The following is a 116,273-nucleotide window of genomic DNA, read 5'->3' as shown; positions in this document are numbered from 1 at the left end:
TGACATTACATGCAGTTTCTGCCTGTCTGATGTCTGTTTTAATTTGCACGGTAATAGCTAACATTGTGACCGCTCAGACTGCTTAATTGCCAGATTTCAAGAAATCTGCAGTGGATATCTATGACCTCCAGATGCTGAATCCTCACACGTTTTGCGATCCTATAACCTTTCTGCATGACCTGTCTGCAAGTCAGTTTCATTTTTTAATAAATCGTTTGATATCTCACGTATCTCTCTCATTTTGAACACTGTGTACTAGTACACCCAGGTCAGGGTGCAAATTTCAAACCAGCATGTGATGTCACAGCCTGTTCATTTCCAGGGCATCAAATACCGCTGCTTTGTCTTCTCCTTTATCGTGTGATATCAATACCAAAAGCACTCTTTAATGTCTTAATGGGTAGCATCAGCTTAAACTCTAACACAAACCTATCTGCGGCAATACTTGACACTGAGCGCATCTGATGTAGTATAAATAGCAAAAAATTCCACATAGGGTTGGGGAGAGGGGAAGTGGATGGGTCAAACAAAACCGGACTTTCACCAAGTAGACCGCATTTCTTATCCTGTGTGAATCCAAAATACTGTTTAAACGTAACACTAGATAATTACGTACGGTCATTGCACACTGATCTGAGTCATGCAACATATTTACGACATGTTATGTCATGTAACAAACTTATTTTAACCCATACCATGATATTTTTTATAAACCTACCCATGTATTTTTGTTGCCTTAACCTAACCGAGACCATTTCACAACATTAACCACATGTTACAATGTGTTTCAGTTGTGCGTCACAAGGGTGCCCTATGCGTTGCTACTGTATGAGACACCAATGGGCACAACAAAGCATTGGTATCTCACGACTTAAGAACGGGAATGGATTTGATGTAACTTAAAGGATAATGCTGGTGATATTCTATATTCTAAATACTGTCAGCAAATCCCGAATACGGACCAAAATCAGGAATGTGTTAGTCCATGTCAGTACTTTCTGACTTCCTTATCCAGTCTGTGACTTTCAGCCGCAAGCACATTGGTTCCTACTGAAGACATACATCTTCGAAACGCCTCCTAAATATATACTTTAATTTTTTAGAAAGGTTCAGTAATTTCCTCAAACAAGAGGAAATAGGGGCGTCAATGGCTTAGTGGATAGAGCAGGCGCTCCATGTACAAAGGCACTGTCCTTGCTCCAGCTTGCTCCTTGCTACAGGCTCGATTCCAGCCTGCGGTCCTGTGCTGCATGTCATCCCCTCTTTCCCCCTTTCACACTGCCCTGTCCATTAAAGGCATACAAGTTTTTTAGTTTTAGAGCCTTTTGAAGAGTGTTTTGAATGTCCACGGTGCAGAGTAGGTGAATGCAGTTTTCCACAAGCCGGGGTACATTTTAACAGGTCATGAAAACAACAATGGAGCTCTATGGCACAGGGGAAAAAGATATATTAGGCTCTGATACACTTACAACACTTGTTAGCAGATACTGATTGAACCTGCTGCTACTGAGACTGTTGGTGGTCTCCCCCTCCTGATGGTGTTTGACCCAGAAAGACTAAAGACCCAGGGTTCATCCCCATTTAGGGTGTGTGTGTGTGTGTGTGTGTGTGTGTGTGTGTGAGAATCGTTAGGCTAGCTTCTCCCACAGGATTAGTCTGATGGGACCTAGCAAATGCAGGCCTGGGGAGAAGCCTGAATAACACACATACACATGCAGTGTGTGTTCATAGTTTATCATATGTCCTTAATGTGCATAATATCTTAACAGGACATAATGTGTTTCTTGGCTCTCAAATTATGCATTTGCAAGTTTCTGTTCCTGCTGTGCATGTGCTATAAATATTTAGTTTGCTCTTGTTGATTAAATCACTAGACTGACAGCAGAGTGACCATGTGCCAGAAACAATTTCCACTAAAATACCAAAAACCTCACTTTGAACTGCTTCATTCAAATGAACCTCCCACCTGTTTCTTCTTCTCCACCTGTGCACCAAGATACCACAAAGACAAGCAAAGCCAATTTCAAGGTCAGGAACATGCCAAACTGTTGGAGCATTGCATCAACTAAAAAATAAGGCCCTGAGAATCATGTTAGCAGTTCTGTGAGGCTGCACTTTGGCACAGGTGTGTTTTGAAGGAAATGCTAATGTAAGCATATTAACATGCTCAGACAGGCAATGCTAACATAATGATGTGAAGCAGTTGGTTCGTGTTCTCACGGCAGCATTTACAAGCAGACCAGATCAAATGCCGAGAAAGCTGCTCTTGATTGGTCAGAATTTCCATGCAGGAAAAATCCAGGAAGTAAACAAAACGCTGAAGAAGAGTACACTTACAAGATAAATGTGACACTTTCTAATGTCACAACGGAGGGACAACTACGCAGGTTGATTTTAGCGCTGCTCATCGTGGACTATATTGCTGTCATTGTTCATTTTAGTCAAACCATACAGTTTGAAAACGAGGCGCGGCTCCAACTAGAAAACAATGTTTTGATGCATTGGATGTGCTGAATGTGCATATTAAGGCAGTACAGGAGGAGGTGCACATTAATAATCCTCCAGGACTGTAACATGCTCATGTTTAACCCAAACAATGTGTCATGTGACTGCAGTTGGTTCAGATCCAGGTCAGAACATGTTCTCACCACAAACAAATATAGGTTGCTCCAGAGGTCGTTTGTAATCGGACTGAGACCATGTCTTCAAGAAGATCTCGGTCCAGTTGTTTTGGTGTGCACCAGAGTGCGATTGCTGTGTTCACACCTGCCCAAACAAACTGCACTTAGAGGGCAAACGCACTTGAGTTTGATTGAACCGAACCAAACAGGGCAGGTGAGAAAGCACCCTTAAACATGAGACAATTTTGGAAGAAAAAAACGGAGTGAATGTGCAAAGGCCTTCAGTCTGGTCACATTGGCAGTATTTTACCTGCTTGGTGCAAGAGTAAAAGTCAGGCGGTATTGCAAGGATTCAAAGAACACTCAAGGATTCTGAGGGTTCCCAAACTAATTTATCAGATTTCTCAATTAGATCATCTGAGCACATTCAAATAACATGTTCTTGGTATGTCAGAGGAGTATTCCAAATTATTTAGTATCACACTGCCGTAAAGCTGGGGGAATCAAAAGAGACAGATTGTTATAAAAAATAGTCAAAGCAGATGCAGTAGAAGCCAAGATATCCTGATTTTTTCTCCTAATATGGACTCCTCAGGAGCATGAACATATGTACTATATTTCATGGTAATCCACGACTGCAATAATGCATGCTGAGACACCTCATCATGCATTATTGCTTACCTTACAGTCTTATTGAAACATGTACATTTAAGGATGTATTGAAATAATGAGCCAAACACACTTCATCACTGACATTCCCGTTCAAAAAATTTCAAGATCTTTTTCTTGCGTCAGCCCTCAACATTTACATCAGTGTGTGACATTCACCCAGTAATGGTGCAATCCTTGTTGAAACCATCATTTCAGCTGAGAGCAAGATATTGCAGGACCATTTCAACTTTACTGTTAACTCTCTCTCTCTCACACACACACACACACACACACTTCAAATTCCCTCCACGACTGTGTCTGGTGTTCCTGTGTTGATCAGTCAGTGAAGGAAGTTTATGTTAAAGAGCTAATCAGGGATTTACATGTCTCCATGTTAGCCAACACACACACACACGCCAGCCACAAACACATCGACTAATGCACACACTCACACAGAACAAACACAGTTTAGCTCCCGACATACTCTCACACTTGTGCTAATTTTCTGCCATGATAAATCATTCGGAACACACTGACTGACACAAACTGAGAACTTTTGCTGTACGTCGAAGCGTGCTGTGGCAGACCAAGTAAAGAACTTCCTGTGAACAGGTTATAACAAGTTTGAGTGTAAACACTGGAGCATATTTTGTTACATTTTTGACTGTGAAAACATGCCGCTCGTTACAACGTCCTACCAAGCCAAAGTGAAGCAATTATTTTCATATCAGCTCAAATTCCACAGACGTCTGTGATTGCACGACCAAAAGCATAGCATTCTAATTAGGGAACACACACAATCACTGACGGGCAGAGGGATGAACACACACACACACACATAAACACGTAGAGAGAAGGAGATTGGTTCTCAGTTCATACAACCTTGACCTGCTGTTTGTGGGGGGTCTGAGCTATTAGTCTCTAGATGTTCTGTGTGTGTGTGTGTGTGTGTGTGTGTGTGTGCATGTGTGCACAATTAATTGCCTAACTAAGAGGTCACTGTTGAGCCAAGGATTTGTTGTTTATGTAACTGAGAGCTGGAGAGACTCAGAGAAAGAGAACAAGCTAAACCTCCCATAGCAACATACAAACCATGCATGTCACATATAATACTGTCTGTCAAATCATTTAAGGCATCAGAAAGTCAGAATATCTGTATGAATGATATGATTTCTCTGTTCTGACTCTTTAAAAAAAACAGCAGATAATCTATCCAAAACATTCAAATAACATCCACTGAATAAAACTTACACTCCCATAAAGTCGGGGGACTCACAGCAGACACATTCCTATAAATAGAAAGGTCAAAATCGATGCCGCGGAGGGAAAGATGTCCAGACATTTACCCCTAATTAGGGTCAAGCTCTAAAAACACTGGATCCTACAATTCCCATAATGCAACCAGTAGCATAGTGTTTAGTGAGATTCTCTCTGATGACATGACCATGGTTATTTTCTCAGACTTAACATTGCTTAGAGTGCTTGACCTTCAGTGACAAATGGACTCAAAGCACTAAAAAAAAACACACTCCTTTTTTCTCAGAGTCACAACTCGGTGAAATCAGACCCCAAAAACGTCATACATGCACCTAAATTAGCTGGAGTTACTCTTTCCAGTGATAATGGTGTCTCTGATGTCGATCAAGAACAAATACCCACCATAAACCCATTTAAAAACCCACCTTTTAACTTCAGATAATGCCCCCAAATCACCAAATTTGTGTTCTTCCTGTACACATATAAGATGGACACATAGATTGCAGCCTGTTCTCATCTCCAGGGCCTCAAATACAGCAGCTTGGTCAGCAGTTGTCAGTGTCTGATTCCGACACAAGGCACCCTTTAGTGTTTGTGTGAGATTAACTGGGCTTTCAGCTAACTCCAGTGTAAACCCATTTGTGACAGTGACATAGTATAGGGAGCAACAAAGTCGGGCAGGAGGAAGTAATGGATGGGTCAACAGAACACAGTTCTTTGACCCAGGAGACTGCTGTTCCCATGTGGAGCCAAAAGTCAACATAAAGTTTTTCCCAGCGTTACGTAATTAACGTCACGTGACATACAGCACATTATGTCACGTATGTAACGTGACATACTTGTTAACTTACTTCCTGAGTAAAGTTACACAACCCAAACCAGGATGTTATTTGTAAACCTCACTAAGTAGTTTTGTTGCCCTAACCTTAAAGCAGTTTTCGTGATGAGACCTACGTTTCCTGTGAACACATATGTTTGTTTTAAAAAGACACTATGCATGTAACAGGAGGAAAATGACACGTCCAAAACTGATGCTAAAGGGAAGCGGCTCTGGCTGTACTTTTGAATATGTGTCTAGTTAGTTTCTGTGTCTTCTATGGCTGTGGTTTGTGTGGGAGTGTGTGTTCTCAGAACCAAGGAATAGTTTGCACATCTATGTCCAAACAGGTGTGAAGGAGAGGGATGAGCAGTTTGTAGAAAAACTCCTGCACACTGTCTAACTTGCAAAAATGATGATTTTAATGCTGCAACGTTTTGGTAACTAGACCTTTTACCTGATTAAGCATTAAAATCATTATTTTTGCAAGTTAGACAGAGTGTGTGTTCTGTCATGTGAGGACCTTTGTCCTTAAATAAAGGCATCTCTCTTAGATTGGCTGGCGTCAGGGGTTCAGCTTGGGGAGTATCGGCTGCTGACTGGCTCATCATCACAGTCTGCCGTCTAAAATCCTCTGGTTTCCATTGGACCTGTTGACAGCAGTTCAACAGCAGCAGTATTCTGTCCTCAGCCTCCAAAAGATGACTGTTTCTATGTTTAACCTGTGAGGTTTTAATAGGCTAGTAGTGCTTAAGTGTGACCTTTGGGTAAAACCACTTTTTGTGTTTGTAATTAACTTTAATGTTGTCATTTTATTTTGTATATTTTCTCCTGTTTCTGCTCCTATAGGGAGCCAGATTCATAAAATGTCTTTTTGTTTCTGTCTTTATTTCGTTAAGCCAGTGCTTTTAGACAAGATAGTTCTTGTTTGTTGTTTCTGCCTTGGTTCACCCTGAGTTATAGTGCTTCAGTTTATTGTTAATTTGACTTAATTGTGTTGCAGTAATAAATAAAAGTCTTCAAACTGCAATCCAGGTTTGAGACACAGCCAAAGAAAGCATTATTCACAGTGAAACTGTGGAAAGGGTTACCTCTTACAAATATTTCAGTACCTTTTTTGATGAACATCTTAAATTTGATGTAAACACTGCAGATATTGTGAAGGGAGGGCAGCAGAGAATTCACTTTCTCTGTAAACTAAATTCCCTTTTCGTCAGTCCCGTCACCCTCTGCCGTATTTATCAGTCTTTTCTTGAGAGCCTCCTGTGTTTTTCATTTATCTGCTGGTTTCACAGCCTCACACTGAAAGACAGAAACAGTCTAAGTAGCATTGTTTAACTCTGTTCTTAGATCACAGGAGTGACATAAAGGGACTTGACTGTTTTTTCCAATCCACAGGTCCTCCAGAAAGTCACAACTATTTTAGCATCTTCAGGACATGATCTTGCAGGTGAATTTTCTCTGTTGCCGTCAGGGGAACCTGGTCTCACTCCGAAGTTGTCAAAATCTGGCACTTGGGCAGCGACTCGCAGAATAAGACACTGATGAAAAAAAAGCCGTCCTTTAACATTGGCATGATACACGGCTGGTTGCCGTTATAGTTTAACGGCGCTCGGCAGCATTACGGGGAAATGCAGCAGAACAAGAATGAACGTTAAGGCGGTGAAAGTTCGAATAGGGAGAGTTGGAGGCGTGTTAGATGGGTCCAACAAACACCGACTGTCACCCAGGAGAGCGGTGTTCACATCCTGTAAGATTACAAAGCCAAACTCTGTTTCTTTGGGAACTGCCCATTGGTCCGACATCCCATTGTTCCGATCATATTAAACCCATTGTTCCGAAGTCCGTTCCGAAATCATCATGATGCCCTGTGGTTAAGGTCTGGTTAGGTTTAGGCACAAAAACCACTTGGTTAGGGTCAGGAAAAGATCATGGTGTGGGTTAAAATGAAAAAGAAAGTGACAAACACATAAGCTGTGAGCCTGCTTCACCTCAAGGCTTTCCCAGCTGACCCAGAGCCGGTCGCGGTGCACCATCAAGGTAGAAATATGCCCGCTGGGAGCCGTTCAGCACCGCGGACCGTCGGACTAATGGGATGTCGGACCAATGACATGGACCCGTTTCTTTTTCCTAAACCTAACTATGTGTGTTGTTGCCTAAACCCTACTATGTGTGTTAGTTGAAAAACCATGGAATCCATGACCAAACATCGATATGTGTTGAGGTCGGAGTGAGAATGCATTGGTCAGGGTGTCTTTACGCTTTACCTGCTTGTAAAACTAACCGGTATTCAAAATCTTTTACTCCCTTCGCAAATTGTCTTTTAAATTTTCTGTAAATTTTTGTTTTTACTGTTTTTTAAGGTCTTTTCTTGATAATCTATTAACTTTTTATTATTTCTAGATTCATTTATTTCACTTAACTCCTTGGCATATTTTTTTTCTGTTTTTTTTATTTTATTACTCATCTATTTATGTGTCTAAATATTACTGTATGTTATGTTATAGTATGTGTGCAAGGCAAGCTGTTCAAACAAATTGCCCCTGGTGGGATTAATATAGTTGTCTAAATCTGAATCTGAGACTTCTGGCTTGGGAACTGGGAAGGGGAACGACCTAATATTTAGTACTTTTAGTAGATAAACAGAATAACTAACTGAGGCTAGAAACTATGCCACAGGCCTGTAAATTAGAGGAGTGAAAACTGTGTAAAAAATTGAAGTTAAAACACATTTATTACAGATTCAGCATTTCACTCAGCAAGAGGAAGATCAGCAAGATATACAAATGAGCCAGTCAGGTGAGAAATATCATGTCAAAACTACAATCCTGATACTGAAAGAGTCAATCAGTGAGATTGTTTCAAAGTGTGAAACACATTGTGGTGCACTGCAGCACACACACAGTTATTAGTCGGGTCATTGACCTATTTCCTTGGGCCCAGTCTAACGAATGGTGTCTAAGTGTCAACCAGCTAACAAAGAAGGCTTATCTCTCCACTAACATGCTTTCCCCCCCAGCCCCTGTGTGTGTACGTGTGTGTGTGTGTGTGTGTGTGTGTGTGTGTGTGTGTTTTCTCTCTTTCTTCTTTTTTTCTGTAATACAGCATATTTTCTTTCTCCTACCCATTCGGATAAAAACAAATATGAAATATGCAAATTGGGATTAGCCTACTACATGATAAAATATTTCAGATACTTTTTAAAAACTTGAAGTTGCTCTCTTTAGGCTGGTCATCTCCATGGCCCTACCTCCTTGTAAGAGCCACTTAAACACATATCTATAAGTAAAAACATTTTGTGTTGACATGACATATCATATAGGTTCTGCTATTATTTAAGTTCACACAACAGCCTTACCCCGACTAACCTGCCCCAAACTGCCTGGCAAAATGACGTTTCATATTAAAATAAATATTTGTCACATTTCAATATGAAGCATCATTTTCTTGAACTAAAAGAATGAGAAAAATGCAAAGCCACCTCCATTCAGATCTTCTAAGACTAAGAGTCTTTTCCACTTCATGAATTTTTCATATAGCTGAAACACACACACACACACACACACACACACACACACACACTAACAAAACACCCTATAACCACCCTGCCCATTGTTGTTCAGTTCCGGTAGAATAAGAATTCCCACAGTTGGAATGGGTGGCTTAGCACACACTCACACTCACACACACACACACAGACACACACACACACACACACACACACACTCGCTCACAAATATGACAAATGCACAGCCTTTTCCCCAGAACTGTAAAGCCTTGAGAGATCAAAACTGCAGTTTACCAGTTATCAGTCAGCCAGTTATGGAGTCACTGGGAATTCACATGAGACATGAGTGACGCATAAGTGCTATTGAAGTGTTCTGTCCGCTCAATCAACTCTTGACTTCCGTTCAGCTGTCTCCGTCCTCAGAACCAGCTGTATGTCAGCAGCACAGCTTTCAAGGAACAAATGTAAAGGAAATGCAGGGACGCTGCCGGTGACTAATGCTCGTGTCTCAGAGTCACTGGATTGAAATATTTGATAAAATGAAGCCATATGTGCTCTGTTAGTCAGGCAAGAGACTGACTACAAACTTGAAATGGATGGGCTTTCCCAGGTAGTCTGACCCCACTTTTGTTTTGTTTTCATTCATGAATTATTATAAAGGTTAATGGGAAATAATAGAAGTATTGATTATATTTCCATTTCATAAAACAATATTGTGGGAGGAAATTCTTGCAGTGTATTTTCAACTGGGCCAATACAACCACAGCATTACACTTTGTCACATTATTGTGCGAAGGACTTACATAATGACCTTAGAACATAGTAAATCCCACAGTGTCAGCAGCATTTCACATTATGGGAGTGAAACAAAAGTACTTAAGTCATCAAGATAACTGACAGCACAGAGTTGTCACTCATTACAAACTAACACTTTTGAAATGCTGCTTTTGGTTTGAAATGTCCTGCTGCAACAGATCAAGAGGCCAACGTACAAAGTAACCATTACACCCTTTGGAGTGTTTGGAGGCATTTTGGATGGTTGTTTGCACGACTGATCACTTTGTAGCAGGAGACAGTTTGTCAGTAATCTTACGCTGAGCTTAATGTTTCAGTTTAAATCCCTTGCAAAGTCTCAGGGCTGCTGTGAATCTGCTCAAAAAAGTTTGTCTAAGGTGCGTCGGTATGGTAGACATACAAGAAAGGACGGCAAAGAAGATACCTGCACACCAATGTAGCTGGGCTAGACAGCCAGAAAAAGGTCCACAGGCTGAGATCACTGCTAAAATAGTCAATTTATTTGAGACATCAGTGCACAAAAAGGTGCTCAAAGTGCAAGAAACTAAGTAGAAACAGCAGCAACTGTTTCAGTCTTTGATGATCATCAGTGCTCATCAGTTTAAATCCATAACATGGCTGCATGTTAATACCTTGTATCTATATCCTTGATTCTGGATCATAAACTGTAAAAATAATGGATAATGGTCACCCACTGGTTTGTGGACTCCTGTTTTGAAGCCTCAAGTCTGGCATTTTGGCCGTCACCATCTTTTTTGGAGCCACAAGTGACCATATTTGCGCAAGAGGCTTTTGCTGCAGAGGAGTGAGGGATGGATCTGATGGATCGGAACACGGCCTGTCACTCAACACGGCCCACCCTTAATAAGCGTAACTTTAAGTCTTAGCAAAATGTAAACAGGTGAGTTATATATAAATTCACCCCGTACACTTGTAATGAACGGGGAAATTACCCATAGAAACAAAACTGTTTTTTGCACCAGGCCGTTAACATGTTTATCTGAGCTGCTAAGTTCAGCACATTAACATGAGGGTCTACAGAGACTTACTGGCTTCTGGAGTCAAATGGCCATTCAAAGACCTGCGGTTTTTGGCACTTCCATGTTGGCCTTAAATTTCAGCCCTGGAGGTTGCTGCTTGTTCTAGATACTGCTGGCTGCACTAGTGGTTGTTGTCATGGAGATAAGTGATCCCCAAACACTGTTGTGTTCTACAATCCTCGGATTGACCCTTGACCTCTGAGGCACAGGCCAATCAAAACAATGAAAAGCTAAATAGTAATCCCTGTTTGGTCTAATGAGGAACATGGGACACGCACCCACGCATGTACACACACACACACACACACTTTTTTGATGCCTAGCAGCCATATGGTAGTAAAAACAAAGATTGCATACAAATCTGCACATTTCCATATTTATCTTAGTCATAAATATTCACCAAATACTTCAGTGTCTCTGAATGACCCCAGCTCACTATTGTTTCTGCTAACTGGCTCAGTTTAATCCAAACTGAATATACCCCAAGGAAACAAGTCCATCCAGCTTGTTGCTCTTAATCTGTGTGTGTGTGTGTGTGTGTGTGTGTGTGTGTGTGTGTGTGGTGTGTGTGTGTGTGGTATGTGTGCATGTGTAATACTTTGGAATGCCGGCCATGCTGAAGGATTTCATATCCCCTAAATATCTGCAGAGTGGCGCCTCACACACACATACACACGCACACACTCATTCCTCAGTATAACAGAGTCTTAACTTGGAGAAGGAGAGAGAGACCCCCTGCATAGCGCAACCTTTCCACTTCACTGGTGTGTGTGTGTGTCAGTGTTTGGTCTTCGACTCAAGGCCTCTTCAATAACTCTGTCGCTCCATCTCTCCCTGCTCCGTGCCAAGTTATTTCAGCTGAACCTGCTCACACTGTGGACTGGGTTCACCTCAACACTTCTATCCATCAGGAATATGAGCGGCGCAGCTGACTCTGTCCACTGTCAGGAGAAATGTTATCAGCTGTAGTGAAATTTCCATGTAATAATCCCAGACATTTTCATCAAAACCAGCGAGAGATATTTGCAGGTGAAGAAAAAGTGAAGCATACAGTCCACTTATATCTGATGGTTGAACATGCCATTGCAAAACCAAGGGCATTGATATGCTTCTGTAACAAACTTTGTCCTCACCCCGACTGTCATTCTTAAATGAAACAATGTAAACACAGCAATTAAACCCAACAATCTCATATTCAATAGGCTAATGAGACAAGGCAGAGCTTTCCACTGTGCTCTATACCACAAAGAAGCATGATACGACCTGATCAGGTACGATACATCCATCTAGTCACGCATAGTCGCACATTGCCAGACCAGATCTCACACTGTGCCAACTCTGGAGAAAGGTCTAGCTGAACTATCATAGCTCTGCACTAAGGGAAATAAAAGTGCACTAAATACAATAGTTCTGGCCGGCACTAAGCCCGGGATGCAGCAATGGTGCTCTTGCAAAATAGTGTCTGAAAGGAACATATTTTGGTTTAATATTTGCATAGATGGAGGCGAGCGCTGGCATTAAAATGGCTAAATTCCCGCAAATGGAAACCGCACATAAAACATTAAAAAATGCTTTAGCATGTAGGTTTCCAGGTCAGAGGTTGTTGTTTCACTCGCAGCTCTAAAACAGTGTGACTAGAAACTAGTTTTACATTGTGAGTGGGATTTTGAAAATGGTGACATGCAGGACGCGTGTTAATGTCTGAAACTGTGTGTGCCTTTCCTTCATTCCTCTTGTGTCAGCTGTTTCCCCCTCCCCTTTGTTTCTAGTGGTTCCTCTTTCGTCTCTGTCTGGCGGTGGCTCATCAGTCCTGCTGCCAATCTGCCTGCTCACCTGAAAGCCATCCACTAATCAACTCCAGCAGTACAAATACCCTGGCTCTGCAGTCCAGCCTCTGGCAGATCATTCAGTCTGCCTTGCAGTACTAACCATGGTCTACTTGTTGCTGATTGCTTGTTTTCCTCATGGATTTTTGCTTGAAACTTGTCTTTTTCTGCCTCAGATTGACACTCACTGGTTACCCCTGTGCCTGCCACTTCAGCCTGCCACCTGCTTCCAGCCTCGCTCTGCCTGCCTGCCTCAGATCCACATTCACTGGTTACCCATTTGCCTGCCCTGTTTCTCTTGAGAGCCCAGCTTCAACCCAAGACATCTATTCTTATGTTTTTTGAAAATAAAGCCACTTAAAACTGAACAGCTGTCTGGGTCTCGCTTTTGGGTCCGGTTCTCTCCATTTCATACAACAGAAACAGGCGGCCAATGACAGCCTCATACCCACAGTCTTCATCCTGTGAGACAGACGAGTGTTGCGGACGTGATCTTATGCCATAGGATCTCCGGAAACCCATTGTTTATTTCATTTAACTTATATTTAACCAGGTAAGTCACGTTGAGATCTCCTTTACAAGACATGGCCAAGACAGCAGCACACAAAGACTTACAGCCAAACAACCACGCAATAAAAACATAAAAGATATACAGTATGGACACTTACGCACAATGACAAGACCCAACCAACTCATTCATCCTTTGTACTTATGAGAGCTTTAAAATCAGGCAGAGAGACCAGTTCAGTCTGTGCACTAAGAACAGACAGCAAAACTAAATCTTGAGATTTCAGACTGTCGCTACAATCAGATCTCTGTTCAGTCAAATCACAATTGTACAAAGGGAGTTTACCCAGTATGGCTTTATGAATGAACAAATACCAGTGACTGAGCCCACAAAAGGTCAAAGATGTCCGACCAGCCCTGGAATAAAGCGTGCAGTGATGAGTGAGGGCTTTACACAAGATTATCAACCTGAGGTTTAAAAGACAGGGAGTCATTAAGCCAAATTCCAAGATATATTATACAAATGACAACCTCTAACTTCTTTCCCTGAGCAGTAAGAACATCAGGGGAGGGGGGCTGAAGCCTGTCCCAGCTGACACTGGGCGAGAGGCGGGGTACACCCTAGACAGGTCGCCAGACTATCACAGGGCTGACACACAGAGACAGACAACCATTCACACTCACATTCACACCTAAGGTCAATTTTTTAGAGTCACCAATTAACCTGCATGTCTTTGGATTGTGGGAGGAAGCCGGAGTACCCAGAGAAAACCTAGGAACCCTCTTGCTGTGAGGCGACAGTGCTAACCACTACACCACCGTGTTACCCAGTATAAATGCAGTTAAAGTGATTTCAGGGTCGTCTTCTTCTTCTTCTTCTTCTTCAATAGAACTAGGTTGTTGCCATATGAGTTTTGGACCAGTGGTTATTATTGGGGATAGAGAGGTTGTAAGGTTATAGACACAGACTTGCTTCTCAAACCATTCAACATACCAGAACAACCGTGAGCAGAGAAGATTTGGTGTTTTTACAACTTTTTTGATCCTAACAGCTGCGCCAGTAGTCTGAGTGTCCACCTGCAGACGCTCTGATTTAAAAGTTTGCAGGCGTGTGGTTATTGAGGTTTTGCTTCAACAGCACTGAGGCTTCGCCAAAGGTAACACACATTACACATAATTGCATCCTTATAAGCACTGACAGACCATTGCGGTGTACTTAACATAATTGTGTTTGGTTTGCTGAGTACTCTGAGGATCATAAGCAGGTCAATATAATATTACAACTGTAGCCTAATAAATGTCAACTATAAATCATCACAAAAAACAAATCAAGCAGAAAGGGTCTAGTTTTCATATTTAAACTCAAAATTATGAACAAAATGACAGGTAATTAATCAATGACAAGGGCAACAAAAAATCACTTGGTTGCAGCTACTTCTTGATTTCGAGGATAAGTCAGCTCTTGTACTTTTTAATGTTTTATTTAAGTATGTATTTTTCAGATTAAATTATTTGTAGGCAATCACTTGGAGGTTTAAGGCACAATAGGAGCTTGCCAAGATGAGAAAAAGATTGAGAGGGAAGAAGAGAAGAAGAGTCTCTCTCTCTCTCTGTGTCTCTCTACCTGTCTGCAGGATGCTGAGCTGTTTTCTCAACTTCATTTTCTGACTCACATGTAAAGCAGCAGATCATCATGAAGCTGAACTCAAAAGCATAACTTCCGCCCTGACCTTTCTCAATAAAACTACACTACAGTTTGATTAGGGCAAACACAAGCTGTAGAGTTTTATAGCATTATCTAATATAAAGCACCAACAGTTGTTCTGTATGTGGCATGGCAGTATTAAAGCATGAGTTTGAAGCTGACCACATTAAGCTTTAAAAATACTGAGATTAATAGACAAAATGTTGGGCAAATGTATTTTCCCTCTTTACATGACCAGATTAGTCAAAGTAAATACGTTTGTATCATATATAGATAAGGAGTTGGAGGAAGGTATGCTACATCAGGTTGTAGATGCTTTGACTGAATATCTGCCTCTGTCTAATCCAGGATATTTTGCAGAGTTATTTTTTGTGGTCTGTAACTGTAACATGTTGTTTGTTGTTCTTATTTTTTCATAATCATTTGAAAACACAAATGTTCATCTTTAATGAATTTAATAATGCATAACTACTTTTAACACATTTTTACAAGCTGTACTATACTATAACAGGAGATTATAAAAATATATGAATGAATATAACATAATTAATATAATAAATAATGCCTCAGTACCTCAACTTACAACGCACAAGCTAACAGCCAGCAGATCTTTTACCTGTGATGTTTATATTAACTTAATATGGGGGTTTTGTCTGTGTTTTATTATTTACACACACTTAATTGAAGGATTTTTGAGGTTTCTTGCAAGCACACTTGCGACACTTGTTTCCAGCAGTCACTTGTCAAGACAGAAGTCCAGGCTCTGTTAGTCTGCAGGCTACATGTCACTGAACGTGATACACATCATTGTCTCTATGGTCAGGTTGCTGAAAGCACTAGCATGTAAAATTACAGCTCTCTATATCCTGCACCTTTACTCTAGATCACCAACTGTACCAAAATGCCACAGAGCATGGCACAGAGACAGCAATAAAAACAGTTAAAATGACGCTGGAGTAAAATAAAAAGGTGTGCCGTAACTCAGTTAGTAACATGCAGCTCTGTCACCAATCACTGATGAATCTATAATGTAACATAGAGTTTTATAATGCCTCTGTCTGATGTGGGATATGTTGACCTGATCTTCTGTTATGCTGTGATGTATTTTAAATGTCTGTTACTCGTACATGTTGTGTGTCTGCAGCTTAGTATGATGTGCTGCTGCCTGTCTTAGCCAGGACACTCTTGAAAAGAAGATTTTAAATTTTAATGAGGATTTTAGTGGTTAACTGAATAAAGCTAAGTACAAATTCATTAAGGCTTCCATACTTAATAATATACCTAATATACTTAAAATACACTCACTAGCCACTTTATTAGGTACACCCTGCTAGTATCTGGTTGTTGGACCCCCTTTGCCTTCAGAGCTGCCTTAATTCTTGGTGTCATAGATTCAACAAGGTGCTGGAAACATTCCTCAGAGATTTTGGTCCATATTGACATGATGACATCACACAGTTGCTGCAGATTTGTCGGCTGATGAGAATCTCCCGTTCCACCACATCCCAAAGGTGCTCTATTGGACTGAGATCTGGTGACTGTGGAGGCCATTGGAGTACAGTGAACTCATTGTCATGTTCAAGAAACCAGTTTGAGATGATCTGAGCTTTGTGACATGGTGTGTTATCCTGCTGGAAGCAGCCATCAGAAGATGGGTACACTGTGGTCATAAAGGGATGGACACGGTCAGCAACAATACTCAGGTAGGCTGTGGTGTTTAAACCATGCTCAGTTGGTACTAAGGGACCCAAAGTGTGCCAAGAAAATCTCCCCCACACCATTACACCACCACCAGCAGCCTGAACCGCTGATACAAGGCAGGATGGATCCATGCTTTCATGTTGTGTACGCCAAATTCTGACCCTACCATCTGAATGTGGCAGCAGAAATCCAGACTCATCAGACCAGGCAACGTTTTTCCAGTCTTCTATTGTCCAGTTTTGGTGAGCCCGTGTGAACTGTAGCCTCAGTTTCCTGTTGTTAGCTGACAGGAGTGGCACCTGGTGTGGTCTTCTGCTGCTGTAGCCCATCTGCCTCAAGGTTGGACGTGTTGTTGGTTCAGAGATAGTCTTCTGCAGACCTTGGTTGTAGAGACAGAGAGAGACAAAAACATGTTAGTTATCACTGCACACTGGTCTGTATAGTTAAGCCTTGCCATAATAGCTTGTCATAGGGCTTAGGAGGTTATTCACTGAGTGCTGATCCTTTTCTAGAGCACAAACTTCTCGTGTTTATTTGAATTTAATGTAACCAGTGGTTATTTGAGTTACTGTTGCCTTTCTATCATCTTGAACCAAGCTGGCCATTCTTCTCTGACCTCTGGCATCGACAAGACATTTTTGCTCCAGAGAACTCCAGCTCACTGGATATTTCCTCTTTTTCAGACCATCCTCTGTAAACCCTAGTGATGGTTGTGCACGAAAAGCCCAGTAAATGAGCAGTTTCTGAAATACTAAACCACTATGCCATGTTCAAAGTCCCTTAAATCACCTTTCTTCCCCATTCTGATGCTCTGTTTGAACTTCAGCAGGTTGTCTTGACCATGTCTACATGCCTAAATGCACCCAGTTGTGATTGGCTGTTTAAGTATTTGCCAGGTGTACCTAATAAAGTGGCTGGTGAGTGTACATTTGAATGTTTGTCTGAAAAAGATACAGAATTGAGCTATTTGATATCTTGAGAAAAAAGTCACCAGATTGTCTTCCTTAGTTCAAAACCACCAGATAACAGCACAGGCCTGGTTGCATACCTGCAGTCTGCTCCTCTGTGTTGCAGTTCCCATCACTTGGCGACAGAGGTCAGTAGAAAATATCGATTACTAAACGCACCTGTTCCTTAAAAACGCGGTCAGCTACAGGCTTTTATTTTGAAGGCAGATCGTCCGTTTTCCTGTAATTTTGCGCCTTAACGGTCCTCACTGACGCGACGGGCTCCCCTGACCCACCGGATTTATCTGTTTCCATTTGACCGGGCTTTCATTCACAGCGGGGTCCATACATGCTGCAGCCTCTCTGAGGAACAAGTCCTGGACCCTGACAGAGAGACAAAGAGCAGAGAGAGCCAGACAGAGACACAGGGGCCAGATGAGAGAGAGTTATCAGCGGCTGAAGGAGAGGGGAGCGCACACACAGGGGAGGATTTTTTAAATTTCCCTTTTTATGGTTCTCGGATCATAAACACTTGAGGACTTTATAAACATGCACCTACTGGGAATATCTCTTTTACTGGCATATCTTCTCTACACCAACCTCGCCAGCGACTTCAGCCACAGCGACTATGATGATTACTACGAGCAGGAGCAGATGGACGAGCCGGTAAGTTTGAGGGAAAGTGAAGCTGGCTGCTGCGTCTGTGTGTCTGAATGCTCTCAGCACCAGCCAACATGTGTTGGGATACTTCACCTGATCCTATCACAGGGACCACCAGGGTCCATCATGGGGCTCCAGAGGGGTTCAGAACCACATAGTCAGAATGTAATCATCTTAATTCTGGTGTTTCTGTGTGGAGTATTACAGTATGATATGGATCACCTGACTGCTATTTCAGTATCATGGTGAAGGATGGACTCTTGATGGAGATAGTGAACCTTTATCTAAGTCTCATGTTATGTTAGTGGGGGTGTGCAGCTTGGGATCAATGGGCTGCCAGGGGTCTTGACATGATATCACTGTACAGTAGTCCATCACAGCAAACTGAAATGAAAAGTAAAGGTGTGGGTGAAGAAGGGACTGTTGTTCCCTCCATGAACAGATTCTACCCTCATTTGACCTTGCTGTTTTGGGGATTCTGGGGCTAAACAGCCACCTTAATAGAAACCAAACACAGGGAGGTGAATCTAAGGACAGCCAATGTGTAATTGAGTAAAATCACTTTATCTCAGTTGACCCTGCTGCTGAGGCTGGAATAAATCTTAATGATGTAAATTCATAGTGTACTTTCAGACTGCACCTAACTATTGTTTTCATGATTAATCATTTCATCTATAAAATACATTAAAACAAAGTACAGACCAGCCATCACAATGTCCTACAACCCAAAGTGACATCTTCAAATTGCTTCCAACCAGCAGTCCAAATCATAAATGACAAAGAAAAGCAGCAAATTCTTCAGTTTAACACACTGGAATCAGCGTATGTTTGACGTTTTTACTTGAAAAACTATCAGACTAGTTGGTGATTAATTTTCTTTCATTCATCTTATCAATTAATTGAGTTAATGTTGCAGTATTAGTGTACTTAATGAGGAAAATAAAGTCATCAAACTTGGGTGAAGGCATCTATAACATGCATTATTACTACAATAATTCAAATAAAGGCTGTGAATTTCATTTAGGAAACATTAGCAGCACACAGTCTACTGTAGGGCTGGGCAATATATTGATATTAAATCGATAATATGATATGAGACTTGATATTGTCTTGGATTTTGGATATGGTTATACTGTGTGGTCTTTCCCTGGGCTTAAAGACTGCATTGCAGTAAAGTGATGTAACTTTCTGAACTCACCAGACTGTTCTAGCTGTTCTATCATTTGCCTTTACCCTCTTAGTCATTACATCCATATTACTGATTATTTATCAGAGAATCTCATTGTGTAAACATTTTGTGAAAGCACCAGTAGTTAACTCTACAGTATTGCTGCGATATTGATAACAAACACTGGTCAAAAATATTGTGATATTTGATTTTCTCCATCCCGCCCAGTCCTACTCCATGCAAACCTAGTCTTCAGGCTGCATTCACTGTTGTTAATTCCATGATAAGGAAATTCAGTGCCAATTTATTAAAGGAACCTCGGTCTATTTTATGCATTAAGTTCAGTTCACTCGCCATGAGATGGTTTTAAAGTGTGCACTACAAACTGGAGGTGTGGGGTCTGAGAGAAGTGGGTATTTGGAGCACAGGTGGATCTAATGATAGATGCTACTGAGTTACATTATGATATGGATTTCGAAATATGCCTTGTGAGTCCCCCATCTTTATAGAGGTGTATTAATAAACACTTTGTATGTATGCATCCACAGGATGTCACGTATATAGTTTTTTTTTTTAACATCAGTGTGCTTTGTTTTGAAATTTGACCCAGAAAACGTGGCTCTATCCCACAGAAATGTGCACATACCACTGTGCCATAGACTATACCCTGGGAAAATATTTACAGCCTACCTACAGAATGTGTGTGTATGCCCAAATTATGCAGAATAACAACCCAAAAGGCCTTTTAAAAGGAAATTTACAGCAACCAAACTGTTCAAACGTGGCCGGAAAACACTTAGTTTCACTCAGTCATTTTTATCTCAGTTCACTTTCCAAGTTTCAGTCCCCTGGTGTGTGTGTGTGTGTGTGTGTGTGTGGATTTGGACGAGCGAAAACAAAAGGCGCGTTAGTAACGGTCAGTGCTCAGGACGAGAAGCCAAAGCCAGATCTCTTTGAGTGTATTTTCCTAACTGATTGTAATCATCTGTTCTGGTGTGCAGGATATCAAAGGTTTAGCCTGAGCTTTTTCTGCTGAGCCTTTTGGATCCCAGAGGTCAAGGACACAGAGAGATGCACGTTCTAAACTAGCTGTTTATTGTTTCACACACAGAAGGTTAACACTGATTTCTACTGGCTTTTATGAAACGGTTATTGTCAGGTTTTATAATAAGAGTTGGATTGATACACCATTGAAACATTTTCTTTAATGTCATGCCAGCGCAGCACATTTGAATTGAAGTGAATTGCCATAGAATCTGAATGAGAGAGGAAGGAAAGCAGCGAGAGCGAGCAGTGAACATTTTCCAGGGGGGAGGATTAGGAAGGAGTGTTTTCAAATTAGCCGGAGAAAAGAGCCAATGAAGGCAGGTGTCATAGAGGTCAAGTGTGTGTGTGTGTGTGTGTGTGTGTGTGTGTGAGAGAGAGAGAGAGAGAGAGAGAGAGAGAGTGTAAGGGGGGGATAAGTGCTAAGCAGTAACATGCAGCCATTTGATCACAGTGGACTCTTAATTGGGATGATGAGTGTTTTCTCTCAGCTCCTGTCTTCCACCTTTAAAGCCCTCACAGTGAGGAGTTTAAGCAACAGCTGATACCAACTAGAGATAATGCAGGAGGAGGAAAGAGGCTTTCAAACCACCGTTTAATCTGCTCACACTTGAGTTGCTTGTTTCATGCTTTTCTTCAGCTTATTGCAGAAAAATCTGTTTCAAGACAAGGCCACCTCTAGCATTTTCCTTAGCCCTCCTTTTTTGATTAATTATGCAGCTAAATACATAAATTGACAGGTGACATATGACAGCATATGATGCTTGCATAGCCATTATACTGCAAGCTAAATCTCTTTACTTTTCTATTCAAGGTTAATTATCTAGAGCTACATGTACCTGTTTTATTGTTGGCTGTAATTTAATGGGTGGAAGACAGTTTATATTATTAGTTTGTGTTGAAGTTTAAGGAGAACTCTACCAATTTTAAACATTAGTCTGTTAACAGGTTTTGGGGAGTACTACTGCATATGTGAAAAATGTTTTTTAAAGCCTTTTGTGGCTCCAGAGGTAGCTGCATGAAATTTGATAAATTGCCTCACATGGTGTTGCTGGAATCAGCATTGGTTGGGTTGGGCATCAGGTTATATCAGCGGCTACCAGCATGTAACACACGTGCGTCTCCAACTGAGCTGCCAGCGATCAAGTTGCATAGTGGTTAGGGCTTGGACAGTATCATGGTATTACAGTATGCCAGGGTATTTGGAAATCCGAACCAATACCATGAAAAATACAACAAAAAAATCCTTTTTTCTGGTAAACTGACAAGGAGGTTCTTATTGAGGATGTATTGTTTGTAGTAGGGATAGACCGATATGGATTTTTTAGGGCCGATGCCGATACCGATTTTTTTCCATCACCCTTAGCCGATGACCGATTATGGACTGCTGATTTTCTTGAGCCGATATTTGGGGCCGATACTGCTTTTGCTCCCTCAATTTACATAAAAAAAATGACACAATGATAACAAATATTACAGGTCTCAAGTTTAAAATAAGAAACATTTATTGAACAGTAAAAAATACTAAAACAAGATGGAAAGTTGAGGTAGAACAGGTAGAATATTATTATTATTATTATTATTATTATTATACATTCAAATAAAAAAAAAGAGTTCAGTGCTCTTAAATCTTCCAGTAATGTCTTTATAAAATAAACAAATATTTAAGCTGAAGCATAAATAAAAACAACAACTGCTGTACACAGTAGGATTCGCTGCATGTGCGCTGCAGGGTCTTCCGGCAACACAGAGCTGCCCGTGGATGCCTGTCTGTAAATCATGCCAGGGAAAAATAAATCCGCGAACCCACGCGCGTATCGACCGATGCCGATACAAGTAAAAAACTCAAATATCGGCCCGATATATCGGCCGGCCGATGTATCGGTCTATCCTTAGTTTGTAGTGCACAACACATGCCATCAGAGGTCACTCTCTACTGGTGGAACAGGCAGCTGAGAGAGATGGCGACTGTGAGCATTAGGGATAATGTTGCAGGACTAGTTTGAAGCCAGCCAGCAATGGCAGAAAGAGACTTCAGGTGGGTAAAAATGCAGTTACACACGTCTAACTTGGTACATTATAGGTTTATTTTATTTTTAGTTTGTGATTGTTGGAACATCAACAACCAGCGCACCCAGGGTACCTTGCATGTCATACATGGACATTGAAAGTCCACGACCAAGCGTTGATATGTGACGAGGTCGGAGTGAGAATGTGTTGCTCGGAGACTTCTTCACTGGGAGGAGAGTGGAAACCAGTTCCGGGGATGGACCTTCAGTTAGCAGCTGCTGCAACTCAGTGTCCGCAAGCTTAGACCCCAGCACTGGGCGGGCTTCATCTTAGCTAGCAATCATATTGATTTACGTTAGATGCTAACGTTAACGTTACCTCGTGTCGGGTCTGCTCTGTGGATTGTATGCATACACTGAATGCTTTCTACTTAGAAGCTAAAGCACTAACATCATGATATTGCGGGGTTCTACTTTGGTTTTACAATGGATGCACAATGCACATTTTTGTTTTTTTTCCAGGTTGAAATGATCACAATTTTTTTGTCTTTTTTCTCTGGCCTGTCTTGTTGTTTTTTCTATCTTTCTCCATTTTGCAATTCCACACCATTAAATCATGTCACTGGTCCACATGTAGGAATGAGTACTGAAGCACGGTATTAAACAGGCGCTTGGGCTAAATTATTAAAGTAGGTACTGTTGCTTCGATAATATTGGTTCTTTCATCAGTGCTTTTTAACATTTCGATGTAATCTGTTGTCACGCTCTAGCCTCTCCTCTGCTGTGTTGGGGCTTACCTCATCCACACACACACAAACACACACAACACAGTGTGAAATCAGCGAACAGCAGAGGATAGAGGCCACGATGGAGATGAAGTGAAGATAACTTGACAACTATGCTCATTACTGTAAGTGCAATAAAGCCTTCAGGAGTAAAAACCACTGCAAATTAATGTTGTCAAAAATATCTATTTATTGAAACACATTGATTCTGAATATTTTAATTGGTTTCAGTACTCATTTTCCACAGTATCAATACACCCTTACAATTACTACTATCATTCTGCTGTTCTCTGTTACTAACCAAGAAAAGAAAAGTCGTCTTTGTCATGTTACAGGTTTGTTATATTTATCTTTCAAGAAAAGAATTGAATTATATGGCCTCAGTGCCAATTTTCCCCAGTGGTATTGAAAATTGTATTAAATATCAATATTTTCCTAGGTAATGTCTTAAAGTTTGAAATTCCAGTATTGTCACAACACTACTACAAATCTGTTCATGATTCAGCATAGATCCTCCTCGAGTCATTTGACTTACTACATTTGGCTTGTTACAGAGGAAAAATCCCCAGTCAACTTCTCCAATGAACCTTGCACTGTGCCATTTGTCTTCCTAACACTCCTCATGGTTCCTCTTTGTCTTTTACCTCTCCTCCATGTTTTCATTGGCTTTCCATGTCTAGTTTTCCTTTTGACCTTTGGGATCTGTTGCTTCATTGCTTTGGGGTTTTCTGAGGGTAAGCCCTATCAACCTACCGATTTCTCACAAAACAATATTGAGGAAAAAATGCTGCTAGTGGGTACTCTTAGCACTTTATGGAAACTCCTACCTGAGGTACCAGATGACATGGTTTTCACCACACATGGCAATACTGTTACTGTGCATGACAGTACTGACTTGTTGGGAAGGCATCTGCAAAATCCTCACTGCCAAAGTTTTTTATTTGTTTTCATTGTCCACACTGGATAACCACCGAAATGTTCAAGTTTATGTTTAGGCAACTCAGATCACATGGTAAAGGTCTGGGAAAGATTGTGCATGGCAAAACAGTGAAAAACTCTATGGTGACTTGAGAGCACAAAGCACAAACCTTGACCTTTGGTGTCAAATTGTGTTTTGTACACTTAACCATTCACCCCAAACTCCTCTGTACAACATATTGCCTTGGGAATTAAAGGTCACATTACAACATTGCACTGGGATCAAATGTTGCCACTTAATTGTACTGGAATGTAATTTGAGGGAGACAGGGTTAATACATTGTGGTGTTTTACCCTGCATTAACTAATCATCTGATTTTTTGTGTCGGCCATTATATTTGCCTCTGTGCTTGACACATGGGAGAGGTTTCAGTTGGATGCAAGCTGCAACCTCACTGCTAGATGCCACTAAATCTTACGTATCAGACATTTGAACCTGGGGTAGGTAGTTTAGTGCAAACTCCATGTGTGGGGGACCAGATAGCCCTGACGCCCGCAAGATCAGCAAACTTTCTGTTGCTGCCGTTACACAGGATAGACCCAGCACTGCTGCTGGCTTACAGCCCGCTGTGATACCTGGTGCAGCGGGTGTCGAATTAAAGCCTCATCATCCACAGACCAAAGGCTTGTCTCCTGAGCTGCAGCCTGCTCTCCACCGGTAGAAGTAGTCCGGGAGCGGATCTGTGGGGTGGCTAGGTGGCTAATTCTTATCTTATCTGTGATCTGATTAACAGAGAAAGCGGGGCAAAAAGGGGATGAGTGAATGAGCTGCGTGCAACCATGGGTTACTGTATGTAAAGCATGCATAGGACAGCGGCCTACCTCAGCTTTAACTGTTTGCCAGAGCAGCTTTAGATGTTTTTCAGTGTTGTTCTCATCTTAGCTACTGTGTTTTTCATTTTCTTGGCCAGCATCTCAGGCACCAATTACCGACATTTATTAATAGAAAACACTATAGCATGGTTTCATAAATGGTTTGCATCAATGAGAAGTACAAATTATGTGCAGTAAATGGGTACAGACTTGTAACTTTGAAGGAGGTCTTTTGCATGTGCTGTTATTTCCATCAGTTTTTCCTTGGCTAATACGGTGATCAGTGGATGTTTGAAATGTGAACTTTCCAAACAGAGGTTGAAGCCGGCTATGTTAATATGCCAAACAAAACAAAACAAAGAGTGCCAAACAAAGTGGTATGACTCAGCAACAGATTTAGGATGTATTTCCCACTGAGCTCTTTTGAAAACCATCTTGGCGCTTTTGTTTATACTCTCACAGACACTTGTTCATGTTGAGTGTGAAGTTTTCCATCTGAGTGAACAGAAATGCTGTGTTACGTTCCAGGGATGAAATTTTAGGCTACTTTTGGTTTTCTCTCCAGGAAGCCTTTATAGTATACAACATACTGTGGCCAAGCTGGGATGAAAAATCTTCCGCCAAGTCAAATATTACTGTTATCTTTGAAACTCAATGATGGTTTAAAGTGATGATGGTTTCTGGCAGGCTTTGTACCTCGCCAGAAAGTTACAACCTTCATGTAATCTGTAGATGACCCTTAACTCTGTCGACAGATGGATGTGGTGAAATACCGCCACAATGCCAGCATCAATGTCTCTCTCTCGCTCTCTGTGGGTTTATGTTGCTCCATCACTCTTACTTCATCATGATGAAGACGACTAGGAATAGAGCAGCCTTTATCCTGACCCAGTCACCACATAATCTCTCATCTCAGTTTCTATTTATTCTCTACCCAACTGTTTCACCCCGTGTCTCTCTCTACTTCCCTCTCTGTCTGTCTTTGCCTCTCGCCCATATTTCATAACCCCCTGGAGTCTGCAGAAGAATGTGGTGTGTAATTAGCAATCATTTCGAAGGAATTCTCTGTGATTTCTCTGTGGACCCTCCAGCTCAGTCTCCCCGCTCCGCCTGAGTGTTGAGATACGTGTCCATCGGCTCTAAATACCAACCGTGTTAACTATAAACATCACTCTAAAATTGTACAATGTTCCCTCTGACTCAAAGAGGACCTTTGAGTCAGAAGGAACCTGTTCAGCATGTGTTTGCACTCCTTTTCACAGCTGGTTCCAAAGTAGAAAAAAAAAATTAAATTAAAATTTCAGATACTTTAAAGGCCTTGACATCGATCCATCGGTCCATAGATCAGTGGTAGTCAATGGACATTGCTGGCACCAGTTGGCCCTTGTTGGCTGTTTTTTTTGGCTGATTCAGCATATTAAAACGCTGGCATGGTTCGGTGAGAGGAATCACCCTGAGTGGCAGTTCAGCTCAGTGCACAAGAAGAGAAACAGGAGTGAGCAAAGCAAACAGATGACTAAAGTCAAGAGGGCGTGAGATGAACTTGTTATGTAAGTTTGCGCCCTATTTAAACTGCTCTGGCCTACCTACTGTTGCTGCTTCCTCTGCAAGCCGCTCTGCAACCTGCCTCCACCCCAGCTCCTCCTTTTTATGCTGTAATGTAATTTCTGTTTGTTATTGGTGCTGGCTCTGTTTGATTTCTGGGGGTCTTTGCTGCTCTTCTCCCTGCTTTATAGGCTTTCCATGTAGGCATATGGAAGGGCAGGGAGATTTGCTCTCTTTGCCTAAGACTTTGCGAGTGGAAGGGCAGAGAGGTGTGCTCTATCCGCTTTAGGCTTTCTGCATAGGCCTAGGAAAGGTGAAGAGGTCCCAGAGCAGAGCCATACCACCAAATATAATACTGCTAGTCTCGCCACCAGACAATCAGAGAGCTCCGCCTTCTGATAGTCTGGGGACACTCCTTTCTAAAGTGTGTTTAACACACCGGCGAAAACGGCCGGCAACAAAGCAACGCCTCTTGCATTTTTGAAAAGGACACACCTTCTCGGAAATGTGCGCTCCCCCTTTTCTCGTCCGCAAGGAAACAAACACACAGAGAGCTTGAAAATGGATGCCGAGAGATTGAACTCCGTTTTATCAAACATGTGCTCATCCGTGAAGAAAATATTTTTTCCAGTGGATGTCTTAGTTACAACATTATTGAGCTAACTGGAGTAGTTTCATGTCGTATCCGACAATGGGAGACTTTTAACTAGGGTGACCATATTTTGATTTCCAAAAAAGAGGACACTCGGCCGGCCACGACATAGCCTACTTAAATGATACTCGCATTTTACTCAAAGATGCCTTATAAATTTAATATATTTTTAAATGTATATGTATGGATAGAAAATTCAGTTATATTGCAAAATAATATCTCTCAAAGACAGAAATTCAGATAGGCCCCAATAGGGGACACATACACACACTAGAGTGTGGCGATCCGAGCCCGACAGTACCCGACAGGTCGGGCCGGGTTTGGTCAGAAAAGTAGCTATAAATTGTATTCGGGCTCGGGTCGGATTCGGTCAGCTTTCAGTGAAAATATAGTGTAAAAATAAATAAAATCCTACTGTCTGTCCTGTTTATTGCTTGGGCACTGTTATTTACGTGACAACACCTGAACATAACACACACAGACACACATTGGCTGTTTGTTTCTACCTCTCTCCTCGCTGGAAGTCTCGGACCTCCAGCCGCCCGCCTCCGCCTTGATTAAACGCTGAAAATAAAATAAAAGAGGGAGACAGGTTTTTCCTATTTTATCTTATTTTGTTTTATTTCTCCCTCTCCTCTCGCTAGAAGCGTCGGACCTCCCGTCTCAAACACGGAGGTCTCCCTCTCCGCAGCTGAGCACCCACGGCGCACACCCGGCCTGTTAAATAGCCTCAACCGTAACAACTGTGTGACACAAACTCAGTGCTTTGGTTATAAATAATGTCGGGCTCGGTTTCGGTTCGGACAGAAATATGCTGCCCGTGCCGCACTCAAACACACAAACACACGTAAAACCGGACATTATCATCAGTTTATAAAATCCCCCCGGACGCCCCGGACGGGACGTGAAAAGTGGACATGTCCGGGCAAAAGAGGACGTTTGGTCAGCCTGTTTTAACAGATGACGTCCTGATGTTAGCTTTGCTGCTAGTGTTAGCTGTCCCTGTCAGCTGCAGCCACTGCTGCTTTCTAGACATTGTGATTTCCCAAAACTGAATAAATACCACACATAGCAACACAAAACTGCTTTGCTAGCTCAACCATGTTGTAACTAAGATATCCGCTGGAAAAGATATTTTTTTCACGGACCGTTTAATGAGTTATTACCTATTACAGACACCGCTAACGACTAAGAAATAGTGATGTTTGTTCAATCATTGTGTTTATAGACTTTACAAACATCGGATTAGTCTAAACGGTGAAACATTTGGTCCAATTTTGGAAAGTCTCCAAGAGCCACATGATGGAATCATTTTGTCCCCATTGGAGTTATCAGAGCGCTAAACCGAAGTAGCCAGCTCAGTTGGCGGAAGCCTCTTGTCTGTGTGCTCTATGGGCCACATGGTACGGAAGCAGGACCGATCATAATTGATTTTTTAGAGTAATTTTATACTTGGCAATCAAAATTTTTGGTTCCACACACCACTGAGCAACTATCTTAGGAATGAACAGGGCCCCGCCTCCAACGCTTTAACCACTTCGCTGTGTTAGCCAAACAAATATGCAAGCATACTTTGGTGGTAGATTAGTTTATCATGCGAATACCATATTTCTGTGACTTACTTAAAGATTGTCATGGTGAAAGATAAAAGTGTTGTGATTGTGGTAACTTTCTAGAGTTGTGAAATCCTGTTCATAGTATTTCTCAACAGCTTTGCATTGTTTTGGCATCTGATAAACCTTCAAACTTGTGTATCTATTTCTCAAACTTGCATTCCTAGATTGTTTTTAACTGTTTTTGGTCGAAAAGTTGATACCCATTCTAGCACCCTCTAGGGCTGCAGTGCTCATTACACCCCAGAAAACTAAATTGCTTTGTTTTCCCCTACCATGTTTTCATCTGAGAAATATCCTGGAGCGTCCTGCACTTTTATCCTTTAAAACAGTGTATCCATTCAACCCCACTTCCTACCAGATGATGGCACTAATGCATTAATCGAACCAATAAACTAAATGAAGCGGTGGTGGGCAGTGCCACAGCACACTAAAGTACCCTCTGGTCTTCCACCATCACAGGAGAGATCAGAGGAGCTTGAGTCAACTTATTTTGGGCTGGACGGAGTAATATAAGCTTCTCCATCTCTATTAGGCAGCCAGTGGATAATTTCCTGACAGTACATACATTTGCTGTAACAATACACAGATGCCCATTTGGATGGAAATTATTTCTCTCGGGCAGGGTGGGTGATTATGATATTGTGTATCTGTCCAGTTCCCATAAGTCTGTGTGCGATGTTTCTTCCCCTACCGCAGTTGGGATGCACTTGTTGGGCCTGTTATTATGTATGAAAAGACACCTTGTGCCTTTTCTTCAAAGTGTATCTCTGAGTTTTTGCACACAAAAAGCTGAATTTCTTGTTTTTGAGTAGTTTGGTCACAAACACCAACACCTATTGGTTTATGTGTCCTAGTCCTCAAGAAGTCCTGGACATTGGTACAGTATTTGCTCATTTGTGTGCTTTAGTTTTGGCATGTTAGGAGTGGAAAACTCCATCAATCCATGTCCTCGTGGTTGGCAAATGTTAGATATGCATCCACTGGCAAAAACCCGCCACACAGAGGCTTCTCTGATTGTGTGACATCACTGCTGACATACTGATCCTCATGACTCTCATCATGCATCAAGCATAAATCAAGTATTAGACTGATTTCAAGTCAGATCTGGTGCATTTAGTGTGAAATTTATCAAACATCCAGTGGCTGTGTATTTTGTAGCTGAATCAATGTTGTTGTGTTGGGTTTCTATGAAGAGTTTTACTGCTGGATGATTAAACTGCTGTTTCAGAGACTTTCCCACCACTGTTTGGATGGAGGATTTTATGCAATCATAAATGTCTAAATGTCATTCAAATGACACACATCATCTTTGCCAAAGTCATGCCACACAATGGTGGGTTTCCAGCTCATTAAAAAAAGTCAGACCTGTACAGAAGTGTGTATGTGTGTTTATCTCTCATCACTGTAGATGGAAATTATGTGGATGAGATCATTCATATATGTGTTGGTTATATCTAGAGATACTCTCAGCATGTACTCTGTATGATATGTTATGAAATAGTCAGAGAGCTATAGCAATAGTTTCAGCTGAGGAAGAGCAAAGACTGTGTTATCATGTCTACCAACAAAAATATTACACTGGATTGCACAGGTGTGCCTTAAATGGTCAGTGAGTGACTCTCCCTTACACCTTGCATTAACTTGCTTCTTGTATCCAGACTGTATCTAGATATGATTTAACCTGATTTCATTTACACTTTGTATTAATACAGTATGTACCTCCAGTGTCCACATTGAGATCTGATAGTTTTGTCCAGCTCAAACAACCGAATGCAGTTCAAATGGGCCCCACCCCAACCAGTCAACAAACCATTATGATTAGGATTAAAATTAAAAAATTAATAAATAGAATAAGAAAAAGAGTAACATTGAAAAGAAAATCTTTGCTGCTTCAAAGTTTTCCTTGTTGTATATGTCAGAGCCAGTCAGGAAGATTCAGAAGGCAACAGTGAGCTCTGTGAGAAAGAAACAGGCCTACCTGATTGTAAAGACAGTCACTGACAGGGAGAATACATTACAGATGAGGCAGACAACCCAGTAGTGTTAGCATCAGATGAGAGAGAGAGACCACCCTGTGCCCCCCAGCTTCAACGCCAGGTGAGGGAGAGCCACTGCTACCTTTGGAACAGTTGCACATGATAACTTATTTCCGTAGCTCTTGTATGTGGACTGAAAACTGAATTCTCTGAGGTCTATCTCACACAAAACAGTCAGCAACTGCAGCCTAGATGGTGCCTAGATGACGTATACCTGCTCTTCTCTTCGCCTCTGCATGTTCTGTGCCTGACATTGCAGTGTGAGAAGATCATGTGAATGCAGTTTTACTCTTCATTAGACTACCACTAACAACACGCTGTCTGCCCATGACTTGTAGCTACAGCACAAGATTGCTTACCTTGTTTCTTGTTCCTTATCGTGTAACACCGGCACACTGGCAATCAAACACAGACAAGTACATGTCCCTCCAGCTGCTGGGACGAAAAGGAGATTTCTGATATTTCCCCAAAGACCCTTTTTCCTTAAAAAAAAAGGAGCATTGGCGGTACATTTGACATTATATTTGGAAACAAAATGAATGACTAAATGTGCATTCAGTTGGACTTTAAATGCAGGTGTGATTAGGCCTTAAGAATTCATTGCTGCTTGTGTAGAGGGCAGAATAAAAGTGTCCACAGAGCATCCATAATGAGCCCAGTATCTGTCAGGATGGATAGTTTTAGATTCCATTTCTTTCGGATAATCCCAAAATAAATGCAACAATGTTAGTTTTGTACTCTTAACATTTGTCATGGGACTGAAACCCTGATAAAACCTAATCCAAGCAGATGAAACCTGATAGTCATCCTCCCTTTCTCTCTCTTCTCTCTTTCTTTACCTAATCCATCTCTCCCACTCTATCCTCCATACCTGACCTCACTCCATCTGTCTGCATCTGAGTAATGTGTTGTCATAAAAAATGTTCTGTTTAATTGATTGTAAACCACCTGGACTTTTTATAAAGTAGAGATATACTCTATATTCCAAGTTGTACTCTGCCATCTATGCACATAATTTGCTAAAATATATTACAATTATAAACAGATTTTACTTAAAACAACCTTTAAAACCTTCTGTGTGTGAGCCAGTCCTCTGGGACTCCTTTTGGTCGACCAGTTTTAATGCAGTGCTCTTTGACTCTTGATGCTCTTTGAACTCAAACACTGTGAGGGGCTCATTCAGAGTGTTTTGACATGTGAAGGTTAACCTGTTGGTGTTGGACCCTCCAAAGACTGACCTGCAGACCTCACCAGTTGACACACTCTGTTTTAGGCTGTGTGGGGCTGAATGGGAGGGGGTTGAATGGGAGCGTGAATGGGAGTGAGTTGAAGGTGAAAGAGGGTCAGTGAGGATAGAATGCATAATGAAGTGAGATTGTCGCAGTTGAGAGGCCAAGATGCAGTCTTTCTACTAAAAACACGCAGTTCACTCTGAAAACATGACACACTATCCAACACTGTGGATCCCTTGTTTCATAAAGTTATACATTTACATAAATCTACACTCCTTCATGGTGACCATCACAGGTAGTCATAAAATTTGCGACTGATGTATGGGTCATAAATTTTCATTTTTTAAGTCAGCTCCGCTCCTGTCCTGTGTTCCGCATGATTATCTGCATGTAGTTTAAAAAAAACAAACAAACAAAAAAAACTTTCAATACAAGCACAGATGTTGACGTGATGATGTCTTTGCCACTGATGAAATATATAATGAAATATATAATGTTTGCACGAGTGAAATACATGTAAAATCAATGTAAATACACAATAACACATAACATACGTATATTAGGGTTGTTATGAGAACCGATACTTTGGTACCAAGTTGATGCACGCAAAAAATATGTCGGTACCTGTTTTTTTTTCGGTACCATAAGTACCGGATACAACTTTGCCCTCAGCGGGCCATGTCGATTCCTGTTGGAACTGATGGGGGCAGTATACGCACATCAGTCTGTGCTGAGGACGAGCGCCGAAGAAGAACGCCTGTTCCATGGTCTTTGCTAGAAACAATGGCTTCTACAGGTGCTAGAGCTTAGATTGGGCCCAAAAAATCCAGCCAAGCTCGTGCTTGTTCTGTCAGCAGAACATGCCCGTCCCGTCCTGTAACTGTAATTATGAGCCCGGTTTAAACCCGACTTTTTTTAAGGATATGAACGTGGGCATTGAAGGCTGACTCTCATCTTTCTTTCCATGGCAAGCCTTTGTTATGTGCCTCTTAAGTGTCGAGGTCCCCGTCTTTTTGCTGTCATATACCAGCTCGATGAAGCCGACACACACATTGTCACCGTGCACGGCCAGTGGCACCGTCCCTCAATTTCTGTTTTTTGATTTTTATCGTGGTATCAAATGAGTATGGATAATTGTGAGAATTCACTGGTATTGGTATCGACAACTGAAATTCTGGTTAGGCTTGTGCTGGTTTAAACCGAACCGATATATCGAATTATATACCTAATTTTACCACTGGGGGTCGCATTTGAGCTATTTTTCCCAATGAAAGCCTATTATAGGTGTAATGCGCTTCCAATCCACTAGGTGGCGATAATGCTGTATTAACCGCCAATACACACAAGGTTACACAAGAAGAAGAAGCAGCAGCAGCAGCAGCAGCAGAAGGACACTTCTCTCACAGCAGCAGCAGACAGCTGAGCGGAGCTGCGGCGTCTGCAGTCCGCGGAGCTTCTGAGACAAACTAAACAAAACACTTGTAGACTCCTCCACTTCATTTATAAACATACATAAACCTTATTAAGTTGTCATAATGCATGTTTCAATGCAAGATAAGTTGAATAGAGTCCTTTGACACGCCGCTGATGTGAAAAGCCCCCCCCCCCCACCGGTTTATCCGGTTGATGTGAATTAAACCGGGTGGAGCTCTTAAACCAGACCGAACCGGTTAAACCGGAAATCGGCACAAGCCTAATTCTGGTATCGTGACAAGCCTACATAACTGCTGTCCAGTATGTAGCAACTTACAGTAGTGTTGTTATCTGTGACTCACAATTAAAGGGAAACTTTAATTTTCAACCAGCTGTGTGTAGTGTGTGTAGATGAAGTGTTTGGCTTCCTCTGTGATGTGAGTGCCAACTCCTCACTCCTTGGTCCACTGAATGGAAACAAAAAATGAATCAATGATGCCAATGATCAATCGGATTTTGGCATTTCATACTTACTCATTTTACTTATTTGCTTCAAATTAAGATGCCTGAAAAATAAGCTACCATAAGTAGTGCACCCTAACATCGACGTTTGCACTTGGGACCTTTGTTGCAGGTCATGCTTAGCTTCTTCCCCTTGTATCCGCCCTTAAAACATCTTTAAAAAGGAAACTTAGAAATGTGTGCTGATGATGATATATTTCTAAAAAGGGACATTTTAGGTATAGGCATGCTAGACCAGAGAGGAGGAAACCATTTTTGATAATATGACCTTGCATCTGTCTCATTCTTGTGAATACATGTGTGAAATCGCAAATTTGGCACAAACATCCACTTTTAGTCAATGATAAACTTTGGTAGTGAAAGGTCAAGGTCTCTATGACCTCGCACCCATCTCATTCTCATGAATGCAATATCTCGAAAAGGGAATTTCCTCAAATTTGGCACAAATGTCTACTTGAACTCAAGAATGAAATAATTAGAATTTGGTCACTCACAAAGCATGTTTTCAGCCATAACTCAATGCACTAAGTTTGGCAAAATGCCACACAAATGTCTAATAGGATAAAATGATGGCATTTTATATTCAAAGGGTTAAAGGTCAGCTTCACTGTGACGTCATTCTGTGTGAGCACTTTTCTGGCCATTACTCAACATCATAACTCAGGAACAGAAGGGAGACATTTAAGGCCAATTTCCACCAGATGCGTGTTGGTTGCGTCTGCGCTCCGGCACAGCAGCGGAGCCGATAGGATTCCATTCTAGTCAATGTGTGTGTTTCCACCAGCTGCGGCTGTGCTGCGTTCCGGCTCCGTCTCAGCTCCGGCACTCCAGAGCCCTCCGCAACAGATACGCAGGACTTCTATTTTTGCCGGACGCCGGAGCACAATGCAGCAATTCAGCACAGAGCAGATTGTGCGGGGCAGGAAGTCGTGCACAGAAACACAATAAAACATCCGGTTAATTTTCAAAATAAAGTACATAGTGTTCACGGCGGATCATATTTCCCTGCACTACACCCTAAAAAACTACATAATGGGCGGAGGCAGGCCTGAAGTCAACAGGTCAGAGGTTTTCAGACGTCATTTCACCCCGTGAACACCATGGACGAGGAGATATTAATCATGGCAGTGCACCGAGATGTCTTCCGGCGGAGTTGCACTGCACCACACAGCAAACGCAGCCGGTGGGTATTGACGGACGGCAGAGCACACAGTGGATGACCAGCGCTGCCGTTCTGCAACGGACACGCATCCAGTGGAAGTCCGGCGTTAGTCAAATACTGAATTGGTGACACTTATCTTGGGTGCTCGCCTTAAAACTGTGCTGATGGTATAGACCTTCTGTGCTGCCAGGAGGCAGATGTGTGTGAAGCATCCATGTTGTCACACTATACAACTTTAATGGTTCCTGGAGGCATACAACCTAGTTTTTTTATTAATTCAAGATGCCTGATCTAAAAATCCTTAAGAAGTTTCAGTGACAACAAGTTTTGTTTATATATAGATACTTTTTGCAGGTAAATTGCTGCTGGGACTAGTCTAGTTAAACCTATGTGTGAGAAGTCAAAATTTCAGCCATGAAAAGGGTGTATTCTCTCTTTTCTCTCAGTTGTATTGTCATCTTCCATCTCTAGTCCCTCTCACTTAAGACACAAGAAAGAGATACAGTACACAAAAGAAGAATCAAGGAAACACGGTGAGAGGTTCTTTCCTCTCAGGGATCCTCTGAAACAATGTCAGTTGGTGATGATGGCGGCACAGCTGGATCAGCTGTCAGCAACTTGCTGTTTCAGATGGTTGCCTTGTCCTCTCATATGACAAATGAATGTGACATATTTCCCTCTGCCTATTATAAGCCCTTGAAACTGCTTGACAAGCAGCGACATGTGCAGCAAATCTCTTTTGTACACATATCAGTCACACCATTGATGACTTAGTAGTCTGTATATCACATGCTCACATAGCCCATATTTACACCAAATGCTGCCAGTCATCACTGACCATGTCAATTAGTGGGATTTACTGAAGCTTTAGAACATTTCACTAGTTTCCTTTGTCTCATACAAATGTCAGTGTGTGAGGATTCCATATGAAAAATACTTAGGGACTAATGCATGTGATGTAAAATGTTTCTTTTCATTACTTACCATTTGTAGCATGTACATGAATTAATAGTATTATGTGGCAGCCACTGGCTAGCAATGTGCAAGACTACTGGCAACACAATACCACATTTTTGAGGGTATTAGAATATATACACCCTGGTATACTATATCGAGATACTGCCCAAGCCTGCTAGGAGTCATTCCTTTGTGCTGCAATAACTCGATCTACACACAGGGTTGTTCAAACTTCAGATCCAATCTGATCCAGTTCTAGTAATATAACTGAATCTAATCTAGTCTAACCTAATTTAGTCTAATCCATTCCTCTCACATCTCTGTAATTCTCCATGTTCAACGTCACGTCCACGTCAAACAACGACTGAAAAAGGCATCCTTTTGTGGTAGTATGATATGGCATCAGTTTCTAACGTCGCAGGCTGGCGTCACTTTGAAATGTCATTTGACAACAATGAAGGGTGGGAATCTCTTAGCACCTCACAATTCAATTCAGTCACAATTCAGAAGGCTGTGATTTGATGATAAAACAACTATTAATGTATATTGATGCATAAAAAATTTTGATTTCAATACATGATTCAGTTTTCTCACTGTGTGGCTACTTGATACTTTCAAAATATAGCATACTGTATTTGAAGTGATCTATAATGAAATATACACATGAATTTACTTGCGTACCATCTTGCTCTTGTTCAAGTCCCTTTTCCCTTCACCCTTCCTTCATACCCTAGCTTTTGAACTGGTGTGTACCAGTCATTTTGCATCCATCTGTGGTTACTCATGCTTATCCATTGTTGGATATATGTATATATGGGATATATACATGTCTGCGAAGGGTTCAGTGTTTGCATACTGTAATCCATCCATCCATTTTCATAACCGCTTATCCTCTTGAGGGTCTGATATTGGGCGAGAGGCAGGGTATAATCTGGACAGGTCGCCAGACTATGTAAGGGCTGACACATAGAGACAGACAACCATTCACACTCACATTCACACCTATGGACAATTTAGAGTCACCAATGAACCTGCATGTCTTTGGACTGTGGGAGAAAACCCACGCTGACACGGGGAGAACATGCAAACTCCGCAGAGAAGGGCTCCCTCCTGGGCATCCTGTAATATTATATCATAATTCATGTTTTGTTGAATAATAAATGGTCTGCAGCCTTTTTACTTGAATAAGTTAACTGCAATAATTAATGAATTAATTAATTTGAAAGCACCTTACAGTCACCTGTGTGTATAATAATAACATGAGCAGAGGCGGACTGCTCCACGGTGGCCGCTGTGTTGCTAATTGTGTTACGTCAGCAGCAGAGCTGTGAACAGCCCCTCTCTCTGTTAGCTGTTAGCTCTCTGTTTTTTCACCACAGAGGTATTTTTAGTTGGTTATTGCCGCAGTGTGTGTTAATCAGCCAGTTAATGTGGTGATGGCTGCACCGATCGTTAACCTTCTGTGGGTTTTGTTGGAAGTAAAATTGTAAATGTAAATATTTTGACATGAAATTTAAATAAGTTTGTAACTGCTGCCTTTTTTGAAGATGAATTAGTACAAATTATCTGCCAGCATGTTCGTGCTGCAGACTGTCCGGATGCTACACACTGACCTTGCAGATTATTTACATTTGTGAATGCGATGCATCTAGGAATCTATTTTTCTATTTGTTGGGTCCAACAAACACTGGACTATCACCTTGAAAAGACACAATGCAGCCATAAATCGACACAGTGTCCCTGAACGTCATCAACAGACACCGGAGAATACCTAGCGTGTCATATGTAGATGTGAAAATCCACTGACCAAGTGGCAATATGTGAAGAGTTGGGGACGAGAACATGTAGCCATTGTCTCTCTGGGTGTTTCTCAAACTGCACCTTGCTCTCTGACATATTGAAAAAAAAAGTATAACTTCTTTTCAATTTCTGTAAGTTGTTGCAGATGTTTTCTGTGAGTGTGTGTGTGTGTGTGTGTGTGTGTGTGTGCATACGAACAGCTGGTTTAACACTTAGATTCTGCAACACAAAAAGGGTTTAAATCAATAGGCAGTTCAAATTTAAATGTGATTGAAACTGACAGCATTTCCATGGCATATGTGTATGTGTGTATGTGTGTGCAGGCACGAGTGAACATTTATGAGTTTGTCTTTGTGTGGATGTGATTACGTACGACCGGATCACAGCCGTCTTAGTATTCAGTACAAGAGGACTCTGAATGTTACGTTATTAAGTTACCTGTTAAGTCTTACTCTAAATAAGAGTTTATGACCGTTTTCACTTTAAGCTAATTTTATGACTATGTGCTCATTGAATTTTGATCTTTGATGTATACGATGACATTTTGGCCTGATACTGGTGCTAAAGAAAAGATGAAAGGGTGAAAACACCATGTAACATCCTCATGGGACTGTGATTTCACCCAAACTTCCTAGAAATCCATCCCTTAGCTTTCTCGTTATGTGAGAGATGAGACGGAAGAAGAACTATTTCCAGCCTCCATGATCACCTAAGACTGATGGCTTGTGTCCATGTGAGTCACTAACTGTTTACTGTTGTAAGACATTTAAAGTCTAAAGCTGTTTCGTGCTGTAAACATTTCCTGCGGCAGTGAATGACATCAGTGAGTGTTGTTGTTCGACATGGCATGCAGCAGTTACACATTGGTGATCTCGGTGTAAACTGTCTGTGTGTGTGTTTGTGAGTGTGTTTGTGTGTCAGGACAGACACAAAATCAAACACTTGATTGGTAAACAAACACACAGCCATGATGAATTTTTAACCCTAACACACGCACACACACACACACACACACACACACACACACACAAACGCACAGTAAGGGAAACACAAACCACTGACTACTGGGGGGACCACCAAGCGAGTGGTTTGTTTATGAAAGAAAAGCCGTGGTTACTGTCTTCTCATGATCATGCAACACACACACACACACACACACCTCCTTGTAATCATATCTGTCAGACCATAAAGATTTTAAATATGTTTTAAAATGTGTGTTGCCTGGATGTGAGAACAAGGAGATGTAAACTGGTGGCCTCATAGGTCTATAAATGTAAGGTCACCAGTATGAAACCACAGACCAGTTCACAAAATGGGGGTTGGGGAACTATAGCAGTGAAGCTGTTTACCTTCCAGATGAGGACATGCAGAAATTCAGAAAGTCAACAACAACAGTTGTCTATTTACACTTCAAGCAAACACATTTCATTTGGAGTCATGTCACTGTTTTCCACACATTCATTTATTTGTGGTGGCCTGCCATGATATCAGCATTCACCGCCACATATTGCTTTTCTATTTTTGGAGCAGGACAATTAAGTCATAGCACTTGGACAGCAGAATGTACTCTGGGCACAGATGGAACAGCAGAGCACCAGAGGCAGTGACATTAAAACCTAACTGCTCACTAATTTCTGTGAAAGAGAACACTATTTCTCACAATAGCACTCTCAATTCAGTGTTGTCTATTGTTTGTCCAACTTACTTTAGATGAAGCTGCGTTCCCATGGAAAGTGCACATGCTGCAGCTCCAGCCAAGTTGTCGAAATCTGACGCTTGGACAGTGACTTCCGGCGTCAGATACCGATGAAAAAAGCCGTTCTTTAACACATCATACACTGCCGGTTGATGTTATAGTTTGGGTGACATCAGCTGCATCAGGGGGAAACGTGGCAAGACACGGGTGAAGGTTAAGGAGGCAAAAGTCCGAGTAGGGTGGGCAGGAGGGGTGATGGATGGGTCCAACAAACACCGACTTTCACCTGAGATAGCGGTGTTCCCCAAGATTATAAAGCCAAACCCTGCTCTTTTTTTCCTTAAGCCAGCCATGCTTTTGTTGTTGAAGGAAAAAAAAAACATAATTTGGCAGTGCTGTACTGACATAGTGTGTTTATTTCGAAAGAGACATATTGTAAACAGTAAATTTCCTGTGAAAATGGAAGTGTATTTTAAAGAAAACAATGCATTTAACAGGCAGAACTTGACACGGCGTCCCAGAATGTCAACAACCAACGCACCCAGGGTACCTTTCACATCGTATCTGGACATGGAAGGTCCATGACCAAACATAGATATAAATGTGGCGAGATCGGAGTGAGAATGTGTTGGTGTGTAACCTGTGTAACAGCAGCAACAGAAAGTTTGCTTGCCTCTGCAGCAGCTGCTCCTCTAATCCATCGATCGGATCAGCTCTAATCGATCTGACTACAGACTGATCAACTAATCAGTTCTCCACCCTGCGACTCAAACACAACAAACTGCTGCTGAGGGAAAAAAAGGTCTTACAATTATGTCTTTCCGATAAGCAGGCTATTTCACGTTAAAAATTTTGTTGTGACATTAAAATTTTAAACTTTGATAAAGTACTATCTTTAAAAAGCTATACTCGATAACACTGCAAAAGAAAAAAAAATAAGTCATGGGCACACAGAATAGGATTTTCTTTTTTCTTTTTAAATTAACAACCAGCACATCATACTGGTACAGAAAGAGTCACCGAACACACCTCTAGACAAGTGGTATAGATTTAGTACTTCAAATACTATTGAATCATAATGTTGTATGTAGTATTGAAAAAGTGTTGAAATATTGATACTTTCAACAACCTTGCTAATTACTTTGTCTGCTTTGGACAAACTAGTACATAATATAACCCTAATCTAATCTAATCTAATCTAATATAATATGATATAATATGTCAAATAAAAAGTCTTTGGTATCAACAAGAACATGTTATCATTATGTCTCAAAGGAACTAAAGTGCTACTTACAGTAACAACACCAGTGTACAGAGCCATAGATGGCTGTGAGCTGCATATAAAACATTACATGTATTCTATTACAGTGTCCTAAATGGTTAATATAAGGTCTTAAGAGCCATGTGGGATTTCCTTTCTTTGATGTGCTGCGTGTTTGAGTATCTGACAGGTCTTTTCCACGTCTGCTGCCTCTAAATGTTTTACCATCTGTGTTCAGAGCTCTACTCTCGCAGTGTTTTGCTGGCCCTGCTTCCTCTCTTGGAAAAAAAAAAATCTGTTCATAGGCTCTTGTGTTAGTTCTCAATTTTGCTGCTAAAATGTGTATGTTTTCTTACTTTTAAATATTTTTCTGCATATGTTACCAGTGTAGGCGTGGTCCCTAATCAGGAAACAGATTGATAGATGTGTGACAGTTTCAGCTGTTGTTCCTTATTGCCCAAAAATCTTTTTTTTGTGAGTCCTTTAGTCACAATTTTTACAAACAAATGAAGAAACCTGCAAATGTCTCAGAGAAATAAACAAAAATTTTCTTGATATGAGCGCATCAGTCTGACTTTTTCCTCTCAATTTCATGATACTGTCACTTATTATAGTAGAAAACTGTCAAAAACAGAGGAACTTGCAAGGAAACAACGGGCAATACGAGTCATTGAGGTCTTTTTTTTTTTTTCCTTGAACATAGGAGTTTGACAAAAAACACGAGTTAACTCAAGGTTCATTTACAGCACTCATTCTTCCCAGAGATTTTCATATCTGATGAACTTTATCAGTAGATGGAAAATGCAAGGTTGCACATAATGGAGCAACTTTCAAACTTATGAAAAAGAGAGTGAGATGCAGTTCAAAGTGCTAAAAGTGCTTTTGCCGTGCAAAAAAGTTTACATTTGCACAATTTCGACAAAATTAGCTTTAAATTCTGAAACTTATGAACTTAAGATAGATGTTTCAACAGTGTAGATTGACCAGATGCAACAAGATAAACAAGGTTTCTGTAGGACTTTGAGTGAATCTAGGCCTCAACATGCATCTGGACATTTAAGACACTCTGAAGACAGTAAGCATAAATAATAGTCAGCACCAATATACAGTACCTTTTCATTTTCAGACAGCCAAACAGTTCAGTTTAGATTTGTGAGCAGCAGTCTTCTAAAAACTAGACAGAAGAGAGGAAAAACTCTTGGGATGTAAATTCTGGGTCTTTTCTCAGAGTCTTACAGTAAGATAAAGTCTTTGTGGATAAAAGCTCAGTCAGACTTCAGTCCCCAGACAGTGGATGAGTGTCAGCCACTGACATCATGCAGAAGGTCACTGTCTGGTTTCAAGCTTTGAGGAGTGTCATCATCACAAATACAACCTGAGCTGTCTGACGCGTGCAGCTGTCTGACAGCTGTCTCACTTTTCATCTGGCACTTCAGTGTCTGCAGCCCATTGCTGTCTGCTGTTTTTTCCAGCTTGTCATCTGCAACCTGCTCTAGGTCTAATGTTTAAATGTCCAAGGATGCTGTCACATCTTAACATTTTGGTGTGGTTTAAATGAACTCTGGTGTGTTTGCCTGTTTGGTTGGTTGGTTTGGTTTGTTTAAGCTTGTGTTAAAGCTGTCATTATCTATTCTTTGTTTTAGATTACAAAGGTTCATTACAGTGCAGCATGATTTGCTGTCTGTCACCTGAATTTGATTTCCCTCTGGGGGACCATGTAGCACTGATGATGCAGGACGATATCACCAAAACTGTCCATTGAATGAGTTACCTGTCAGTTTATATGACTCTACAATTATGTCTCTTGGATCGTCTTGTTCAGTTTTACTTTGCAGAATTTCTAATCTTTAATACAGTGATGGAAAAATGAGATGAAATGAGACAAATGAGAATGAAATGAGGATACCCTTGGTGGTGAGGGGAAGGGTTCTAACTCTGTGCACCTCGGGCCCTCAGGTATTGTCCAAAGTTTCTTGGCCGACCAACCTGGCACGAACGGTCCTGCTCATGAGGAGGATGGTTATAGTGGACTGGAGAAGCAAAGAGGTCCCAGCTGAGGCAGCAGATTTGTAGGAGGAAGACCATGCTGCCCCATCGGCAGGCCAAAGCTTGTACTAAAGCTCCAACCTGAACCATCATTTGATGAATCTTATCAACATCACAAGGGATATTATCAAACTCTCTAAAAGGATGCTGGGTGGATGTTGGATGGCTATCTGTGTAGAAGGTAGATGGTCCTGTTATAGATGCACCATAACTCTGTGGAGCTGCATGTGGCAGAGCAGTTGAGAATGTCCCATAACCATAGGCAGTGTACTGCATTTCATATTCATCCTGATAAAAGGGGTGTTGAGGCTGTCTACTTGATCTTCTAGGTGCTCTGTCCAACCATTCATCAGCTCCTGCTTGAAGGACCATATGAATATTCTCTATTATGGACTATATGAGGGTTCCACTGATTACTAGGAACTGGGATTAACACTATGGGTGTGCAATCAGGCAGTATGACAGTGGTTTCTAACTGGTCCAGCCACGGGGTCCAGATTTCTCCTTAGTCATTAGTTCAATGTCCACACAGTTAAATACATTCAGTGTCATACTTGTGGTTGGCCATGTCATCAAGCTATTTTGCTGTCTCTATCAAGGAGCTGTCCGTTAGTTAATTACTGTACAGCAGGAAACGACACTTAAAAAAACCCTCTGTGCTGGAAATTCAATGTGCCTAAAAATGAAGTGTAATTTTGACAAACTTGACACATTTGCAAGCCAATGGTGATCCATTCAGAATGGACCCGGGACCCACTTTTGGAACGCAACCCACCAGTTGGGAACCCCTGCACTATGGGACACCTAAAAGTCCACATCAGTTGTGATTAATTGCAGCAGCATTGTTTGGTGCCAGACGCCCTTGCTATACTTCCTGTCTACTACTACAATAAATCACAACTGAAGTGGACTCTTCTGTCTCTCCTTGTGCTCAACCACACAACTTAAGTGTTATTGTTAGGGTTAATATATGTTAGTGTTCATATTTTACAGTGTGTGTGATGTCTATATGCGGTTGCAAAAGATCTTTCCTCCAATTTCCATATCTTTATATAAGACTTTTTGAAAGTAATCACTAGAGTGATATGTGTACAGTGAGAAAGCTGTAACATGACAGTGATTACAGATCAAACCGCTGAGAGAATGATTTTATGGGTAAATCAACAGGCTAATAAATTTTGGCAATACTGGGAAAAATGAGTTGTGTTTGTGAACTCTAAAATTTCATCAGCATAATGTTTGTATGACTGCATATGTGACCAACTGTTTGTTCTAGTATGTTTTTGTTGCGTTTTTGCTCTTAAAAGTAAAGTATATAAGAAAGAAAGTGATCTGTTAAAGTTGAAGCTCTTACCTTGATGTGCCATGTAATTTCAGTTTCATATGAGGTTATATGGAGTCTGATCCAGCTGATGACATGTATAGAGACCTTTCCTCCCTCCTGCTTCTCTCTTTCTTGGTATTGCCCCGTTAAACACACGTCATCTGGATATGTATATTCTAGTTGAATGTTATTAAAATCCAAGCCAAGATGGTCTGTCTCTGCACTGAGTGCAATCCCAGACATGTACACACACACACACACACACACACACACAAACAGAGAGGGAGAGAGGGAAAGAGACAGGCAGCACTGAGCGTAATACTCAGAAACAAATAACTTAATACTCTATAGCAGCAAAAGCGATTGCCTTTATTGATCATATTACTCATATTCTCTTTTCCTTTGCTCTTTAGAAAATGATCAGAAAAACAAAGTGCCACAAGCTTGTATTAGCGCACCTTTGCTATACTTTTTTAGCAGCCATGCCAACAGTAGGGTGTGTGTGTTCATACCAGACCGTTCTACCCTGAAACTTTAAGCCATGGCTCATTTGCAACATGCCCTGATGGCATCACCCAGATGTGCAGATCACCAGGACAAGGAAAAATCAAATCGGTGCCCAACTCCTTATTACTGCTGCTTTTAAGGAGCCTTAAGGTGCAAAAACAGAACAGAATAAAAATGAATACTGAAGCAACTGGCATTTACATTGGCATATAACCAATGTGGAACTAATCATAACACTCCTAATGCTCAAGTTTTGATTTTTAATGTTCTATTGATTTTGTATTTCCAATTTCATTTCAATTTTATAGCGTGTTGTGACCCGTTGTTGCCTTTTTAGAAAGTGTTTGTTCATTGTTTGTACAGCGTAATACACATATTTGAAATTTTACTTAATTTTATAAAGAAAATAGTCTACCAAAGTTGCCAGTAGGCAAAATGCCAGCTTAGATTACAGCAGGAGGATTGTGTCTGTCTGTCTTTCTGTTCCAAATGAATGAAAAGAACCAAAATTGCACCAAACTGTGACTTCCAAACCTGGGTATGAACCAAATTCTGATTTTTATGTACAGTTTTTCAGACAACTAGAAAGGCAAGTCATTTTACAAAACAGAAAAATTATGTTTCAAAAATGTATTATAGTGATGTAAGTGCTGGATAAGCTATCTGTAAAGTAACCAGAGACAACTGGATCTGTTGGAATAGGAATATGTTATGCAGGGCTGGAAATTAAGAAATGCAACTGTGCTCCTGATTTTCCTTTTAAGTTCTTATTATATTTCATTTTGATTTGTCATTATTTTTTTTAATGATTAAGTAGCCCTACTTGTTGGTTCTGTTCCCCTGGCTCTTTGCTTTCATTTTCCACGCAGTTATTAAACAATATGTTGTGTCCCCTGACAAATTCAAGTTACAGAGCATCAGTCATGATCAATAACTAGAGCCCTCTGTCTGTCTCACTTGGTCTTGCTCTGTTTTGTACAACAAGGATTTCAGTTCACTTCAGTCTTTTTGCTTCATCTGTCTGTCATTGTTTGGATGGATTGGGTTTTATCCCACTCAGTGAACTATGTTTTTCTGCTAATAAATATTGGTTCTAACTATACAGACGTTTTGAATATGCTCCACGGACTGATGTCAAGGTTCAAGCCATCCAGAACATTGTTTACATGGTTTACTGGAATGAAAAACAAATAGCTGCCCTTTAAGTTTGGATATTTATCCAAAAATGTCCACTATGCTCTTGGAAATTGCAGCAATTTAGCACATGCACAGTCTAAAGTTAACGGGCTGCAACATGTTAAAGCACCAACAGGGGAGCTTTAATATGCTGCCAACCGTATAAAATGTTGTGATTAGTCTGGCAGTCTCAGCAGTGTTGATGTTCCAAAACAGTTTCAAACCTTTAAATAACCAGGAAACATCAAGGCAGGAAGGACCAAAATGGTGAATGTGGTCACTCCATTTGTAAAGTGCTGATAAACCTGATCTCATGTCAGTTTATGGAGTCCCAAATTAGCCTTGTAATGCCTGGTCTGGTCTTTAAAGCAGGAAGCTGTAGTTCCTCTTTCAGGTGACAGCACAGTCCTATTTAGAGTTGCAGCATTCTCAATTGTTTGTTTCGGCTTCTTTGAGCCGATGTGACGGCAGAGAAAGGCCTTTTTCCCACGTGAAGGGACAGTGTGTCACACAAGCAGAAACACACAGAATCAGGGGAAATGGAGACAGGACACATACAGAAAGACACGCACACACACATACACACACAAAGAGGAAACCCGGACAGGACGCATTCATGTAAAAAAAGTAGGTGCAGACAGATGCACATACACAAAACATGCATATGCATATAGAAACACATAAATACGTTTCTTGTAGGACATTGTGTGTGTGTGTGTGTGTGTGTGTGTGTGAGTGTGCATGTCTGTGTTATCTTTGCAGTGATTGTAAACAGCCTAACAGAGGCACTAAAATACAATGGACTGTTTCACTCTGTCTGTTTGACTGGCCTCTAATGCAAACGCCAGTCAGTGTGTGTGTTTGTGTGTGTTTGTGTCTCTGTCTATGTGTGGGAGAGAGACGGCCTTGCTTGCAGCGAACAGTCATATTGTTTGTTCGGAGTGATTGTGTGGATGTTAAATTGCTGTTTATCATAAACAGTACAATGGCATTTATCTAATTGCATTGAAGGACAGGAAGTGAGATAACATTCACATACACTGCTCATACATTTGTCTCAGAAGAAGAATTACATGAATTGTGAGCCACGTCTAAACACTGAACAGTAATGCAGCCAGTAAATGTCCTCTGTCTGCCAAATGAATGATTATCTTACGCTCATTAACACAGACTGTCTCTGGGTGTACAGTAAATGTGCATATTACCATGGTTGCAAACTAATCGGCATACATATGCACCCTGCTTATACATATCACTTATCATAAGATCACTACTTTATTAAAGCACTAAGGGAGGGAGGAGCCAAACTATGCAGAATCTTATAAACAAAACAAGCATCTGTAAATTTAATAGGATTGTTCCAGCTCAGTAAAGTATGCTTTTTGAAGCAGTGACAGTGGTAATGTCAGTTTGGCTTCCTGTCAAGCTCCTTAAGAGCCTGGTGGTATAGTACTCAGGTTTGAGTGTTGAACAGGAGGCTTGTGCCCAGCCAGTCAGATAATATAACATGCAACATGATCATGGCATTGAAATTAATGTTGCTGCCTCAGTAGTTTGACATTTTCTAATATGGCAGAAGTGTGACAAGTTAAACTTTATGACATTTGTTACCAAATTGATTTTTTTAATGTGAGATTAGAATCAAGTGTTACAACAAGATATTTGCAGTCATACATCAGGTGTAAAATTATCCGTTGACTTCTCAGTGATGGACATACAAACTCTTTTCTTTATCTTTAGGAGAAGACAGGGATTAATAAGCCACTGTGTGACATAGGCCATCACTGCCATGAGTTTAGATGCAGCTTGCTGTTTGGTCGTTGCATGTTCATAAATGACAGTGTCATCTGCATACATTTGAATCTCAGATTCATTGCATACATTGGGAAGATCATTTATGAAAAGGCTAAACAACAGGGGCCCCAGAATTGATCCCTGTGGTACACCAATTTCACAGCCAAGTGCTGATGACAGTTCATTGTTTATTGAGACCCTCTGTGACCCATTTGTGACATGGTGTGACAACATGCTGTAATGTCAATGCTTTGCGGTGAGAACAAAAAGCAGGAGGCTAACTGAGTGTGGATGAGAAAACGGTTGAGAAGACAAGAACAACAGGTGACATTTTAATGTTAACCTCAAGGGCTAGAACGTTTACAGTTGCTTGGCAACACCATCAGCTGCTCGGTACCGACGTAATCATAACCGTTGTTATCTAGATTTTGGGGTGGCCACAGTTTGGGAGGCTTAAGATTGGACATTACCAGATAATTTGGGCTGAACATTGGTCCCAGACCACAATTTTATCTGATTGTCAGGAGGGGTGAATCAGAGATAAATTTGCCCAAAACTCCTGTAGTCTGATACTAGCTGGGAGGTGGTTGTAGTGAAGGAGAAGAAGACACTGGAGCTGAAACTGAGTGGAAAGGGTTATCAGGTACTTACAGTAGGAGTGCACCTGGGGGGCCCCGACAAAGACGAAGGCAAGCCCGAGGGTGTGCTGAAGCTGGTGGTTTAGGTTCGTGCTCTGACAGCACTCTGTCCACTCTGTGAGCAGGAGGCGGAATAAGGGAAAGATTAGGATATGGAGCTCAGCGAGTGGGATGTCATCACAGCCTATACTGAGTAGGTCATAGAGGGGAAGAGTTAGCCTTTTATAACCCTTGACTACAGATGGAGGGACAGGGATGCCAGCTGGAGGAGCTGCTGCATATGAGGACATAGGCTGTTGGCTACCAGGAGTAGATCCTCAGTCAGTACTTGAGTATTCAGTGTAATGATAAAGAGTAACAGCAGTATTCTTAGTGAGGGTGTTTCTTGTCTCTTTCAGGAATCTTCACCAAAGCCAGATATGGAGCAGAAGTTGCGTTCAGCATCCAGTGTGGATGAACTGATGAGTCTTATCTATCCTTCATACTGGGCCGCTCTGAAGTGCAGATCCAAACTTTCTGCTGCTGCGTCCTCAGCCTCCAAACACTCTCAGCGGCCACAGCCTCGCCGACTGAGGCCGCTGGCTGATACAGAAGAGCCAACATTCGCTGCTGCCTACCTCAACTTGGATGCCCTGAAAAGTATGTTTTTACTTTCTTTTAATATATTTTTCAGACTTGCAAAAATAGAAATTGGGTCATAACATCATCACATTGAATGGAAAAAGAAAACTTTACCAAGTACATTTATGTTTATTTAAATCAAACTGGACAGTGGAGTTACAAAGTGTACGTGAGAGGATATTTTTGGTATTTTTGTAGCTCCACGTGCAGGGAATTACACGGAAACATGGTATATTAGGAAGAATCCATTTATATTACATACATATGCATGGCTATGGTGGTGGTCTGACTTTCTGTGTGTGTGCAGGTATTGAGTCGGAATGGAGGAAGACTCAGTGCATGCCCAGGGAAGTGTGTGTCGACGTGGGCAGGGAGTTTGGGGCTCCCACCAACATCTTCTATAAACCACCCTGTGTGTCCGTCTACAGATGTGGAGGATGCTGCCACTCTGAAGACAAACAATGCAGGAACATCTCCACTGGTTACGTCAGCAAAACTGTAAGCACAATTTTCTTTTAACTTCTCTCTGTTTTATTTTGTGATGAGGAAAAATTGGAGTCACAGAATTTCAGAAGAATGTCTAATGCATGTCTCAAAGCTGTACTGCTGGAGCACAAGGCACAACATGTTGCACACTGAAAATGTTAAATCTGAACATATGGATCCAATATTTTTAAGTTTTGAATAAAACTTGACAGACCTATTTCAAATACCATGCCAGGAGTGCTGGATGAAATATCAGGTAATAGTAAAATTAATTTGGATTCATCCTCTGGGGATGCTGAATGTCTGTACCAAATCTGATGGGAATCCATCCAATAGTTGTGAAAAATGTTCACACTAGACCAAGGGAAGGCAACCTGCAGCTCTTGAGCTGCATGCATCTCTTTAGCCCTTCTCCAGTGGCTCTATGTGGCTTTGACTAAAAATATGGAAATGAATAACATAACATTTTCATTTATCATTGCTGTAGGCCAAAGTGATTCTTATATTTTCCAGCTGTAAAAATGTGTTGCCCATACACTCAAGACATTTTTTTAATATTCTGTCAGCTAAAATGTTCATCAATAGCCTGGTGCTTCTTCTTAAATTTTGGTGAACCTCAATAATGGGGCTAGTTTCGAGTCTCCCTAGCAAAAAAAAGAAAGAAAGATTTCAGAGGAAAATCAAGAATTTTATAGTGCTCGGGCAGATTTGTTTGTTTTCACCACCAAAACTGAAATGTTAAAAGTACCAAATAATCCTAAATAGTCCACTGGGGAGAAACAACGTTGTGGCAAAACTTATTAATGAATGCTTATTTAGAACTATTGGTAATGATGATAGGCTAATTTAGACTTATTAGACTGTGTGTCCTTTATTATAAGGAAGAAATATGTATTGCAGCTCCAGGCAGATAAAAGAAAGGGCCAAAATGGCTCTTTTGATATTAAATGTTGCTGACCCCTGCACTAGACCAAAGTGTATGACCAACAGGCCATCAGACTGATCAACCAGAGCCACACCACAAGCATGGCTGAAAGAGTTTGGAGGTTCAGTGCGACAATAATATGATGGGGACATCTACTTACAGTACAAATGAAACAAAACAAAGCCCTAGAATACCCTGGAGCGTGAGTGTGTGTGTGTGTGTGTGTGTGTGTGTGTGTGTGTGTGTGTGTGCGTGTGTGTGTGTGTGTGTCTAGTGGTCTCCAGAGTACAACTGTGGTTAAAAAGGAGTTACTAGCATGCGGTCTGCCTTTTAATTGACTTGTGATGTGGTCTAACCAGAGGAAAAGTGTGTGTGTGTGTGTGTGTGTGTGTGTGTGTGTGTGTGGTCAGATTGAGTTTTACAGCATGTTTTCTCTCTCAGTTAGGGGTTCTTCCTGAGGCTGCCTTGTTCAGTGTGGGGCCGTAAATCACTTCTGAAGTATAATTTGACTGAGCTTGTTTGAACTGGCCCTAAAGTTGCTTTATGTGTCACTGTAAAATAATAAATCAATTATAAGTTAATTTTGAGATTTTAATATAGTTTCAATATAACAATTGGACCATTACTGGGAACACTTTATGGAGTTGATTTTATGATGATCTACTAGATTGCATCAGCACAAAGTGAGTTGGCTTAGTTTAGTGAAAAAGTAAGAACAACTGGCCAAATCCAAAAGTTAAACTTGTGCACAAACAAAAGACAAAATTGAACTGGCAGGAGAAATATATTCAACTTGTTCATGCTCCCCAGTAAATGAATTTGCTCCATTATGAGCACTTCACAAGCTGTTGTTTAGTGCCACAAGTGGGACCTTCCTAAAATGTTTTTGACTATATTGGAAGATATGGAATGTTTGTATCCAGTGGCATTTTTAGGTGAAAAAATGGTGGCACAATTAAGAGGAGTATTAGCCTTTATTCTCTTGAGTTGTTCTTCAGTTTAAAATAGTGCTAAAGAAGAAAATCCACATTGTTCATGGTGACTGCAGTTGCTAGAAGGCGCAGACCTATCCAGGCACCTCTCTTAGCTATGTTAAATTTATGCTCTTTACATGGATTCTTACAGGTATGAGTTACACTTTTTGTGAATAATATTGGACAGTGATAACATACTGTATGACTATGAGTCTTCAGGATAGGGAAGGGGTCATCTTACTACTTTGTAAACTCTCCTCTTACCCCATGATAGCTCTACCGGCTTTCTGGAAGAGCATCCATGCGGCCATCTTGCTGAGGTTAAAGTATGCAAACAATCTACAATGCATGCCCCCAGTGACACGAGAGGTCAGGACATGGTCAGGCTAATCAGAGGCCACCATACAGTCTGCACTACATGACATGGTCTCACGTATGTTCCAGGACACCACTGTCGATGTCACTAATGACATCACTCTGTGGCGAATTAATTTGTTGAACAACAGAGGCAACTGAACCCAAACCTACAGTTAAATAATTCTACAACCAGAAACTGTGGATGACCAGGACCATCCAGGATGCCATTGACAGCCAGTCTGGAAACATGGACAATTACGAAGCAACAGCCTACAAGATAAGAAGAGCAGTAAAGAAAGCCAAAGGGGGGACTACAGGAAGTCCCAGTCCCAAAAGCATGTGGCAAGATCTAAGAACTATAACAGACTGGCCCCAAATTACCTGTCACCTCTATTGGTATTTACCATGAGCAAACTAAACTGTGCTGAGGCACAGCGGTACTTTGTGCTAAATGCTAACATTAGCATGCTAACATGCTCAGAAATGCAAATATTATATAAATAATATATAGATAATATAAACCATAGTCAACACCCAAGCCCCCAGGAATTGCGCTGGAGTTTAAACATAGGGGCCGAATTCTGCAACTACAACTTCAGGTCTGTTACATGATGCCATTGGGCCCAAAAATATATTTCTTGCCACTTACATTGGAAGACAGACATCTGTAAATCAGTGGATACAATTTCTTGAGCATGAAACCCCACAAAATGACTCGTTTCCCTACCGGAATTAGATCCATTCAGTCTGATAACATGTTCAATCATTTTATCCCCATTAAAGTTAGCAGAGCACTAAACCAGAGTTAAGCTGCTTGTCTGGCAAAGTCTTTGGTTCGCTTGGGCTGTGGGCCCAATGATCCGGAAGATCAGGGTAATTTTAGACCTGTCAGGTCAAACTTTTTTAGCTTCATGTGCCACTTAGCAAATTTCAGAGGAATGAATGGGGCCCTGCCTCTGACTCTGTATCCAGTTGTCTTTATACATCCACATTACCATCATAGTTTACAGTATTAGTATGCTAATACATGCTAATTAGTACTAAACACAAATTTTACGTAGTCATTACTGCTTGTATTTTGTTAGATATTAGACAAACTGAAATCCTGACCTGATGATGGCATGGCACTGTGTGAAAAGCCAGTAGATCCCCAAAGTGATAACAATTCATCTTATGGGGAAGATGAATCTACCAAAAAAAAATTGTGACTAACTGTTTAAGTCTGGACCAACGTGGAGGATTGACAAGAGTCCTCCTGCTGGCTAGATAAAAATGTAGATCGAGATAAAAGAGCAAGGCAGAAAGTAACACAGTGTATTTCTGTGATGAACATCTATTGTGAAAATGAAGCCAACATATGTTTTCTATTCTGTATTTCCAAATTATGGAAAATGAAGGCAACTATGTATTTCATTACCTTCATCTTTTCAGACAGACTTTCAGAGTGGCCAGAAATAGCAACAGAGGAAGTATTATGCAGTCCACATGGTGAATGTGTGGTACTGTTTGGAACAGATCCAAACCACTAAGTGATTTCTACTGAATGTAATGGAAGACGTATGGTGGAGATTTTTTTTTCTTTTTTGCTGTTGAGCTTATGCTCAACAAGAGTAAAATACTGGTAACAAAAGAAAGTAGCAAGTGCATATTGAAAGCAGAAGCAAAGTTTTGCTCAGGCAGCGCCCCATTACAAGAGGTTGTCTAGTCAAAGCGTCATGGGGTTGATTCCCAGTAACTCAGGGCTAGTTCATCTTACTGTATGTAAACATTGTTCCCAAAGAAGGATTTTCATTTAACATAAACTTCATAACATACATTTATGGGCATTTAAACACATGATGACTTGAAAAATTATATTATTTAAAATGCTGAAGGAAGGCTGAATATCTGCTTGTTAAGGGGAAGATTATCAACTGAAGATTTTGTTTCCACTTAAACATTTCTGCCAGGAGAATACCCAAACATGATGCTTGAGACATAACACATGGATTCGGCTTTGACTGACTGTCTGTACTGTGTATATAAATAGATATATAAATTTAAAATATAAATTGTCTTCTTTTGGGAGCAATAAGCGAGCAGCTGAGAGACCTGCCACGCAGGGCACATAAACAGAGATTTGCTTCATGATACAGCAGCACTGTTATGAAAACTATAAGTCACTCAGCAGAGCACAAACGTCCAACAGAAGCTGATGCCGTCTTGTGCAAAATAGCAGAGGCATGCGAGCAGTTGTTTGGTGTTGACACTTTGGATGAGATGCTAATGTTTACTTTGGTGTACAGTAAGTGCTGCTACTTGCTGTTGACTCGGAGCAGTGTTTCACAAAATCTTGAAAGCTGTAGATATCAGAGCACATGTTTTCTATAAACATCTCCTGAAGAAGATCAGCCGGTATGACGTCTTCCTGCAGCTGGATGAGGAGTGCGGAACATTTGTACACAGTGAGGACATGCCTCAGTAACACAGTAGAGAATCCTTCTAAACAAGGATGTGCACATGGTAAGAGACGTAACACAACGTGTGTGATGATGCTTGCACCAAAGATTTCACCTACAGGCAGCATAGTGTGAGATGTAATGGGCTGATAATTCACATTGGAAATGCTTTTTTTCAATTTGATGATTCCATGACGTGTTCTATCATGCAGTGGAGGTCACAGTCAACAGCCTGTGCACTGGAGGCATGCCAGACACAGTTTTGGTAATGTCGTGGTTAGGCCTGCCTCCCACCAAGAACTTTCCTAGTCGACCAATAGTCGTCATTTAGGGCCATTAGCCAACTAGTCACGATATTAATTTGATTATTAAATGATATATTTTGGGCGGGGCAACACAATGGTTTGAGTTGAAGGTGTGAGAAAGAATAGTATCACTAACATTGTTAACACTGTGCTACATTACAGAGAAATACAAAACCGTACTAATGACCCTTCATTAATATAGGCCTATATTTTATCTACAAGTGCACATCACACACTGAGCGAGCCGCCTGTTAATGATGCTGTAGGCAAAGCAGTAATGATTGTGCTAGTTTGGTGGAGCTGTGGCAGCAGAAGCCTTGCTTATTTGATGTTTCCTCCAGCTGCTATCACCGCAAGAAACAAGACGCTGCATGGAGGGAAATTGCGGAGGAACTGCAATTTCCAGGTGAGCAAGCTACCTATGGTGGGGCAGATGGATGATGTACGCTGATGCGGTGCACGCTGGTGATGTTGCATATTGACGTACGTCGTAACCTGCGATTCAGTAGTAAACGGCCATCGTACAATCTGCACACATCAAACTTGACGTAGTACCAAAGTTTATTAGATCCACGTCTCACAGTGTGTCATGCAATGGTATTATAAGATTGCTAAAATCGCACAGCGTATAGAGGGCATTAGAGACTTTAGATGGAACAGATACCTTCAGGTGGCTATAAAGAGAAGCACATGCATATCAAGTGAAAGAGGCAAATGTTTTGTGATTTTGGAGAGGTCTGTTTTTGTGTCACCGCACAATTCTACCACAAAAATTAATATGTTGTATGTATGTTTCCACGTTTGTGTGTTCTGGGTCTTAAATTGCTCCTTGTAGTTGCAAAAGGTAAAAATGCAAAAATAATTCATGCCGAAACTTAACAAGTTGCACAAAACGATAAACACAACCTCAGCTTTGGTTAGGTGGATGAGATTGTTTTGTTTGGAGCCCACAAAAGTGCAAAATGGACCTGCACCTGATAAAAATGACATCATGATTTGCTGTTGCAGCTTTAAATAACACAGTCAGTCTAGCCACCAGCTCCTTGTGATACAATGCATTGTTGATATATTTCCATACACCTCAATAACCACTCTGCTGTGCCTCGAAACACAGGGTAGGTTCATTTAGTTGGATAGTTCATTTCCAGGTAGCTGCTGTTAATGGACTGGCTTGTGCAGTGTGTGATAGCATATTGTTTCAGCTCAGCTGCTTTATTCATTTCCCATAAGTGTTAACTTAATGAACTGGCAGTGGCGGTCTGGGCTAATAGCTCCTTTGTTATAGGATCTGTTAGAGCTGATTTCAATCAGAGCAGGAAGTCTACTGTGGCCAGAATGAGGCTGTGTCTGTATGTGCTGGGCTGCGTAAGTGTATGTTGACCTTTATGTGCAAATGCATGTTTGTGTGTGTACTCGTGTACGTGTGTGTGTGAGTGTGTATCAACAGTGCAGCAGAGTGGAGGAAAGTAAGTAATGCTAATGCTTTAGTGTGAACAGAGCTCAGTAATAAGCAGCATACTGGCACATTAAACCTGTGTTATTCATTAGGTGACATTATCATTGAATCAAATGATTTTTATCAGCTGTTGTAGGGAGCCATTTCTATCATACAAAGCCTTGATAAACCCGCTGCACGCTACCTACACAGCACCAAATGGCAGACAACACATAAGCGGGTGATATGATTTGACTGTTTCTGTCAGCTTGTTTTAATGATTTTCTGCCCATTAGAGGCCAGACATCAGTTAATGAAGGGGTCTACTTTTCCTCAGACATTTGCACTTCAGTACTAACCACTGATGCTAACACACACATTACACGTAAGACATACTAACACTGAGATATGCTACAGTAAATGAAAAAGCATGATATTAACAGTATAAATATGCCCTCTTACTCAATGGTATAAGATGAATGCTAACATGTGGATTGCATTTGTACATTTTATCTTATTTTTTAAGAAAGTAACCACATGTACACTCTTAGAAATAAGGGTTCATGAAGGGCTGAGGTTCTTCACAGAACCATTTGCCTCTGAAGAACCCATTTTTGAAGAAAGGGTACTTTGTAAGACTAAAGCCCTGTGTCACATTGGCATTTAATGTGCACTGATGGATTCACATCGAAAACTCATGCATTGAGTAGCATTACAAGTAAACGTTCCACCTTAAAAGTCGTGGGCAGTTGGCCCAGTTAATTAAACTTTTTCTCCGACTCCAGCTGCTGCAAGAGCCAGCAAAACATCCATAGTTACAGTTTACTAATACATGTAAAAGTCTCCATGGTATGACCAGTGGTTACATAAGCCTCAAAACCAGCCACAACTCAGCCCTAAACAAGAATGGCCTTCCGCTATTGACCAAGCAACGTCTGACAGTGTTCACAGCTCCACCTTTAGTACCGGATCTGTGTGCAAGGACCCAAACAGAGGGGTGTTTGTGCTTCTTGTTTCACGTTATTCATTCATTTTTAATCAGTTTTCTGTTTAAATTTGTGGATTCTCTCCTCCTGTGTCATGTCTGGTTTCACTTAATGTCTTTGTGTGTTTTCCCGCCTTTTTTCTGTCACACCTGTCTCATTAGTCTTTCCCTGTTCCAAGAGTCTTCCCCTCACACCTGTTCTGTATTAGTCTCGTTTGCTCCACCCGAGTGTTCCCCACCACTCCCTTGTTGTTAGCCAATCCCCATTTCCCTCCTCCAGCTGTGTCTCGTTTTTTGATTAGTTTTCTGTGTATATATATATTTACATATATATATTTACACCTGTGGATTTCCCTTTGTTCCTTGTCAGTTTGTCTGTGTTCATTTCCATGTTCTTGGTGTGGTTTCGTCCTTGTCTCTTGTGTTCCATTTTTGATTTCTTCCACAAGTTCCTCCCTGTGTTCATTGTGCTTCCAGGGTTTGTTTCAGTTTAGTTTTGGTTCTCTTTTCTTTTGGGCTTTGTGTTTTATTGCCTGTCTGTTTTGAGGATTTTTTAAATCAGTATTAAAGCTCGGTTTTTGTTTAAACTTCAGCCTGCCTCCTGCTCTGCATTTGGGTCCTTCCTGAACTGATTTATGACATTAAAAGTCAGAGTCTATATTTCAATGGGCACAGACTCACCTACAGACATTGATTAACTGAAATAAGCATCTTTCAGATGACCCCAGAGCGTTCTCTAGAGAGTTAACCTCACTACAGATATTGCCTGAGCTAGGTACAGCCCACAGCTGCCCCAGAATCTACCATCCAGTTGTGGCACTGTGGTTCAAATATAACTCACCACAGTCTTTCTCCCTAAAATCCACCACCCACTAATCAAAGCAAACCATAACTCTTAAAACAATAAAAATTCCTAAAATGAAATGAATCATAAAGAGTAATAAAATTATGACATCATAAAATCAAAGAATTGTAAAACCATGAATCATAAAATCAACTAAGATAAAACATGAAAAGGAAAGGAAAGGTTCTGGATACAGTGGCCAGAGAGGGTTCTTGCTTAAACCAATACACTACAAAAGAGCTCTCTCTCTGGAGGTTCTGGGTGGGACCTTTTATAGATGGTTCAGGTTTAACCTTTTATGTTGGGTTCTAGGTAGAATCACTTAAAATATTCTAGCTGCAACATTTATCCCTATATGGTTCTATTCAGCACCTTTTGTTTCTAAGGGTGCTTTCAGACCTAGAGTCAACTTACTTTGGTCTGAATCAGGGACTAATTTTGTTCCAAAGTTGTATAATTGCCTAGAGTTGGTTCGTGTTCTCACGGCAGCATTTACAAGTGGACCAGATCAGATGCCTTGTGTGAGGAAGCTGCTCTTGATTGGTCAGAATTTCCATGTGGGAAAAATCCAGGAAGTAAACAGAACACTGAAGAAGAGTACACTTGCAAGATAAATGCAACACTTTCTAATGTCACAATGGAGGGACAACTACGCAGGTTGATTGTAGCGCTGGTCATCATGGACTATATTGCTGTCATTGTTCATTTTAGGCAAAGCAGTTTGAAAACAAAGCTTCAACTAGAAAACAATGTTTTAATGAATCAAATGCGCCAAATGTGCATATTAAGGCAGCACAGAGGAGGCGCACATTAATAATGCTCCAGGACTGTAACATGCTCATGTTTAACCCAAACAATGTGTCATGTGACTGCAGTTGGTTCAGATCGAGGTCAGAACACATTCTCATTACAAACAAACTGCACCAGAGTTAGCTTTTTAACTGGACTGAGACTATCTCTTCAAGAAAATCCCGGTCCGGTTGTTTTGGTGTACACCGACCAAACAAACCACACTTAGGAGGCAAGCGATCATGAGTTCGTTTGAACCAAACCAAAAGAGTGTATAAGTAGCTGAAATGTATAAAGGGGTGACAAAATTTCATTTGTAGTTTTGGCTTTTTTTGTGTGTGAGATGGCTGTTGGTGAACTGAGAGCTGTTAGTGCTGTACATGCAATCAGATTAGGATGTTGGACTGGTACACTGAATGCTTTTGTATTACTGTTTTATCCTCCACAGAAAGAGCATACCATTGTCTTTGGAAAAACACACATCTTTAAAAAGTCAGGTAGGATTAAAAGACTTAAAAGCCAGGCTTGTTGCACATTTTGAAAATTGGACAAAGGTGTTTGAATGATTCTTGGACCATAGAAACAAGAAATGAAGCATGCCCTCCTTAAGTTGAGGTAAGAAAAAAGGAGGCCAAGGTTGAAGCTGAGAGGCTTTCGCCTGGCAGCAGTAACAACGCTGTGGGTGCTGAGACACAGTCTTTGAGGTTTCACAAGACATTCTTTCACTCCGCTGGTTTTTCCTAACTGCTGTGTTTGGCTGCAGTCTCAGACCACTGGCCAGAGTTGGGAGATTTACATAGGCTACATAATACATCATTCAAATGATGGCACGCTAGATAGATAATTTACAGTTCAGCTGAATTCTAATGACTATTTGAATGTGATTTTACATAATTTGTCTCAAAATGAATGTGTGGAAAGGTGAGGAGTCAAATGTGGCTGTTTCTTTTTAGAGCGTTCTGTGGTTTGTTTCGTCATCCTGGAAGTTTCATTGTGCTGATTTGATTGGCAGTGCCTTGAAGCAGCTGGCAAACGTTAAAAGGTTTCAACACTTAGCAGGTAATAGAAGTTGTGCTAAACTGTATAATTAACAATTTGACTGACTGTAAGTATCTTTAAGCGTTTATGTCTGTCTGGTGGTTCTCTGCATAAGGGTTTAGCTCAACACCTGTGCTGTCATGAATTTTCACTCTGTGATGTGCCACTTTTTCTGTAACAGCCTGGTTTATTCCGTCTTTCACTCTTCTATATCGTGCCTAATGTGTTCTGGTTTTGTCATAGTTGGCTGTGTTACCTTTAATACCTCACATATGCTATATTAGAGATATTATTTTTTTGCTCCACCAGCAATGGGGCCCAACAATGGTAACGTCAGCTGGCCCGTCACTCCTGCCAACGTTCCAGTACATAGCAAGGTATCTTAAACTAATTGCCAGGTGGCAAAGAAACTTGCTATATACTCGGTCCCTAAACAATTAATCCTAATTTTTTCGATGACTTTCTAACCATTCATTCTGGAACATTATCAGGTTAAAATTTCCATTTGTATACCAAAAATATTAGGCAGCCCAGCATGAAATTTAGCGAGCACATTCATGCTCCTCAGAGGAATAACCCTTTTCATTTTGAGTACTGTAAGAAGCCATCTGCAGCCAAAATTTAAGGTTACACATATTTACTAAACAAAACTTGGAGGTAGCAACACTAACAAGAATAATAGCATCAAAGACAATGAATTACTTACCTTAATAACTAAAATAAACAGGTTAAAACAAGACTAGCTTAACTGGCAGCCTACTTGCAAACTACATACATCACAAGAACAATGTCAAATAACTGAAGAGAAGCACATGGGTTTAGTTGGAAGATGACATCCTTTTCAGGGATTTTAAGCTTTTTGTTAGATGTTTTATAATTGCTTCTCCACACAAGGTATAAACCCTGTGGCACTGATGCACATGGCTGCTTTATCAGCCACTCAGACAAAGAAGGGAGAGGAAAACACCAGAAAGCTTTGGCCGTTCTTGTCATCATTATTCCTAAACAGCTGTCTGTAAATGAAAACATCAATCACTGACATACACTAATGACACTGAGGTGAATTAAGAGATGCGTGTGAAGTGCTGTCTATGGGAGCTCTCCATTCAGCACCACAAATCCCAAAATACAAACTAAAGGGCAAACAGCATTATTTTCTTCTCTCCCTGCAGTCTCTCATTGACCTTCTGTTTAAGTTTGTAAGTTTTTCCCTCCTATTTTAACATCACAGCAGGCCTGGTCCATTGTTTTATGAACAATGGCGCCAACCACATACTTGAGATATGCAATATTGGACAGCCACAGTTGTACCAGAACTGACACTAACTCCTTAATTCCATTGCTAACAACACACTGTTTGTCCATGAGTACTATTTCTGTCCTTTCATATTACCTGTGGAGCTCTACCTGCCAGTCAGTCGAACACAGACAGCCTCTCCTGCACAGCTCCATGAATCTTTGTATCTTAACGCCTGGGAAATTTCCTTTTCTTTTTCTCTGATCCAACATTGCCACAAATAATGAAAGATTAGCTACATAAGCAAGACAGCACCAGAATGTTAGCAGGGTATCCTAGCAATGCATGCGCTACGAGGCAATAGCCAGAGTCACTGGACATTCACATGAACATCCAGCGCTTAGACCAGACATAGTTATGTCTAGGTTTAAGTCTGGTTGGTCCAACTAACTTGAAGTCCATGCTAAAGACTAGTCTTAACGAAGACTGACTTAGCAGTTAGGGCCAGGCTTAACTTAAGTTTCAAAGCTAGGAAAAATCCTATCTTCGCATCACTGAAGCAATTCCTAAATTCATGGCTGTGCCCTATACTATCTCAGACCCCACTATCTTTACCAAAGAAAATCCAACTATAACTGTACATTCAATTATCCTGGTGGCACTCGTCCTAGTATCAGAAGGCTACGTCAGCTGGCAGGCCTTGTCAGAAATGCACAGTTTGCGACACCAGAGTACAGATAGCTTGAGTGGTGGTGTAATGGTTCAAGCAGAACCCTCCCTGGGGGCTCTATCCAGAACATTTCCCTTCTGAGATGTTCTGTCAAGTTTATGCTGATGTGTTTGTGTCTTCTTCCTGTATTATTTTGAAATGTGTTCTCATCATAATTATATTAGTACTTCCATTAATGTTGTTGTAAGCTATTAACATTATTGTCTGTCCTGCATCTTTCTCTGTCTCTGTCTCTCTCTCTCTCTGTCTCCCCTTCTGTCTCATTGTGACATATGGATTACTGTTAATTTATTATGTTGATCTGTTCTGTATGACATCTATTGCACGTCTGTCGTCCTGGAAGAGGGATCCCTCCTCAGTTGTTCTTCCTGAGGTTTCTACCATTTTTTTTTCCCATTAAAGGTTTTTTTTGGGGAGTTTTTCCTTATCCGCTGTGAGGGTCTTAAGGACAGAGGGATGTCGTATGCTGTGAAGCACTGTGAGGCAAATTGTGATTTGTGATATTGGGCTTTATAAATAAAATTGATTGATTGATTGATTGTGTTAGCCTTTTTTAATTACCTCACATTTCACCTGTGTCTTGTTCCACTCACTTGTGAGTAGCTAGTAATCAATGCTTGTGTATTTAAAGCCCAGTGTTTCCCTCATTCATCCAGATTGTCATTGTCGCCCCGATTTTTCATGCTTTCCAGCCTTTTCCTTTTGTTTGATTCCTTGGTTTTTGACTCTGCTCAGATTTATAGGCTCTGCTTTTTGTGTGATTTCCCTGAATGGACTTTTCTGCCTCTGCTGACTGCCTTCATGTGTTTGACCCCTGACTTTTTATGATATATTTAATCTTGGGTGTGAGGCTTGGTGAGATGTAAGGCTGTAACGTTAAAGATCCATCTGCAACCTCAGTCTGAAAGTCTTTGAGAAAATAAAACAAAGTGCATTTGTGATCTGTCGCTATGACCATTGGCAGAACCCTGTCTCCTTTTAAGCCTCTCCAGAGCCGGACGTAGCTTGTCAACCAAATTCGAAATTAATCGTCTTGGCAGTCGCTATATACCCATTAATACATGGTCCAGGATATTAAAAGTGTCATAGGGTTGGAGTACCCTTTGAATAAATATATTTTAGTCGTCATGTTTTCCCCATCTTCACTGTCATTGCCATACACTCCTAACAGCAGGGAATATGCCATCCTAATTTAGGACTCCTAACTTGGGAAATCTCCATGTCAGGACAGTTCTCTTTTAGCTAAATTGCTATCCTAAGACTTTTCCCAAAATGCAGTTGCAAAACATTTTTTCTGCAAAACCAAAAAATTCCCGAAAGTCATCCTCCACTGAGATAAGATGGATTTCAGACTTATGAAGTGTCTCTAATAAGGCCCCAGGCGAACTTTTCAACCCAGTGGTGGTCAGCGTGATCTCAAAGAGCTCTCTTTATGTGTGTGTGTGCTCTGTAACCATGGTGAGCTCTTTACCAGGTCAAAGAGACTGAGGTCAGCCTTAATGATATCCTCATTAGGATGAGAGAGAGAGAGACAGTTTAAGCTGTTGAAGGGTCTTGAATAGGAGTCATTGAGACTAATTAGTTTCCATTCATGCTGTTCAACTCTGTGATTGAAAGAATGAAGTGGCTCTCAGGGTTTCTGCTCTGTTCTGTACATCAGTCTTGTGTAAGGATCTTCATCGGTGCCATGTGAAAAACCAAACCCAGCTCCTTATTACTCACTTTGTTCTTCAAGTGGTAATCCTTCACATTCTCGCTCATTGTTTTCAGATTAAAATGTGCTCATTTCCCCAGTGATTCAGGCTTCAGGTTGAACTCCAAGTTGAGGGTTCCCTGTTGAAGGGTCCTTGTTAAAAGAATGTGTGAAATAGTGGCTTCTTGTGATGGCCTATAGCAGGCCTATTCAACTGGCGGCCCACGGGCCGAATACGGCCCTTTTGATTTTTTTTATGGCCCGCCAGGCCGCCAGTAAATAATAGTGTGTGATGTAGGAAAATTATTCAACAACGGTTCTGATCTAACTCGTAAATATCTACATTCTGTGGTAATGTGATATACGGGTGAATGGTATGTAGCCAATCACGCAGCCAGTCGTAGCCAATCGCACCAATCACATCGCTGCTCTGCAGTTGCCTGGTGAGAGCGGTCAGCAGAGGTCACCACTAACATGGCGCTCTCAAAACCGAAGAAGCGGAAAATTGACTCAGAAAACCACCAGTTCCAGAGCGAATGGACAGAGAAATATTTCTTTTTTTTGCCAGCCGCGACGAGTACGAAGCTGGTATGCTTACTGTGCAATGAATCCATATCTGTTATGAAGGAATACAACCTGAAGCGGCACTACAACACAATACACGGCTCCTTTTCAGCGCGATTTCCAGAGAGCTCGGATGAAAGGCGAAGTAAAGTACAACGTCTGCTAGCTTCATTTCAACAATGTCAGGTTGCCCTTGGACACTTTTGCACGGAGCAAGAGAGGGCTATGATCGCATCGCTGGACACTAACACGACAGAAGAAGCCTTTTACAGAGGCAGAGACGGTTAAAGATTGTATGCTCGCTGTCATTGATGAAGTCGTTATTGATGAAAAAGTGAAGGAAAGCGTCGTCTCATTGATTAAAAAAGTGCCTCTCTTGGACACATCAACTCTTTGCAGAGTGGAACTACTCGCAAAGGATGTGTCAAGGAAGCTTTTGGATGACCTGAAAAAAACGGATTTTATGAGCCTCGCTGTGGATGAATCAACTGACTGTACTGACATGGCTCAGCTGTGCGTTTATGTCAGATTTCACGACGGAGTCTGCTTTAGAGAGGAACTTTTGGGGCTTATTCCAATGGAGGGACACACCGCAGGTGAGGTGATGTTTCAAAAGATTGTCGGATTTTTTAATGAGCATGAACTGGATTTACAGAAAGTTTGCCTTTTGGTCACGGATGGCGCTCCAGCTATGATTGGTAGATTACAAGGGCTGACAGCGAGGCTGTCAACCGTAGCTCCACACATGCAGTTTTTACACTGCATCATTCATCAGTCTGTGTTGTGTTCAAAGCTAAGCGGTGATCTGAAAAACACCATGGACACTGTCATGAACATTGTGAATTTCATCCGCTCAACCTCCAGCCTACAACACCGTCTTTTCCATATGATGCTCGCCGACACGTTTGCGGAACACACGGACTTGCTTGTTCATAACGATGTCAGGTGGCTTAGCAAGGGAAATGTCCTGGACCGTTTCTGTGACCTCCACCAGGAGATTGTGTCTTTCCTTCGCGTGTGTAAACACAAACGGGCAGCAAGCCTCCTGGAGCGAATGCTGGATGAACAGTTCATGGCGGAGGTGAACTTTCTGTGTGACATTTTTAAACACTTGAACACCCTGAATCTTGAGCTGCAGGGACGAGAAAAGTGTATTGCTGATTTGGTTGAGAGGCTTTGTGCTTTCAAAACAAAGTTAACCATCTTCTCAACAGACCTAACATCAAGAGAAATGCTGCACTTTCCACGACTGCGTGGATTCATGAACACAGCACCCGGGGCACAAGTAACGCCCATCATGACAGATTTCATGACAAAACTGACTGAGAACTTTACTGAGAGATTCCAAGGGTTCAGCATTCCCATTGAGGTGTTGCACTTTGCTCGTGACCCCTTTTCTGTCAAACCCGAGGCAGGCTTTTGTGCAAAAGTAAAAGTGGTGATGCCTTCTATTGTTGAGAGCATTTTTCAGATGGAAATGGTTGATGTGCAGGCCTCTTTTGCTTTAAAACAGCACTTGCAGTCTGAGGGTGCAGAGACCTTTTGGTGTAACCATGTTAACAAGTTCCAGTACCCCACAGTGAAGAAAGTGGCCGTGCTAATAGTGACAATGTTTGGGTTCACTTATACATGTGAGTCCAGCTTTTCACATATGAATGCCATAAAAACAAGAGCACGTTGCTCCATGACCAGTGAGAAGTTGCATGAGTGTCTGAGGATTGCCCTCACTACATATGAGCCAAACTATGTTGAAATAGCAAAGGCAAGACAGTGTAATTTTTCCCATTAACCTGAATGTGTTTAAAATGACAGCAGTGTGATGTATGCCATTTTTTACATCACAGGAGGCATGTGATGCTGTCTCTGACAAATATATCTCTGAAATATGTTATGACAAAACTGACTGAGAATTTTACATACTATTGATGACAGCATCCCTCAGATTTAAACGGTTTATGTGCAATTCTCCTTTGCTTAAAACAGCACTTGCAGTCTGAGGGAGAACTTTTATCACTCTCTGTGACAACAGTTATGTTTATGTTAATTATTTTTGTCTGTTCTACTGTGCAGCTAGAATTCATTATCTCATGTTAGGCTGTTATGAACAGTTTCATTTATATAAATATGGACCTATTTATGTTTTTTTATTTTCCCTGTTTTACTGTCCAGCCCTAATACATTTGACTGTGGGTATGGTTTGGAATTGTTTATCTGATGTTAGCCTATTGTGAAAACGGTCCCATTTGTGGTCTGATGGCTTTGTTGTATTCACCTTGAACATGACATTTATATAAATATGGACCTTTGTTTAAAAAAGTGTTGCCTTCTTTATTATTAAGAGTTATTATTTTAGCCATTAGTTGACAAATATTCAGTGCGGCCCACAAACTCCCAGTGATTTTCATATTTGGCCCTCTTGTTAGTGAAGTTGAATAGCCCTGGCCTATAGTGACTGAATTCAAAGTCTAGGCCAGATGAATGGGACTAAGTGGGCTCCAGGACTTTCAGAAAATGAATTCAAAATATTTTTAATTGTGACTGTATGTAAAAACAGAGTAGAAGCTGCATTAATAGATTTGTGAGCACTGACATCACCTCATGAAGCTTTTATGGCAAATACAGCTGACATGGAGAGCATTAGGAGTCCTGGTGAAGTAAAAAAAACAAACTAGAAACTAAACTGCCAGATGATTTCTTAGGAGCTGCTGACAGAGTAAAATGTGAAAGAATATAGGAGTTATTCATGAGGTGGACAGAAAAAGGGGTCACAGCATCACTTTGGGTTTGCTGGATGTGTAAGTAAGCAGTTTGTTAAAAAAAACAAACAAAAAAAAACGTAGCTGTACAAACTTGTGCTTGTTGTTTTTCCGCCTCCTAGTGGCCACACATCCATCAATGCAGCTTTAAGTAAAAGCAGCCAGCCAGTGCAAATGATTACCTGGCTGTTACCCAATGTGATTGTCTGTAATGATGTTAGTCTGTAATATTAATCACTTGGAACACTGTCCAAATGATCAACCTTTGAACCAGTGAATAATTTTATGCATGAGCTTTTTAGTGGTTATGGGCCATGTGTTTCAAATTCCAAAGCAGAAAACAAAATCAACGAGCACTACATTTGTTCTATTTTGTCTTATGTCAAACTGATCATTGCGTTCTTCGATCCTCGACTAACCAAATGTATGACCTGAGTTTGGCTGCTTCATCTCGTTGCATTGAGGCGGTTTCACATCACCTTCCATTTAAGTGTGTATTAAATCATCTGTCTGGTCAAGTAGAGTACAGGTATGTCTGCAACAGCTGAATTAAAATATGTCTAATGAGGAACTAAAGGGATCACCAAAGTCATCAAAGCTCATTTTGTTGGAAGTTGCTTTTAAAGTCAACGGCCATCCTTGCAGAAAACCCTGGAAAATGTCCAGTAGTCCTATACTGCAGTTGGATTTGGGTGGTTTAAAAAAAATTCAAACTGGTTTGATATAATGTCAAACACCTGACCTTAGTGGTACACCAAATTTCTACCAATTTTACCAACAGGTGTAAAACTTGACTTAGAAATCAATCCTAATATTTACTGCAGCAATCATCAAAAACTGTTGGTGTTGATTGTATGAAATTATTTCCTGGTGGACATTTGTGTTTTCATGTTCTGATGGTGCAGATATTTGGACATGCCTTACTTCTAAAACACCATTTACCAAGTGTAGTCCAGTGATGGCCATTAAACTGGTTTCATTTTTATAGCTGGTGAAAATCCTGAGAAAATCTTTTGGTAAATAAGTCATAGAAAAATACAGGGTCTAGGGAGCAACTCATCTTTTCATCTGTTGTACTTTAAATGTACTTTCAACCAGAAGATACATCTTTATTCACAGTAAAGTGTGGTTCAGATGTCTGATATACAATGATGGGACAGAATACAAGACTATCCAATCAAAAAAGTTCGCACTTATTGGTGGATGATGAACTGGATCATTATAGGAACTTTATGTAATCATGTAGAGCCCAGCCAGTTTGGTAGTAGACTCCTAATCTAACCAGAGGCTGTATGAACGTAGCTATTGTGACATACTCATTGGTTTGTGGTCTCCTCAAGCCTCATGTTTGGCATTTTGGCCCTCACCATCTTGAATTTTTGGAGTCAGAAGTGACCATATTTGGACCATATTTGGACTTGAGGGTGGAGAACACTAGCACTAGCTGCTTGCTTGGTTATCATGGTGCATTTATAGCTATGATTAATGGTGATTAACATTCATGCTAATGCTAATGCCAATTTCTCATAGTGAGAAACATGCTTAAATCCATCAAAAGTACTGAATAGTGTGTGCCAGGGCTGACATCAAAACCCGGAAGTTTTAGCATCGCGCTGGTTCCTGGAAGAGAAAGTGAATGTGATTTTTGCATTGCGTTTTGGATTATGTCAGCAAATAAGCTCTGTGGCTAACACAAGTTTATGATACTTACAGGTTTGTTCAGCGAGATAATCTTCACATATGAACACCTTTCATACCACATTTGAAGCTTAAATGCGATCGCCAGAAGTAAAAAGCTAATGTTAGGCCTTAATGGACTACATGACTACTCCACGGTTGCATGACTCTTGACATCACCGCCACTAAGCTTTCAACTGATTTCGGCCGCTTTATTTTAAAAACATTGTATAATGGGGAAATCGGACTGTTTAAGCTAAATAAGAAGCTGTAATGGCGGACTGCCAGCACTCTCGCCTGTTCAGGGGTGATGACGTTTAATGTCCCTGACAGGGTTTGTAGTCGTATTGAGCAACTTGTTAGCAACCGCATTTTTGACGACACGTAAAAGCTTCAGAATTCACAAGTAGGCTATTTACTGACGTGTTTTATGTCGTAGAACAAAACCTGAAACTCGCTTAAGCTTTTGTTAACCACAGACATAAAACACGTCAGTAAATAGCCTACTTGTGAATTTTGAAGCTTTTACGTGTCGTAAAAAATGCGGTTGCTAACAAGTTGCTCAATACGACTACAAACCCTGTCAGGGAGAGGGTTTGCCTTTTTTACGACACCTAAAAGCTACAGAATTCACAAGTAGGCTATTTACTGACATGTTTTATGTCGTAGAACAAAACCTGAAACTCGCTTAAGCTTTTGTTAACCACAGACAATATTTGAGGCATTTTACCAAAATCCCATTCAAAAAACGTATTGACTTTTAGACGAGAGAACCAGAAGTGCTAAAAGCGCTAACGGAGTTCCGGGTTTACTGGCACACTCTATTTCAGACTTCCTAGAGGGTCTTTTGTCATAACCAAGTGAGAGAGTTTATATGTGACCAGAACATTATTAGTTTTCATGAACTGACTACACACTGAAATAGCAATCATTATGGCTATGCCTATGCTCTGTGAATCTGGGTTGCGCCATGGTTATGTTACCTAACCATCGTTGTTGCCATGGTAGCAACTGTCAACAGACAGCATACTCCTGTCACTCAGTTAATTAATTAGTTATGCATAACTTTAAGTGTTAACATTTGAACAGGTGCATTATAGAAAAATTCACCCCTGTACAGTTGTCATGAATATTGAAATTACTTATACAGATCAAAACTGTTTTTAGTACCAGGCTGAAGACATTTCTGCTGAAAAGTTGGACAGTTTGACATGGGGGTTAATGGGTTTGATGTGCTTTTGGAATTAGCCTCAAGTAGCCATTCAAAGAACTGCAGATTTTGGCTTCAGGGAAATTCTGCATTGGCTTAATTTTTCAGGCCCAGAGGTCGCTGCTTGAATTGAACACATTCACACTTGAGTAACTTAAAGGATGAAAACATAACCTGTAAAATCATATGTTCTTTACTATTCCAAAAGTATTTATTCAGTGTTATTCAGAACTGCCACTGCAGTCATTTGCTCCTGTGCTGCTCGCCTTGACAAAAACAAGTGTGCACGACCATTTCTCAAGGTGCTCCTCACTATGCTTTTTGCACCTTGTCATGATTCACCTTAACTCTCTGTGACTCTTTTCTCTTTTATAATTTCTGCAGCTGTTTGAGATCACAGTGCCAATCACACAAGGCACCAAGCCGGTGACCATCAGTGTGGCCAACCACACCCAGTGCAGCTGTCTGTCCAAACTGGACGTCTACAAACAAGTGCACAGCATCATCAGGAGATCCCTGCCTGAGTAAGCGCTCACACTCACTGCATCTTTCTGTCTTTCTGTTGATCTCTCTCACACACACACACACACACACACACACACACACACACACACACACAAAACCTCTTCTGTCAGCTTTGCACAGTTTTCAACCCAAGAGATCTCAGTCTACCTCTGGCACATGTCTCCTCAGAGGTGTATGTGTGCCTGTGTGTGTGTGTGTGTTTAGGACAGGAGCAGCCTTTTCCTTTTTCCACCAAGAGTTGTTCTTACACACACACACACACAAAGAGACAGACAGTGTTTGAATCTATTGTTACAGACGTTGCTTCCTGTGCTGTGTGCATACAGGGGTGTTACTTTAGGAAACTCTCTTGAATTATCTCTTGATTAACTTCACAGAGTCATGAAATGTCATGACATGAAATGTATGTATGTTCCTGAGTGCATACCTAGATGACGCATGCTGTGATTTATGACCTCTCCAAAACACTCTCTGACAGGCAGCATCCCACGAGGAAATGGTTCATGATGTATTTTTTGGCGTGTGTCCTGAAAACAGAAGGATGCAAAGATATTGTATTTGGTTTGCGTGTTTTAGTCCATTAATGAACAATTTTGTCAAGTTGACATTACAGCCAATGTCATTTTTAATACAACAGTGTGGACTCTGCCAAGGCTGTACTTTGTTTCCTGTTGAGTTTGGGATCTTTAGGGACAGAATGTGTAGTACAGGAGTGGAGAGTGTGAAGTTTGGTGACCTCAGAACTGTTTGTGTGCTTCTGCCAATGATGTAGTCCTGCTGGCTCCATTGACCCTTGAATGTCAGCACACTCTGGGGTAGTTTTCAGCAGAGTGTGAGGCAACACTGTACTCTGCCAGAAAGCAGTGGAGGGCTACCCCTCAGGTTGGTGAATAAGTTTCTGTTTCTGAGTTCAGATGTCTTGGGGTTTGGTTTACGAGTGATTGTAGTTCCAGGAAGAAACTGAGTGGATTAAGCTCAAATTTTAAAGGGACAGTTCACCCCAAAATCCAAAATATATATTTTTTTTATTTCTCATACCTGTAGTGCTATTAATCAATCCAGATTATTTTGGTGTGAGCTGCAGAGTGTTGGAAATATCGACCGTAGAGATGTCTGCCCTTTCTCAAATATAATGGCACTAGATGGCACTTGGTTTGTGGTGCTCAAAGTGCCAAAAATACAATTGAAAAACTCAACAGCAATGTCTCTTTTCAGAAATCATGACCGAACTACACCCACCAGCCGTATCACAGAAGGAAAGAAGCCTGCATCTACTGCGCCACTGAGCTAGCTAACATTACAGCTTATTTCAGAAAGACGGAATAACTGTTTACATCTTATGCTTCTCTTCCATGAGTAGATACACGCTTCTATCCATGTGGTGTTACGGTTGGTGGTATAGTTCATTAGAAAGATAATAGTTCCTACATAAAACTGCATAGAAAAAAAGTTACTTGAAACCCCACAACAAAACAATCTAGATTGATAAATAGTCCTACAGGTAAGAGGAAGAATATGTATTTTTGATTTTGAAGTGAACCGCCCAGTTAAATCTCATTTAAAAATCAGTATTTATATTATTAGTAGTATTTATTTAAAACAACATCATACATTTTAGATAGCAGGCCATTTTACAGCATGCAAACACACACAGATACACACACACACACACACACACACACACACACACACACACACACACAAAAACTCTTTAAGAAACACTGTAACTTGCCTCAAACATATCTTTTGCATTCCTGTTGATGATATATCTTTATTAAGCCTCCATATACAGTTATATATAGACTACTTATAGTTAATGTGAAGGAAACCTCGTGAGACAGACACATTGTACCTTATATGAGAGGAATCCCTGCTGCGTGCTGCTCAGCTCTTTTTCCAGTCCCTTTCATTTTTCACATCAGGTGAATAAGCAGCGTGATGAACGACGGTCAGATCCTGGTGCAGATGAAATCCAAGTCGATGTTGTTAGAAGACGCCTCTGTGTGTGTGTGTGTGTGTGTGTGTGTGTGTGTCTGTGTCTGTGTCTGTGTCTGGGTGGGGTACTACTGAAGAGTAATGACCTGTTCAATATGGAATGTGCACTTATATGTGCCATAGAAGTTCACAAAACAATTACGACAATAAATCTAAACCAAGGAAAGACATGAAGGGTTAGTTAATGAAGGCTGTGTGTGTGTGTGTGTGTGTGTGTGTGTGTGTGTGTTACAAAGACATATCATAGGAATGTAACCTGGAGGATGTTGGCTGCTGTAATGTGACAAATGTTCTGTTAATGACATGGAAATTATGTGCATTTAGACAACTTCAGACTTTTACATTGACTTTTCTAAATTGGATACAGGTCACGTAAACAGCATATTCCAGTCGCTCCGAACTAAGCCTTTACCAAATTGATGATTTCCCAATTAAGATGTGGAATATGCCGATATTATTCAGGTTTTATTGCATTCTTTGGACGTGTGTAAAGCACATTCAGATTATCCCTCTCCATAGTAGTTTTTACCACAGTTTGCAAAACATGTCTCGAACCAACCATGTGCACGAACCAACTTGCCAACAGTTTGCATAGCTGAGGTAGAGATGCATACCCCAAAGAAAAGCCTGCATTTCTGGTCAGGAACACACCTACTTTTAAACATTAAGAAAGACTCAGATATCAACATGTTTTTGGGCATGTGCTACAAATATTGCAAGAAAGACCCTTTAATGAAGGTGGGAAAGAATGAAAGAGGGAAGCTATGTTTGCATGGTCAAACAAGTCTGCAACTGTTGGAAAACTTTGGAAAAATCCTGTTTTGATGCATTATAATCAAAATGGCACAAGCGTCTCCAGCTGTTCTGCTTCTTCATATTTTGAGGTGATAAACGACATGTTGGTGAACTTTAATCAGAGTAGACACAGCTGCATGTAAAGGGGAATATTAGCAAGATATTCATTTTCATTAGCCATATAAACAGCTTAGTAGGAAATATTGTCTTTTTTTTTTTTTTTGATTAAAAATGGAATACACCGTGCAAATTAACCCAGTCAGTCACTCATTAAACAGATATTTTGTCTTCACTTCTTCAGTATCTCCAGTTTCATTCTCCTTCCTGAGTATTTTGTGGCTCCACTTTTCTCTCTGGATGTTGTTGTGGCTCATATTGACGTTAATAGGCCTTGATGCTTTGGAGTGTGTGCGTGTTAGACAGAGAGGGAGCGGGAACACTTGTGACGTTAGAAGAATGTTGATACGTGTTGGTATTTGACGTTTCATACATGCACACACACACACACACACACACACACACGCACACACACACGTGCACACACGCACGCATGCACGCACAAAGCAATGGCTTTAAACACAGCGTGTCAGATAATGGCTGGAAAAGGAAACGCATTGTAGAGATTTTCACACCTACAAATCAACCAGTGAATAAACAGACGTAAGCATGAAGCACACGTATGTTTCACATTAGGTGAAGTGAGAGGATCACCGCAGTCACACCAGTAGCCTTTCTCCCAAAAATGTCTCTCTTTCTCTTCACTCTCTCCATCTCTTTCTTTTACTCTCCTCCTCTATCCCCCCCATTAGTGAATATGTCCGTTCCGTTTATGTGTCCGTGCCACTGCAGCTCGAATTGAAACCACACTGTGTCTCTTGTCATCGCCAGACTCTTTCTCAACTTAAAACAATTTGTCTGTCTGCAAACACACCGCCTGCTGTCTGTCTCTGTGTCCAACTCACTGGTTCCCTAAATGTTGCGTTTTAGCCAAATCATTTTCTCATTGTGGTGTTTTATATAATAGACTATGTGTGTGTGTGTGTGTGTGTGTATGTGTGTGTGTGTGTGTTCAGTATTTTCAGAGGAGGTATATTTTTCTTGGCAGTTTGTAGAAATCCAAACAAGGTATCTGGTTTCCGGAGTAATGTCAGCATCAGGCTGGGGTTTGTTTTCCATCACATGGACAATCCCAATATTTTTACCAATATTTGTCAAGTTGATATTAATATAATTAACAACACAGAGTGACTCAGGAAGTAATGGTTTTTAAAGTGTTTTGGGTTATTTGTTGTTTTGTACCTTATCCTAGTTTGTGACTGGCGGCATTCTCTCATGTGATTAATTCCAGACTTCCGTTGAGAAATTTATTGTATGAAGAAATCAAATACTTACATGTACAAGTTCACATTTGTGCTCACCTCATATGCAAAGGATAATAATCTCTTTCATTTTCCTCATAAATGTCAGCAGCTTGTTCCAGGGTCAAGAATGGATGGCTGTCATTACACTTTATTGAGCTGCTCTTTACTCAAAACGAGAAAGTAGCTGTATTCTCACCATTTAACATGTTGCCAAATCTGTTCATTCAGTTTTGCCGAACAACTTTTTAATCCAACTTTGTGCTGCCCCACTTATTTTTTTTTCTTTTTCAAGCCATAATTCATGTATGGTAACATCTCAAACACCTCACCTCTACATCATTTCAACAAAACTTTCAGAATACGGGGTAGTTCTGAGCGGCTTAGCATCACTTACCAAATTATAAGTGTCTGACATTAAACTTTTGTCAATATGGATATTCTACACATCATGAGCTTGATTATATTCTTGACAACTCAATTGTTCAGGCTATTTTATGGAAACCATGAGCACCAAAGTATAATTCATTTAAATGTACCAGCATGGTAAACAAAGACGAAAAAAAGTTCTGACTTCCAACCTCATTGGTTCAAATTTGTCCCTTTGTCTATTATTTATATATATCTTAAGTCTGTAAAGGCCCAAACATACTCGGGCGTACTCTAAGCGGAGCGGACTACGCGAGGAATGTCCGCAGTCATTCGGGCTTTCATAGTCGAGCGCACTTCCGCATTGTAGTTTCCTGTAAAAATGTCCGTGAAAAATCCCCGCGATGTGAAAAATACATGCTGAACAGTCACTGGTGCGCTGAGCGGAGTCCGCGCGGTCGTAAAATCTGAGCTTTGCACGCACAGGGCTTGCGGACGTCCGGCTTGAGTCCGCGCGGACCTCCGCAGAGTCCGTTCCACGTACGTTCCGCCCGAGTATGTTCAGGCCTTAAGGGTGCACTGATCAAAAGAATCCAAACGGTTTTTCACAAAAGTTTATCCAAGTTGTGAATATTGTCATGTGAAGCCCATTGCTAACTGTACGCTAATCTCTCAAGACAGATTCTGCAATTTACATTGTAGAATCTGTCGGCAGCCCTGTGTGAAAGACGACTACAGGGGGGAGCTTTGAGTTTGAACGATGCTGCACTTTAGCCAATCACAATGGAGGGGGCGTGGCCGAGACGTGCAGGTGTCCCCAGGAAATGTGTACCTAAAAAAAAAAAAAAAAAAAAAAATATTTTTCAAGCGGATGTCTTAGTTACAACATGATTGAGCTAACTGGAGTAGTTTCATGTCGTATCCGACAACGGGAGGCTTTTAACAGATGACGTCCTGATGTTAGCTTTGCTAACTGTCCCTGTCAGCTGCAGCCACTGATGCTTTCTAGACATCGTGATTTCCCATAACTGAATAAATACCACACATAGCAACACAAAACTGCTTTGCTAGCTCAATCATGTTGTTTGAGATAGATATCCGCTGGAAAAAATATTTTATTCACGGACCGTTAATTGAGTTATTACCTTATTTTTATACAGTCTATTATTACAGACACCGCTAATGTTAACAGCTAACGGTTAGCCCAGCTAATCTACGATAACCATGTTAATTACAAAACACACAGAAATAGTAACGTTTGTTTAATCATTGTGTTTATAGACTTAACAAACATCAGATTAGTCTACACAGTGATATAGTGACGTGAAAAATGTGATATATAGCTAAACTGCTGTTTTTTTTTTATTTTTACCGATGGATTTCCAGATTGACTGTATGCTAACATTGTTTGTCAAATGGAAAATAAAAAATAAACAATATTTTCTCATGTTCCTGCACTGTGTTGTTGGGAATGCGTTATTTGGTACCTTGCTGGTAGGGCTGCTCGATTATGGAAAAAATCATAATCACGATTATTTCGGTCAAAATTGAAATCACGATTATACAAACAATTATGCGGCGCACGTGATGACTTATTTACATGACAGCATGTCATGTCTGTCTCCACATGGTCGCGCGTTTACAATTCTCCTCTGCTCTCTGTATCGCGCATGGCGGAGTTTGGCCCTGATGTGCACACACACACACACACACAGATCAACCTCTCTCACTCTCCCTCTGCCATTTTCCACATGCTGTTTTTGACATCTTCGGCGATTACCTGCCCCTCACGTTATTCGTAGTTCACCTACTTGACTGGCTCGTGGAGTGAATAGAGTAGAGGAGGGGAGGGGGCAGTATTGCGCATGCACGGCTTCTGGGTGCATTTGATTTGCAACACAAGACAACGAGAGTTAACTGACAAGAAGCGCATAATCGTTTTATGTCGATTATTTTGTTTTCATGATCGTTGAAAGCCCAAAACATAATCTAGATTAAAATTTGATTAATTGAGCAGCCCTACTTGCTAGCTACAAAATGAAAGTGTCCCTTAGCTTTTCTGTGTAATTTTTTTCCCCTCTGTGACAGCCCCTGGAGTGAAGCGTGCACTCTTGGTAAAAAATGGTAATGGGCTCTATTGTGTATTATTTGCAGCCACCGTACAAAAAACTTTAAGGGCTGTTTTCCCTGAATCATGACTCAGTTACAGTCATTATGTAAAGTGATATCATTTGCTTAATATTTGGACTACAAAACAATACTGATATTAGCGAGTAATGTCCTCTTTTCAACAATGGATAAAACTCAAAACATGTTTCAGGGTCAATGTGACTGAAAGTGATAGAGCAGCACCTGTTTCTGCCCTCTGAGGCTTTACTGTAATGATTTGTTCTCAAGCTCAACAAGAAACCTGGCGAGTAAAGACATCATCATTGGTTATAGGAATGATGGCCCAAACTATGAGGTTCTAAAATACTGACGTGTTTGAGAATGAGATTCTGTCTCTGGAGACTGTGAATATCTGAGGAATCTAAACCATCATGATTCAGTGGAGAAACACTCATTCACAGTGACATCAGCTGATAACTGTCAGCCTGCTCATTTCCTGTAAAGTGACTGAAGTGATTAGACTTTAACAAATATGTGGGTGATAATAATCTGTGTTGTGTGTGTGATATTTCCATGCTTCATCATTTCCCTGCTGTGATTTTTTTTTTAGTCATTAATAGTTGCTCATGACAAGAGGAATGTCTCAGTCATCTACAGCTTTACTTTGTCATTTCCCATTACTTTGATTCCTGCTACATACCTTAGCTCTTGCCTGTTTACTATATTAAATCATTCCAAACATATTACAGTAAATGCTACACCAACAGGCATTTACATTCATCATATCCAAAGCTATACTCAGCTACACAGGGCTATTACCAAGAACCACTGGTCCTTTAAAAACACATGTATTACTTGAATTGACACACAGCGAGAAGACTATCATGACAGCCTCTATGGTTTTTAGACACTTAAACGGTGGACTTTAGAGGCAATAAATATGCTTTCTTGGCGTTGTATAGAGCAGTCAGTAAGGAAGAAATGAGGTGAAAGACTATAAAGGGACATGAAAAAATGAAAAATTATTTAAGAGGAATGGGTAAAAGAAAAAAACGAGCTAGATAAGCAGATAACAAGGTCATGTGGTCTTAACATAGCAAACAGCAGAGCTGCTGTAGCCTCACAGAGATATCAGTAACTGTCCTCCACCTATCTGAAGTTGACCCAAGAGGCCTGTCTTTGATGGTGATGTTTATTTGCCTACAATCTGCTTCCTTCCAGTCTCCTAATCAACTAAACTATTCTAAGCCATGTTTGATCCATGCACCATCAAAATGCCACTGCCAACATTTTGTAATCATTTATTTCACAATACTGTATCTGCACCTTGCAAGTATGGTGAAGTTGTACCTGTGTTAAGGCAACTAAAGTGACTTGGTTAAGGTTAAGGAAAGATCGTGGTCAAGGTTGAATATTAAAGAAACCTGATGTTGACTGCTTGTGAGATATGGGGGATAAACCCTGGCCTTCAGTGCGTACCTGTCCACCAACATCAAACCTTTCCTTTTTGTTGTGCTATAATATTACTACACTTACTGAAAGTTGCCATTGGTGATAAAGACGTCTGGTTAATATAGTAAAATACAAGCTCTTATATTTAAACTGGAGTAAGTAGCCATAGTGGCACTGTGAAGCTGTGCTCAGGCACAGTGGTGCTGTGAGCTAAATACTCTCAGTCAGCATGCTAACATGCTCACGATGTCAACATGCTGTTTAGTAGGTATAATTTGTGCATTCCTATACTACCATACTATTTAGTATGCCAGAAAAAGATTTAGTTTGTCTCAATACATAGCATGTCAAATGCAGTATGCCAAAAAATACCAGGATGCACCACTGCATCTGGTCACAGTTTGCAGAATGCAAGCCAACATGCTTGCCTGTCTATTTTGACCCAGAATTCTCTGCACAGTGGAAGATTTCTCATCGACTAAGCTGCAGACACATGACAGCTCATAGACACCTAACAGAAGCCGCAATGACAGATGAAAAGCATGAATAACAGGAACAGAAATTGCTTAAGTGAACAAAATAAACAACAACAAAAGGACAGACATATGAAAATAGCAATGACAGAGAATGCATATGTAATTTTACTGTCATGAACATACTGCATGTTAGAATCTACAATGTATAGAGTTATTACTGAAACTACATACAATGCAAAGTAACAACAGAAGAGCTCTCCGGGTTGATCTGTGTCTCTGGTGAGCATGGCAAAAGACGTTTTGTTAGGTCTCCAAGGTAACATTAAGCGATAACGTTAAGATCTGATGTGTTCCAAATCACATACTGTATTTTTAGTTCAGATTTTGTGCTACAGAATATAATGGATGTATGAGCAGGAAAGTCAAAGTGCAATGTCATGGCGAGGTAGTATGTCCCAGTTGTTTTCATACTTCATGCAATAGTAATTACTTTGTATGGGCACTTGCAGTACTTTGGGATGCAGGCTATGTTAACCATGTTCATGATCATACTAAGCATGTTGCCCTTCAAGGGGAAGTGGTCGAGAAAATGACATTTTAGTTTTAACAATAGGTGAGAAAAAGTGCAACCATAATATTTTCCTTTGGCTCTGCTGCAAAATATTTAATAATAATGTCAGAAGCTGTATAAATATAGCAGTAGAGTGCCTGCAACTGCATGTAAGCATTCCTCATTCCAAAATGACATAAGGCTGTAGAAATCCCAGAGATATTTCACCAAAGATAATCCTCTGATACTTCCCTCTCTCTCATGACCGTCCGATTGAAGCTGACCCAAGAAATCTTTCTTTGATCAAGGTATTTATTTGTCTACAATCCCTCAAATGGCTTATCGCGGGCAGTGTGTTAAGAGATTTAACATTCACACGCATAAAGATCTAAGGAATCCCATGTCTTGAACCAGTTAATTGCCCAATTTCTAACCCTGGCAGCTCCTGAAGATCACATACAAAGAAATGATGATTTTTTTTCCTGCTGGGTTGATACTAGTTTTGGTGTTACAGTTAGACTTTTCTCTAAACATTTTGAAGATCATGTAAAATTAATCTTTCAGATGAGATTAGACAGGATTTATTGGAGAAATTTGTAGGAATTGGACGTTTGCTGTCACAGTTATTATGGAAGTCACCCAAGCTGAAAATCAGGGTTTGGCTACCATCTCTGGTTAAAAGTTTCAAGCCTGTTTCATCTCTGTCCACATTTAACATCCTATCTAGTCTCACAAAAATACAGTAAATGACCACTACCTCTTAACACCACAGAAACCCAGTGGAAAGTCAAATATTATCCTTTGTCATGGTGGTTGGCGGTGGTTAATGTTACGACCCCATAGGTAGAATAAAGAGCAAGAAAGTCCACAAGTGAGAAGGTAAGGGTGGTGGATGGTTCAACAAACATCGGACTTTTACGCAGGAGACTGCTGTTCTTGTCCTGTGTGAAAGTAAAAGTCAACATGGGCTTCTTTTGACTTTACCTACATCCTTTTTACAGTTACATCATGTCATGTGACATACTTAGATCTCTTTCCGATGTATTTATGCCGCATACATAACAAGCGTAGTTCAGTCAGGACCACTTTTGTCAAAGAAAATTTTATTTCCATTTGCAGTATTATATTTGGTGGCATGGATCTGTTCTGGGGCCTCTCTGCCTTTTCTAGGCCTATGTAGAAAGCCTTTCCCAAGCACCTACATGAAAAGCCTAAAGCCTGATTTATGGTCCTGCGTTAAATCAATGACGTCGCTACGTCGTAGGGTGCGTGGCTATGCAGAAGGCTCGCCGTGACGTGCACCTCCCCAAAAATGTAACTACACGTCGAGGCGATGCAGACCTAGCGCAGACCGAGAGGGCTGTGATTGGTTTGCTTGGTAGCAACGCATTTCCGGTTCCATATTTCCAGATTGCACCATCCCCGCCATCTTTAAACATCTTCTGTTGCGATGTAGATGTTGCACATATGTTGCAGTATTAAGGCCCATTTATGCTCAACGTTCAATACGGATACGGACGGAGCCGTCTGTCCGTGCTCTGCATTCATTTCTCTGTGACCGGAAAAGCCGGAAGCTAAACAAAGAATCAACTAGAGACGACAATAACCATTCAGGAAAGGAACACAGCCTCCTACCGCTCTGGCGGTGAAATGCACTGCGACGAAATGGAGTGACGGAGAAGTTCGAAGGGTTCACGATGGCGTCACGGCAACGACGTAGGTACGTTGTAGGTACGCCGCAGGACCATAATCAGGCTTAAGGCAGAGAGAGCACACCTCTATGCCCTTCTACATGCAAATGAGGAAAGTCTGAGGCTGAGAGAGCACACCTCTCCGCCCTTCCATGCGCCTTCATGGACAGCCTAAGGCATGGAGAGCACCATGTCATGTAGTGTTAAGAGGTCATTTAAAAAAAAGAACAAATCATTGAAAGATAACTAATCCTGAAGGGGTACATGAAGGGTGTGAAGTCAAACATAACTAATACATGACAACAGACGACAAAAAAGTTAAATTTGGGCATTATAACAGAAATCAGTACCAAAGGGAAATGTGAGTAAGAAAAGAAAAAGACTTCAAAACTTCCTCACAGTAACAAGCTTTGTAGTACATTAGCTTATCAAGCTCTTACGGCTAACCCATTAGAAACAGTTCCCCACTTGAACATTCTGCAGAAGCATGGGGATCCCTCTGCAGTGCTGCCCATCTGTTGAAAAAATATCAGACTTGCTTTGAATTGATACACTCCTCACTTTCACTCATTTTAGATTGGTCGTCTGCCATTTGGCACTGGTGTTCATTGGCAGCAGTGACCTACAGTTTTACACGGAGGATTGACGAGAGCTGGGGGGATTCGGTCGTTTTGAGCAATGATCCAAAATAGACAATCAAAGCAGAATGAAGACTCATTTGCAGCTTGAGTACAATGGGAATTAAACTGGTTAATGGCTAATTATGCTCATGTTGGCTAATTGGGCCAATGAAGGGTGTTAATTCTCTGTGGGAATGGCAGTAAGAGAGTCTTTACTTTACATGGAGGCATTTGATTGTGTTCTTATTCAAACACATTTAATGGAGCTACAAATTGGTTGTAACTAATAAAAACTGCTGTTTTTATTCAAACGTGAGACAAAACATGAGCATTTTTGTCTTTGTTCACTTTCGAACTGCATGGATGCCAGTTGTAATCACAGTGGGACCACAGATCATCCCTGGAGAGGTCAGTGTTTACAGTAGTAGTTTGGGTCTGAAGAGGGCATCTCCAAGAACTTAATGTAGAAGACTGCATTACCAATACCAGGCATCTCTAGCAACAATGTCTCAGGTGTCTTTTTTAAATCTTTATCTCTGTCTCTCTGTTGAAGGTGTCCAATAGCCAACAGGACGTGTCCTCTGGGTCAGTCTTGGAGCAACAGGCAGTGTCGGTGTGTCAGCGTGACTGCCAATGTGCACCACAACCCGCCTCCTCCACCACTGCCCCCTCCGAGGCCCTCCCAACAGCACCTTGGTGAGTGTTTGCACACAAGCAGACTTTTAATGAATCTCTTGTCATTTTTTTCAAAAAACACCGTAGAGGAAATTGTGTTTGCTTATTTTTCCTATAGTAGCCTAGAGAAAATGACAGAAGCTAAGGAAGACCAACAATTACCGCTGTTGATAAGAATACAGTAGGTCTAATAGCAGGGAAATTACCCTTCGCTGCCAACAAAGCTCAGATTGGAGTATTAAGCAGAGTAGAGGGCAAAGCTAATGGTAGCTGTGTGTGTGGTCATGTGAATGTATGCATTTTGGAAAACCTAAATAAATGTATTTAATGATGTAGACAGGAAATCAGCTTTTAATGTGGAAACACTACGATGACGTCAGCTGCTGTTTACACAAGCTGCATACCTTAAATTCACCTCTCTCAGCTCGATGTACTACAACTAATGGGAGCTCTCTGGTGGGAATTCTTTTGAAACAATGTATAGATGAAAGAACTGAACGTAAAGGTGGCCACAGATGGTGGCCACATCTGTAGAGCCAATCATCATTGCAGTGCTAATTTGCCATGTCTATACATATTGTAAAACATATTTTCAGTAAGCAAGTAGCATTTCTCCAACCTGAGTGAAAGTAGAGAAAGGAAAAGGTCACTGGGTGTAGCACTGCTGTCCATTCTAAAAAAGTGAGTGTTTCAGCCTGGGAGCTTACACACTTCAGTAGTTGCAAGGTAAATTGTCATTGAGATAAACAAACTTTTGGATACAGCATTGGACACTGTATGTCATGTAATGACAAACAACCAAGCACAGCTACTAGATATCTTTCCTTCCTTCCATTCATCCACTTTCAACCACTTATCCAAAGCTAGGTCACAGGGGCAGCAGGCCGAGCAAAGTACTCCAGACGTCTCTCTCCCCAGCAAAATTTTCCAGCTCCTTCTGCAGGACCCTGAGGCAATCCAAGGCCAGACAAGATATAAATCCCTCCAGCATTTTTTGGGTCTGCCCCGGGGCCTCCTACCAGTAGGACGTGGACACCTCTTACAGGAGGCACCCAGGAGGCATCCTGATCAGATTCCCGAGCCACTTCAACGGACCTCTTTCATTGCAAAGGAGCAGCAGCTCTGGTCCAAGCTCCCTCCAGATGTCTAAGCTCTCTCTCTAAGGCTGAGCTCGCCGAACGCTTTCTTTCGGTCACTACCCAGAGCTCATGACCGTAGGGTGAGGGTTGGGAGGAAGTTGATCAACTAACTGTAGGGCTACCTAGAGCTTTACATCTGTCCCACTGACAACGTTTTAGGCCTAATGAATACTCTGAGATGGCACAGCATTGACAGCAGAACTATAGACCCTTCAGTCTGGCTGGTTTATCAGCTGATATAAGTTTATTGCAGATCTGTATCATCTATGTTCGCTGATAAGTAACAAGAAATTGCAGTACAGAAATGCTAAACTAAGTTTAAGGTGAATGAGGGCTGCGTCCTGAAAGCTGAAGATTTGAATCATCAGTCGGAGACCCCTCAGTCATATGAGATTCTTCAAGTCAAGCGTCAAGTGTGCTTCTGGGGACATTTCAATCCTCAGTTTCATTGTGCTCTCCAGAACAGGCAGCTACAGACCCAGGGTGACTCTGAGTGAGATGAAAGCAGCTGCCCGGAGGAAGAGAGGCTTTGCCCAGTCAGGATCAGAGATGATGTTATCTTCTGCCCTCTGCTTAGAAGTGGTTAATTTACAGCTTGTAGTAATTAAGTATGACACAGTCTCTGGCTTTTGTTTGATATCAAGTGTTGGCAAAAAATGTTGTTGCACATTTCTAATCTATCATTAGTATAGTTAGCACAGATTAGCTCAGAGGGCTAAATTGGCTTGTTTACTAGATGACATGCATACTGCTGTCACCCTGAAAGTCCCACTGAACCCTGTTCAAACTCTCAAACTATATGGAAAAAAGTAACAAATGATCAAATATTTTGTTTTGTAAATTAATTTTATCCTCACATGGGGGTGCATACCACTTTGTGAACACATGGCATTAATTAAAATAAGCAAAATACAACAAGTTTGTGCGGTTAAGAGAGTTTATTGAGTCCAAAAATCAAACCTCAGAGAAAGAAGTCAGAGGTTTTGGGTCAGATAACAGTAATGTTCTAAAGCCAGAAAAATGCAATCCTGCAGATCAACCTTTAGATTACAGCACAGTACAAGTAAATACAGTAGCTGCCAATAGATGCAACTGATCAGTGTGGCCCGTTGCTGCATGATGCCGTGTCCCCAAGGCCTGCAGTGAGCACACACATACCAAACACTGAAGCAAACACACACTGTTAGCAGAGCCATCCTTCTCTGTGTTAGTCTTTGTGACAGGAGAATGTTCATGTGTTCACTGAGGAGTATTTATGACTGCAGTGTGTTTGTCGAGAGTCTGTATGTGTGTGTGTGTGCGTGTTTGCAAGTTCCTATGTGTTTGTGTGTGTTTGGCTATGATAAAACTCTGGACTCTGTGTAAACAAATGCGAAAGAGCATAATGCGGAGACCCCAGAGTAGCAGATTCCTCAGCTACTCACGAATCACAGGCCAAAACAAATTATCTGTGAAAAGATAACAGGACACAGAACATTTAGTGCGAAGATAAGCTTTAGCTCAAGCTTTACCTATACAGCACATGGCGACTACATCTCTCCCTCTAACTTTATTTTAAAGGTTGAGACTGAAAAAAAATCTGCAAAAATGCCCTCTTGGATGCCCCTGTGGTAAATAAAATATGATAAACACACCATTCCCACAAACTGAGGAAACTGGCAATGTCTCTCTCCCTCTGGCTGAATGGTATCCTTTTCTGTGTTTTGATGGTTTTACCCGGAGGTATTCCAGTGTGCCGTTGATGTTTGTTGATCATGAATAATGTAATTTTGGGCAAGTAATTCAAGGGTATGAATTATTAAGAAGTCATTTCAGGGCAAAAATGATTTATTTGAGGGAGCTATTTAAAAGTGTTTAGGAGACTGAGACTTCTTGGTACATGATACTGTGTAGTGATGATTTCAGCATAGTCGCTGAAAGAAAATGTTGGCATTGTATTTTTCTGCAAAACACGACTAAGTTACATTCGTACAATTCACATCAACCTTTGTAACCATCGGGAGGTGGAGGGGAATGTAATGTACTGCAAATGCTAAATGGTCTGCACTTGTATAGTGCCTTTCTAGTCTTCCGACCATGCCAAGTGCTTACATGTCACATTCACACACTGGTGAGCTAGGCTACCATACATGGTGCGACTTGCTACGCAGTAACCATTCACACGCTGATGGATCAGCCATCAGGAGCAATTTGGAGTTCAGTATCCTGCCCAAGTTTAGTTTGATATGTGGACTGGAGGAGCCGTGGATCGAACCCCTCTACCTCTGAGCCACAGCTGAGATGGTTGGTCAGACATGGAAGGTGTGTCACTTGGTGAGATACCTGCCAAGCTGCAGACTAGGGGTCGACAGATAATTGGCCTGGCCGATTGTTATTGGTATTGGTGATTTTTTCCACCAATATGCCCATATACAGTTTTGTTTTCCTTAGCTGCGTTGTTTTGCCCTGGCGTGCTTCTCACTGCCTGTACGTACCACTCTAGGCTCTTAAAAGCAATCTCAAGACCTTTTTAGCCTGGCTTTTAATTGAGCTCTCCTTAATTTTATTTATTTATTTATTTTTTAATTTTGTATTTATGATTATTGTGTATTTATTTATTTTAATCTTTTTTATGTAGCTGGCATATTCTTCAACTTTGTTTTTTATTTATTTTTAACTTATTTATTTTCCTATTTATTGAAAGATCTAGAATTTTGTTCTTTATTCTGAGTTTTTATCCTGCCTCTGGTGTTTCTTTGTCAGTGTTTAGTTTTTTAATTCTATGTCAGCTATGATTTTTACAGCAGACATATATCGGTTGATATCGGCTATCGGTATCTCTGTTTCATAATAATCGGTATCGGCATCGGCTCTGAAAAAACCATATCGGTTGATCCCTACTGCAGACCACTACAAACTACTGTTGGAGACCAACAAACAAGAACACGAGCAAGTCATTACTGTGTTCACAGGGATTTTTTAGGTACTAAACGTGGGTGGTTTTTATAGACCCTCGCTGTTTTCCAAGCAGTTTTTTAGGCACGAAAAGCTGTTGTTTTTAACAGAGACACAGCTGCTTTGTCTGCCAAAATAGTAGCACAAAAAGTGGTTGTTTTTTACCAACAGTGCTGCAAATGTAACGTATCAGCGGTTTGCAGAAACATACAATGCAAACATTTTTTCTGGCGATTGGGTTAAAGATTTCATTCTCAGTTGGAAAACAGTCGTCCTCAGGGGAAAATATAGTTCCACTGAAGCTCATTACATTGATTTAGGTTGTTAGTCTGTGTCAGCACATGCTGCTATGCTGGAGTAGACACAGCTTGCATTTTGTCAGCCATAAACTGTGTGTCTTTGTTATCTGTGTTTGTTCATCTGTAGACACACACACAGAGTATGTGTGTATGGAACAGTCTCAACATCCATTTGCCAGACTTTCTGTTGCTCTCTCTCCGTCTCTCACTGTGTTTTTCAGCTAAAAGATGATTTACCAGAATTGAAAGAGAACCATCTGTGTTGTCCCTGAGGACAGAGAGAACATCACTAGTTCATTTCAGGAATGTCTCAATTACATTCTGTCAACAACTGTCACACACAGATTTTACATGTGGTTGCGTTTTCAATAACCAGCATTTACAACAGTGTTTTGCAGAAGGTGTCATTTGAATTCTTTATATTTACAGAAACCACGTGTGTAATCTTTACGTTTCAATTAACAATTGTATATTCATATTAGCTTCATAATATTTACTATATATATACTAAGGATAGACCGATACATCAGCCGGCCGATATATCGGGCCGATATTTGAGTTTTTTACTTGTATCGGCATCGGCTGATACGCGCGTGGGTTCGCGGATTTATTTTTCCCTGGCATGATTTACAGACAGGCATCCACGGGCAGCTCTGTGTTGCCGGAAGACCCTGCAGCGCACATGCAGCGAATCCTACTGTGTACAGTAGTTGTTGTTTTATTTATGCTTCAGCTTAAATATTTGTTTATTTTATAAAGATATTACTGGAAGATTTAAGAGCACTGAACTCTTTTTTTTATTTGAATCTATAATAATAATGATAATAATAATATTCTACCTGTTCTACCTCAACTTTCCATCTTGTTTTAGTATTTTTTACTGTTCAATAAATGTTTCTTATTTTAAACTTGAGACCTGTAATATTTGTTATCATTGTGTCATTTTTTTTATGTAAATTGAGGGAGCAAAAGCAGTATCGGCCCCAAATATCGGCTCAAGAAAATCGGCAGTCCATAATCAGTCATCGGCTAAGGGTGATGGAAAAAAATCGGTATCGGCATCGGCCCTAAAAAATCCATATTGGTCTATCCCTAATATATACTGCAACTTTAAACACTGATTCAACCCAGCTAATATATTTAAAGACTGTATATCAGTACACTCTCTGTCTTTAGTCATTTAAGACAAACTCTTAGCGTCTCCCTCTTCTTTTATCTCCACAGACATATTCTCAGCAGATGTGTGTGGCCCAGATAAGGAACTGGACGTGGAAACCTGTCAGTGTGTGTGTCGGCGTGGGGATCAAACTCAAGACTGCGGCCCTAACCGGCACCTCGACCGCAATACCTGCCAGTGCGTTTGCAACCACTTGCCTTCTCCCTCCTGTCCACAGAACTACATCTTCAATAAGGAGACCTGTCAGTGCACATGTAGCAAGACATGTCCGAGGCACCAGCCCCTCAATAAAACAAAGTGTTCCTGCGAATGTAACGAGTCACCCAACAAGTGTTTCCTAAAAGGAAGGAGGTTTCACCAAGCCACATGCAGGTGAGGAGGGATATGAGGGGTTCACTTTCATCTGCTGCCACTTTTGGGGAAAAGTCATTTGTCTTAAGCTTGGATGGATGTGTGAAAGTGTAGCACACACTGAATCAGTTTCTATTGCAGTTTGTTGCACCCATGTTTTGTTGATAAACCAACTCTTCCACCTCTCCCAATATTTCAATTTTTTTTTTAGAATTTTTGCCCTCTCCTCTCGTCATTTTTTAACATTAAAATTGGAAATGCACATAAAAAGAGGTGGATAGAAACATACCTTATGGTAACAGTCTCGTCGCCAAGTTTCCACCGACAATTGTGTAAAACTTAAGTCAGTAATTTGATTATACTTAATAACGCCTTAAAGAAATGTTCTCAAAAATGAAAAGAAAAGTAAGCCAGTATAGATAAGTACAATCCTGAGCCAGTGTTTGTTTTTCTCTGCTGTTTATATTGTTGCTGGGGATGGTACATCCCAACTGAAGAGAGAAGTGAAGGGTAATGCATTCATCCATCCATTTGTCCATCCATCCACCTACCCACTCATCCATCTATATATAGTCCATCCATACATCCATCTATTCCATTCTAATGCTTCAGAAACAGGCAAGAGAAAGGGTTATTATCCTTGTAATAACTACGGCAGGGTATCAGTACTCAATATCATTAAGGCATGGACTGAAATAACCCAGTACCAAGTGGTACTGAAACTTTTCTAGCTGAATGATGCCTGCATTTGATCCTTTTTCTTCCCATATCTAGAAAAAACTCTTTCTATGGGTTTGCTCACAGTCAATCACCACAAGCTCATTTATTGTGATGTATGATTAGCCCATAACTGCAAGAGCTACAACCCATAGACTGTGGTGAGGTGAAGTTGAGTGCAGTATATTTTATGGAGTTGGCGGTTCAGTGAAAAGCCACCAAAACATTCAAGAGTATGACTACTATACACCTATAGTAGATACAAAGGATCAATTGAAGTACTCCATTGGTATTGTTATCACTTTAAGGGTACTGGTATTGGATTTCTTTTAAAAGATACCAAGTCCTAGTAAAATTACTATTATTCATTTGATTTTAAATCTATATTAGCCATGTTTCCATCAGCCTGTTTAGATGCGCATCTAGAAGTATCGCATCGGAAAAATATGATTGGAAACACCAAAATTCGAATTAAAATCCCCTGATTCGCACAAACTAAAATACGCTTACTTTAGCCAGGTTTGGTTGATTCGAAAAGATGTTGATTCGCAAAATGGGGGATGGAAACAGTTATGTTCAAATTAAGTCTGATGTAGCGCACCTCTCTCCATGGTGATGACACACTCCGGGTCGGGAAGGCGGTAATGTATTTACAAGCTGGTTGTCAACCGCCAGAAAACGTAGAAGAAGAAGAAGAATGCGACACTTGTTTTGTTTCCGGTTCTGCGGAAAACTCGTGCGACTTCGTAGTTTTCACCAAAGTCCGTACATTTAATGGAAACACACAGGATTCGCATTTCTTTTAATGCACATTTCCCAATGATTCAAATCACTTCTGGATGGAAACATAGCTATTGACAGCCAAAATCAATTACTATTTTTCAGTGGAAACTAGAGAATATACTGTATTACCCTGGATAGGGATAAAAATGCAATTACTAGATATGGACCACAAGACTCATTTCATGGTCATTTCATCTACAGAGAACCAAACATTGTCCCTACACGCAATTCTTTCTTGTTCTTTTAGTTTACATAGCTGTATTTGTAATATCATATTGCAATGTGTTATGTGAAGCCACGTGTGTTGCCTTAGAATTATCAGCTCAGTTATGCTCCACAAAGTTTAATGAATGACGTAATTAGCATAAATGATTTCTATATCACTGTGATCATGGTGCGGCATTTGGCAGCTAAGGTTCTTGTTTTCAATATTTCAGTGGTTCACTGGTTGCATCATGCTATAGTGAAGTCAACCCCTGCTCTAACACACAAACACACGCACATATTGGCAGTGTTAGTGGCTTTGTTCAGCCAGAGAAAACCGCTGGTCCGGCAGTGGTAGGTGGTTATTGCAGTAAACCCAGTGTGTAATACAAGACCTCAGTACGCTAATGACTTCTCCTAGCTGTCACTTAACCATTTCCTCTCCCCGCACAGAAGGAAACACACACACCATACACACACATCCATCCATCCCGTCCAATCTTGACCCTTTGTGACCTTGTTTGAGAGTGATTTATGAGTATAACGTAACGGTAGGAATCTAGTGTCTGGGATGTGGCTCTGGTGCGTATGTGGCTGTGAGTGAAAGAGAGCGTGTGTGTGTCTATTTGAACTCCTCTGTGTATTTCATCATGGGCCCATAGATCTCTTTAAGTAACCATGACTAAATATTCTGTGACACCCCGTGCTGCCCGAGAAGCAGTGGCAATTACACGCCAGTCCCAGAATCTTTGTCGTGTTGATGAAGTGAGTAAGTACTACGTAAAACAGAAATCCATCCCTCCATTGCTTCATGTTTTCTTTGGATTCCACGGATCTGCTCCTTCTGTAATCATTTAATGGTAGACCTTGACTCTGGGTTGGGGTTAACCAGATATAAAGGCCAGTACTAATGTTTTTATGCTTCAGGCTGTTGCTTTGTTGCCAAAATTGACTTCCATGACATTTACTTGACAAATTCCATGTCCAGAAAATCCAAGTGGTCACAGATACTTGAATTAATTTTATTTTTATTGGGTTAAAAGTCCTCTAAAAATGGATTTAGACCAAACTACCTCATGATGCCAGAAGAATAATAACTGCATCACAGGTGAAACTGTAAAATAGTCTGAAATACTGCTCTGGTGGTTCAAGCATGGGCTGTATATCACAGGAGCTCTGAAGGCTTTAGTTTTTACTGTTATGAAATCTAAATCCTAGTTTTAACCTTTGACCTTTAGAACACACAGGAAAGTAGTTAGTGTTTGTCTTTGTAAGACAGATGTGGTTCTCAGTCATTTACAGCCGTGCTTAGCTGTAGTGAAAACCTACAGACTTCTGGGAAACAGAGGATCACGGACGTAGACAATAAGGCGATGTTCACACTACAAGCAAATATGGCCAGCATCTGATTTTCTTGCTCTCAAGGGACACAGATCTGATTTTTTTCAGAGTAGTGTGGACACAAATCCACTTTTTGTCCTCATCAGATCAAGGCAACTTTATATGTGGGTCTTGCTCTGATCCATATCCGATCACTGGCTATGCAGCCACTGTGAGAACAGTAGTATCAGAATTCCCCAACGCTTTTCAACGTCATCCATGGTATTTTCACGTCATGTTTCACTGCGCAGGAGCAGATCACTCATCATACAGTGTCGGAGCGGTCTGTTGAAACTACAGAAGGCTGCCCCAGTCGGCAGCCAATAGAGCCTGACTGCCAGACACTTTGTGACAGGACCAGCTCGCCTACATGCCGTGACAGCATTGTCACAAGGCGCCGACAGAAATATTGGAATGTAGCCCTGGACATCCTAAGTTCTTGGAAGAACTTGTCCTCCTTGAAACCCTCCACATAGCTGCCCCACCACTCCTTACTACAGCAATTGCTGCACAACAATTGCACAATTGCTCAACAGCCTGAAAACAAACGCCCATTGCTCCGAAGGGCCATTTCTCTGAAAATATACTACACACTCTCCCAGACAGAAATATGTGGCTGATTACATTGCAGAATGATGACATCGGACCTTCCTACTATTGCAACCATTTGGGAGATGAAGCTTGCATCACTATGTCATTCATGTTTTTCACAAATATGACAATTTGGTTGTTTTTGCAGCGCACATGTGTATGATGTTATTGTTTTGCATGCGAGTCATTTCAGGGCAGACATCTGTTCACTCTGATGTCAGATATGGCTCACATTAGCACATTCATGCCCCCAGGGGGAGGCAGCCTTTACATTTTCTTTATTCCTTCAGCACCATGTATTACACTTTTCCCCCTTGTGGCAAAAATAACTCACTCAAGGATGTCATAATTTGAGTTGTTCTGGGCATTCCAACTGCTTTCTATGTCCAACTCTGTAAAAGAGTGCCTTTAAAATGTTCCAGTGTTTACTATATTGCTAAAAACTGCAGGCCTACCAATTGTATAAATTTACTTGATTTACCAGAAAACCCACCTGGGCAGGAACAAAACTGGCTGATACACAGTTTGTGTATTCAGAAGTACATTTGTTTGATCTTCTGTTGCACTCAAAGTTAGACCCAAACCTGCCAAACCAATACATTTTAACAGTTTCTTACTTACCTATCCTGACCCACTGTAGACATTTTGCTTCTATGTTATTTGTTTTAAAGCTAATTCTTTTTTTTCTTTTTCATTGCAGTTGTCTCAGGCCACCCTGCGAGGTGAGGAGGCGAAGGTGTGAGCCAGGTTTCTCCTTCAGCGAGGAAGTGTGTCGCTGTGTACCGTCCCACTGGAGACGTCTGGACTAACCGCCAGCTAATAACACACTAACTAGGTGCTGACGAGCAGATAACAAACTTAACAAGTAGAATTAATCACCCATCCTGCTGCTGGTCATGAGTATCCCCATCAGCTGTGATGGCAGCTAAGTGTGCGGACCCTGATGAACGTGGGGAAACCTTAGTGACTGGAGTGCAGATTTGGGAAGCTCTGGTGATTTGAAGGTGGGAAATGCACTGACTTGGCTATGAGGTTGATTTAATGGGAGAGCGGCTGATCAGAGCCCAGAAGAGGAAGGACGGACTGAAGGAAAAAGAGTCAAAACTCGACACTTGTTTTAAAATACTGTCTAAATATTTTTTTTATATATTTGGGGGGTTTTGTATTAATTATGTCTCTGTATTCTTATGTCAGATATTGATTATATAATTTATTAAATGTTATTTTTCAACCTCTGTTCATTGCAATTTCAATCTTTTCCATGAAAATACACTGTGATCAATATTTTGTATCATGTATAGTATATGTGTAAAATAAAGTATACTGGATGTTGTATATTGTAAACATAGTGTGTCTGCTCTGGTGCGTATTTTACTGACGTTATTCTGCTTTTAATCAAATGCAGCATCAGAAAAACACACCTAGAGGTTGTCAAAACCTGAGTGGGAAAGTCAGGGCTGTAAAGTAAAAGCCAAAGGTAAAATCTGCATTGCATATAGTGTAAAGGCTTTATTTGGAACTACCCAGGTTCTCCTTCTATTGATTTTACTTTATTCATATTATTAAACTGACAGGGGTGGCACGGTGGTGTGGTGGTTAGCACTGTTGCCTCACAGCAAGAGGGTTCCTGGTTCGATCCCAGGTTTGGGAGCCCCTCTGTGCAGAGTTGTTCTCCCCGTGTCAGTGTGGGTAGTCCAGCTTCCTCCCACAGTCCAAAGACATGAAATTGTCTGTGAGTGTGAATGGTTTTCTGTGTCTACATGTCAGCCCTGTGATAGTCTGGCGACCTGTCCAGGGTGTACCCCGCCTCTTGCCCAATGTCAGCTGGGATAGGCTTCAGCCCCCCTGCGACCCTCAAGAGGATAAGCGGTTAGAAAATGGATGGATGGATGGATTAAGCTGACAGTCAAACCCAGACAACCTTTAGAGTTTTTATATTTGAGAGCTTAAAACCGAAAATATAAAAGAGCACTTAAATTGACGTGACATGAGCGTACCATTTAAGCTGATTTGAGGTTTGTGTAAGTTCCTTACCGCTCCTACAGAATTATCTTGTGTCCAATTTTTACTGGCAAATATTATTTTAAAAAAAAACACCATGGTTACATTTTAGGCTCCGTGTACCTCCAGAAAATCAAAAGCCTCATTCCCACTGTATGGTACAGTTCTACTCGATTCACTTTTGGTAAGATAAGATAAGATAAATGGGACACCAAGCAACAGATAGTTCCACTGAACAACTTTAGGCAGGCAAGTCATTGGGGCCCATTGATTTTCTTTTGCAAACTTTGCTAAAGACAGCCTGCATCTGCTGTGGTGAAATTAAAAGGTCACATTTCCTAGTAGGAATCTCATCCTGATCCTCAAATCTGAGGAAGAAGTCATTTAACTCATGTTTTTAAGTTATGCAACGGGTACTTTTCCCAATTTCATTTTTTTTACTGCGGATAGAAACCCCAAATGTAGGCAGGATTCTTAACTGATCGTCATTGCGACGAGACATCATCAACAACACAATCCTGGAACCCTTCAGCTATTGTCTTAGGATGATAAAGCCTCTGGGGGCACTGGCCAGTATTTTGGGAGTGTAGCCAGCAGATATCCAGACCAACACTTCTGCTCAATGTTACAGCTTCAGTAGCAACTTGAGACAGGTCAAGACAACATTTCTAAATTGAAACCTGTGACTGACTTGTAGGGAGGACATATTCAAGAATACTCCACTGCACTGGAATGTGTTGAGCATTACTGTAATGGAAAGAAAATGGTGTTTGCAGGGTTAAAATATTGTATTCAAATACAATACAAATAAACTCAACATATTCAAAAGTTACAAAAATTAATACAAAAAAAAAAAAATAACTGCAGAAGATCCACATTCTGAGGACCCTGGAAGGATAAGACTTGTGAGTCTCTCCTGAAGACATGTTATCAAAAAACTAACCATATTATTGTTTCCTCCTCATTTCCTTCCTGGACATTCTCCAGGAATGAGTCGTCCTCCCTACGGCTACACAGACGGCTGAGTCCAAATGAAGGTTAACGTCATGCAAATATGAAAACATCCATCAACTTTTAAATTGAACTAAGATGCTCTCAGTCGACAGATTTGCCATTAATAAGCAGGATGAAGAACCCAGGAGTCAAACCTGGAAAACTAACTGATTTTTTATTGAATCTTGGCAAGATCTGTACATATCAAGGAGCAAAAAGTACAGAGGCAGAGAACTTTAACTTCATTTTTTAAAAAATCTCTACTCTCTGCTCTACAGATTGTTTTAGTGCTTTTCAGTTTACTGTTTTGACTGGCAACTAGCTGCTGAAGATAGTGGAGCATTTAGCAGCAAAAGAGCCATATTTCTCTCGGGTGTGTGGAGACCAAAAACAGAGCTAAAAGTAGCATAACTATTAGACCTCAATTCACTGGGTGGCCACAAACATGACTCCAACTGAAAGCTTATATTGCTTTGTGTCTGGTGGATATGTCAACAATCTTAAAAGATCATACTAGGTCAATGTTTATCTTTCATAATGTGACGTATGTCCGAGTAAAACTGAATATGTGGGTAGGGTGTAGACAACAGAGGGATTTAAATCAAGTCCTTTGGATCTAAATCTTAACTTTCTCACCACCTTTAGTGATTCAAAAACAGTTATAGATCAGCTACACATCACTGCTGGCTGATGGTTTCAAAGCATGAGAGAAAAAATACACAGAGAAGCAACACAGCATACTGAGCTAAATACAGATTATGAATAAGGACAGGATTTTGGCCAGGACCGCTGATGTTTTACAAACCCACAAGGACACAAGCACAAACAAGAATGCAGATTTAAAAAAGGCCTACTGACTGGTATCAGCATCAAATTGAAGTATATGCATGCAATGAGGCTGTTATTCAACTACATGACAGCATAGAAGTAGTACATATATCACTATCACTCTAACTGAATTTGCAGTTTGGTTATTTATGCAAGTTTTACAGAAACCTCAAAATGTCTGCACTCTCTTTCTGATCCTCTCTCTCACACAGTCACACACACATGTACACGTAGTCATACCAGAGCTAACATGAGCACAGTACGCATTTTGATGATAGCCAGTCAAACCTGGAAGAGAAAGAAAGATTAAGTTTCTTTTCCCTGCCTCCTTTCATCCCACTATCTGTCTTTGTCCTTTTAGCCTGATTTGCTGATCTGCTCCACGCACCACGCACACACACACACACACACACACACAGAGCAATGGACTTCCCTCAGAGACAGATCAGTCCAGCATGCCAATCATTCAGGCACCCTGGTGTGTGTGTGTGTGTGTGTGTGTGTGTGTGTGTGTGTATGCGTGTGTGTTAGCATTCTTGCCCTGAGTGCAGCAGAACAGAGGTTAGTGTGTGTGCGTGTGTGTGTGTGTGTGTGTGTGTGTGTGTGTGTGTGTAGACAGGACATGCTGCTCCAGAGGCTGATATACTTCATAATCCACTCCAGATGTAGAATGTTAGTTGCTGAACCACCATCACCTCTCATGTCAACCTTGCTAATGTGTGTGTGTCTTTAATGTGTGTATCTTTGCCTTTGTTGTTTGTGTCTCATCAGCAGAGTCAGACATCAAAATTAACTAAGAGTACTGAACACACACACATGCACACAAGTTTATGATCTCATATAAGTTTTAAAGTAAAAAATAACTTATTTACAAAGTGTCTGAAAGTTATTTTTGCTGAAGGAAATATCAATTAGATTCAAATTAGATTACAGAATATCACAACATTTGTTCTTTATCAGATGCTTGTTATAGTGCAGTGTTATATGAAGCGTGTGGTCCATTGTCAGATCCACACAAATCCACACAGACACATGAGAACCTAGTCTCAATTCGTCCAAAAATGGCGCCTGGGCAGTGACCCTTGGCATCAGATTCAGATGCACATTGTACCTTTTAGCATCTGTGTGAGCCAACTCCAATGCAAACCCATTTGCATCATTATTAGGTGGTCAAAGCAACGGTAGTATCAAGACCAAGAAAGTCCACTTAAGTCCAACAAGCACAGACTTTGACCCAGGAGACCAGTGTTCATGTGAAACTAAAAGTCAGCGTTAAGTTATTTTGTCACATCAGTCACAAACACCATCTTTTCCTAATCTTGACTGCGTAGTTTTGTTGCCTAAACCTAAAGCAATTCCCTGTGTCAAGACATGGTGCAAAAAGCTGTGGGGGGCCTCTGCCCAAGCATCAGCACGTGACCAGTTGGGATGAGATCACATTGACACTGTGTGTAACTCAATATGCAGCTGTAGCAAATAGCCAAGAGGTGAAAAACTTCAACCTGTAACTGGAAGGTTAGTAGATCAATCCTAACTAACTGTGAGTAAGTCTCAAAGTTCCTTTGAGCTTAAAAACAAGAAAACATTTTTTACGCATAAAAAACATCTCTACTCTAAGTCGTATATGTAGATTTGCACTTTCGTCTGTGAGGCTTCATATTTAATCCAACATATCCTCCAACAAATAAGTTTGTCTCTTAAGAAAAGTTATGCATATATAACAGTTCATGATATCTTACAAATTCGTGCCCTTACTGCTTGGGTTAGGTTTAGGAAAAGAATCTCGGTTGGGTATTGTCAAGTTATGTACTTAGCGTTACATGATGACACAATGTAACATTCATACACATGTAACTTAAAATAACTTGACATTGTCTTGGTTTCACAAAGGACAAACTGCAATCTCCTGGATCAAAGTCCTGTGTTTGATTGACCAGCTACCACCTGCCCACCTTGCTACACGGCTTTGTTGCTCTTTATACAACTTCACCTGACTTCTTCCTCTGTTTTTGTCATATGACGGTGAATAACCAGCCGCACATAGGTCACATGAACACAGCCTACTGGTTGAAGATTTCAAAACATGGGATAATTTTTGCCCTAGATGGCTTTTTGACAGAAATGTATTCATTGTAAGCCATACCACATTTTTTTTCCTGACCTTAACCAAGGAATCCCTTTCTGGCAGAAAGCCCTTTAAGTTAACTTCTCCCAACATTGTAGACAAATTACGGTGCATTACTTTTCGTATGTATGAGTACAAACAGTGAATGAGAACAGTCTGATCTATCAAATGATCTGCTCTTATTTATTTATGCTTTACCCTTTTTAAATTTTAAACAGCAGATAAAAGAGTGACATGAGACTGGATCAATCTCAATTGAGAGACACGGAGACACAAAAAGATTAAACAGTGTTTTTGAACAGCCCCTGTCTCATTTTCAATGTGTCAATCTTAACTAAAGCAGGTGATTTTTTCTTTAATGTCAGTAAAGTGGAGTAAGTTTTATATGCTCATGAATACTTTACAGGCAGCCTGTAAAACTCCACACAGGATGTGCAAACGGCTGCCTGGAATCTGATGATGGAAGGTCAGGACTGCCCAGTGAGAAATAAAAAAAAACCTCTGTGGCCTTTAATCTCTTTAAAAAGAGAAATCAGCTCTGACAGAGACACTGAGTTAAAGGGTTATACTGTTTCTCAGTGTTTTTTAAATTTAGAAGTGATGAGGTCATTACTCAACAATATCGATAATGTTGTGACTCAGTTCAAATGGAACTTCTTGTTCTGGTGCTTTTCCTTTTTGTTACTCAGCTGGTGATTGCTTCATAGTTCACAGTAAATCAGGATCTTCAGCTATGAGCAAGCAGGAAAAATTTGTTGAGTATGTGAAACTAACGCCTATTTAGTCAGAGATGATGTCTGTATATGTGTGTGCTCAGACTCAGACAGGGATAAACCCCTGGCTGCTCCCATGTATACTCAAGTAAGTGAAGGCAACACTTGGTCAGTCCTTCATTTAAGGGCTTAAAACGTGAAATGTAATAGCTTTAACGTTCATCTGTTGGCATCCTTCTCTTGCTGTAAACAGACGTGCTAAATGTCTGCAGCATCATCACTGGTACTCAACGGAAATGTCTGTCTACTGTTTAACAAACTATTTTACTGACAGTGTCCAATTCAGTGTGACATCTCTCACCCGCTACATTCACGGTTTCAGATCTTATTTTTTTAAATGCCTGTTTGTTCCTCTGTATCATTCTATATTCCATCTCTAAATCTGAATGTTTCTGTGGGTCCGTAAATGCAGCGCAGGCAGAGCTCTCCATTAGTTGTTCTTTTCCTCAGCGGCAGCAGTTTGTGACTTGTAGGTGTATAACTGATCTTTTGATCCATCTAGAGCAGATCAGATCAGATCATTGGATGAGAGGAGCAGCTGCTGCAGAGGCAAACTTTCAGACCCAGCAGAAATAACCCTGAAGTTTCATTTTCAATTCTGACATTCTGCTGCTCCGTCTCTGCCCTAAGCAAGTCTGCGCTCCGACAGTCGGCTACTATAAATAACCAAACAGTTTATATATGTCTATAGCGCTCCTAAAGAATGATCCAGCTTAAAAAATAGAAAATCTATTTGTGGTGACAGATGTTTTAATCGTGGCAGGATGCCATAAATAAATGAATGTGTGGAAAACCTTGTTTAGGAAAGTAAAGTTACATAGGTTGATGATGACGTATCTTAACATCACTTTAAGTTCACTTGGTTTCATTCGGGACACAATCACCATTTTCCTGGTGAAAAGTCCTGCTTTTTTTTTGATACATCCAATCAGCTTTTCCAGGTTGGCTTGAGTTAGGCATAACTTAGATTTATTTTGGAACAAGAAGCCCATGATTGTGTAAGTCGGGGGGTTTAGAGAGACTGGTAAAGTTGGACAGAAATGCTCTGAATCCCCCAGCAGGAGCTGCAAAACACTGCTGGGGGAGAGAGATGTGTGGACTACCTGCTGCCATAGCAACCCCACCCTGTATAGCTGTCAGAAATGGATGGATGCTTTCAAGACTGTCTTAGGGGCCGTACACATGCTATGTCTTTAACTGCATGGAAAATGCAAGGTTGGACGCTGGGTGCTACTTTTGTGCCTTTTTTGTGCCAACTTTCAAGAGTGCTGCTGCAGGTTGCATCTCAGGTTGCTAAGCAACCTTAACAAGCACCGTATCATAGCCTATTTACCTGAAATCCTGAGTGCAGAGCAGATCTTCTTCCAGGCGCTGATCAACTTTTCCATATTTATCACAGACTGATATTTACGGAAGAAGGGAAAGATATCTGTCGGATGTGATTGGTTGGTCGATCCTTCCAAAAGTTGAACTTGGTTTATCTCAGAGTGCAGCTGTCGCACCCTGAAAAGTAGGTGCTCAAAAACGCGTGCATGCTGTGACAGCATCGCTCTGGCATTTGAGCACGCCTGCCACGTGTCTACATTGAAAACAATGAATCTGAGGGTGCAAAAAAAGCTGCATGTGTCCAGGCCCTAAAATTGAACCATACAAATTTAACTTTATGTATGGAGATGAAATGCTTACCATGGTGGTAACATTCAACAGACCAGTGTTATGATACACAAAAAATCAAAATAACTCATTAATAGAGTTGGCCTTTTTTATTTTGCCTTTTTTCACACAATAATTTCCTTTATTTTGTTTTGTTTTGTTTTTGTTATAGTCTCCAGGAAGTAAAGGTGGGACAGTTGTTGAGGCTCCAACACACACACACAGACACACACACACACACACACCCACACACACGTAAACACACTTCAAACCACTCTATAATAGGGAAGGAAGGTAACGGAGCTACCCAGGTCTGCCGATGAGAAGATTAGATGTTGGCACACAAAATGTGTGTGTGTGTGTGTGTGTGTGTGTGTGTGTGTGTATGAGAGAGAGAGAGGGAGAGTGAGACAGTGAGGGAGAGAGAGAGAGAGAGAGAGAGAGAGAGAGAGAGAGAGATGTGGAGATAAATCTCGGTGGCACAGAAAGCAGTTCACACCATATATTACAGTTAAGTCCAGTATTAACAATCCCACTCCCTTCCTGCCATTCAAACCCTTTTTGACTTATGACCCATGTGTGTGTGAGTGTGTGTGAATGTGTGTCTATGAGGGAGAGAGAGAGACAGAGCGGAGAAAGAGATGGAGGGAGAGAGAGGGAGACTGTATCAGAGGGAAATGGGGGTACTGGGTGTGTCAGCTGCTTAGATAACACAATAGAATAAGACGCTGTGTGTGTGTGTGTGTGTGTGTGTGTGTGTGTGTGTGTGTGTGTGTGTGTGTACAATGTGCTTGCTGCATTAGAAAAGGAATGGCCTCTATAAGAAATGTGGACTGGAATGTTCACAACAGCTAATGTTATTATAAAGTTACAAAGGAATCAGACCCCCCAAAAATTTCTACTTCTGCCAGACATTCCATTTCAAATAAATAACACTTGTTCATACAGAAGTGTTTTCTCACCAGATTTACAGTAGATTTACAACTGGGAACAAACTGTCTCTTCTCTAACCTGTAATAAATGCTATCTACATATTTAGCAGCTTGATTTTGTTTCAGAACTGATATTTGATGTGACGTTTGGAATGGAACAAAAACCTTGGTTCATGGAAATAGTGAAACCAATCCTCCATATCTAGACTTGAAATAACAAACTGCAGAGTGGATCTAACTACATCAAAAGCTAGAGTTAATCTGAAATGGAACTGTAAAAAACTAAGCTAAAATGAACAAATATGGTACTAAAATTAGCTGTATCTATTTTCTTCCTAAATGTTTCTAAATAGTAGGAATCTAAAGATACAATACAAAATTCCCTTGACAACTGACAATCTATGAGTCCGACATTGGCACTGAAATCCGAACAGGCAGCCACATAGAGTGAATTGTTTTGTTTTTGAATGACGACATTAGCTGGTTGGTCCGGCACATTCTCACTCCGACCCTGTCACATATCGACATTTGGTCATGGACCTTCCAAGTCCAGATACAACGTGAAAGGTGCCCTGGGTGCATTGGTTGTTGACATTCTGGGATGCCGTGTCAAGTTCTGCCTCTTACTTGCATTGTCTTCTTTCAAAGTACACTTCCGTTTTCACAGATAATTTATATACAGTTTCTTTCAAAATATACGCACCATGTCAGTAGAAGGACAACAAAAGCACATGGTTGGGTTAAGGAAAAAAAGAACAGCGTTTGGCTTTATAATCTTGTGGGACGCGAACACTGTTCTCCTGAGTGAAAGTTGATGTTTGTCGGGCCCATTCACCAGCACCTCCACCTGCCCTACTCAGACTTTTGCCACCTTAACTTTTGTTGTTGTCCCACCAAGTTTCCCCCTGACACAACTGTAACGGCGACCGGCGGCATTAAACGACAGCTTTTTTTTTGTCTGTGTCTGAAGCCACAAGTCACTGCCCAAGCACCGGATTTTGACAACTATGGAGTGAGACTGGGTCGGTCCGGCAGTCCAACACTTTGCAACAGCAAGAGCAACATATTTAAGGCAACAAAGGTTTCTTTATGCGTCAATGATGAGGAGAGGAGTCAAGCTGCCATAGGAGCAAAGAAAAAGAGCTGCTACTGGAGCTGGTATGTACAAGACTAACTCTAGAAGAGAGCGAGTGGGCAAAAAATGCATTTAACTCGGGGGTGGCGAGGCTGGAAGCAGGACAGTGGCATCAAGTGCTGCAGGGCAGTGCTTTCAGGAGTGCCAGTACACGTCCAGTCGCTGCCAGTGTAGGGTTATACACTGAAAATGATGGGAGCATATTTTGCCTTAACAGACAACTTCGGTATTTTTCAACCTGGGCTCTATTTCCCCATGTGTATGTGTGCGTATGATTCTTGGGTACCACTCGTTCTAAAATTGGTTAAGTATTGAGCCGCAAAACGAGCTAAAACGGTAATGGGGGCAAATGCGTCCCATATAAAAGTGCTTTTTTTCGCCACTGACCGGTTCAGATCGCCAGTGCTATCTCTGTAGATAGCATATTGTAGCGGCCCTGGGGCAGAGGTGACTGTGAATGAGTGGAGTCAGCTGTCAGTCAGTCTTGGAGCAGAGAGGCGGATGGCGTCCCCGCTTGGTAATGTAAATGGGTATGTGTGTGTGAAGTGTGAGTTATGAGTTGGAGGACGGAGTCTTTTACGTGCTACCCCCTAGAGTGTTACCGGAGTTTTTGGAGTGCTCAAATAAACGGGCCTTTTTCCCAAACGCAAGAACAGGATGTCGCGCAACACCCCATAAGCTTTCATAGGCTGCCTTTGTTGGACGGCGAGATGCTGAAGTTGTGGCTAGTTGTGCTACAAATGGATGCTAACACTCCTGTCCAGACACTGCGCCTTGCAAACCATCAGGTCTGCAGTGCTCACTTCTCCCAAGATGACTACTGCCAGCCGAAGAAGAGAAGACATCCAATCCCGAAACACCTCTTCCTCAAGAAAACGGCTGTCCCACGAGTAGAGAGAGCTACAGACACAGTGGAGCAAAGCTCGTGACATCACACAGCCCAGAGATAAGGGAAAGGCTAAGTTAGTATGCTATTTACAGAGATAGCACTGGCGATCTGAACCGGTCAGTGGCGAAAAAACACACACTTCACACACACATACTCACTTACAATACCGAGCGGGGACGCCCTCCGCCTCTCTGCTCCAAGACTGACTGACAGCTGACTCCACTCATTCACAGTCACCACTGCCCCAGGGCCGCTACAATATGCTATCTACAGAGATAGCACTGCCGATCTGAACCGGTCAGTGGAGAAAAAAAGCACTTTTATACGGGACGCATTTGCCCCCATTACCGTTTTAGCTTGTTTCGCGGCTCAATACTGAACCAATTTTAGAACAAGTGGTACCCATGAATCATACACACACATACACATGGGGAAATAGAGCCCAGGTTGAAAAATACCGAAGTTGTCCTTTAAGTGTCACCACTGGTGTTTTTTGGCCCTTGATAGCTGTCCTCCATTAGTAGCTTGAAGACCTGCCTGCAGGTTCTTGGTCAGCTTCAGCAGCACCGAAGAGAGAGTTGTTTACATGACAAGGACAATGCGTTTGTGTTGCTCTGTCAGTTTTTGGTGTGAGAATGGAATCATATCTAACATGTTGACTCTCATTTATCAGCATCATCCAGATGTGCCGATCACCCGGACAGGGAAAAATCATACCAGAGCCCAGTGTTAACTCCTTATCCCTGTTGCTTTCAAGCAGCCTAGAGGGCTGCCTCAAAATGCCTTAAAGACATAAAAAGATGTCAGGCATGACAAAAAGTAGACTAAAGCTAAGAAAAAACAAATGACGAAGATTTGAACAAAACTAATTGACATTTCTGTCAAAAGACATTGGAGGACATGAAGACCAGAAACAGCCCTGCATCCAAGACTCAGCTGGGTTTTGTTAACATGAGTTTTTTGTTATAAAGGGGGATGAAGGGTTACAGTCCCACCTGTTTCCTTAGGGGTCCATCAGCGGTTCATGACTATTACAGAAGTGATTTGCTTAACAGGTAGGCTACAGTACATCAACCTGCTTCAAGGTAAACCATGTCACATTTCTGCCTTCCTTTTTCCACATGTGATACAATGTTCTCTAAATCTGCTCTTTATATTAACAACAGGCTCCATGACTATGAGCAATGTGAAACTTGTTCTTAGTGAAAATCCCACAGAGAATGATCACCTGGCTCTGCAGTCAGCATTTTAATATATTACAGCTTTTTTGGGTCGTGAACAAGCCCTGATAAACCCACTGTACACAACCTACATTACCTGACCTTTCTATAAGCTGTCATTGAAGGAACTCAGTTTTCACCATACACAACAGCATATTGTTGTAATGTGCTATTGGAATTATTTATGTAAACCATCAGTTCAAGCCATATTCTGCTGTTAATTATTTGTACTCTCTGATCTCATTTTAACAAGGCAGCATATTGATACGGTTATTTATCTCATTCTAATAGAAGTCTGAGCAGATATAATTTGGCTCAGGTTTCTTTGTGCCTCAGTCGGCCTTAACAAGCTGCCCTAAACCACCTGAAGTATCCTTTTACTGTGGCTCCCACTGTTTTATTGTCTCATGATGGGCTAAATGTTGATTTATTCTACACTGGAAAGAATTAAAGTGGAGTTTATTTTGTATAGAAATGGCCACATTTAAAAAGGTCCATTGAGCCTGTGTGTACACAGACACACATCCTACACATCAGGTTTTTATTTAACTCGTGAGTGTGTGTCTCCTGTGGGTCAATAATATTCAAACCGTCTACTAGCTGTGAATAATTGTAAATGAAAGCAGCAGAGATTAAAAACAGCTGTGTTTGTCTCTGTGTGTGTGTGTGAGCGTACGTGTGTGTGTGGTTGCTGTGCAATTCTTAGTCCTAATCTTAGCATCCATAAAAATCATCTTAAAGTGTAACGAGCTGTCTAACAGAGGCAGACTGCATGACTTTACAGATGGTAGAGAGACTGATAGTGTGCAATGGTGAAATAAACAGCCACATGTTGAGTCACAAAAAGTGAAAAACGCTGCCTGTCTCTGTGTCTGTTTGTCTGTCTCCTCTCATTTCTCCCTGCAAATGAACCTGTTACCTCTGCTTATCTGCCTTGTCTTTAAACAAAAACAACGAAAAGCTAGATATAGATAGACAACATCAGATGTTTTTTTCTGATGGGGGTGGGAAGCATCTGAAGCATTATGGAACACTTAAGGTCTCAGTTGAACCCAAAGATACAATTGTAATGCAGAATGAGATGCCAGTGTTTACCTATGTAGACTCTGATCCAGGTGGCTTAGGCTGTTAGCATTGATTTTGGTTCACCTGGGCCTTCCAGACTGCCTCATGTTTTCACTCCCTTCTTCCAGCAAACGTTCACCCTGCATCATTGCTTTTTGGTTTTGCATCTTCAACACCTCAGCAACACACCTGGCACACATCTGTGCATGGCTTTCATTACTGACTTTGCTGATCTACACACTCCATTGTTCAGTTAAGTCAGTGTTAGTTTGATAAATTCTGCTTGCTTCAACTAAATCTTTTGTGTGGACTCCCTACATGTCACATTCACTGAGCCAGTTTATGACAGTCGTAATAAGCTGCATGCAAAGTGAAGCCATGTGGTCACTTTTTTTGGTGAGGGCAGGCTGAAATGTGTTGACAGGGTGTTAGAGACTCAGCAAAGTGGTGACTTTTACAGGGAGCCAAACACAACAAACAGGATCATTGATCAGTTTTGGCTCTTAAAGAACAAACCCTTCATCAGGACCTTTTCAGGTCAAAGTATTCACGTGAGCCCCTCATACACTGCCTGCTCAAGGCGGGTATCAAGCTGTTATGCAGTGTCACTATGCTGTCTATAAGGTACAATTGCAGAATTGGGGGACAGAGCTGTCTCACTTTTTTATCCGCCAGAGGAGGTAGTAATAGTGCCAAAATGGTGTCTGTATAAACAGGATAGTCAACAGGACTGCATCATTTTGATATTATAACCCCACCACAGGAGAGTTAAAAAGTAGCTGTTAGCAATTAGTGGCTAACCTAAGAGAACCAGATCGGCCACCATACAACAGGGATGGTTGTTACTGACACATCTATGCCATTGATGTTGTTTAGTAAGCGTTGCTGATGCATATGTTACATTTCAAACTAGAGGCTAACACTGATGTGGTAAATGCCAGGCCTGACATGCCTCTTTTGATTCAGCAGAGCCATGATGCAGTAAATAAGGGGATGATGCTGCTGTTATTTGGTTCTGTGTAAAAAAGGGGCTCTATAGCCCAATCTCTGTGTGAAAAGGGCTCCTGAAAAGAGGCCTACTGTTCACTTTTGTATGTAACCTAATAATCTGAAAAGTCATATGAAGACTTCATTTGCATTTGTGATGCCTTAACCTCCAACAAAAGCTTGTAATAAAAAGAAATTGACAGGACCTTTTGCATGGATTGCAGCTGCAACAACTGAAACTGGACGAGTTAAAGAGGGTTATATGAGTGTGTTTGGTCAACGGGAGTTTGGATGAAAGGTCAGTGTGTGATGTACAAACCCTGTTACAGTGTGTACATCTGAAACCTCTTCACTATCTGACCTTCTTTTGACTTTGAACATGCCTGTCAGACGGGATGCCTATCAGCCAAAATACGTTTTTTATGTCACATCTTTGAAGCACTGGCTGACTGCAGTGTGTGTGTGTGTGTGTGTGTGTGTGTGTGTGTGTGTGTGTGTGTGTGTGTGTTTGAGAGACACAGAAACAGAGAGGCAGAGTTACTACTTCTCTCCCCTGGTTATGAAAACACAGCGACCGCCAGCACTGGCAGACACTTCAAGCTAATATTAAATCCCTGAAAAACACACATTATTCTATATAAGGTCTTCCATTCTGAATTCTAAACATGGGAATGAAACAGTCAATCACATGGGACATAAAATATTTAATGAACATGAACCTTTATTTATGGGGGATCACCTCTCACATCATTGGGAGAATGTTTTCAGTGGGATCTGCTGGAGTCCAGGGGAATGTTAAGGTTCAGGGAGGTTGTCGTATCAAATATTTGACATCTTGATTCACTTTATTAAAGTGCTGTGTGCTTGGTGGAGCATTATAGCTTTCAGCAGAGTAAGGAAAATATGAATAGGCACACATGCAGAAGAAGACAACGAAGAAATGTATGACGCACTACCTAGTAGATTTATTTATGCATTATGAATTGCTGAATTCAAGGTCCAAAAATGTGAACTTGAACCTGAAAAGAGCCAGACAAGGAAATGAGACCCAACACCTACATTTGCACATGGTGCATTTTGGAGCCAAACATTTCTATCAGGTTTATTCCAGCACCTGGCTATTGTTCATTGACTGAGATGCAGCCTAAACAAAGTCGTACTAACTTGGAACAATATTTGTAAAATATTCTTTGTTCTACTGTTGTTGGGCTCAAAACGTAGACTTGTGGTAATAGAGACTTAAGAACAATGAAAAGTAATTGCTGGGCGTAAACCTGAACAAGATGACACTTAAAATCTGGACTTTTAGTCAAAGGCCTGAACTACAAAGACAGATTTTAGGGTTAGTGAGGTAACTTCATGGTTAACTTTCTGTCTTCAGTATTGCAAAGCTGGTCAACTTTTTACAGGGATAAATCAACACAATCACTTATGTCAAACAGGTAACTTTCTTCAGAGCAAGACAACCTCACGGGGTCAGATCACAACCTGTCAACACCTCAACCAACAACCAGTCAGATCATTGGAAAAATTCTTTATCATGACATGGACAAAGGTCCACAGTGACAGGTTAAAAGAGTGTGTATTTTCATTGACTACTTTTCCACTCTTTGTGGTGTAAGATCTACCCCTCCCTCCCTCACAGCTCCACCTTCTTCTCCAATAATGGTCACTTTTGGCTCCAAACTCTGCCACACACCTGTTGCTCGTCTACTCGTTCACCTTTCAGTACATATACCAGTCAGTTTGCCTTTGTTGTTGTTGCTGTTTTGACCCATGTCTGCTTACCTGGTTTGAACCTTTTTCTGATGCCTCCATACCTCTTCCTAATAATTTTGACTTTTGGTTTTGACTACTGAAACAGTCTGAGCTTTTCCTTGCCTGAAAACTTCAGTAAAGCCTCAGTTTTTGTCTTACTCCTGCCTCTGCCCTGTGATTCAGCCTGTGGGTCCTCTCTGGTTTATGACATTGGCTTACTTTTGATATTTAGAAGTTATTTCCACTGTTTCTACATGTTTATATTCTGTTGTAAGAGTATAGGCCATTGTTTACAGTTCACCTGTAAATTACAGCTTGTAATTAATAAACCCACCTCTTTCACATGAGTGGCCGGATGGAAAAACCCAGAGCTGACTGAGCTAGTAACCAGCTCAGTGATGCCGGTTTTCCAGACGGCCAATGCTAAAGGTTAGAAAATGCATAGATAATAAAGATATCCTGGGAATGTTGAGCTTGTGTCATAGTGCAGGCTTCAATTTGAATCAACAAGTTTTCATAATCCAAAAACATTATTTTGTGAGAAGAAAAAGACCTCCTTGTTCAGTCCTAACAAGACTTTGCTAATGACACTCAAAGTGTCTTTGGTCTAACATTCAAACCAACTCAGTACACAATAATGTCTGTTCAACCCATGCTGGGGTCAGCATTGCTGTAAACAGATTCTTTAGAGGTTTAAAAACAGCTGTGATTCACCAACCCAAGGTTATATAAAAGTGTTTTTCTTCCAGAGAATATGTTTGGAAGAAAAAAAATGAAAACAATGTCATAGTAACTGCGGTCTTATTGCAAAATACTGTTCACTGACCACTGTTCACCTTGACTGTTTAGTCTGAATAGCTCCAAGGCCCTGACACTTTCTGAGGGGCTGGTCGATTACTTAGTGGTTCCAGATCACTCATACTGTACCAGCCAGTGAGCTGTATTGTAGCCTACAATGCTTAGCAACATGACTGTAGCTCCAGGAAACACACAAGAAAAAGCAAACTGCTTAAAGCTTAAAGTGCTTCCAGACACTTCAATGTCACAACTGTTACTCATACAAAACTGTGGCCAACACAGTTTGACTGGTCCCTCCAGAGAATATAAGCCTTCTCTGACCCAATGACGAGGTAATAGGTCAAAAGTTTAAGTAAACCGTTCCGCTTAGATGCATATTGTGACATCACTAACAGTTGCCTGCAGCGGTTCAGCAGTTGAAGGTCATACATTGTTTATTTTCTATGTGTGCCTTGGATGTAATGTACAGAACAAAGCAGTGGTCAGTGACCCTTGATGGTCATTCTTCTCTCTGCCAAATGTGTCAAAAAACTGCCACCTGTTGGTCTGACAGATACTCTCAGAGGTTTAACAGCCACACCAGGAGGTATTAGTCCATATCCAATAATCCTTTAAAAGACAGTGATTTTGAATCAAAGTGAATACCTTCACTCCAGTGGCCTTGAACTGCACTGCAGCCAGCGAATGCAACAATAACACCCTTTGTTTAAAAACAGCTAAATGCTGCCATCTTGTGGTCATATTGCAACATTACAACGGAGCAGGATGGTGCTTGTATAGAGCTCTCCACTAAAGATCTTTTATTTCATTAATACAATAATGGAAAAGAAGGATTGTGTTTTTATTCAAGTATGTTGCACAGTGTTAATTATTCATTCAATTCCTCTTATAAAGGTTTGAATGCCTGATGTGAATATCTATGATGATTAATACATATTGGTAACCGACTAATGAAAGGGCAGGAATAATTTGCTGGGCACTGTGGGCCCCAGTTGAGCCAGCAAAACTGTTCCCCTCTACAAATTTATGTCTAGAGTCCCAGAAACCAACCAGTATCAACCATATCCACAAATATCCACAAAGTGATTGCCACTCGGATGACCTCAGGGTCAGTTACCTGCTTTGCCCGATTGATAATCCATTTCTTGACCTAGAATGCTTTGCCCATCAAATACCATTGGTCCAAATACCAGATTACGAAGAACTCTTATGTTCAGCCCTGTCTCATTCCCACGGTGTTAAATAGTGCTTACTCACGGCCCTTGGAGTGATACTGACGTCGAGGGCACCCTTTAGCATCTTTATTAGGCTCTTCTAACTCCAGTGTAAATCCATCAGTGACTATACTTGATGCTGAGAGCAAATGAGGTGTAAGGAGTAAGACAAAGCCTTCTAAGCCTAACCAAGTAATTTTATTGTCTAAAGTTAACCATGACCATTTCACATCATTAACCATGTGTTCCAATGTGTTTCAGCTGTGTGTCACATAGATTCACTAAAGGGTACTCTGTGTGTTGCTGTGAGATGCCAAGGGGTCGTGACAGAGGGTCGGTATTTGACGACCTGGGAATGAAAACGGGTTGTTATGTCATACTGTCACTGACACAAGAACTTACCACCCACATCAGCCTGGCGAGACTGACTGATCTGACTAAGATCGTTGTGTGGTGCATCTAACCCTCATCATTAACCTCTTCTACGGTAGATTGATGAAAGTTAATACACTGCAGGAGGGCCCAGCCTTCTGGGACTGTATTTGCTGTTAAGCAGCAGGTGGTATCCCTGCATTCACTTCTCTGGCTAACACTTTTTCATCTGACCTGCTGGGTTAATTAGCAGCTGCAAATAATTTTTTGGTGTTTGTTTTAAGCTACAGGGAGTAAGTGCCACATGAGAGGCGCTTATTGAAGCAGCTAAATTCACATAATGTCGGCCACATTGGCAGTCACACAGAAGCACCGAAGTAACTGCCAAATACTTTCCTAGAAAGGTCTTAACAGCATCTGCTCCAAGTCTGTTTTTCCTCTATATTACATCAAGCAGAGAGCCCACAGCCCTGACAACAGGGTCGTCCCAAATGCTTCACTCATGAAGAGGTTACTGAGTGTTTTGCTGAGGGACGATTTACGATGATGGGAGGCATTACGAAAATGGATGGTCAGGTCAAAGTAAACTGATCTTTAATCACCTCTCCAGCGCTGAAAAACACCTCCTGAAAGGTAAAAAAGCCCTCAGACGTTGCTTCCAGCAGCTCCAAGTAGGGACAAGAAAATATATTTACTCCAACTTCTGCAACCAAGAAGTCTTATTTTGTACTTAGTTTTTGAGTATCCTACCATTGTGGACGCACAAGGGAAAAGCATTAAAGGCAAAATCCAACCTAAAATAAAATGTGCATTATATGCTTTTATATTGATTTTGGACAATACAGCTACAAGCTCACCTCCATCAAACAAAGCAAGAGCTTCAAGACTTAAAATGACAATGTCACCAGGTGACATCATTTGGTTGTGTTTGAGATATTAATGTACATTATTGTGCAGTATTTAAACTTCAGAGCTGGACTTCGAACTGTAAAGCATAAAATGTCTAACATTTAAAATAGAAATGCCTCATCCATTACCACAGAAATTATGTATAGGGATTCGAAAGTCATTACCTCTAAATAAACGAACAGAGAAATTAAAGCCATGGTTATAATAAATGTGCTGTAGGCCCTTACTGACCTTTGGTCTCTCTGTTCTTAGTGCATTGTGCATGTACCCTGTCACCTTTAAAGCTGCATTCATTAATTTCTTTTGGTCATTTTGGGGGCAGCAGCGCAAGTTGAAAACACAACACTAACATAGTATGATCTTATAAAGTTGTTTTGGCAAATGTCTCAAACAACTGCATATTTAAACATCCAGCAGACATGGAGCTGCATTAGCATTCATTTGGAACAGTGGGTCCGGATACGTGACAAATTAAATATTCACTCACCTTTAAGTTCTCCAACAACTTCTGAGAAAACTCTGGCTTCTCAGCAACCACGTGGTCCACTGTGTTCACCAGCTAGTTGCTGACATTGTTCTTTGGCCAAGTGGTGCTGGACAGGTAGTATTCAGTGGGTTTATCTGAGCTGCCGCTATGTCTGGCAAATTAATGAAGTGAATTTTTTTTTTTATTAACAATGGACATATGACTATTTGAAATCTCAAAGGTGTAACTTGTTGTGACGAACTTAGCACTGCAGTTCTCTCAAATCTACAGTCTTGCTTTTTGAAACTCTTCTTTTTCTTGGTTCTCTGGCCTGCAAACTCCACCTTCATCAAGTGTGTCTTTGCCCAGAGCCCTAGAAACCAACATACATTCCTATGGTAGTATTACACCTTCTTTGCATTTCCAGATGCTCATCCACATTTGTAGCTATATGTTACATTAATGCACATCTTTACTATCTCCCCACATGCCCATATTCTCTGTGCTTTACACTGTGAACTTTTGTATACCCCCTGGTGAATATTGTGCACATTCCTGGACAAAGCTGTACAGCTCTTCCACTTAAAAAAAGATCTGTTTTTAAAGATCTTTTTTTCTTTTCCACCATGTTTATTATTATGCACCAAATCACCAAGACAAATACTCTGTATAGCCTATGTCATGTGGTGTGGAGCAGGTGGACCCAGATGCAGAACACTTCAGTTGACAGGAACTTGAATAAATTAATTTATATTCAAGGTTTGTAGAGGATAAAAGAAAACTGAAAATCAAAAAAACCAAGGATCCAAAAAAGACTAAACTGAAAACTGGGATTTAAACCCAAACTAATCTGACGAGGTGATGAAGTGCAGGTGGAGAAGCTCAGGTGCGGGGAATAAGGTGATTTTGGAAAAACTCTTGAACAGGGAAGGACTAATGAGGCTGATTCAGGGCAGGTGTGCAGACGGGCAAATGAGGGAACTGCGGCACAGGAACACAGGAGGGGAGAAACACAAAAACTCGTTTCTCTCCATAATAAACTGAACAGAGTGAAAACAAAGACAGACTAACTTATTCTATTGTCTCTTGCAGATAAACCTCAGTCCAGTCCTCCCCAAATGTTTCTGATCCTGTAGGTTTCTTTGCATAACCCAGTCTATAACCATTTAAAGTAATGCTGACAATGTGATTGCTGCACAGATTCTTGATGTTGAGGACGATCTGTTATTGAATTCCAGTTACGCCGTAGACTGTGCCATGAACACCTGTGATTGCTGTCAAAGTCCACAAAGTTGATGCAGAGCTGTCCTTACCATTCTGTGCACTGCTCTATGTTGTTGCGCAGTATAAAAATCTGGTCAACACATCCTCTTTCTCTCCAAAAACCTGCTTGTTCTTGCCTGAAGTGTTTGTCTACTGTGTCTGAGATGCTTTGCATGATGGCTTTTTCAAAGATTTTGCAATTCAATAGCAGTTTCTCAATGAATGGAGGAGGAGGCAGCAGGATGACTAGAGTGAAAACTACCTCAACTGAAAGAGTCCAGGGGTAGGCTTGTGATAATAAGCAAGGCAATCCAAAACTAAACCAGCACACTTGGACTACTGAACACTGGGAAAACCAAAACCACGAAACAGACTGGCAGGAAGAGACGAAGAGACAAAGAACAAAAGAATTGGGTGGCTACAGAGTGACTGATTGTGAGGTGACAACAGGTAAGCAGAGGGTGAGGTGACTGGGACAGGCTAGATATATCAAGGCTGGACGGACAATCAAGACTGGAGGGAAAACACACACAGGGAAGGAAATCAAGAGTGGTGAGTATGACAAAGTAGCATTCGGAACATTGCTAACTGAATAAATCCAATAAAGAAAAATCCTAAACCCAAAATCCTCATGATAATAGAGCATGTGAAAACAAAAAAAACAGATTACTAAAATATAACAAACTACAAACATATATATAAACAAATAGTCCAAAATAAAAAGTCTGAAGGCGTCTACACGCTCAGAAGGACCATGTAGGACACTAGAGTTGGATAAATATGCCACTTGAGAAACAAAATACTAATTTGATGGTATAAGATATTTTCTCAGCAGCTGTCGATAAATGTCAGCTTATCTGGAGGCTGATGGTTCGCAGTGGTGAACTAAGTCTGTGCTGTACAAAACAGCCGGGAGAGGGGAGTCTTGTTGCCTTTGGACAGAGGCCGACTAGCTGTTTCCCCTCGTCTTAAGTCTTTAAGTCAGTCACCTGCTGGCGGTACCTTCATGCTCAGTGTACAGTGGCATCAACCTTCAAATCTAACTCTTAGCAAGAAATTACTACCTCCAGAAAATATTGTTTTATGATCTCACATTTTTGTGTATATTTTGTTGTAACATGTTTTGAAAGTGCCCTGTGATGAACTGGCGACCTGTACAGGTGTACATGTACCCCGCCTCCCATGTCCCGTGTCAGCAAGGATTGGATAAGCAGTTAAAGATCATGGATGAATGAATGGATATTTTGAAAGTGAGTAGAGACCTGTTATTGAAGCTTGGAGTGGTGCCACGAGTTTGTTCTGACGGCCCAAAATTCCAAAGCCCCATTAGTTTGAAATCGTCCCATTGGGCTGAAAGCTCATTTCTCCGATAGCCCTTAACGTCTAAAAAAAAAAGAAAGCCCGTTGCATCTAAGTCCTGTTTCTCTGAAAATACATACTCCCTGCACTTAATTTCAGTTTCTCAGGGGCGTTTGAGCCACTGATCCTGACTGTTTTTACTCACCCTTTGTGGTATTTCACAGAAGCGTTTGAGCTTCCCAACCCATGTGTTTTTCATCAAGCCATCCCTGCTTTTCCAGCTACTTTTGTGTGACCATATGTTGGTGTTTTAAGCCAAAATATGTTATTTTTCTAACCATAACCAACTGTTTTTGTGCCTAAACCTAACCTCACATTCACCACAGTGCTGGTGACAACTGTAACATATCCATGGCTTACAGAAACCTACAATGCAAACATATTTTCTGGTGATTAAGTCATCTAACTGCAAGAAACAGGACTTCAGAGCAATGGGCGTCTGTTTTTGGGATGACGATCTGTCAAAGAAATGTGCTTTCCATCCAGTGAGACATTTTTCAGACAAGTGGGGCTTTTGGAATTTTTGGCCATCAGAACAATAGGCAGCCTGTTTCATCGCTCACATTTTGATTGGTGCGATTAAATAGAAAATACCAGAAATGTTATTTACCTGGTTGTGAAAATTTAAAAAAAGTATTACCTCAACCAGTGACTTAACCCCTCTGTTTAGTTATTGGATATCTGTAGACAAAAACAGTTTCAAAACAGTTCTGGTAAATCTGTTATCAATGCAGTAAACTTTAGTTATAGCAAAGTTACTGTTCATTTGGAGACTGTTTGAGATTCAGCACTGAGCAGTTGTCGTTTTAAAGCAGCAGTGGAGCTGGGGCCGTGGATCGATCTATCTGTCTGTCTGGGTTTGTGTAAAACCAGGGAAGCGAGTCGTGTTTTCCTGCTTCCTCAACATTCCCATCCCGGAAGTTTTTGATTGATCCCGAGCGCTGTCGGATCGGAAGCTCAGCGTGCAGATGGGAATGAGAGGCCCCTCGTCACGGCCTGTCAATCACAACTACCACCCACCCACCCACACACACACAACCACACACAGACACACACACAGACTCTGAGCAGCTTACACACTTCATAGACTTGCCTTTTCCCTACAGGAGAATAACCACAAGAATATTTAGTTCCCCCACATTACCAACAGACACACTTTCGCACACACACACACACACACACATACAGAGAAAAGCTCAGTCAACTGGCCTCTTTCTCTCCCCGCCCTCCTTGTCTCTCTCTTCTGTCATGTGGTAAATCTTTGAGGTTTTTGACAGGAACACAAGTAGTTCAACAGAAAAAATAAAAAATCTCATTTCATCACCATCCTCCTGATCATGCTTTGAAAACATGACGGCACGCTGATGTAAGATGTCTCCAGCTAACCAAACAGCGATGGAAAAGCCATGACCATGTCTGACTGAAACTAATAAAAAGGGAAAAAAAAGAAGAAAGAAGACACAAGTATTTTAAATTCAGTCAGTTTAGACAGTACATGGAGCTCCAACTGTTCAAAAGTAAATTATCAGGTTTACCTTAACCTGGGTATAATAACAGCAGGACAGAGAGGACCACACAGTGTGGCCTTTTTGGACAGCAGAAAGTTTGGAAAGTAACTTAAGATGAGAGAATTACTGAATTTTATAGATATTGATAAAACCAAGTTACAGCTGTAAGTGGGAGTTGTAGTTTTTCTGTGCTTACAAAGTAATTACAAACAATGTTGAATGAGCCCATCAACCAGCGAGGGCAGTCAAACACTACTTTTATGCCAGGTGTTAGCTTTCTAAGGTAAATCCAACATGTAATTCTTCTGTGTGGTGGAAAAACACAGCATGGGGCATCCCCGCAGTTCATCACAAAGAACCCATACCATTAGGGCTGAGTCCTTACTGCAGGGGCCCAGGTTCTGGTCTGGCCCAGGGCAATTTACTGCAGGTCTGCCCCTTTCATAACTGTCTGCTCGCTATCAATAAAGCATGAAAAATGTATGAAAAATATATTAAAAAGGAAAAAGACAAAATGCGCCAAACATTACATTTTGCCACCCTTCTATCAGTAATGTCTCAG

At 41.0% G+C, this 116,273-nt stretch overlaps 1 protein-coding gene across 1 annotated transcript; it reads left to right on the top strand.

Annotated features, from left to right (window-relative positions):
• Window positions 1–17,638: 17,638 nt before the first annotated feature.
• On the top strand, window positions 17,639–92,779 carry vegfc (vascular endothelial growth factor c). The gene is made up of 7 exons (XM_033623554.2): window positions 17,639–18,041; window positions 48,608–48,848; window positions 49,138–49,328; window positions 69,658–69,797; window positions 81,767–81,909; window positions 87,485–87,809; window positions 92,164–92,779. The coding sequence occupies exons 1-7, from the start codon at window positions 17,925–17,927 to the stop codon at window positions 92,270–92,272; spliced, it is 1,266 nt and encodes a 421-aa protein (XP_033479445.1). The 5' UTR covers window positions 17,639–17,924; the 3' UTR covers window positions 92,273–92,779.
• The last annotated feature ends 23,494 nt before the right edge of the window (window positions 92,780–116,273 follow it).

Source organism: Epinephelus lanceolatus, chromosome 3 (genome assembly GCF_041903045.1).
Source record: "Epinephelus lanceolatus isolate andai-2023 chromosome 3, ASM4190304v1, whole genome shotgun sequence".
NCBI classification, from domain to species: Eukaryota; Metazoa; Chordata; class Actinopteri; order Perciformes; family Serranidae; genus Epinephelus; species Epinephelus lanceolatus.
The sequence above is the reverse complement of the archived record's forward strand: the minus strand, read 5'-3'. Positions and strand labels throughout refer to the sequence as shown.

Bases quoted from the DNA above. Each gene is read 5' to 3' on its own strand.
- vegfc (XM_033623554.2), top strand. From the start codon at position 17,925: ATGCACCTACTGGGAATATCTCTTTTACTGGCATATCTTCTCTACACC. The intron at 49,329-69,657 runs GTAAGCACAATT...TAATTTCTGCAG, and splicing joins CTGGTTACGTCAGCAAAACT to CTGTTTGAGATCACAGTGCC. The intron at 81,910-87,484 runs GTGAGTGTTTGC...TTATCTCCACAG, and splicing joins GCCCTCCCAACAGCACCTTG to ACATATTCTCAGCAGATGTG.